At 39.6% G+C, this 144,179-nt stretch overlaps 2 protein-coding genes across 4 annotated transcripts; both read left to right on the top strand.

The window, feature by feature from the left end:
* The first annotated feature begins 28,035 nt into the window (after positions 1 to 28,035).
* On the top strand, positions 28,036 to 76,985 carry LOC106792216 (putative uncharacterized protein DDB_G0274535). Its single transcript, XM_014758465.1, has 2 exons — positions 28,036 to 28,066; positions 76,100 to 76,985. Exon 2 carries the CDS (start codon positions 76,179 to 76,181, stop codon positions 76,734 to 76,736), a length of 558 nt encoding a protein of 185 aa, XP_014613951.1. The 5' UTR covers positions 28,036 to 28,066; positions 76,100 to 76,178; the 3' UTR covers positions 76,737 to 76,985.
* A 3-nt stretch (positions 76,986 to 76,988) lies between these two features.
* Positions 76,989 to 110,015, top strand: LOC106792202 (homeobox protein prospero-like). Of its 3 annotated transcripts, none has more exons than XM_014758455.1 (5): positions 76,989 to 80,030; positions 80,365 to 80,796; positions 83,555 to 83,709; positions 107,666 to 107,825; positions 108,694 to 110,015. In XM_014758455.1, the coding sequence occupies exons 1-5, from the start codon at positions 77,352 to 77,354 to the stop codon at positions 108,871 to 108,873; spliced, it is 3,606 nt and encodes a 1,201-aa protein (XP_014613941.1). In that variant the 5' UTR covers positions 76,989 to 77,351; the 3' UTR covers positions 108,874 to 110,015. The 3 variants fall into 3 exon arrangements, with proteins under 3 accessions (XP_014613941.1, XP_014613931.1, XP_014613921.1); XM_014758445.1 differs by having other exon boundaries at positions 80,314 to 80,796; positions 107,666 to 107,810; XM_014758435.1 differs by having other exon boundaries at positions 80,314 to 80,796.
* Positions 110,016 to 144,179: the final 34,164 nt, after the last annotated feature.

The raw sequence follows: 144,179 nt of genomic DNA, 5'->3' as shown, positions 1-144,179 counted from the left end.
GTAGAGGCTTAATCGTTTGGGTCGTTAGCAAAGTTCGCGTGTACACTCACTCGCGTACCGCGCTCTGATTACGCAGCGATTCTCATCGGAATTTCAGGGACAACGAGTGCGAGTAGATAGGATACGATACATAGACGTGTGGGAGAGAGAGAGAGAGAGAGATTGGGCCTGGGAAATTAAGTGCAAATCGTTTTTTCCATCATCGTATATATGAAAGTTACGGTTTAAATGGTGAAAAAATTCTTTTGATTATCGGAATTAATTGTAAAATGTGTGAAAAGTTGGTTAAAAATGTTTATCAAATTTAATGTGAATTGCTTGGATAGAAGTGCGTTCATTTTCTGAACGATGCTGATTAAACATCTCTTATGGAGTTTAATGAGTAGGTAATATCAAAGTACCGACGACCGAAATATGAATCATTTCTTTTAACACCCTTTATAAGTAGACATAGATGGGAAAGGTCTGGGCTGTAGTCCAAACGAGCGCATCCGAAAATGTCTTTTCCAAGAGGCCTTTCTCGCTAACATCCAACCTCGTTATATGCCAAGAGTATCGCGTAATATCTTGGCAAAGTGTCGAGGGTGAATCGCGAATCTACTCTCCCAAATGGCCACTGTTGTGCGTTAGAGAATCCTCTGGGAAGTTTTCGACGGCCCCGTCGTCGTCGTGACGCGTCTTATCCTCCTTCACATCGCCACCTTCACGTCGTCATCGTCGTCGTCTAGAAACGCACGAAGAACTTTCCCGTCACGATCCTCGAGTATAATCTCATGGGACAACCTTGCGATTTCGAAGGTACCGCGAAAATTTTGCGAAAATTTCGAGTCCGCGAATTGTGTCAAAACAGTTCACGTTCAAACTTAGACTTTCAAATGTTCTGTCCTACGTCGAAGTTTCAACGTGCATTGGAAAAAGTAAAAGAGAGTGCGAGAGAAAGAGAAAGATAAAGAGTGAGTGAGAGAGAGAGAGAGAGAGAGAGAGACGGAGAAAGAAAGAAAAATCCAAACGTTCTCTCTCTCATTTTTTTTACAGCACGGTTGGGCAAAATGCTCGTCGATGTTTGCCCGGTTTTTTCTAAAAATAAAAATATTGTTTTGTACCGAGCGAACTATAAATGTACGTTAAGTATAAATCCAGAAAAAAAGTCTTCTCTACTAAATATAATATCGATTTTATGATCATTTCGCATAGAAAAATAAAAGGAAATAGGAAAATTCGACGCTGTTAACTCGTCGGTTTCTAGTTGAAATTGGATAGTTAGCTGTATTATGCGTCTCTTTTTTTTTTTTAATCGAGAAAAATTCGACACACCCATACACGTTAACGATCGATCCGCGCAATAAATTTCCAACGTTTCCCATAGTGGCGAAGAGAAAAGAAACGGAGATTCACAGTTGACGGAGGAGTTGTGGTGGTACTTTAAAGAACGATTCTATGGTTGCCGTGAAAATGAATATGGGGTAATAAAAGAGGGTAAAGGGCGCGGCCTTCCCTTGTTTTTGAAAGATTTGGGAGTAACGCGGTATACTTTTATGACCCTTGTCAAGAAGCAACTTCTTCGTCGAAAAAGAGAAAAAGAGAGAGAGAGAGAGAAAAAGAGAAGAACGCGTACTCCTAAACTCACCGAAACAAATGTAGTCGAATGTCTGCCTATTTGCATACTCATTGTACCGTAAGTGCTTCACCCTAACAGCGTGCGGTCGCGCGCTCATAACAGGATACGTTTCGATGACGTAGACGAAAGTGGAGCGAAAATCGGGAACAAGTGGACTGTCGCAAATATTTCTGAAATCGTTAGCTACCTTCCTGCTTTTGTAGTAATAATAATAGTAGTAGTAGTAGTAGTAGTAGTAGTAGTAGTAGTAGTAGTAGTAGTAGTAGTAGTAGTAGTAGTAGTAGTAATAGTAGTAGTAGTAGTAGTAATAATAGTAATATTAATAGTAGTAGAAATACGATTATTTCTGACTCGCCACTACTGATCCCGTTAAATTTAATTTCTTTTATTATTCATTTTTAAATACCCCTAATTTTATCCTCACTTAAAGTATTCTTCGAATCTTTATTCGTTTAATCATTTGAGAAAATTCTTTATCATGTAACAAAATTTTGGACATGTAATTGACACGTCTAAAGAAACGCGAAGATAAAAGTTTCAAAAATAGGAAAATTAAATGTTGAGTCACTTCTCTTTCATTCCAATTCTTGATCAATAGTATTTTAAGGTAAAATACGTAAAACTCGTAAGCTAGAAAAAAAAAAGAAATACCATTTACGTTTTCCGTTTTTGTTTGCATAGACTTATTTAATTTGTCCTCGATGTACGATATATCGCATGACAAGCGAGAAGATTTTTTTAAGATCCCCTCTCCTATTGCGTTTCCGCATTCGAGTTTATCGAGAGTTAAACGAGAAAGTAATTCCCGGTAGACCAACTTTTCTTGCATCATCGGATAAAACCTTCACCGCAAAATATATAATATCTCTGCGGTAAGATAAGTCTTCAGTAAATTTTTCTTATTTCCTCGAGAAACGTCTTCTCTCTTTTAGATCACCGATAATATAGAATAAGAATTATATTGTATCGCAAATAAATATTAATATTTGATTCGATGGAATAGAAAAAGATCGGAAGGGATAAAATTTAAAAAAATATAATATAATCTAATAAATTCTTCGAGGTAAAAAGTAGTAGTTACATTGTAAGAAGATAGAAAGGGAAAAACGTAAAAGGGAAGCTTGACGAACAAAAACGTGGTAGGTGCGTCGCAAATGGCGAATTCGAAAATGGGGAACTCGTTGCAATTAATAATATCGGTAATTGGTGTACGCACGGCGCGTGATGCTGAACTTCAAAGGTCATTGCCTGGTAGCGAGTTTAATTAACGCAATCGAATGAAAATATTCGTGCCGGTGCGAGGGTGTGCGCAAAATATGCACACGAACAAAAGTATCTGTGTATATTACGGCCGATAATCTGCGTTGGTACGCGCGGTGTCTACGAGTGTGTTGGTTTACGTGTCTGCGCGGAGAAGAACGGGGAGAGGTGTGCGATCGCGGCTAGTCGCCAACTCATTATGCAAAAGTTCGTTGCATTCCCGCAATTTCAATATTCGTTCAATCCCCGAAAGGTTCGAAGCGTTAAATCGTGGCATTGACCCAGATGCACTTTTCGTTTGCGAATGTATAAATCGCGATCTCGTTGTTTAAATTCACGGCTGGTTGTTAAACGAATAAAGGAGAGGGAGAGAAAGATAGAAAAAGATAGATAGAGAGAGAAAGATAGAAAGAGAACTTTTGTGATAAATATTACGATTAAGAATATACGTACTTCTATATATGTAAAATATCGATTATCATTTTCTTTTTCTCGTCATCTCCAGTATCATCGGAGTATATAGCATAACACTTTCGAAGCGATTGAAATAGAAAAGGAAATAATAAAAGTTGCCTATTCTCTTAATCAATTCGTCAATAATGTCTCTTTTCCTGTTACCGTGCTCGTTACAAAACACGCAAACCTTTCCTGTTATATATTTCCTTCTTTTTTTTTTTTTTTCCATCCTTCCTTCCTTTTACCTCTCATTACGTTGCGATACAACCCCGCCTTCGTTTGTTACGTCCCTTACATAAATGGTCAGGATCATTTGATTTCCATGGAAAGCAAATCCGTCTTTTTCTCTTAGTCGGCATTTAATATTATCAGAGAAGAGGACGGGTCCGAATACGAAACTAACGTCGTCCCGGAAGTCAGTGATGCTTTCTGTCAGCGACTGCGAATCGTGATTACCAGCGATACCTATTTTCTTCCATAACCCCTTCCCTCTTCCTCCTTCTCTTGTCCAATAGTAATTCTCTCTCTCTCTCTCTCTCTCTCTCTCTCTCTCTCTCTCTCTCTCTCACTCATCTCTATCTCTTACCCTACAATTGTCTCCTCGAGGATAGCAGTGGATGCTCGCACGGTAATTGCGAATCGAGGTAGAGTCGTTAATGCGTCATAGCGTGCGCGTGCGATCTCGAACTCGCTGACGTCTGACGATAAAGCGCAGTCACTACTAAGGCGTGGGAACGAGATGAAGTTATGCGCGCGAGTTTATTTAACCTTCTCCTTTTAAAACATTGACGTTTCAGTACTATAAAATTTAGAAATGATATTTAACGATATAATATTTTGAATGACGAAGAGAAAAAAGTAAGCGTTATCGTATTTTTTAATTATAAAAATTATATATTTCATTCTAAAAAAAAAAAAGAAAATAAATAATCTTAATTGGGTGTCAACATCAAGAAAAACCATTTATCGGCTTATCGACGCGTCAATAATCGCAAAAGGAATGCGGAACAACGAAGATCGGCAATGATGCGTAAGGGACGCGCTTAACTGTAGAATTTCTAACGATCATGCTTCGGTAAAAAGGCAGTAACGCTGAGTGTTACGAGAGCATAGACGAAGATAGGTGCGAATTCATGCGTGTCACTCACATCGATAGGTATAACGCTTCTCGTGCGTTGCAAGAGTCTTCGAACGTGGTGCGTTAACAACGACGTCGCATAAGCCTTGCGTATCGAAGTTAGCCAATGAGCCATAGAAAGATATAGAGAAAAAGATAAAAAAATTCAAGATTAAAATGAGAATGATACAAATAACGAGAGAGATCAGCATAGAAATACATATCTATATGTAAATATGTGTTATATACAGAGATATATAGAGAGCAAAATACAAAATGAAAAATAGACGGTAAGATAAGGAAAATAGAAAGAGAGGGAATGGGGAGAAACGTTTCTAACACGCAAAGATGTTTTCTGTACGATACACGTGGACTACATATCCCTATTGGAGATAGGTAGATGAGAAAAGGATAAAAGGATGACATGTGACTTGTCATCGAGTCGAATGGAAGGAAGCAAGCAAGCAGTCTTTTCGTTCCCACAGAGAAATGTATACTAATTAAGGCATACACATTGTCAGGATCAATGTGCAAAGAAGACATGCTAATTACATCTCGAAGATGTCTTTTTTTAAGCCGCGTCCCTTCTTTTCGACACTGTAGCCCGTTCCACCTTTCCTCTTCTTTTCTCCTTTCTCAACACTCGCCTCCACAGACTTCGAGGTGAATGAAGCGCGAATCTCGCGCCCGCTTTCTTTTCCGCGTATGAAAGGGAGTCGTATCTTTCTTTCTCTTTCTACGTTCCTATATATCTCTCTCTGTCTCTCCCTTTCGTACGCACGACACACGGTTGCTGTCTCACACGTGTGTATCTTATGCGAATCGACGTCGACTCGTTGCACATACTCTCAGACCTTCCACGCTACATTCTCGGCATTGTGCGCGTCACACACGTGATGTTACGACGTTTCACTCCGTCGCTTTATTCAATCCTTTATATCTGCGAGTGACTTTAATAGTCCTTCTATTACGTCGCCAACTTTTTTACCCCTTTTTTTTCCTTTTATTTTCTTTTTTCCTTCTTTTCTTCTTTTTTTTCTTTTTTTATTATTATTATTCCTTCTTCTTCTTCTTCTCTCTTTCCTTGAAAAGGGCGGAGTTGTTTCACATTAACATCACGCTTATCTGCGCAATAAAGAGACTCACTTTTTTATTCCATTCGAATTGATCGTAAGCGTACGCGGAAACGTTTAGTAATCGCCGTCTCGACGCGTTAAATCAAAATCGTTCGCAAGAAATAAATATTAAGGGGTCGGTAGAGTTTGTTGCTTCCATCGCTAACGTAGGTCACGTTGTGCTTATCGGCGAATATGAATTATCTACGTTTACCTTGGAGCATGCGTATTGTCACAAATCGTCGTTTCGGTCAAATCAAAACATATAACTAAATGTTCTTGCGGCATAGATCGTAGAAGGTTCTACGACCTTACCCGTATCTCATCTCGACTTGATTGTTTCTTGTTACTACGTATGTAGTATTTACAATATTACGGATAATAAAATGCATTAGAGTTTGGGTTTTACTTCGAAAGAATACAAATTCTCCTAGGTATTAATCGGGGGCCGTTCACCAATGCGAAATTTCTGTTATAGATTGACGAATGACGCCGTAACCGTGGGCTGGTTGGTGCTCGGATATCAAAACACGGAAGGTAAGTCGAGAAAATCATAATTTTCGTGATTTTAACGCAGTAATAATAATCGTATTATGAAATGAATAAATTTGATCGATTGAAAGGGTCTTAGTACTTATTATAGTTTATCTAATAAAAAGATATTATTTAGAAATATTATTTTTCAAAAGAGTATTTTAAGTAAATAATTTTGAAAACATCGCTCCACAAAATACACACAAAAAGAATTTGTATTTATTCTTTCCTTTATTTTGCATGCACAAATACGAGCGTGCGCGCGCGCACACGCATCCAAGATCATAGTATTAAAGGAAAGAAGTAATAGGAAAGATGTAAGACGACAGATACGATCAAAAGACCGGGTCAAGTTGCATATCTACACCTTCACGCTTCGTTAGGCATTCCTTTGAGGCGAATACATTTCCTCCGTACGTCCGCAAAAAAAAAAAAGGAAATAAGAAGAGTGCGGGAAAGGGTGAAGGGAAAGAGTCGACGATCTCATAGACAAAAAACTAAGCGACCGCGTAACGTCGCACTTTGATTCCATCCCTTTTCTTTCGTCTTCTTTTAAAAAGTTTTGTACGCCGTCCTCCCTATATGATTGCTCGGGCAAAGAGCTGAGGTCTTTCGACTCGGCTATATCGTGTAGAGTAAGAGGAGTTGGAATGTGGAGGAGACGTAGAAGGACGAATAGAAGGAGGAAGGGGTGAATGCTTAGAATTTAAAATGCATTTCATATCGTTACGTAGTACCGACTTGCTCGTCGTTCTTCTCTCTTTCTATCTCTCTCTCTCTCTCTCACTTTCTACCATTTCGAAGATTCTCGTTTCTCTTGGCCTCTCTGCTCGAACAGACGGCATATATATCTTTATGAACGCATCTGGAGTAGACAAGTGCATTAAAACCTCGGGCGTTAGTTCAAGCTTGAAGAGGGAGGAGGAGAAGGAGGAGGAGGTGGAGGAGGAGGAGGGTTGGGTTGGGTTGTAGGAGGGTAGATGGAGGGCCAGGAGGACACACAAAGGAATGCAAAGTAAGAACCACCGGGATCCCTTCCTCTCTTTCTCTTTCTCTTCTCTCTCTCTCTTCTCAACGTCGCTCCCTTCGTCCCTCCACACCCACTCGTCTCCATCCGAGCTGGTATCACCGTCGCCTCTTCCTCCAACTCCATCCATCTCCACCTCCTCCGCAGAACGCGCCGGCTCCTCTTCCTTTACCGTATCGTTTCTCCCGTGGCGGAGGTTACAACGCATTATCATACAAGGCAGCCCTTTCCTCCCCTTCCCTTAATTGTTTTCCGCCAAGCTACGTCGCGAGCGAGTTCTACCACCACCATCACTACCAACCTTCCCGCTACTACCACCATCTTCTCCTTTTTCTCTTCTCCCAACCTGACCTCTTCTTCTTCATCTTCTTCTTCTTCTTATTCTCCTTCTTTTTCTAACACCACCGTGATCACCTGCTGAGAGAATCAAACAACGCGACAAATATATTTTATGTTCCCTTTACGAGCAAATGTTACTCTGCCTCAACATCATCTTCTCTCCCCGTCTCATCCCTCTCTTCCTTCTTTTAAAACAAGAGGTAAGGCAACGAGCGTGGGTGGTCACTCTCGGAGGGTGCCGAATTTCGCTCTTTCAACACCAATCGACGGTTCCGTAATAGTCAACATCAAAGGATCGCGAAGCTTTGTGCATCGATAATGGCGAGACTTTTCTCTCGAATCGGTGCGAGAGACGTTTACTCTTTCTCTTTCTCATTCTATATATATCTTTCTGTCTTCTTCTCTCTCTCGAGGATGTTCTCTCGTATTCCTTTCGATATTTCGACCAGAAGTCTACTCCGTTTCTTACTTAATTTATTCTCCGCAAGTTTTCGCGCCTTTTACTGATCGCACCGGCACACTCTTCCGTGATAATTCCTTCCTTTGGGTGGCTGAGGGTTCTTCAACATTACGAATATTTCTTTCCCCCTTCTTTTTCCCTACTTCTTCCTTTCTCTCTCTCTCTCTCTTTTTCTTTTTCTTTTTCGATCATTCTCATACCCTTTTTCACCCTCTCATCTTTCTCTCACCTCGTAATAACGATCGTACTTTATCTCGGCGCGAAACACTCTCGATATCTTTTATACTACTTCTCCCATTTCTCACGTTTTTTTTTATTTCCACCGCTATGGGAAGCTTTCGAATATCGCTGATAAGAAAATCGATCGAGAGCCAATGATAATGGCGATAAGGTTACAAAGAGGAAACCTTATCGCCTGTGAAATTACTGAACGCAAGCGCGACGCGTTCCGCGCAACTAATGTTCGTTTTCCTTCAAGTTCCATATCGACATATGTTTAAGATGGTACCAATTCAAGCGCGATTAACCCCAAGAGAAACGTTGTAACATTTCTCAAACTCTCGTTAAGGGACTTCGATTAGACTGGATTTTAGTCCGCCCTATTTTCGGACACTTCAATAGCCCAATTTACAAAACCTATTCTTCTTAAACAAACATGAGAAGTTCGACTAATTATACTGTTAATCGGTTAATCTTTCGATTTTTATCAACGTAATTTATTTTACTGTTAAATATTATAGATAAATTAATTAATCGCGTTGAAACTGAAATAATTGTGAAAAAATAATGTTGTATTATAATTTCATCACGAAAGAAAACAAATATCGTTTTCATTTATCATTTCACTGGTATATTATTCGGGTCTCATTCGAAAGCCGATAAAATATGTCAGTGTTAAATTGTATTCTTTAGTTAAATCGTGGAAATCTTAAGTCTTATTCGAAATAATTAGGTGTTTTTAAGAATGTATATAAAAGAAATTTGATTATATATCAAAAATTATTGTTTGAGGAAATAATAATATTGTACAGTGAGTGTCCTAATCGCTAATAGATTGTTCTTAATTTTTGTTTCTTTTTATTCGAGTACAACAACGTTGAAAAAGTACCAAATAACAACTTGATTAACTTAAACACATTTCATAGATCATTTATTTTACGAACGATACAAAGATATACCTAAGCAGATACCTATACAGGTGCAAATTTGTTGTCAATTGTCAAGCGTAATTAACTCGATCGAATATTCTCGTCGTAGTAAAAGGAACGAATAATTGAGATAAAATTATAAGAGGTGCGCCGCTTATGTCACGATTTCGAAGAGAGGAGGAAACAAGTAAGTCTCAAGCGAAAAGAGGCGCATAAGTGCGCGAACGCGTGACCAGCTTTTGTCGAATGCGAGTCGAGGCGAATCGAGGAGAATAAAAGAGGAAAAAAAGAGAGTGAGAGAGAGAGAGAGAGAGATTGAATGGCCGGCAAGCAAGAGGAGAATAGTGAAGGACAATGCATCACATCGGCACGTTCTTCCGGAACGATCCTTCTTTTTTTTCCACCTACGCTTACATTTTACGTGCAGACACAAAGTATACACATATATAGACATATATTTTATAATGCTATGCAAGAGTACCTCACCCACGAGATTAGTTAAGTGAATGGGGCTGGATCTTTGCTGGCTGGGCCTCTCCTAACGTGATTGGACCCCGACCGATTAGTTAGCATAGCCAATCGTATACGAGATAACCTCTCCGCGAGTTAAAAAAAAAGAAAAAAAAGAAGGAAATAAAGGACTCGCTCGCTGAAGTTGCGCATTGGATACGTTGCGACACGATTCGCACGCGATCCGTGCGATAAATCATAGAACGGAAGTCTTTCGAAACGGGAAATGTTGTTCGGTCGACGCGCGATATTGTCTTTTTCTCGTTTCACTTTTGTTTCTTTTGGATTTTTTATTGTTTTGTTTTGTTTTGTTTTGTTTTGTTTTGTTTTGTTTTCGCTTCTCTCTCTCTTTTTTTTCGTCATTCAGGGTGGAGCGGGGGAGAGGGGTTAGAGGATTAAGGACAAAGTTTGTCGTAGAGTCGTTCGATATCGCGTTTATTTTCTCTTTTTAAGTATGGATGCCTCGCTAGGATTTGACAAATCGTTGCCGTCCGTGTTAACGGACGTAAGTGATTTCTATCGGTAGGGGTTTTCTAAGAGAAAAAAAAAATCCGTCAAAGAAAGAAAGATAAAAAAGAGATATTAATCGTTAAAACTTAGAGACGGCTTCGCGTGTTAATCGGTTTCAATACTACCACGTTGTTTCTCTGATCGCGAAGTTGTTTACGTAAAAAGTGCAAACTGTTTCCGCCGCGAATAGATTTCTACCGTCCTTGGTCGTGTTCTCCTATTAAAGGAAAATAAATACTGTACGGAGTAAATGGAGTTTTCCATGCGACTTTGCACGCGATTTTCAACCGATAATTAACGCAAAGTAGGACTCACTTTCATTCTATGTCTCTACGTTGCGAACAACGTTTGAAAATCATCGTACGGCGACGATGGTCATTTTCTTAATCGCGGAAAACAACGTGTTGGGAATGATAGGGGAGGATCGTTCGGTCATAAAAGGATGAAAAAGAACGAATGTTGTTGCGGCAATGAAAATTAAACAAAGGAAATACAAATGAACGTATGAAAGAAAAAACACGCAAACAATTCTTATCGAGCGGATAATGCGACACGTTAAATGAGTATATCGATTTGTAAAAAAAAAACTTAGATAGTATTATAAAGATTTCATTATTCAATTGAATTGAAGGAAAAAAGAGAAAAAAAAACTTTACTCGTGAAAATGAAAAACTACAAAAAAATTATATCTTTTATATTACAAAAGATATTCTACTCTTCAAAAAAAGATCGAAATACTCATAGGTTAATAATATGGTATGTGTGTGTGTCTTTGTATGAAGAGACACAGGATTATCCTTGCACATGCGTAAAGACGCGTATGTACATGTGTACGTGAAATTACGTGATGTGCGTACCTCGTGAGAGAATGCTTGCTAGACCCGATCAACCCCTCGACATGTGAAAGAAAGAAAGAGAAAGAAAGAGAAAGAAAGAAAGAAAGAGAGATAGTCCTTAAATCCGCTCATTTTGCGGACTCATTGAAAATCAAGTTGATCATAATCAAGAATTGACTATATCTAATGGAAATACATGGTAATGTTAGTAGATGAACAAATATCTTGCTTTTATAAAGATCATTAGTCTCTTCGTAAAAAATACGTTAGTGTTCTAATTATTAATGATATTTAAGAATAAGAGGGAGATGACTCAGAAGTGAGATAAACGTTCCGACTTGGCGATCTAGAAAAGAGAATACCGAAGTCCGAAAAGAATAATAAAGGGACGAAGAATGCGACGGTTCTTTCGAGATATCGACATTATCGTCCGGGCAATATTTCCGGTTCCTGCCTAAGAAGCGTGCTTTCGAAGATAATTTCGTTATCGCACTGCACCGCTAGACCCCGTCTGTCCGTTACATGCTCTCCATCTTTCTCACTTTTTCTTTTTCTCTTATTCTCTTGTTCTCTCGGAAAGAGAGAAGACGATGTGATGACGTCGACGACGTCGACGACTGCTAAACGAAGGGCTGAAGAGAAGGACGGAGAGAGAAAGAGGCAGGATAATTAAAGAGGGAGAGTAATCCTGAATCAGCGTCATCGAGCGAGCGAAACGTATCCTCCCCCTCCAACTTCCATCTCTTGCTCACTCTTCTCTTTTCCTCTCCTTCGTCACTACCAACCTCCCCCTCATCCTACCCCTCATCCTACCCCTCATCCTCCCCCTTATCCTCGTCCTCTTCGTCATCCTTGTCCTCCTCTTTCTCCTCTTACTCCACCACCATCGTCGACATCCTCCTCCTCCTCCTCCTCCTCCTCCTCCTCCTCGTTGGGCGAACCAAGCGGATGCACATTGTGCGTCGTTCTTGCGCGTCCTCTTGTCATCGTGCAAAGAAAATCTTGCCTCTCAACCGGGAGCGTCGACGCAGAAAACTCGGTGTTAGTTATTACCTCTCCGTCTTCTCTCGGTTCTATCTCCTAGGGAATAATGAATAAACGTCGCAGTGAGAACAGTAGATTTCTTAGAATGACGACGTCCTCAATAATTTCCACCATGTAAATAATTCTAATCACACAATTCTTATTCTAATAATAATTCAATATTTAAAAGGATTTGATCAGATAATTTTGTGTGTGTTGAAACGGATTAGAAATTAATTGAAAAATTTTTATTAAATTTACGAATAAGATAATCGAACTTAAGGATACGTTCTTTAGTCTAATAATAAAATATAAAAAAAAAATAAAACGGAATTCGGACAGAAAAAGAAAACAATAAATGATCAAAAGCATTGGATTCTTATACAAGGAAAAAATAAGATAAGGAGGAGAGATGTAGTAGAAGGAGAGGTAGGAAAAAGGAAAGAATTTAAGCCGGAGGCGATCGGAGATGAGGAAGAAGGAAAGGTAGAAAGGAAAGAGTGAGTGCAACGGCTGCTGCAACAGCGGTTGCAAGCGAGCCGAGCATCGAGCGGTTGAAGCCATCGGGCCGGCTCGTCTCACGACTCGCGGTATAAAACAATATTGATTGGTCGTACAATGCGGGTGGAGATCGTGGGGTGGGTCGCTCCGCTGTTGGGCTAGCTGGAGGGAGGATACGAGGGGCCGAGAGGGGCCGAGAAGGGGGGAGAGGGTGAGAGAAAGGCGAGGAGGGTGGACCGCGATGCATTGTGCTCGCTGCGTCCGGTCAAACTTTTCATCGTCCCTCGTACCCTCTCCGTCGGCTGGTGCTCTGCCGGTTGGAGGGACGCCATCTCTCCTACCATCCCTCCATCTCTCCGTTCAACCCCCTTCCCCCTTCCCTCTTTTCCTCTGCCCCCGCCGTTCCTCATCCTTGCCACCCTCCTTCCGTCTCTCTCCTTTTTCCTCCTCCTATTCGCCGATAATTATTGCAGTCCGTCTCTGTTACCGGCTTTCCCGATTCTTTCGAACGGCCATGTCAAGCTTAAAAGCCGCGAACTGCGAGCAACTTCCATGAACCTTCTGTTTTTCGCACAAAATGACGTTTCTCCGTCGATGCGTTATGTGCGTTTCTATCATCTTTATCCCCTCATTCTATTTCCCTTATTCTTTTCCATTCATAGGGTCACATTCAAGAGATTCTTTTTATCTATGAATATTATTTCATTTTCATTTGTTGTTGTTGTGTGTGTGTTTTATATTTAATCAGTTATATTTATTTCTTTATCCACCTTTACCGATAGAACCTTCCGTTTTCTCTTTCAATAGATACCTTTATCTTCCTTTCTTGCTCTTTATATTCGATGCTTTTTCGCGTACCGAAGAGTCTTTATTAAACGACGTTGGCCGTCGATGCGATCGAGCTTGCCTAGACGAGACTCCTCTCCTCTCTCCTTCTACCTTTCTCTCTTTCTCTCAGTAATGAACACGGTATGCTAGCGCTGATGCATCCCGATGCATCCGATGGACGATGTGTGTGCTCCGAAGCGAGCAGAGAGAAAGAGGAAGATGTCTGGAAGAGAAGGAGTAAGAGAAACTCTCTCTCTCTCTCTCTCTCTAGACAGAGATAGATAGAACTCACTTTGAAAAGCTACGATACAAGCTACTCTCTTGCAACGGTGCGAGGCCAGGCTTGTCTACCTACTACTTTTCAGCATCCTCCGGAGGCTACTGTAAGCTTCGCTTTCCAGACTGAGAACGTCCGAAGTATCGTGTAGTTACGCGATAACTTTCCCGCCACCGACTCGGCCTCCCCAAAACAGCGATACTTTTTCACGATACACACGTTAGTTCGATGTTACCGACTCACCTTTTCCCATCTTCATCCTAGATACACAACCGAGCGTTCGACCGAGTGAGCTCTTCACGACTTCGCGATTGCTTCGAACGTACTCTCACAACAGCCGGAAAAAAGTCCCTCTGATTTACACCGCGCGAAACGCCAACTTGGCCTGAAAACCATGCCGCGTTTCTGACCCATCCCTCTCCCTCCTCGTCAGACGAAAATATATATCTTCGATAATCCGAAATATCTTCTTCGGATTCTATCGTCTATCTAGTTTCTATTAGTCTTATTCAAATAAAATCTATTAGAGTGATTATTTTCAATAAATTCGTATAATTAGGTAAGTTAAATGATTTTTATTTAGATGTAAAAATTAGGTTGTTTCTTTATGCGATAAGGAAGAAAGAAAAAAAAAATTAATTGTTATAAATTTATTATAGATATATGTAACCAATTTCGATACTTCGTTTATATATTTCTAACACTTAACAATAACACACAGGCGAGGTTTGATTAAAATCGATATACCTTAAATTATTTGAATAGAAAGAGGATGACATTTTTCAAGGTTTTTTATTTCTTGTGTCTACACGATGCTTGAAATTCCGAGTGTAGGTAGAACGAGGACGAAAGCGAGGATCGAAGTTCGTTCTTAGGTTCATCCCTAAATCGAAAGACCGACGGAAACGAGGGAAAGAAAGAGGGTATGGGTGGAGAGAAAGACGTGTTCGATTTGTTTCGAGATTGTTTCGCGAACGATTTCGTCGGGTAAGCTTTTCGGGGGATGAGAAAGAACGATGGGAAGAAGGGTGGACATTCTTCGAGCTTGGAGAAGAGCCTCGGTGTAATTTATTTCTTGTCGGATCTGTTCGATGGCCGGTGACCACAGGATGCCTGACGAGGGTTACGTTAATCTTCGAGAGTATCATTTTATACTCTTACATTTCGTTCGCGAGAAACAACTATTTCGGAATCAATTAAACTATCGGCTTGCGAGCTTAGGAAGCGATTGAATCGTTAATTAGCTGCTGTTTCGTCTTCTCCATTATATATATACTCGAGTCTTGTCTTTAAGTATCTTCACACAAAAATATATTATTTTACATAAAACACATCATAAAAACGATCATTTCTCGCGATATTAGAAACGAAGCACAAAGGTCGACGGTAACCCATGAAGAAGAGAAGTTAAATTGACTAACGGTGCAAATCTCTCTCTGTAATTTATATATTCCCATTTTTCTCTCTTTCTCTCTCTCTCTATTTCTCCCGTTTTTCTCTTTGATTCTACGTAAAATTGTGGAAGGTTAATCTCTCGCCGTCTGACGTATTTTCAATACGCGCGTCACACGAGGGAAGATCGTTGTCCTATGGCAATAAAATGAAGATATCTGTGACCGGGGAAAAAATAATAATCGTCGAAGTAAAATACTTATCGTGTGGTAACGTGTAACGAAAATTACGTGAAAGATTAAAATACTTTAAATCTTTCGAATAATTTCGTTTAATCCGAAATAGATAGATCGTTTTTTGTTTTCTCGATCTTGTTTTTCTTTTTTTTCTTTTTTTTTTTTTTTTAACCAATAAAAGTAAAGAGAAAACAGTTAGATATATTAGAATGATTAATCTTTTGTTTCAAATCTACGCGACAGCGGTACTTCAATAATATCTCGATATCGTCACTCCACAGCCGTTTTTTCCCTTAGGACGTGATCTAATCTTATCCACCTTTGAGTTAAACTTACGTGTAAAAAGTACGCACCTTTCGACGTTTCGCATCCAGGATACGCTGTCGACGTTGTTGTTCGTGGTTTCAAATAAAATACAAAAATACAAAAAAACAAAGATAGAGAGAGAGAGAGAGAGAGAGAGGAATGAAAAGAAAACAGCGGTGACGATCCCACGAATTTTCCAAAAAGAGTGAGAGAGAGAGAGAGAGAGAGAGAGAGAGTTTCAGAGGGAAAGAAAAAATAAACAAAAAATGGTCGGTGAAAGAGGATGAAAATAGGGGAAAAAGGGTGGGAAGGAGAGGGGGGAAACAAAAATCGCTGGAGACTCATGGAACGAGTGCGGTCCGTCAAACGAACTGCTTCATAAAAAATAATTGTGCCCTTGCCATTCGTACGCGCGTCAGTACGCGATGACGGAAACAAGAGAGCAGATTAAAACAAAAAATTCATCGGCGTATGTTTTCTAAGCTGCGGGCCTCGATCAAGCCCTTCGGAGGGTCATGAATAAAGCATGAGTGTCTTTCTTTCTCTCTCTTTCTCACATATATTCTCTCTGTTTCTCACTCTCTCTTTCCTACACACGCGCCCGCGCCCGCGCGCACACATGTGTATTACGATGGAATACACAACTCGGTAGAAACCATAACAGCGCGGGCGCAAGGAAGTTTCAAGCTCGATTTTATGCGACCAGTTAAACGAATAAATGTGCAAATTTGACGAGGCGTAACTGCCATTTGAGACACACGTTTATATACGCCTGTATACGTACGTATAAACGTGCGCTTATGTACAAACGTGTGTGTTAGATGCCAACTCTGTTAGAGGGATGCGTTGTGTGCGCCACTGTATATACTTTTTGAGTCTAAGTGATAGAATCACTGTGACGAAGAGAAGAACTGGGAATGTTTTTTCTGCGTGCAGGACCGTGAATAAAAAAAAATAATTAACTGTTGGAATATAGAAATCTATATATATATCGCGATCATCATACATATATCATGTATCGATTCATATATATCCGTTCACGCATACGTTTATATTCATATATATATATATATATATATATATATATATATATATGTATATGCAAATTTTGAAGAGTCGATTGATTTACGAAAGTGCGCAAATCTCCGAGGCAGGAGTCGTAATTTCGTGAATAGAAGAATAAAAAAAAAATAAAAAAAAAAACAAAAAAAAAAAAATAGATATAAAAAATTCGTTTATCGACGGACTCGATTTTTGTTTTTACCTACGAACCAACGGCCGATCGGAATGCGCGCGTGCACGGCCGTATTTTTACGCGTCTGTGGGGCATGGTATTTTTTTTTTCGTTTTTTTATTCACATTTTTTATTGTTGTTCTCTCTTTCTCTCTTTCTCTCTCTCTCTCTCTCTCATTCTCTCTCATTCTTTTTCTTTCTCAAATCGTTACCAATTCGATGGTCCATTATATCCGGTTACAACGGATATTACGGATAATTAAGCACTGGATGTTGGCGTTTAATCAAGTGCATACGTTGTATGTGTGTACATACGATATATTTACTTTGTTGGAATAGCGAGATGCATTCGTTTAACGATCTCGTCATAGTATCTAGATCTAGAATAGTTGTACCTTCAGTATTTTTGTTAAGAATTTGTTGGGATAAAAGATGAAAATTATGGTTTTCTCTGTTACATTGAATTATAAGGATGAACAAATCTCTATAAGATATATAAAATATTAATCGAAGCTCTTTCTTTCGTATCTTCTAAATGATTTTTAAACAATCGAACATTAATTTGATTTATATCAATCGTTCGATCATACAACTTATTATTAGGTATAATTCAACGAGAGGAATGAATATTCTCTCGAGTACTCGAATTTATAAAACATTAAAAGCCACGAGCATCGAATTATCCCACTTGGAATATCTTTATCGGCGAGTCTATTAAGAAAAGCCTAAATTCTAAAGCTATTGATGATGAGTAAAATTGAAAGTACAATTTGATCTTAACGATAAAAACGAAAATAATGTTCTGAGCGCTGTAAATAATATAAAATAAAAATATTACAAAATAAAAGAGAGATCCTTCTTGATAAAAATCTAGGATTGAAGATCTGAAAATAAAGGATGCTAAGAGATTTGTGTCTCATGTTAGAATAAAAGAGAGAAAGTACGTTGAAATATAGACTATGGACCGAGAATTGAAGAAAAGTACAAGAGAATAAAAGTGAGTGAGTGAGTGAGAGAGAGAGAGAGAGATATAAAGATAAAGAAAGAAAAAGAGAAAGAGAGTGACAAAGAGAGTGACAGAGAGTGAGCTTTTTCTGTACTCGAAAGTAAGTGGCTGCCGGAGCATCGTATGTGGCTCACAAGTCCACAGGTGTCCGTGGACAATAGCTCGTGTGTCCCCCTTCTCAACACACTTACGTACAAGCTCTTGGTAATGTGCGCGCTCGCGCACGCCAAAGCTCGTCTCCAACAGAAGCAGCAGCAGCAGCAGCAGAAGCAGCAGCAGTAGCAGCTCTTCCTCTCATTTCTTCTACTACTCTTACATATGCGTGTGTGTACTTCGAAAAGGGTGGACGAGAAAAGTCTCTTAATTTCCGTGGCTACGTGACAAAGGGAGGAAAAAACGAGCGCTCGAGGAAAGAAGCAAAGGTAGAAGAAAAGGACGATGTCTCACCCTCTCTTTCTCCCTTACATTTTTTTCTTTCTCTTGTATCTTCTATCGCGAACTCACGGGAGGTAAACAGAAAGAAATAACCGACGACAAGCGGAGGGTGCACAGTCTCTACCTCTTCGATATAAACTTACACATACGTACGCATACAGATGTGTTGTTCATGTATCGGACAACTATGATTCTTTTTTTTTTGTCGTCTTTCTCTCTTAACGTGACTTTAGCCCTCAAACGAATACACAATCTCCTTACATGACGACGATGATTATGTAAAGTTCTTCATACCGTAATACGTTTCTTTTCTAAAAGGAGGGATAATATCTTCTTTCTTTCTTTTTTTTTTTATTAAAATGGTTGACATTGAATATATATGTAGGTAAGTTGAAATTATAATTAGTTTTTCAAGAGTAATTGCACATGGTTGTATATTATTTTTTCTTCACACAATTATTAAATGAATATTTTTTTTCTATAATCGGAGATGATAAATAAATTGAAAAAAAAATGATGAAAGAAGAAATATTAATAATAGAACGATATAATCGAAAAATTAATTAAGAACGTTAAAATAATAAAAAGCAAGAGAAGAAGTAGGATGGATTAAAAAAAAAAGTATAGAAATGGTATCTAAGAAAAATCTGGGCCATTTTCAATCGTTTCTTCTATTAAATCCATTATTCGTCGTAGTACGCCCATTATCTCTGTGGGCGCATCGATTTCGGCATCTGCCAAACGAATGACTGGCAAGCGAACATTGGTTATGTCGAGCTGCAGCTGAATAATAGTAAGAGGTCAAAAAGGAGATGAAGAAACGTCTCGAATTACTTCATCCCAACGCGAAACGTTGTTCCGAACCAAACACTCGCCATAATCCGTGGAATCCTAAAGAAAAAGGTTCATCATCTGCTTGTCTCCTTCTCGTTATGAATATCCGTTTACGAAAATCGTATAATAGTGTTTTGGGTTCGTTTCTTCGAGCCTCGTGTTTTCGCCGTTTTGTGGTAGAAAAAAGAATCGACGAGTCGATCATCTCTTTCCTCGAAAAGACCCTTTATCTCGAGAAACTCCTTTGTCGGTGCTCGGCCGTGCGTCGCGACTCTGCATATATTTTGAATCTCGTAAAGGATCGGTCGTATATGAATATAAGTGTGTATGCGTGAGCGAGCGTGTATATTCATCCTATGTATATACGTACGAACGCAGTCTCCCGTTTGTGAGATATGATCGAGAGCATCCTGCACTCGCCGGAAGAACAAGAGCGTTTCTCGTCTACTCCACCTCCTCCTCGATGCTGACGGATGTTGACGGATGTCGACATAACAGTCTCTTCCTACCTTCCACCCGTTAAATATTTATCCCGACAACGCGACAGCCCATTTAGGAAGAAGAAGTCAAACCCACAATGGTCTACCCTTACAAAAAGCAGACTCGTGAGCAAAAAGTCACGCGTCTTGGTAAAACGGTGCTCTCCCTCACATTAACTTTTCTAAACGTAATCGAGATTCAACTGGGACAATAATACTTCCGGAAATACCAGCTGAAGATCTTGGAAGAATATCTTTTCAGTTAGTTCGTCCTTAATATATAGAAATATGTGCAGCACTTTTATTCGAGGATTCCTTTAAAAGGTTACTACCTTTTATAATAATATCATCAGGATTTTCTAAGGAAGGAAAGATTTTAAAGTCTAACGAACTCTCTCGTACTGATGAGCTTATGGCAACGCACTTACACGTACGGTCTAATAGCGGACAAGTATCGTGCGAATGCGCATCGCCGAGCTCGAGGGTTTTGTCTCCTGCTTCCGAGTAATTTCCTCGTAACGTCAATTTTCCTCGAGACTACTAACCCTTCGCGGCTCGTTCGAGCGCCCTCTGGGAAAACAAAGGTGTCACTTCTTCAAAGAGCTCTCGGCTCTACTCTCTCTCTCTCTCTTTTTCTCTCTTCAGGGACTCGTTCACCCGCGTCTTCTCGCCCGGAAAGATCTCGACACGCTCTTCTTTCCCTCTCTTTCACTCTCTTTCTCTATCTCTTCTTATCTCCCTTAGTTTCCCAGAGCGAACCATCCATCCGTCTCCTTCTATAGACTTTATCCCAAGTATCCCAAGATTCTCGCCTCTTACCCTAGCAAATTTCCCCGGTCCCCATCCTCGTCTCCGGCCAAGAAAACACTTTATCTCTCTAGGGGTAGCTTCAACAGGTTAGAGAGAAGACGTTGGAGAATGAGAGGGTGTGAGTGGATCGTCTTGGAGTCATCCCTAAGGAAAACACCCTCAAACTCTAACATCCGGGAGCTAGCTTCCTCAGGCCTTAAGAAAGAAAGTCTACCAATTCTCTTCTTCCTTCTTCCCACACCATCATCTCTCCTCCTCTTCTTCTTCTTCTTCTTCTTCAAGGCAAGTTTTCTTAGCCCCTTTATGGACGAGAGAAACTTCCCTTCAAGATTTTCCAGACCAAGGCTCGCCACTCGGGTAACCTGTTGATGAAAAGAAGAAACGTTCCGAGTTGAAAGATGATGATAGGAAGGAAGGAAGGAGTGTTTTCTTACGATAACAACAGAAAAGACATCTCTGAGTCTCTTCCCTCTTTTCGCTAAACCCTTTTAAGGGAACAAGATATCAACTTGTTGCTGCTCAAGAGTTCTATCCTCTGAATGAGTGTTTTAACCTTCAATAATGTTTTCACCTATTTCTCTTATTTCATATTTTTATATAGAATATAATATATTGGTAATAATTGTCTAGAAAATATGAAAAAAATATTATTTACGCAATCAGAGTTACCAATAATGATATTTCTATTTCTTTATATCTAAATCGTTATCGTTCAAATTACTGTTTAACATTTGTGATTAGAAATCTCGGCATGGTAAATCGTTTTTCATTTATATCTTGGCTCAAAGTACGAATCTTCTTGTAATTATTTACATATTTAATCACTTGCACCGTAATAACAGCTCTAACGAGTCTCATTAGTAGGGAACTTAATTAAAGATACCTACCTTGTTCGTGATAATCTTTTCTATCTCGCGAACTTAATTTGTAACGTATCATCTATGTGATAAGTCCATACGTCATTTATTTTTCTGGGCGTTACAAACTTCTGTCACATCTTCGTCGATACCCAGGCAGAACCATTAAATTTCTAGCAATTTGCAACTTGGAATATGTTTTTTTCCGCGCTACTTCGAATTAATCTGACGAAACGGTGTAATTAAAATCTGAAGGATATAAATTATGCTCAGTTGAACTTATGACGTAGTCATTAAGTGGAATAAAGACAACGTGTCACTCTTTTGAAAGATTAAAAGATATAGATAGATAGAGAGAAAGATTAAAACCATAGGTATTCTTACATGGTAGATGCGTTTAATAACATCATATTTGAGAATACGATATTAAAAATATAAATATCCTCTAAAAGATAATTATAAATATCTTTAGTAGTTCAGAAAATAGTTATTGTAATATTTTTCGTTATATTAAAAATATAAGAAATTATGTGAGATAGTATTTCTGTTAGAAAAAATAAATAAGCAAACGAAGAAGAGAAGAGGACCGAGAAATCTAATATATACGACACAATGCGATAAGGAAAGTGGACGTTTCTTGATATTTCCTGTGAGAAATGTTCAAGGGTATTCATTCGGAAAACACTTGTTGAACATCGAGCTAAGATTGTTCGAGCTAAGAAGCCACTTGTTGCTTCCTCCTTTCTGTAAGGAATCCACTGTCCCGTTCCAGAATACTTGTCTTTTCTATATATTTAATATATATATATATATCACATATATCAATTATATCTTCGTCTAATTATTTTCAAGTCTAAACGAACTTAAACATGGATGAAAGCTTTTCCTTTTGCACGTCTTAAACTTAAGATAATATCTATTTATTTTTTCGAAATAAATAAAAACAATTTGAAATATAAAATTAATATGACAATTTAACAAATGTAAATGTACAAATATATATATAGTATGTATAATAAGCAACTTCGGAAGCCAACATTTTCCTCATTTAATTGCAATTATAAGTTCCTGGTAATTATCAGAGAATCGATAGGCATTTCCAGACTACAATTCATTATCGTTGTAGAACGCGTGCACAGAGAGTCCGTGTATGCTATCCTTCCGTTTGCCGTCCGAGAATATTCCATAACTACTCTCGCGATTAGATGCAGGGGGCGTCTACTCTGGAGCTACGGAGCCACGTGTTCCTATCTCAATTTCAGCAGCCGTTGTAACTTTTACGTACACGATATAAGCCCCCCCGCGCGATCGAATATGCAGCGAGCCGTCGAATAAACGACTTTAGACATGGAAATGCAGTTGCTAACCGTCACCGTAAAAATAGGACCGCATACGTTGAACTTTCGATCAGTGAATACTAATACCAAAGTGCGATCGTTATCTATAGGCCGAAACGGTTGATAGTATATAGCTGGCCTCGCCGATTGTAGTTACCATGAAATCATTCTCTCTGTGCCTTGAGAGAATAAAGCTCTTCCTCATCGTCCACCTCGTTGAAATAGTTTGCGTTAAAGTCACTCTTTTCCCTATACAATTAGAAAAGTTATTTATTATGTGATGAGTGTCAGCATATATAAGCCCCATTCATATAAATACATGCTATTTGATTTTCAAGTGATATATAAAAATACAATTTGATTTAGAAAATAATTTTTTTGTATTTTTCAAGAATTATAAAATGTCTTTTTAAACGTTTGTACGATAATATGCGTTATCGAATTCGAAGGAGATAAAAAGGAAAACGTTAGTCATGCGCTCATGGCAGTCTGCTTTTAATGAATTTCCAGTGAGTTAACTCGATGAATGGCAAAGCTTAAAGAAAAAAACAGCTCTAGCCCCGGGTTTTCTGCGATGATTAGATTCTGGCACGTGTCTATTGTATATCCGTTGACGTGCCACCCCCTCTCCTCTTTTGCGCACATGCGCCTATCACGCCTGCTTCTGCCTTGATCGTTCTAAGACGATGCTCCTCCTAACTGCGTTCCAACAAATTTATTATTGCTAATCGTGATGATATTTCGACTTATTTTCCAATTAATCTCATACATACAATGAAACTGTTACGTACTTTACAACATTAAAAGAATGTTTTACGATCAACTATTTTTCAATAATATATCACATAAACAATTAAAACTATGTATATTTATTAATTAAAAAAAAAAAAAAAAGACAATATATGAATTCTCAATCGATATGATGTATACGATAGAAAAATTCTTATACGTTTAAATGAAACAAGAAGATATCTTGTTGTACTGGTATTAAAGCTAATTCTATATCCAAGAGCCGGCACGAACGTGCGATTAGAGGGGAACTCTTAATCGTCTAATCATCGTGGAACACTAACCAAGTACCCTTCGATCGTGTTCGACGTGGTTTGACGTTATATCAGAGAGGGAATATTTGATTGATGATGGAAACGGTGGGGAGACTAGTATAGAAAAGGAGGGAGAAATAAAGAAGTAGATAGAAGATGGAGAATAAGAGAGAGAGAAAGAGAAAAGGGAGAATAAGAGAAAGATGAGATCTTCTCCGTAGAAAGATTTCCATCGATGCGATGGGATTTGATTTTCAACCCCATCGTCCTTTTGATACCGCTGCGGGGATGGCCCTTCTACTACGACGACATCGTCGTTCTTCTCGTAGTCGTCGACGTCGAGTAGAAACGATTGACTCGCGTTCCTGGTTATTGAGTTACGCAACAGCACGAAAAGCAGTCGACCAAGTTCTTTGTCTACCGGTCTGCCATCTGTCACCCTGAGAAGGCTCGCGAACAACCGAGCAAACTATGACATGGTAGAAGGGTGTGGGCGGTTGTTACTGGAACGCTTCCTCGTATGTAAACGCTTTCTCGTTCACCAACGTTCGAGAGAGATGGAAACGTTCGCGACGCACGCCAATATGTAAGATACGATCGAGATAAAAGCGAGATAGCACGACGAGTATAAGCGGACCTTCGGGAACGCTCCTATCGGGTATTGATTTTCTTCTGGCGAACGACGTCGCGTCGTGAACTGGTCGAGCCATGAGAGCGAGCTTTATTAATTCTCAGTTGGAACGTGCTAAAAGAGAGAGAGAGAGAGAGAGAAAAAAAAAATAGAGGTAAATAAATAGATTGATAAATAGAGTGATATATAAGATTATTATGAAAATGTTTTTTATGAGTACACAACTAATACGCGTAGTATTTATAATATATACGAGGATGGGTTGATAAGTTTTGAGCCTAGAGAACAAGAACAAAATTCTTCCTTTTTTTTATTTTTTTAAATAAAAAAGTTAGTTTGTGTGTGTGTGACCGAAATAAAATTGTTTTTATGTTGAGCTGAAAACTTTTCAACCTAGTCACATGTATCGAATGAATTTTTTATAACGTTTTACTACGTGTACCTAATGACTTCCAAATTAAACATACGTTTATTTTTATTTTGTTATATATATATATATATATATATATATATATATATAGTTTTCTTGTTAATTTTTAGTATATTGTAATATTTAGTAGTTAGTATATTGTATATACTATATATATATATATATATATATAGTTTTCTTGTTACGGGTTCAAGTCACTTTTCTTTCGAACACCTTCTCACACTTACTCCACGTAACACTTTAGAAAAGAAAAGAAACATAAGAAACAAGTTTAAAGTATAAAATAAACTTCATTTGACAAAAAGTAGTTTAGCCCTTAATAATATATGAAATAAGTACCGAGAAGATCAAAAATTTCTTCCTCGGTTAAATGTCTATCACTATTAGCTATATAAAATTCCTGTTCACGCTACTCCTATATATACAATATAATAAGCTTATTTCTTTTTAATATTTAAAATAATAATTTATCTGTTATTAATTCACAATTGTATGAAGTTTGGCAAATATAGAGCCAGGTAGTGTAACGTTGATAATTGTAGCGTATAAAGTATTGAAATCATATATTAATTAGTTAATTATTTAACTCCATAAATGAATAATCCAAAATTAGATACCTAGGAAAATTTTTGTACCCGGAAATAGTCGATTCATCCCAATACATATGAATTTCTAAACCTTTTTTTTTTAAATTAAACTGGTTAATATATTACACAAAATCTGCTTGCTTAATATTATAGGATAATTAAAGAGCGAGTGAAAAGAGCAAAGAGAAGGGGGGAGAGAGAGGGGGGGAGAGAGAGAGAAAGAGAGAAAGAAAAAGAGAGAAAAAAGATTGGAAAAAAATAGAAGGTATTCTGTGAATCACTAGACACCAGCCGTAAACGTTTGATGTCCGTTACGCACGTTACGAGCTCCAAGTACTCTCTAGATCTCGTTACAATTCTGTAACGCGCGTATTCTGTTACGTTCAGCGAGTCCGAAATTCTGTGCATTTTTCTGACGAATAATCGAACGAACATATCCGGGAAAAACGGTTAGAGCTGAAATAATTTTTCTTGCTTGGTGGTAAATCGAAATTTCGTGCGCGTTTTCACGTTTATTCGTTTTCCATGTTGACCACATTTTTTTCAAAAGAAGATTGTTTCGCGTGAATAACGTAATACGTGTTACCGCATTTAAACGAATCCCATAAATACCGCATTACATTTGCTATTCTTTTCAAAATTATCTTATTTCCTTTAAACCGAGAAAAAATATTATATTGCGTTAAATAATATTAATAAATAATATTGATGATTAAAAAATACATCGATTATATTTTTAATTCATTTCAAATGTAATTTACCATTAATAACAATTGAATATAGTAATAATTACATTACGACACTTCAAATATACGTATAATATAATTGTAGATAACCGATATACATAATTTATCCTCGTTTCAAGGGACTTAACAGGATCCGCTTTGCAAGAGTATCTTCCCAGAACGCAAGGTCACGCTCCCCACGTTTTAATCACTCCTGTTAGGAGAACGTTACGTCGTTAATTCGCTCGGATGGTCGTTGTATCTTAATGCTACGTCGCGTATAAATTGGTCAACTCAAAAGCGCGAGACAAACGCGTTCTCTAAGATAGAAGGATAGAGAGAAAGAGAGATAGAGGGAGAGAGAGGATGAAAGGGATAAAGAGAAAGGAAAAAAGAGAGAGAGAGAGAGAGAGAGAGAGAGACGGGGTTGAATGTGAGAGACGAAGAAAGGAGGGAACGAGAGAGATGGAACACGGCTAATACATCATAAACTTAGAAACAAAGAGGAGTGGGAGGGAGAGAGAGAGAGAGAGGATGTCGTTGCCGCAGTAGCGGAGAATCCACTGGCTCCGGCATCCAAAACTTTGCCTATTTGTTAAGTCTTGCCGGCCAAAACTGTCTGAGATACTGGCGTCGAAGCGTAGCACCTAGCACCTCCGACCTCCTTCGCTAGCTAGCGCCGTACTGTCCCTTTCGGCAGCCCTATATCGCTACTTCGTGCATCCTTAATCGAGACAATATAGCTAGCTTCGACTAGATTTAGAATTGTTCTTGAGACGCGTCTCAACAAATTTCCAGTTGCCAACCGTATTCCATTGTTCGATATTCCTACTATCTGATATTATCTTTTGGAATCTCCCCTTTTCTTAAGAATGAATTTGCTTCACTGTTACACACTAATAAATATTTCAAATATCTACTTAGATATATCTTATTTACATTTCTATTACGCTATTATATATTCATAATATGTATCGTTTATCGAAAATATTTTGTTTTTCTTTTTTAAATATTCATTTTTATATAAACGTAAATCGTTTATAAGTGAATTTCTTTCTCGGAAAATCATATAAATTCGTGATCTTAACTCTGTTCGATAATTACGGGTTCATTAACATCAATATCGGTGCTGATTTAATTTATTAATGAGATAGTTCGTACACTAGTTCTCCAATAGAACGCGATAAAAGACGGTTTGTAAAAGGATTTTAAGTAATCGATAATCGATACAGCATATACGATTCTTTCTTGTTTATTTCATGAACGATTCGGTGATATCCTTCGTGATATAAATTTACGTCGTTACGTTTTTATCGGATATCGATTAATGTGAAATGAAACGAACATTAGTAATATTCGCGATATTATACAATAATTTGCACGTTTCATTGTATCCTGGTATATCGTGCATGCAATTTAATGTTAAAACATTAACGTGTGTAAAATTATTTGAATGAAAACAAAGAAAAAAGAAACGTTCAAAATTTGGCAACGTTCGTTCACCTCTTCGTTCGTGCGAAACGAGTCTTCGGAATTTCACCGTTTCTCCTCGACCGTGATGAAGAAGGAAAAGATTCTTCTTTTTTATTTTTTTTTTATTTTCATTTTTATTTTTTTTATTTTTTTTTTCGTTCTTTTTGTATCTCCCAATACAATTGCACGATAGATTCGCGAAGTTTTGTGCGTATCTGGTTCGAGGCGAAAGTTCGAACGCGACACGCGTCCGTTGCATGTGCGTTGTCTGAGGGAGAATGTGTCGGGGGTGGTAGAAAGCTTTGGGGGGTGGTTTCATTGTGAACGACAATATCGCCTTGAGCGGCATTGGCGAGGAAGAGATGCAAATTTCGCGGCGGACGTCTCTCTTCCACCTTCGCGTCTCATTTTCAAAATTTTTGCCCACCGAAGACGAATTTTTCGTCGAAGAAAAGAACGTCACTTTCTATTCTACCGTTCAATCTTTACGATTACACAGCCATCGCTATGAGTACTTTTTTAATCTATACGACAACAACAAAAATTGTATCTTGCACACAATCAACGACTCTAATAATATTCTTCAAGAAAACATAAATCAACAATATTTTATAATCAAATGACCGAAATGATCAAAATTTCATTGTAATGTTTCAGGGGACATCTTTTGCACCGCCACGACAACGTTCTCCGTAAGTAATAAACCCACTTTTTTTTAATCACGTGATTACCACTAACGAACGATCGAACTTATTTTCTATAATTTTCAATCTTCGTCTAAGTTTCGACAAAAGTAATAATTCGTAAAAAGAATATAACTCTCTCTCGTTTAAACAAAACAAAATCAAACAACAAATTGAAAAAGTATGAAAATATCGGGCCGTCAAAAATCGCACGTAAGACGAAATATTTATACAATAAAAGTAAAAATCTCGTGAGAAGGCCGCCATTATAGACAGTCGTCGATTTCTCAGGAAGCTACGCCAATGCATGCATATATACGCGGTAAAAGGGGAAGGAAGGAGGTTGACAATGCAGCTCGAGGGGCGGAAGGAGAGTGGGCCTGAGCTTGGGTAGAAGGAGGATGAGGAAGAGAATGAGAAGGATGACTGTTGCCGTCGTCGTCGTCGTCGTCGTCGTCGTCGTCATCGTCGTCGTCGTCATCGTCGTCGTCGTCAATCGTAGAGGGTAGTAGTAGTAGTCAGTTTGCGATGGTAGTGAAGGGTGATTGGCGAGGTGGAGATGCTCTAAGGTACATAATCATGCTTGCTGATTCCTTCCCTAATAAAAGTCTCACTGTCACTGCTCGTCCCCCCACGAGACCTCGAGCGAGTCGACCTCTCTTTCTATTTATCTATCTATCTTTATCTCTCTCTCTCTTTCTCTCTCTCTCTCTCTCTCTCTCTCTTTTTCGCATTTATACAACTCGTCGGAAACTCCCTGTATTCCTCGTCTCGTACCTTCGATCGAGAGAAGCACCTCAACACCGAGATTCTCCTTCTCTTCTACGATTCTTCGTTACTGCTGTTGCTACTACTGCTATTGAATACGTGTGACGTAGGACAAAAGTGCACGTACGCGTAGTAGCCGGGAAGTTTACGCGATACATACACGCTTCCTCGCTTACTTCGGTGTATTGCACTTCTTCTCGCACTCTCTCTCTCTCTGTCTTTCTTTCTTCTTTTCGTTGTGTGTAAGAAGACAAAAGTGGCGTTGGGCGGGGAGAGTCTGAGAATCGCGGGAGAAATACGGGTCAAAAATGCTTGACGCTGCACCATCCAGAGTTGCAGTTTTTTTTAATCTCTCGATATGCATTCGAAGACAGTGTTTCCTATCCTCGTCTTTCTCCTACCGGCACTTTCTCCTACCTACTCCGATTTCTTCTCTTCTTTTCTTCTCTTCCACGTGGTACGAGTGTACGTATGAGCGGATAAAGCAGGCTTAGTATACGAATGTAGATGTGTGTATGCGCGCGCCTGTTTACGTGTATGCATGTACCTAAGTACTCGTTGGGGATGTTCACGAGAGAGAGAGAGAAGATCAGTAGGAGGAGGACAGGCAAACCCTTCGAACGTCGTCGAACCGCGAACGATTTGCAAATTAATTTGGCTTTGTCGGTCGATCGTCAACAATACGTTGATCTCCTGTGCAAACACACCAGGAACGCGCTCACGTTACATTTGCCGATATAACGTTAATAGATACCCCTACGTGACGGACACGCCATTGCAATGTTAGAGAGAAAGAGAAAGATTGAGATAAGGAGTGGATAGTAAGAAACTTAATAGAACCGATTTTCTATTCTTTAAAACATTCTTTTTTCTTATTTACTACAACGATCTTGTCATAATTGAAAAGAAACATTGGCAATTTAGCTTATAAACTTAAACTCAATTACCAAGACACAAAAAGAAGACGAAAATAGAGGCATTGTTTTAAATCAGATTACTTTTTAGAAAAAAATACTTAAGTGAGTCGAGATTATTAATTTAGCTATCTCTCTTTTATAAAAAGTTTTAACTATCGTGAAATTTGTATAATATGTTTCTAGGTATATAGGTTCGACAAATTTGAAATTAATTGAAATTAATTGATATTAACGACAGTATATAAAATATTCTTAGCAATAGAAGAATGAACATAATAGTTTTAAATGTAAAGGAACCGCCTTCGTTGGTTATCCCCAAGGACGATAGTTAGGGCCAAGAGGGTTGTAAGGTGAGGTCCGTAGATCGTTTTCGGTGTCTTCGTTTTACAGGGTCGATTTTTAAAGGGCCCCTTAGACTCGAGGGTCCTTGGCCTAGACAGGTCTCAAGGTGCATGTCTCTGGTGGATTTAAAAGACCCTCGACCAAGAAAGAAGAACGAAAAGAGAACCAGATGGTCCGACCTACCTTACTTTTTCCTTTTCTATCTTACACCCACGTGTCTTACCTTACGAATTACTTTTCTGAAAACAGATTCTCTCTTTATCTCTTTCTCTTTATCTTTCTCTTTCATTCTTACTCTTTCTTTTTCTCTATTTCTTACTCAACCTCGTCTATCTTGTAGAATTTGTTCTCTGAAGGTCCGTTAATAACGCATCACGATGCGAAGCGTCGAAATAGAGCGAACGTAGGAGGAGAGAAGGAAAGAAGAATGAGAAAAAAAAAGGGAAAATAGGCGAGCACGTTCGTTCGACATATGTTTCGAAGTCATTGTACCGGATCGGTCGAAAGGCGATGTTAATGCCGCTCTTTTTCGCTCCTCAACGGTTCTTAAACTCCGACCGTTTGTTATTAATACTATTAATCTCCCGTTAGACACGAGACTCTTGAAATTGGGGCCGGATATATCATGGATAGAGAGCCGCAATCTGCTTGCTCTATTTGATCTCAAATTGGAAACTGTTGTCAGAGGAAAAGGGCTCGTCTTTTTCAATTTGATCGCACAAAAAAGAGAGAGAGAGAGAGAGAGAGAGAGAGGAAGAATAGGATTCGAGTAAATTGCTCGATAATATTTTCCCGTTATAAGAAGACATACGCGATAAATTCTTAACATAGAGCCCAATTACCGGTAAAGAGGGTTCATCCAGGTGTGAAATGAAAGTTCCGCAAAAGTTCAGCTGGCTGCCAAGGAGCAACGCGAAAACAAGAATGTCTATGCATTAGAACGTAGACGTAAACTCGAGGAAAACTGGTTTTACGGTTGAGATATTGTGTTTACAACACGAAACGCCCCCGCAAACCCCTAAGCGGAAAAACCGGAAGACCCATGCTGAGAATTAACAAAATAGGTTTACGAGACTCGACAAATAGCTCTTTCGAGACGTTTACTATAGAAAAAAGACGACCGTCCACTCATTATCGGAATGCATAGAAGACGTTTACAAGGCCTTGACCACTTTGTGTCAAATAACATGTCGGACAATGTGGTCGAACCACGAGGCTCTTTTATCACCTTGTAAATCTTCAGAAAACATTTTATCCGCAATCAGACAAATCCCTCCTTTCCTGTTCAAAATTGATCATTCCTAATTTATGATCGTTATCACCATTATAACATCCGTTATTATAACGATCGAATTGCTATTTTATTGGTGCAATTTGATGCGACTTTACGATCATACAAATTTCGCACCTTGCAAATCCATCATCGTTCCTATCGATTGTAGATTAAATAAAGTTTCTCTCCGTTCTTTTTTCTATTTGCTAATAGCCGTTTTGATTGTATGATTTTTTGTGGTTTAACGTATGAGAAAAAGAAATAAACAAAGAAAATACATCAAAATAAATATTTTAGTTGAAAAAATACAAACAATTACTTTAGATTGTTTTTTTATTTACATAATCGAGAATGATATCACGATAATGTTTGTTAAAAATATTATATTTTGCTGAAAAAAGTTAGAAACAAAATCGATCTAAAAGTGTAGAAGAGAGTATATAATTAGTTTTGAGTTAACGCATTAATCGTCTATCGTAAATCGTGTTTGTTTATTGGAGATACAAATTCTCGCCGTTCGTAACGTGAAAAAGCTAAACCCAATTTTAATATTATTACTTATAATTAACAATAGATCTACCATGATAGCTAAAATGACTGCTAGTCTTGACATGTGTTACAATCATTACTCATACAATTATTTTAAACTTTTATTCAAAATATATAAATGAATATTTCTAATCAATAGTTTATTTTTCTCATTTTAAACTAGACGAAAGTAATGAAGACTATTTCGAAGAATAACAGATATACGGTTACTTTATGAACAAATATAAGATTTATTAAAAGGTCATCGAATTAATTGGTACAACTAATATACGATATAATTACTACTATTAAATATTTTCATTTGAAACGTATAAATTGTTCAAAGTTACTAACCAACGATATATATAAATAAAACTAAAAGAAGTGTCATTCAATTTTGGTTGACGGGGCTTTCACGAAAAGATAGTCGTCACTTAGATCTGGATGACGTATCCCTGAATGTGTTAAGGCGATATTCTTGCTCGCGTGCGCATGCACGCACTATCGAAGGAACTCTCGAAGCGTGTTAGTCAGTCCATGTTGGTTGGAATTTCAATGGGGGGGCCTTCGTAGTACCCCACGAAACTCTTAAACGAGTTCCATCGTCGTAAATGTGGAAGTAGCTCGTGCTACCTGAGCAGCTGCGGCTGTGTGCTAGTAAAAGGGAGTGAAAGAGAGAAAAGAAAAGAAAGAGAGCAAAGAAGTAGCAGAAGGAGGGGACAGGGTAATGGAGGGAAAGAAGCATATTGCTAGACGCTGCCAGGTACCCCATCGTAGGGGCCTAACGTCACGCTTGAGAGGGGGGCCATCTGCACCCTAACTAGTATGTGACGTCAGGTGTGACGACGTGTGCTACGATGAAGAAGCGTCTGCCTCTCTTCGTTCATTCATCGTCCCTTTGCCTCTCGCACACTTATCTTTCTTTCCGATATTCGTATACACAGTAACGTTTTATTTTTATTTTTATTTTCTTTCTTTTGTGTTTTGTTTTTTTTTAGTTTTTTTTTTTTTTTTTTATTTGATCGTATAATAAATTTATAATTGCGATAGTGTAGCAAGAAATATTATTATTGTTCGAAAAATTATCTTCTCAATGTAAAGTTTATTATTTAAATATTAAATTTCACAAGCTATATACTTTGTCGCAAAAAATTGTTTCGTCAATTCTATTATTCGTTACGATATTAAATAACACTAACAGAGTTTATTAAGTATATATAAGTAGATATCTGGCAGAACGTTCTTGAATTTCGTCCGTTCAATCTTTCATCTCTAAGGCCTGGCAATGCCGCCATACTGCGCCTCACTTTTATCGCGGTAGGCGTGTTTCGTATCTTTAACAAGACCGTTAAATTATTCTTTATCATACAGCTCGGTGTTATCGTACGGGGCGGCTTCTAGAGATACATACATAGACGTGCACGTATTAACGCTCACACGGGTGTGATGTTTTACACGTCCATGCATCTTCCTTCGTTCGTTCGATGAATATGCATATAAATAATGAAATAGTATAAAATAACATGTAAGAATATTCAATAATACTATAATATATCAAATAATTATATCTTAATCGTAAAGAGTTTGAAAAGAAAATTGAATCTAATCAAAGAATTTGATTAAAACTCAATCGATCGAATGAAACATAATGAAATCGGAGACTCGATAGATGAAACGAGTTGCTTGTCCCGTGGTTTCTAAACGGCACGTAACGAACGTAAGTCCAAGTATAAGTGCGTATTAGACGGAGAAGGCAAGGGGGCCGTTCGTCATGAAACATCTGCCACGGGCGCGTGGCTCTGTTTTCTACCCCCAAAGAGCACCGACCGAAGAGAAGAGAACAGAAAAGAAGAGAAGAGAAGAGAAAAGAAGAGAAGAGAAGAGAAGAGAAGAGAAAGAAAGAAAGAAAGAAAGAAAGAGAAAGAAGGGTCCTTTGAGACAAAGAAAAAATATGACGTACTGGCAGCTGCCAGCAGACGCCAAGCCTACGGTGACGTAGGGCCCCCCTTCGTTTCATTTCGTTTCGTTATCGGGGACTTACTTACTATCGAAGGTGAAAATGCTTGGCCGACCCCGCATCAAAATTCGAAGATTTATCGTCCGTGATCGCGCTAAAGTTCGCGCGTGTTACCAATCCTCCCTTTTTATTCTTCTTTAACTAATTGACAACTATCACGTAAACGAGCGTCTTTGTCACGAAGATCTATTAAAATGAATTTCATTTATTTCTTTTTCTTTTTCTTTTTCAGAACGGAATCAATCCTCTTTCAATAATAATAAATCTTGTTTTATTTGATTTCGCTGTGTAATTCACATTATTCAATTTCATTTGATATAAGAGACAAGATACATAAGATATTCGTTTTAAGAAATGAAATATAATAGAAGAGAAGAATTCCAATTAGTCGACAGAGACCTTTAGCATTCTCTTTTTCCATTATTACCATTCTTATAATCTTACTCGTTCTTGCTTTCTTTGAATCTCTTACGTACACTTTTCGCGTTTTCGTCGTCTTTAATTTTTCTTTTATTTGCTTCTGTATTCCTTTCCGTCGAATCATTCTCCCTTATCTTTTCTCTTTATCTCTCTCTCTCTTGAGTCCAACTGAAACATCGTACAATTCTTACGATTATGGAGTCCAAACGATTTCAAAGCGAAAATCTGAATATTCTTAATAACGAGCACCATCTTATTATGATAGAATGTATCCACAATCTTTAAAGTCCTATCATTTGATTAAGAATAGGGATGAAGTTTCACTATTACTTGCGTTTGACAGACTTTTTTTTTTGATAACTTCTTTCTGTAATTTATCGAACCGTCGTTTTTCCTTCTTTTCTATCTTTATTTATCTCTCTCAGTCGGAATCGCAGACGGTATCTCTTTCGTCCTCAACAAACCCGCCACAATTTATGTTTTCCATTCTCCACGAGAAAGAAATAAAACTCGGGAGTCCATCTTCAAAGCTACGCGCCGTTGGGCGCGCGTTCCTCTTCTCGAAAGAAGACCAAAAGGAGGAGGAGGAGGAGAAGGAGGAGGAGGAGGATGGGGAAAAGAGAGAAAGGAAAAAGATGCAGTAAAGCACGTTGATACCACGAACGGGACACTAATGATGAAAGTCCAGGTCTTACTGTCTTTTACAGTTTTTCTCTTTTTTTCCCTGTTTTTTTTTTGTTTTTTTTTCTCTCTCTCGTAGACTGCACTTTTCTGTCTCCATTGTTGTCGTTCGGGAAAAGTATCTACCATGGATGGCTTACGCGGATCTTTACTTTTTTCGACGAGACACCGTACCTGCTTAATCAATAATTCGAGAAGGAAAAGTAAAAGGAACACTTCGGTTCTGAAACTAAAGTCATGAATTTAAATAAGTCACCGTAGTGCGAGAATTCGCGTGCGTCCTGAATAATGGTTTTTAGAACCTCCTTATTATTACCTGATGGTTCTTCTCAGTCCCCCCATTTACCATAGGCACCCTACGTACCTTTACCCTTAACCTTCTCACATCTGCTACGGCACGCAATTCTTTCCCCTTCTCCCGCCCCTGCATATCTAAGGTTGACGTCCTGAAGGAAAACAAACCACGCCACACAAGCTTCGCTTTCGTTCGAAAATAATCGAATCCGGAGTGTTTTGGGTTAATACAAATTTGTTGGACTATCAATACATTTATTTTGAAAGAAGATAAATAAATAATGAATATATTTACCGATACTAAATTATTGAAATAATCAGAGTAATTATATTCAATGACTAATTAACACAAATATAATAAAATCGAACTTCGTAATGTAGGAAATCGAGAGAACACATCGTTCTTGCAGGAGTTAACGTTACAAAACTAAAATATGATGGTTGTAGGTTCAAGAGAGGAGTACGCAGCATTCGCGAGGAAGGAGATTCGGTTAGGCGTACGCTAGGGGAGAAGACAATATCGAGCGTAGGAGGAGGATTTCGGGGAAAAATGTAGGTAGGAATGACCTCGCCGAATCGCGAGTGAATTTGAGAGGAATCGCAGGATATTGTGTGCGCGGAGCAGATGCATCATACGTCAAGAGAATGCGAGGCATCCCGCTGAAAAGAGAGAACTCGCAAAAGGGTTCTGCCCGAGTAAAGCCGCGATTTCTTTTGCATTCTTGCATCCAAGGGGAACCCTTTCATTTGCATCTGTCTCCGAAATGCAAAAAGGGGTTTCCCAAAATACAGATGTTCATGTTCGTCGAGATAGAGAGAAAGAAAAAGCGAGAAAGAGAAAGAGAGAGAGAGAGAGAGAGAGAGAGAAATAGAGAGAGAAAGAGAGAGAGAGAGAGAAAGATGGAGCATGGCCCGAGGTCGCTCGTCTGGAACGAAAAACGGGTATTGTGAGAATTTTTAACTCCTTCAAGACACTCGTCGGTTTTGCACCATTCGAAGTATCCTTGGATTTGTCGAAAACCAGTAAGGAACTACTTCCATAACCAGGTGTATCCCATCACCTGCTTCCTTCCTTTGCATCGATTTTTCCTTATAACTTTAGATATCTTTCTTTCCTTCCTTCCTTCCTTCCTTCCTTCCTATATTTCCTCCCCCGTAACTTACAGTTTTCTATTACATTATTCGAATTTCGAGGAATCTTCTTATTATGCCTACCTTTAATAACCACAAAGAAAATTTATAAAAATATACGTTCCTATTAATAATCTTCGATTCGCACAAGATCGGTATCGGCTGGCAAATATTCTCTCTTTTTAACGCGCTTCATTACGCTTTTGTACGCTTCTAAAGTATAGCGAAAAGGTTCATCTTCCGGCGGGAGTACAGTGCATCGATTATCGAGAATCGACTGACAAGTACCGACGAGATAAAGAAAAAGAGAAAAAGTAAAAAAGACATTATAAATTGATTTTACGTTTTTTAAACTTCGCTATTTCGTTTTGCGTTATCGATACGGATGTAAGAAAGAAAAAATATCGGAGTTAGAAGAAATAAGAAAAGAAAACGTCGACGTACTCAGTGGATTGGAAAAAAAGATCGTGCGAGTTTGACTTTGATGATTTTCTATCGTTCGTAAATTCGTCTTCTCATTTATCCCTCTCTCTCTCTCTCTTTCTTGTTTTTTCTCGGTGCCTTTTCCCTTCCGTGCGCACTTTTTGCGCGGAGATTTTTCGCAACGCCCTCCGTTTCGTTCTCCTCCACCTCCCTTCCTCTTCCTCTTCCACTACTCTCCAGCGCCCTCTTCAACGCTTTTTTTTTTTTTTTTTTTTTTTTTAACCCGCGCGTCGTCGCTCGGACCGCTGGGCGATCAATGAATTGAAGCGTCTGTCCTTTTTTTTGGTCAGCCTCTGACTCTCCTCGTTCGACGCATTGCCGCCTGCATCTCGGTCTCCTTTTCACTACCCCTCGACTCTTTCCATCCCCACTATGCTCCCGTCAACTCACCCTCTCTCTCTCTCTCTCTTTCTCTTCTCCCTACATCCACGTTTCACTCTCTCTCTCTTTCCCTCTCTCTTTCTCTAACGTTTTGACCACCCTCTAGCCGTCGCTCAGGCCTCTCTCTATCTGCGTACCTCATTCTACCAACCTTCTCTCTCTCTCTTTTTACCTCTTCCTCCACCATGTCCTCCTCATCCTCCTCTATCTCCGTTCAACTCGCTCTTCCACGAGAGAAACGGATTGGAAGCTGTTCTGCTCCCTCCCTACTTCTCTCTTTCTCTATCTCTTTCTTTCTCTTACTCTCTCGGACTCCCTTTCGCGCTTGTCCTTCATTTCCCTCCTATAGCCTATCTGACCCTCCTCTTTCCTTCTCTTTCTCATTACTGGACACATAGATTCTCTCTCACTCTTTCTCTCTCTTTCTCTGTTTCTCTCTCTCTTTCTCTGTCTCTCTCTCTCTTTCTCTTTTTCCCTCGAACGAAACTTGCATTCGTGTATCGGAACACGCAGAATCACGTACGTGCATAGCACATGCACCTGCACTCATGCAGCCCTCGTGTTTCCCGATCTCGCATCGCCGGATAAATCTCACTGATGCTTATGTGCGCGAAAACCGAAGAAGGAAAGTGTAAGAGAGAGAAAGAGAGAAAACGAAGCGCATGCGCTTTTGGTTACTACTACGAACTACTACTTTATCTATATATATGATATGTGAATATATATACATATGTATATACGTACCTATATCTATATATGCACATATGCATATACGCGGACACGTTCTGTCTTTTTTTAATCGCATCTGGCGCGTCGTTTTTCTTTCCTTTTCTCTCTTTCTCCCTCTTTCTTTCTCTCTCTCTTTTTTTTCTCTCCTACTCGTCTTCTCTCTTCCTTTCCTCATTGCCCTTTTATTTCGACAAACGGCTTCGGGGCTAATACGAATTTTCCTGTAAAGTGACAACCACGCCTTGAAACTATATCACAGAACAATGTTACTTGAATGCACCATGTGCGAATGCATCTATGTATATATATATATACGAATGTGTGCTTGTATTTGTTGTAACATACTTGTTGTCCCATTCGAGACCATTTTGAGATCATCGAATGACATGGCTCGCCCTTTTAGTGATTTTCACGGAATGTACTAGCTTAACCAAAAAAATCGTCAGGTTATCATTGTCCTGCGAATCATGAAAGATCGTAAAGCAGAAAAAAAAACAAATATATAAAGTTTAATATAATAATAGAATTTTTAAATGGTTTTTTTTCCTTTTTTTTTAATTTCATTGTTTTTTTTGTTATTTATCTTTTATTATTCGTCCGATATAATTTTTGCTGTTATCGATAAGATTCAAAGATCCGTAATGATCCCTGTTGATTGCGACATGATGTGTAAAATGATCATCTAGGAAAAAAGTAAATTATTCTTTTCTCTCTGACCCTATCCATTCCCTTTTTTTAGAATCTGGCGACTCTTTCTCTTTCCAACATGTCGTAAGTTTATTCATTATCCCGCGTTGGACGGTGGTATCGGACAGTACCCGTGCCGGACAGTTGGACTGCAAACCCCATCAAGGACGGCTCAGAATCCCCAGCGGCAAATAAAATCGTATATCATCCCTTTGCCAGCGAAAATTTTGTCTCTTCCACTCGTTTCGTTCTACCCTCTCTCTTTTTCTATCTTCCTCTCTTCCTCTCTCTCTCTCTCTCTCTCTCTCTCTTTATCCGTCCCTCCTATTCTCTTCCACTGCCTCTTTCTCTCTTTTCGCGGCGCAAGCTCGTACATCAAAGCTCGCCTGCGTCTATCTTCTTCCTCGAATACTACAGCTCTGTGCCCTCTTCCTCCTCTCTTCTCCTCTCTTCTTCTCGCCAGTTTCCCGGGCTCTACCATACTGCCTAGTCTCTCATTTCAATCCCCTACTCTTCTCTCTCTTTCTCCTTCATACACATACACCCACGCACACGCACACGAACAAGTACACGTATACGCACTTACAAACACTGCGCACCATCACATTGCCCAACTACCCCCTTTTGCCGCTCTTCCGAGCGCCACCCATTCAACCCCATCCCGTGTACAACTCATAAACTTTTGTACGGTGGCTTTAGTAGCTGCGAGCTAACTTCCGGTTTCGCGACGCACGTTTGTTTTTCTATCGGTTATACCTACTGAAATTTGTTTTTACCTCAAAACTAATCGTTCTAATCAAATAATCAATCCTTCCGATAATATCGTAGATATGTTAGATTTTCAAAATTGTTCGACTAAAAACGAGTGCGCGCGCATTTTGAAATTTTTACTCCAGACCAGTTGAATTTTATTGCTGCGTTCACTTTTTTCCCCTACAGCAACGTTTCTGCTGCCTGGTCTGCCTGGTCTCACTCACCTCCCACTTTTCAACCTGCGCCTGCCATCGCGATGAATTTTTATTATTTCATAGCGACGCACCGGTGAGCGGACGGGGGGGGGGGACAGGGCAGAAAACGAAAAGTCTATTGAAGCGTGTGGTAAAATAGAAGTGATGTTACAAGAGCTACGATAGAGTTTATATCTGTTTCTGGGATTGTTTGGAAAACATAACGAAGCCTCTTAAGACACTAATTTAATTAGAGAGATAGAAAATGATTCGAACGCATATATGTTGTAAACGAAAATTGTATCATTTCCTGAAAATGAAGAAAAATAATAGGGAGAAAAAAAAAATTACAGTAGAGTATTATCGCTTTAATTATGCAAAAGTTTTTATCGCGCGTTCCTCTACTATAAAACCAGATACGAACTTTCGTGGATAATACCAGAAGGTATTGATCGTTTTCGCTTGATCCCTTTTTTTCCCACTTCAAAATTACAAATGTGTTTATTCCGCACGAATTTGTCGATTTTCTTTACGAATGTGCTCCCTCGAAGATTCGAAACTCGCCCATCGATCGGTAAATGCTTTCTATCCTGGTGCATACGGAGCGAGAGAGAAAGCAAAAGAGACAGAGAGAGGGAGAGAGAGAAAAAGGGAGTTATTTCGAACATACTACTGCGATTTATTTCAACCCTTCCACAACACATGAGACTGGCTTTGGGATGCAGAATGCAAACCCTGGTGGTAAACTAGCTGACCGCCAGTGGTTTTCATCATATAACTCGATTAGCCCTGGATTCTCTCTTTTTTGATATAATTCACAGGCAATGCAATTTTCAGTAATTGCAACGGCGGTAGAAAACACTGAGTGGAAAGAACGGTAGGAAGAGAGAGTGAGAGAGAGTGAGAGAAAAAGAGAGAGAAGTGGAGAGATTGCTGTTAAAATTTTGAAAATGTATGAAAATCACAAAGAAAATGGACGTAGCTACGATTGATCATAACGGAAGCTATTTTCATAGATTAATAAAACGATTCGTAAGGAATGATTCGATACCGAAGGACTTTCTAGATGAAACGAAAAAATAAAGTGGAGGATGATCTTTTATTTCTTATGTCTTCTATCTATTTCGATCGATATTTTGAACGACGTAACATCAACTATCGTATAAATGATTTAAAAAGAGAGAAGAAAGCCACACAAGATGCATTTCGAGTTTTTATTTGAAAGAAAGAAGGAGAAAAAAAAAGACAAAAAATGAATGAGAACGGTTATAATTTTTAATTGTAGAACCCAACTGGCTACCAATATATTGGACCATTTGGCACGTGGCAGCCACGCGAGAATCCCCGTTAAACATTAAACATAGCCAAGAGCTTAAGGTCAAGTTAGGCTTTTCTCCTATAACTGTAATGACAGGTGTTATGTATAGTAATTAAGTAGGTTTAATGTGGCTTATGGGATCGACGTCAAGAGAAGGAAAGATTATGAAAGAAGGAAGAAGAAAAGCATGATTATCTTCCTACTTTCATTAGTTTAACTTCTTCAATGATAAGACTTCATAACTTCTAGACTTTTGACGTGATATGCGAAAAGAACACTGAACAAAATTACTTTTCAAGGTAGAACGAGTAAAGAGATAAAGAAAAGCAGATGTTACTAAATCGAGTCGTTGATAAGTATGAACAAATATATGTGTGTGCGTGTGTATGTGCGAGTGCGTAAGCGCCGGCGTGTAAAACGTATCCCTCTTATGACTTTCTATTTAAGAGGACGGAAAAAAAGGGGTAAAGCGATAGTTAGGACGAGACGGGACGACTTATCGCGGTCATATCATAATTTCGATGAAATCATGGCGTCGGCGTAAAACGAAATCGTTTAATACCACGGCCGAGCCGGTATCCAGTTAATCCTACGCGACTGAAAGAGCTGATAATGCACTTTCCCACCCCCTCCCGTATACTCTCTCCTCACTGGTAGCTCCTATCTCATGGCCGCCACCTAATTTCTGTTGAATTTTTCTAGGCATCGCGTTCGAAAGCGCGTATATGATGCTACCTCGCTCAACAAATGCCTTTCCTCTTTCCTCCTCTTCTCCTACCACCCTCACCATCCATCCTCCTGCCGTTTTCTATCGAACGGCCGATGCACGCGTCGATGCGCGTCCTTCCGAGCGGATCCGACAGCATGTCGTGAATTTTACATATCAATGGGTGCACGCCCGTCGTATCCAACGTCGCAACGATTCCCTAAAAACGTATCCTCCTTTCTCGAAATAACGATGACCAGAAACACTTTTCTATTGGATTCGTGTTCATGAATTACTTACGTCAATTTTCTGTTTTTTTTTTGTTTTCATTATTACGAAATAATTATTATATTTTATAATCGATAAAGTTTATCGCGCGTTTAAAATCTTGATAATTTGGCACAAAATTATAGTTTAGATAAAACAATCGGGGAAAATATGTAATATTGATTTATTTCATTGCAAAATAATATCTTATCGGGACAAAATAAATTTATCTGTTTATTCTCTCTTTTTTTCCTGTAGTTATAATACATATATCTAGAATGTTTTTTTTTTTTTTTTGCAAAGACGAGTGAAAATGATATGCATGAATATGTGAAAATTGTTTACACGTGCCTCATGCCCTCGATCGAGCATTCCGAATAAAATAATCTTTTTTTAGTAATCGCGATATTAGCAAATTCGTGACGGCCAAGTAAAAAAATATTAAACGCCATGTTTTCTGCGTAAGTTTTCAAACCTATCACCTCACCCTTGCCTATTTTCCTTATTTCTTTTCTTATGCATCGTTCCTCTTATCAACAGAAAAAAAAGTAGAGAGAGATATATAACCAGATAAAAATGAATTTTACTCCTTCCATTATGGAAACGTACGTATATGTATGCGCGTGCATGAGAGTAGGAAAGAGAAACAGAAAGAGAAGAAGAGAGAGAAAGAGAGAGAGAGAGAGGGAGGGAGGGAGAGAGAGAGAGAGAAAAAGAAGTGAATGAAGAGGAAGAAAGATATACTGTGTATTACTGGGGAAATAAACAGAGAGAGAGAAAGGGAGAATTCGAGAGTAACAATGAAAAATCATTTGCAGCGTAAAACACCGAACCTTCGCCAGAACGAATATTATTATTGTTATTATTATTATTATTATTATTAATATTATTTTCATCATCATCATCATCATCATCATCATTATAACTCATATTGTGAATTACCCTCGAACGAAAAAGAAAAAAAAATAGAATCTTTTTCTTGCATATACAAAAGAACGATGAACGAAAGCAAGTGATACCCTGTAACGTTTCTATAGATTTTATGCTACGCTTTCACATGTTTATTATTTGAATTTGCTTTTCCATCGAAAATAATAATCAATTATAATTAGCTGATATATACGTGTTATCGTTTAAATGAAAATTCATTTTCTTTGTGGTCGGTATGTAACAAGCGTCTTTCCATAATGAATTTAACAGTAACATTTGAATACTAATTTTGGAATTTTAATTGATTAAAAGCGTGATCCATTGAAAATAAATAAGACGCAACAAGTTTAATTTTATAGAGCATCGATAAGCTAAGATTAAATTAGATGAAGATAGAAAAAAATGAAGAAACAAAATATCTATATTTTTTACGCGCTATGCTTAAAATAAAAAACCCTGGAAAATAAAAAGAGAGAGAGAGAGAGAGAAAGAGAGATTTAGGGATACGAAAAAAAGAGAAAGAGAGAGAGAAACTAGTAAAACAGTCACGAATATTCGCCGGTAATGAGACTGGTACGAATAGAGGACGCAGGACATAGGACGGGCGGCGCGGACGAGAAGAACAGGTAGATGACAGGAGACGAATTAGCCCCGCGGATTAGCGTCTGCATATTTTTGCGAAAACGAGATAATGCAAAAAAGCGTGTGCTGGCCGGTCCGGGCTCGCACGGACGTCAGGCTGCCGATGGTGGTGGGTAAAAAGGAGGAGGAAGAGGAGGAGGAGGAGGAGGAGGAGGTGGAGGAGGAGGAAAAGAGGGGTGGACGGTGGCCGCTGGATGAAAGAGGGAAAGGAGGTGCTACACGTTGAGGGTGGAGGGCGTGGCCAGGCGGCCTCTGCCAGCTTTCAAGCGAGAAAGAGAAAGAGGAGACGCGTTTCCGTGGTACCAGAATCCACGAGAGAACGAAGGGAAAGAGATAGAGGATGTGTGTGAGAGCACCAGAAAGAGAGAGAGAAAGAGAGAGAGAGAGAAAGAAAGCAGGATAGAGAAAAAGAGAAAGAAGAGGGTAGAGAAGAGAAAGAGGAGGAGAGAGATAAAGGGAGAGAGAGATGCTAATATGGAGAACGAGAGAGAGAGAGAGAGAGAGACGGAGAGAAAAAGTTATAGATGCACGTAGGTACGTAGGTAGTTCGTACTACGTACGTACGTACTCGCATATATAGACAGATACACGTAAGTGTAGGTGCACCGGTGTTAGCACGCGTGTGCCGACAATACATGCAAGCGCGTGTGCTCGTGTGCACGCGTACGGTGCGCGCGGCGCTTAACTATAGCTGACGGTGGCCCGTGGGGCAACTAAGGGGGGTAGGGTGGGACAAAGGGGTAAAAATCATTGCGCGGTCCAGCCTCGAGGCTGATCGATGGTTGCTGCACACTCACCCCTTCACTCACCCTTGCACTCGGCCCTGCAACCATCAGCCACCTCGCGGCCTCCTCCTCCTCCTCCTCCTCCTCTTGCCAACCGGCAACCTCCTCCTCCTCCGCCTCCTCGCCTCCTCCTCACCATCACCCTCTTTCACCCCCCGCGGACACAGTCACTGATCCCTGGGTCTCACTGACTGGCCAGACAAAAAATGGCCGGTTCGAAGCCCATTCGCCGCCTCTACCCAGGCTGACGTCGGGTGTTTGATGACCTCTGGGGTGGCGGCTGTGAGAGAAAGAGAGAGGTCGAAAGGGAGAGAGAGGCGGGCGAACACTGACGTCCGGAAAACCACCCTCGCCAGCACCCACCCTACCTACCACCCTACGAAGGGTGGACCACGGGAGGGAATCGATGACGGTGGATGATTTTACGTATAACGCTCCCGCGCCGCTCGGCTCTGCCCTCTTTGCACGTTTTTCGGAAAATCGTGACTCGCGTTTTTACACTCGCCTGCGTCCGACTATCTCGCGGAAATTAGATTCTAATTTAATCCCTTTTTATTATCGGAGAATATTCTTCTATAATTTGCCGTGAATTTTTTTTTTCCTTTAACGATTTTGATCGATCCACGGATTTAAGGAGAATGTGCTATGAGAATAATTTCGCATTTCTTTTATATTCTACGTTGATATCTATCAATTTCGAGTTTAGGTAAAACAACGCGAGAGGAGGAGGATCGATGGATGATCGACGTTCGAAGGTAAGACCGACAATCTTTCCTCGTTCGTTTATTGGTATTAAACCAATGAATGAAAACGAGATCGTAAACGAACGATGGAAACAATTTTCGTTATTTCTCTCTTTCTATCCTTCGTCGTCGAATGTTTATTTACGTTTAAATTATAATATTTTGGTGTTATAATATGGACAACGCGAATACAAATCGTTTCATCGTACTCAGCGATGAATTCCCAGGCAATATATCAACCACAACTGATAAATTATCGCGACAAATTATCTCTCTCTCTCTCTCTCTTTCTTTTTCTCTTTACCTCTTTCTCTCTCTCTCTCTCTCTCTCTCTCTCTTTATCTCTCGTGTCCATTATTCGAACACAGAACGATCCGCGTAATTATATAATTGCGTACTTATCGTTCATCATAGAGTTCAATGCCGCAAATACATTCGATAACTTGTTACTGATCTGTATTTTGAAATTTGTTATTTTTAATATTAAAAATAACTTCTCGATAGAGAGAGAGAGAGAGAGAGAGAGAGATGTATCAAATTTTATTGGATCAATGATCGTGTATTAGTAAAAAAAATAAAGAAGTTTCAAAATCCTTTTTTAAAGATGAAAAAGTAATGATTGGGCATCAAAAGGATTGATTCAACTGTGTAGATACCGAGCCGATCGCGAGCTTTTAAGCTCTAACGTGGTCGGTAACTCTGAGAGTAGGTGGAAGTATAAGTGTTGGTTGGAGGTGGAGGAAAAGGAGGTAGAGGAGGATGAGGACGGTTTCCATGCTCGAACCAGAGAAGTTCAACGCCAATGACACGTCGTCATGCCGCGTTAATGATCCACCCGGCTCGGCCCCGTCGTTGCTCGAGTCGATCCTTAGATTTCACATCCCCAGGAACAAAACAGGCCATCTCCCCGCTCACCGAGGCGTCCTAAACGGATGCGTATATGATAGAATTTCTTCCGTCATTAAGAATGCTAGAACAAAGCTTATCCTTACAATGTCTAGCAATGCTCGGCAACGACGACGACGACGACGACGACGACGACGTCGTTCACGAGCTATTGCTTCGTCTTCTTCTCGGGAATGTAATTTACGCCATTTTCCCTCTCTTTTTTTTCTCTTTCTTTTTCTCTTTTTCTTCCTCCATCTCGCTCGCTCGCGGAAGAACCTTTCTCAATAGACACGAATCTTTTGCGCGTCTACGTGGACTCTCCGGATGGTAGGGAGTCTCGTATACCATCGTCGTCGTTATGCACTGACTTCTATAGAGATAAAGATAAATTTTTCGATTTTCTAGTAAAACCAGCATCTACCTTTCTACCTTCGTCTACATTTCCTTGTTCTATGTCTTCCGTTTTTTCTTTCGAACGAATTTTCTATACTCTTTTCCCTTGAGTCATTCGAGTAACACTATTATTCAAAACAATTACCACACTCTTCTCCTATTCATCTAACATTTACAACGTAACGTCTTGTAGACGAAATAAAAGAAACAAAAAAACAAAACAAAAAGAAAAGAAAAATCCTCTTACGAATTCTCGCAACATGAAACTTGAAAGTGTGGAGCATCAATCTTTCTGAATGGACGAGAATCGTTACGCTTAGGCGACGCTCATCTCGTCGACTACTCTGGATCCTACGATTTATCGTTTGAAGACCAATTTCTATCGTGGGTAGATAGTAAGAGAACGAAAACGAGAAATAGAGAAAAGGAGAGAAAGAGAGAGAGAGAAAGAGAGAAAAGTATAAGAGAAAAGTAGGGAGGAGAAATAACATACCCAGGCACACTAGTACGAATACACGATAAAAGAGTACGAAAGAGAGAAAGAGATAGAAAGATAAAAAAGAAAGGGAGAGATGGACGGGCAACTCCATCCCTGCCTAACCTACCCCAATCGAGGGCTTACGTTGGAAAGCTTGCACGACAACGTAGGTAGTAGCAGGAGAATCATCGAAAAGCCTGGCGCTTTGCTAGCTGCTTCTGCTGCTGCTGTTGCTGCCGTTGCCGTTGCTGTTGCTAGCGGTGCAGGGAGAACGAGCTACTAGTGGGTGGTCATTGAATAGACGGAAAAGGGAGTAAAAATCATTGAAAAGCGATGACTGCGGCCCGACGCCGGCAGAGTGGATCATCGAATGACCAGAGCCACCCCTGTGCCTACTTCTACCGCCCGCCCTCGTGTGGACTTCGCTTTCATGATATCTACTGGAAATTAGCCAACTGGCTAACGACCAAATAGGAGTCTCGTGCCACTCCTCTACCTCCCCGGCCTTCGCCCTTTCCATCCTCACCCTTTTGCCCTCTTGTGTCTTTCTTTCTCTCTCTCTCTCTTTTTCTCTGCCATCCTCCCATACTCTTTCTCTCCTTTTCTCTCTCTCTCTTTCTCTCACTCTGTCTCCCTTTTTCACTGTCCATCTTTTGCCCTCGCTCGCTCCCAGTATATCTCTCGAAAGCTCGCTCGGGGCTACAATCGGCCGATCGTTCGTTCGCTCCTCGCTTCCACATATTTATTTCCCAGATTTCCTCCAGCTGAGTGGCATTCGATGATTCGAGTCCTGGACGCAATGGATTTCGAGTCATCGGTTCCGAATCGGTCGTGAATCCGTTGTCCTTTCCGGAGAACTCGATTTTAAGAGATCGATCATCGATTGATCAACAATTGTCGATTTGCCAAGGAATACGATTTAGTTTTATTTTTCATCGTTCATTTAGAGTATATATATAGATATACGTGTAAACTCATAAATTCGCACGAAGAACTCGACTCCTCGATGCTCGGAGGTACCTCCTAATGCACAGACTACTATCTTACGAGCTCGGAAGGAAACGTCCGACGATAGAGGCCATTCCACGCAAAGCCGGAAGGTAGGACGAGACACGAGAACAAAAGTTTCGCGGTTCGTGATAGAATGATAGACGTTTGTTCGGGAAAGAAAAATGCAAGATTCGCTGCAGTCACGAAATGGCAAATTGGAGTTGAAACTTCCCTTGTACGGGTTTGGGGTAGGTTGGGTTAAGGCGGGATTGTACTAGGGAAGAGCTAAAAGAGAAAGAGAGAAAGAGAGAGAGAGATAGTCGTATTCTCCTATGGAAAATACTATATGAGGGTGAAACCGGTGGGCAAACGGGCTTCGTCTCCGCGAGAATTCCAAATAAACGCTTAATTACCTTCTATCGTAGCAAGTATAAGCTACGTGTCACTAATTTTTATTAAAAAAAAAAACTCTGAATATCTCAAGAAGCTTCTGTTTTCGATCATTCAATAAATCTATATATTATGAAGAGATAGAATGATTCAAATGGATTCGTGGCCCAAGTACGAACTTTCTCGCGTAACCTTAAAAATTCTTAATGCGGTTTTCGGCTTCCTGTCGGAGGCAAAGTTTAAATTACACACGGTTAAGAGGGAAGGAGGGTAGGACAAAAGTGTATATATAGTATGTGTATGTAGAGAGAGAGAGAGAGAGAGAGAGAGAGANAGAGAGAGAGAGAGAGAGAGAGAGAGAGAGAGAGAGAGAGAGAGAGAGAGAGAGAGAGAGAGAGAGAGAGAGGGTAAGACCAGGGCTTTGGAAGATACACGAACCGTGGGTTCACGTGGCTCGAATAGGGTGTGGGCCGTGCGTGCGAACGCCCGAATGGAACACATGCAAGCTTTGATAAGCTTTAGGAATATGTATACGTAGTACTGAGCCATTCGAACCTCGCGCTTCACGGTTCACATAATATTACGTAACGCGCGCGATTCACTGCTTTCCTTTTCAACCGTTTTCCAGGACCCACGCAAGCAAATCTGGGAATCGAATTTTGCGTTATGGGAATGGTGAAAATAAAAAAAAAATAATATTCGGTTAGTCGTCCAAAATTATCAGATCTTGTTTGAGAAAGTATCGTGGCTCAAAACATTGGAAAGTCTTATTGCCAGATCATGTTATTTTTCCTTTTGTCTAATTAAATTTATCAAATTTATTTAATGAACATATTTATAAGTTTGATTTCTCATCTTGTAATAATATAGTTTTACGATATTGGAAAGTAAGAAACTATCGATTAGACATCAATAAGACAAAATCTTTCCCCGTGTAGAATATTTCGGATCACCGACATCTCTCTTGAAATAAGGGTTGTACCGAGCGACTAAGGCGCACCAAAAGGGGAAGATTTAGAGAAAGAGAGAGAGAGAGAGAGTAAATGTGAGCAAGAAAGAGAAAGAGAAGATATGATTCCAAAGGCAACGAACGAAGCCTCCCTCGAAGAGATGGTCCTTAAAGAAGGGATCCCACTGCTTATTTATTTCTCTATTTGAATTTTATTATCTTGTTCCGCCGTCATGGGTTCCCGGTTTACCTCATGATTTCTTTAACGCATACGATAAGAACGCCACCGCAAAACACATATCATTCATAAGAAAATCTTCTTTCCTGCCATTTTTTTTCTTCTCTTCTTCTCGTTTTATTATTATTTTGCAATAGCGAAAAAAATAGAAAGAGATCATCCGTCCGTATTTTTTATCCGATAATAAAATTACGAAAAGATAATACCATTTATTTAACTCGATCAAAAAAATAGCGTGCTTTTATTATTAAAGATATTAAATGTCTGTTCTCGTATTTAATTTAATGAGATCACAAGTAAAACAGTTTATAAGAACGAAATATACATATATATAATTCAGAAGTCAAATAAAATAAAGCGAATAGTACAGGGTTACCTGATAAAGTTACGAAGTATGGAGCGTTAGCGGAGAGATGCGAAATCTAATAAAGATAATCTCATAATAAAAGAGTTCTGTAAGAGAGACGAAGAGAAATAGAATAGAGGGAAAGAGAGAGAGAAAGAGAGAGAGAGCGCGGGGAGAGAGGGGTATAGGACAGGGACACGCACGTCGTAGTTCGACGAGAGAAATAAAAGTGCGCTTGACGCAGTATGGATATAAGTTTCGAAGGTCCTCGAAAACGGCGTTCGCGCACACATGAGGTTTGCCAAATTGCCGTGTAGAAAAAGTTCTCTTTAAACGTCCCGCGCTCTCCATTCGCTACTTCCCCCTCGCCTCCTCCTTTACAGCCATCTCATCCTCCCTCCTTTATCTCCTCCATCCTTTTCCTCGACGATCTACCTGCCACCGACCAACGTGTTCTCATCGTCGTCAAGCTTTTACCGTTTTTTGAACATGGAAAACGTGTGTGGTAACGCGCATACGTGTTATCAACGTACAGGTAGAATCTACCCGAAAGGTACCTCGAACACAGTCTTCTACGTGCTCCTACTCATTGACGTACTTTCGATTCATTTCTCCTGACCCTTCGACCATTTCTCTTTTTCTTTCTCTTTCTCTTTCTCGGTCTCTATATATGTATATATCTATGTGTTTTTATCATGGAATCGGGCTTATCGATTGCCGATTCCACTGACTCTTTCCTGCATTTTCATCGTTGGAGAAAGGGGGAACTTATGTTTGTTGGTCAAATAATTTTGTTGAAACAAATGTGAAAAAAACCGCGAGATATTTTTAAAGATTTTGTGATCTTTTCCTCAAACATATTTTCTTTTTTAAAGTCAGTTGGTATACCTTACGTCTTTTTTGCTCGATAAACAACAATCGTACGTAAGTTTCTCTTAGTGTGTACTTCTTAATTAAACAGTACGACAGAATACACGAAGCTTAACCTCGTCTCAGATTTATGGGTGCTTTAACCTTCTTCGTTCGTTCAAACCGAATTTCATCCTACTTAGCCACGTCGCTGGCTCGGGCACTCGTAAAAAATGCGAGCGAAAAGAAGGGTTCCAGTCTTTTTTTCCCTCTCTCGAATCCTTCCGCTTATTCCTCTTTCTCTTTACTACCCCTCTCTCTCTCTCTCTCTCTACCTCCCTCCTTTGCCTCAGCCGCAGTCCCAACTCTCCATACTTTGCCTTCCTTGCGAACATGACTTAAAGCGTATCGTCCTTCAGTCGAATGGAGTTTCGATGGGGGTGATTTCGACGAATCGTTCGTTCGTTCGCAGACCGCTTGCGAGTCTTCGAACTTCGTCTCGATTCGATGCGTGTGCTCTTCGGAAGAGAAAGAAAAAGAGAGAAATCTGAAAAACGAAGATCTGTCTCTCTCTCTCTCTCTCTCTCTCTCTCTCTCTCTCTCTTTCTCTCATTCCCCCTCCTTTCTCAGTCTCTTTTTGCCGTAATCGAACCGTGCTCGTTTTATCGAATTTCATTAATACCGTTGATTCGTCCATGTTAGTGAGAGGAAAAAAAAAAACAAACTTTACAAATTATACGTCCGGTCAAATTTGTGGTATATCGTGGAATGTGATTCGTTTAATCAATTAACAGGAGAAAACAGTTCGAGACAAAGAGAATTTATATAACGATAAGACGATAAAAAAAAAACATTATAATTGTATTCGATAAAGGAATGATAAAATGATGGAGAGATAAAGATGAAATAGGTTTTCTTCGAACGATCATAATTTCCATGTAATTGTAAGTAGAGATTGTAAATCGATATCAGGTAGAAGACGTTTTCCGTTTTCTACCTAGGATAAAAATAAAGCACTCAAGGAAAAACGTTAAAGCGGATCATCATCTTGGTATACTTGTTGAAAGCAAGAAACAAACGAATTCTCGATTAGAAGTAATGCAAAGAGAAGGAGAAACGATCGGAGAGAATAAGGGAAAAAGAAAAAAAGGAAAAGGAAAAGGAAAAGGGAAAGAAAAGAAAAATAAAGGAAAAAGAGAAAGATGAGAGAACGAGAAAGAAGAGTTCTTAGGAGTCGGTTGCCGACTCGACAACCTCAGCCAGCAGCCGAGAAACGGTATAAGAAGGACAGAGAAGGAAAGAGTTAAGAGTCGGCTTGATGACGAGCGCTGTTGCGGAGCAGGAAACGAAAAGGGAGAAGAGAGGAGCGGTGGTGAAGAAAGTGGTAGAGGTGGAGGAATAAGAGAAGGAGGAGGTGGAGGTGGAAGAAGAGGAAAAAGAGGGTGGAGGGGGTGGAGTAGACTGGATGGAGGAGCCCACGTTGCAATGATATCGATTCCAATGCTTCTTACTAGACGTGGTTGGTTAGGGTGGGCAACCCCTTACTTTTTATCCCTTTTCCTCCGCCTTGCCTCCCTTCACCACCCTCCAACCGCGGTTCTCGTCTTTCTCTCCCGGCCTCGCCAACTCCTTCGATCCTCTCGCGATATTTTACTCGGTTATTTCTACTGGTCCCTTTCTCTCTCTCTCTCTCTTTTTCTCTTGATATATTCCTATCTTCATCCTTCCTATCCATATCTTCCTTCCTCCGCTTCAAATAGGCTCGTCATTCGAAGACGAAGGAAAATTATTCTTGTCGATCAGTCAGCCGGCTGGAACTAGTCGGAAATTGGAGCCTCGTTATACGCGGACCAAACTTCTTATCCATTGTAACGGGCATCTACTTTTAATCGACGATAATCGTGGAATTTTTATTTTAACGTTAATCTCAGTGCACTCGACGAATCACGGGCATCGAACGAAAAATCGAAAAGAAATAGGATGGGCAGGTAGGTAGTAAAAAGTAAGGAAGAGAAATAAGGAGAAAAATAGGATGAGTTGAGAGGGAAAAAAAGGAAGGGGGAGGGGGAAGAAGGAAAAAAAAAGAAGAAGAAGAGAAAAGAAAATTGGAAGGAGGCAAGAGAGTGCAATACATATATACATACATACACGTACAGGAAAACACAGAAATGCTACACATATTCAGAAGATCCTCTGATTACTGCGAGTTCCGTCTTTCGCCGTCTATCTTTTCGTCTTTCCCCGCTTCATCCACTTGACGAAACGGCTCGTCTCCATCCCTAACTTTCTCTCTCTTTCTCTTTTTCTTTCTTTATTTTCGTCGTCCTCCCTCTAGTGGCAAGCTCTCTTCGTTTAATTGATTTCTTAAGACTCGATGGGGGTTCACGGATGTGACTCCGAGCGGATGCAGTTTTTCCCGCTTCTCTTCTCCCTTTCTTTCTTTCTTTCTTTCTTTCTCTTACTCCACCATCATCCTTCGAATGTCTCCGGTGCTCCCGGATTTTCTTCCTTCTCTCTCTCTCTCTCTCTAGCTATTACTACTACGAGAAGGAGAAGGTGGAAATGAGGGAGAAGTGTACGAAGAACAGAATCTGAAAGAGAAGAAATCGGAGATGGATGATGAGAGAAGAAGTAGTAGTAGTAGTAGTAGTAGTAGTAGTAGAAGGGAGAGAAGATAGAGGCGGAGAAAAAGGAGGAGGTTGGACCCCGAGGGAGGGAGATGCAAGATATTGCAGCCCCGCGGGACACAGGGACGTAATCTCCACGACGATGCCGGAGACGTATTACAATCTCGCGGTTCTCCAACTACGAAGTCACTCGGTTCCCGTGCATGAATGGCCCATTCTCCTTGGCCTGTCTCTAGGAAAGTCTCTATCTATTCCGATTACTGCTCCACCTCCACCTCCATCTACCTATCTCTCTCTCTTTCTTTCTTTCTTCCTTCCTTTCTTTCTTTCTTTCTTTCTTTCTTTCTTTCTCTCGTATCCTCGAAAGCTTGGAACATCAGCCGAGTTTTACCCCGCTTTTTTACCTACCAACCTACGTCGTCGTCGACTCTACAGCCGGCGGCCTCGGAGAACAAAGATTTCATTTTTCACTGGCACCAGGGACCAAGGCGAGAGCTCGGGCTCAGGACAGCGCGGTGGAGGAACTCTTCTTGCGTTGCAGATTTCTTTCATTACTACTCTTAATCATGGTAACGTTTGCTAGCTTAGCTATCTCTATCTTTCTTTCGTAGATTTCTTGCAATGTCTTCTTTCTCAAATCGGGCCGGATGATCTTTTGAAGGAATCCTTTCTCGGCGTTATTACTCTGCTATAATACTACTTTTCCATCGAGGTCAAAGCCGTTTGCTAATGGAGCAAAAAAGAAAAGAAAAGAAAAGAAAAGAAAAGAAAAGAAAAGAAAAGAAAGAAAATAATGGAGAAGGAAAGATAGAAAGAAAGAGAGAAATAGAAAAATTGTTGGAAATAACATGGAGATTCGGGGCTTGAGTCTGCGTTCGAATTACGTGATTATCGATCGCGTTTCACACTAGCTCGTAAGAGCCTTCCTTAAAAACATCCTCGCGGCACCCTTAGAGCCCAGAGACTGTTAAAGAGTCTTTCTCGTCCTCAAGGATCAACGACGACTCCCTCGGCTCATCTCTTCCTCCCTTTTTCTTGTCGCCATCGTCGTCGTCGTCGTCGTCGCCGTCGTCGTCGTCGTCGTCGTCGTCGTCGTCGTCGTAGACGTATAGACGATGAAGGGGTGCGAAATCGTACGAGCATGTATACTGAGGAGGAATTCGAAGAGGACGAGGGCCAGGACGAGGGCCACAGCAAGCTAGAGAGAATCAGAACGAGAGAAAGAGGGTCAGGACGAGGGGGATCGGGAAAAGAGAACAAAGAGTGCAAGTATAAGGTGGACGGGGTTGGTGGAGGGGGATGTAGCCTCGGCGTTCGTTCGGGGGTGGCGTTCGGGTGGGTGGTGCATATAAGATGGGCGACGTACAATGCACGCACCCTCGGCGCACTCGAGGCTCCTCAAGCAATACTCCTGAAGGGTGGAGTACGGAGGGAAGATTCCGAAAACTCGGCCGCTCAATACATGCCTGTGTCGAGTCGGCTCACCCTTCGTATTTTCTTTCCTTATCCTTCTCGTCTGCCCTCTTTCCTTATACCAACTCTCGTCCTTACTTTTTTTTTCTTCTTCTTCTTTTCCTACTTTATTCTTTCTTTCTTTCTTTCTTTCTTTATCGGTCGTGCAGTTCCACGTTTAAACCGTTTGAAGAAACATTATTCTTATCGATTAAATGATCTAAGATATGAAAGACAAGATGTAATAGTTAAGACGATCGAGAATGGTAGATTCTCTCTACGTGTGATTTTCTTCTTCCTCAGGGATTTGAGCACCCCTTGTAAGGTGGATACACCGGCGACACTCCAATGTTCCTTGTGCGTTCTCCGTAGCGGCTGGTTGAAGCTCAAGTAGAGTCATCGCTTGTGAGAGTGCTTACCAGCTCAACGTCGTCGAGATCGTCGTCGTCGTCGTCGTCGTCGTTCTCCTCCTTCTTATACTCCTCCTCTTTCTCCTCTACCATCTTCTCTTTCTCTTCTTCTTCTTCCTCCTCCTCTCTCCACCTTCCCGAGTTCCATATCCGTTCTTCTTTATGAAGGAGAAGACTCGAAGGTGAATCCTCGAGCAGCGAGGCATCGTCTACAACATTTGAGAGCGACATAAACCTTATTCTTACGCCACTTTACCACAAGATGCAGTCACGGGGGTAGGGTGCACCCCTTGCTTCTAGCATACCTACTACGCTGTGATAATCCCTTCGTTCTAACGACGATGCCAACGAGCTTTCAAGATTACATAGTATTCCCTATACTCTTCTTACGTTGCATTGTTTTTTACGTCTCGTCTTAAATTTACTCCTTTTCTCTTTTTCTACTTTTTTTCTTTCTCTCTCTTTCTCTTTCTCTTTCTCTTTTTCTTTTTCTTTCTCTTAGTAAAGAACATCTACGCATATATAGAGAGGCGGTACTCCTCGCGAGTCGACTTTTTCAACGTCTTTGACCTACTTCCACTCTTAATCATCGCTCACCGAACAGTTCTATTCTTCTGTTCTCCGTCGAGGAAAAACGAGGAGACGTTTCCATTCCTTGCGTTATCTTCGAAAGAAACAATCGTTTCTACTCAAGAGAATTCTAAAGCAATGCAGCGGTATCTCTTGTCTTCTATTATTTCTAGGTATATACGTTTATCGATAATTATTCTTTTTAACGAATTAAAAAATAGGTCTATACCTGAAGAATATAAGCAAGATTCAACTGTTACTCCATAACTATTTATTTAAGAGATTTAACATTTATAAAAAACATTAAATCTCGACAATTGGAAACGAAACAATATGCATTCTCCAATATTTTTCTTTAAGATTTGTATGCGATCAAAATTAACCTTTGCGAACGACTTAGCCCAGAAAAAGATCAAAAGAGTTGAGTAATTTGTGTATTTCGTTTGTACAGGTTTGCAAATGTTTAGTGAGTTTCTTTAACCGTAGCAAGAAAGAAATCATTCTTCTATATAGTTGTCTCTTTCATTCGCTCACATCTTTTGTGTAATCTCAATTCGTAATGCAAGACTTGTATTACGACTGAAAGGCGAAAAGCAAACGGTTTCTTTACCTCTCTCTCTCTCTCTCACTCTTTCTTTCCATTTGTGTGTGTTTTTTTTTCTTTTTTTCCTTCTTTAGGTTCAAACAAACCGTTCGTTCCGTCGTGCTCGTCTCCGATGCAAAAAGAAATTTACTCGGTAGTAAGTACACTGTATGGAAAACGAAAAGAAGAAGAAGTAGAAGAAGAAGAAGGAGAGGAGGAGGAGGAGGAGGAGGTGGAGGAAGTGGAGGAAGTGGAGGAGAAATTCGTCCTCCATCGGCGGAGTGCTACTTAGAGAAATCAGAGCGACGTACCATGATAGTGGCGGCACGTTGTCGTCGTCGTCGTCGTCGTCGTCGTCGTCATCGTCATCCTCGTAGTCGTGCTACTTACGTCGTACGTAGAAAAAGAAGAAAAGGGAAGGGAGGAAAAAGAGAGATGGTGAAAAGAGGTAGAAAGGAGTAAGAAGAGGGGTAATGTCGACGGTACACTCGTGCTCGTCATCAGAAGAGCTTTCCTTGTTCTTGATGCGCGTTGGACAATGGCGAGAAAACGTTCTCTCCCTCCCTTACGGTGCGCTACCTCATTCCGCGTCTTTTCCCATCCACGCCCTCCCCACCCACTACCATCACCATCAACCACAGCTCGAGCTACTTGCGACGATGAGAGAGAGAGAAAAAAAGAAAGAGAAAGAAAGAAAGAAAGAAAGAAAGAGAAAACGAGTCGGAAGAGGCTCGAGGAAAGAGGATGAGGCCTTTTCAATGTCCTCTTCTCCCTCGCTTCTCCTTAGACGCCTCATTCCTTCGCCTCTGCGCGATCCCTGAAGAAAAAAGCCGTGCACGGAGAAAAAGGAAAAGAAGAAACGGACAAAAGTAACCGAGCGCGCGCCGAGGCACTCGTCGGAGACGCGGATGACACGCGAGTTCCGGGTCTACTCTCTTTCGCCCTGAGAGTGAGAGGAAAGGAGTTTGACGGAGGCCGTCGTGCTTTCGGGGGTGAAACTAGGGGGTGGTAGTGGGGAGGCTTGGAGCGTGCTATATGCCTTCAGGAATTCAAGAAAGCGACGGCTTTCGTTGAATGCGTCGAGAAGGCATGCATTTTACCTCTTCTTCCCTCTCTCTCTCTCTTTTGCTCTTTCTTTCTTTCTTTCTTTCTTTATTTCTTTATTTCTTTCTCTCTCCTTGCTTTTCTTTTTTAGCTCCTTTCCGGCCGGAGGGCCGAGTGACGACGGCCGTGCTTGAAAAGGAAGAAAGGAGAGGAGAGCGCGAAAGAAAACGACGTAATATGCTCGAGTGGTGCGAAGTGACGATTGTCCCTTTCTTCGCGCACGAGGCGCGTCTTCCGACACCCCCAACCCCTTCGCTATTCGTCTCATTCTCCTTCTCTATTTCTTCTCTCTTTCTCACGGTTCGGCAACTTTATTAGTCACCTTCGCTTCATTCCTTCGTACCTCCTTCTCCTCCTCCTTCCTTCCTTCTTTCTTTCTTTCTTTATTTCCTTTCTTTCTTTTTTTCTTTTCAATTTCCCCGAGTAGGAGCCTTCTTCCTACTTAGGTATATCGTGCCGTACTCTCGGAAAGACACGAGAAACGTTCCATCAAGTGTCTCGCGAGATCTGTTCCTTCTCGTTTTAAGTGTACTCGTCAAACCCTTTCTCCTTCTGAGACAACATTTCGACTGTGTCAATTTTCTTCTATATCAATATGTTCCATTTAACATTTATTTATAGATTTATAATAATATAAAATATAAAAGATCCTCTGAGCGTTAAAGATTTTCTTTTTATTTTAAATTTTCTGTGATCGAATATATCACAAATTTATTTATAATAATCATAGCCCCCTCCTATATGAGGTTTTATTATATAAAAAAAAAAGAAAATCCAGTATACAACATAATATACTATTATAACGACTATGCATCGAGAAAGGTAAAATCTGTTGATGAAACGAGGTACGCTCACGGTTCTACGATCGCGAGGTATTCATGTTAGAATAGGAACCTCGACAGGACGACACGCTTCCTCCAAACGAGCCTATACATCATCTTTCTCTCTCATTCCCTTTTCAATCTCTTTAAAAACAATATAATTTCTTTTTGTGTCTCCTTTTTTTTGTTTTCGCGTCACGTAGGTGCTCCGAAGCGCGACAAATAGAGACAGGAAGCGCGTGTCCACTGGACCAGGTATCCTTAGTTGAGGCTTCCACTTTCACGCAGAGGAAATGAGCTCTCGCTTCTTCCGTTCCTATACCTACCTAGGGAAAAATGGTTACAAGGGTGCGTCGCACGACGACGACGCAAACGCACACGCGTGCGCGCACGTGCTACGCGCACTTATACACCTACATGGATATGGATGCACGTTAACTACATACACGCACTCTTGCTCTCCCTCTCTCTCTCTCTTTCTTTCTTGTCGTAGACGCGAATAAAAAGCGAACGAAAATAGCCGATTCGCCCTGGTACGGCTCGAATTTTTCACTCGACCGGCCATATAAAATTACTTCGCTGCATTAAGCGAACAGACTGACTTTAAAATAACGCGAGCCTTGTGTATCGTGTTTCGCGACAGTACGAAGGGAAAGAGATAAAGAATGAGATAGAAAGAGAGAGAGAGAGAGAGAGAGAGAGAGAGAGAATATGCGGAGGGGTGGTGGCGGCAAAATAGGTTGTTGCTAGAAAGCGTAGCGTGCGTATTCGGAGATAAAAAAAGAAAAATTAAATAATACAACAAAACATGCAATAATATGTTATACGTTTCGTTCAAGCAAGGACTGTAAAAATGATATTCGCGGAAAGTAAAAAAAAGTTTTTAAACAACAAATCAAATGTAAAAATGATCGAATTATAAAATGAAAATGAAAATGAAAAACTTATAAATAGAATAAAATGAGAGGAAAAAAAATTGGAATAAAGTCTCTTCTCTTTTCGATTTTTGGTCGAGACGTGAAGATCGATAGGGCTTATCGAGACGTTTACGAAGCGTAGAAGAAAGAGAGAGAGAGAGTAAAAGAGAGGAAAAGAGAGTGGGGAAATGGTGAAGGGACCGAACCGGTGAGTTCGTTGGAGCGAGTAGACTTAACTGGAAGCTTCCACGTTCGTAGAGGAAACGCGTCCATCCTTCCTTCCTTCCGTTCTTCCGTATGTTGCAGAGAAAAGGGAGAAAGAGTGCGATGGATATCGAAAAGCATCGATGTGCATGCTGAAAGATCGGAAGAGAGTGGGAGAGATCGAAAGACAAAGGAGGAAGGGTCAGGTTGATGGTGGAGAAAGGGAAGAAGAAGGAAAAAAAGACTGATGGTAGGAGAAACGTGTAAGGGAGAAAGAGAGAAAGAGAGAGGGGATGAGGAACGATACCTGTGCGACTGTTTGTTGTCCGGATGTCCGTTGTTTTGTTACAATCACGTATCCGTATGATATTACGCGGCCCTACATCGGCACGTTAGCGTCGTCGACACGTCGCTGTCGTCATCGTTATAGTCGTCTAATGTCAGGAACTGATCCAGGATGTGAGCAGTAACTGGGAGGATACCAAAAGAAGGTTGGGAAGAGAGGAGGATGGTAAAGAGGCAATAGCGCAGATCGGAGATGGAAGGACAGTGCAAGCTTGAGTGGCACCCAGGAACGTGTGTACTTTCGAAAGGTGTGGAACAACCTGTGTCCGCCCTTGTCAACACGAGCATCATTGTTTCATTGAGAAAGGAAATGATATATTAATTGATTCGTTTCGTTTCTATATCTTTTTTACCCTCTGCCTCTCTTTTTCCCTCTCTCTCTCTCTCTCTCTTTTTTTTGATGACCACTATGATGGCAACAAGCAGTCCGGTTGGACATCTACATATATAGGACTAGTTTCCCTGATTTTAGAGAACAAACGATTCACGTGGATGTTCTACAATTTGCGAGTTTAGAAACTTCTCTCTTTGTCTATATCTATGTCCTTCTCTTCTTCCCGTTATTCAGTCTCTAGCCCAGCGAATTTCCACCTAAATCGAAAGAATCGAACGTTTATGAGCTTTCATCGCAATGTCCAAATTACGGACCGATGAATGTGGGGATGAATGAGCGACAACGAGAAAATGGAGAAAAACGAGAGAAAATGTTTCTGCGTTACGACAATGAGAAGGAGGATGAGGAAGTGAAAGAGAAGGGGGATAACGATGATGACGACATAAGCATACTCCATGAGTGTGCGTGCTTCGGATTCCCGCGTGATTCTCTCTTCGTCTATCTCACGGAAAATTATACCAAAGCATGCGCGCGCGCGTTTATGTATACTTTTTACTTTGTCAATATTATTATGTCGCTTTTTCTGTTTTGAGAAAGTTACGTGCAAAAAGCATTTCTCGTATGGCGATACGAAGGGAAGAACGTTTGCATAAAGAATAGAGAATTTATGCAATCGTCAGTCATTCGATCTTTTAATAGAGGAACATAAGAAAATTTTTCTAACTGCGAGAGAGCGGGACAAGAGAGAGAGAAAGAGAGAAATAGAAAATAAAGAAGACAACATTTTTCACTGGGGAAAAAAAACAAAATAAGACATTCGGATTGGCAAAGAAGAAGTTTTATATAATATATAAAAGGGTTTTGATATTTTCAAAAGGATATTATAAAGACCCTTATCTACGATGCATAATCTCGAAGATAAGCCGTTCCGATCAAACGGAAAAGACTCGTTACAATCTGAAGGAAAGATCGAGACACGAATAGACATCGATAGAAGGATAAAACTCATCTTACTTTCTTACCAATGAAAAAACGAATTGTCCGCTTCGAGCAGCCTTTTTTTTGTTTTTCACTGAGAGAGTATAACCCGAAAGAAGACCTCCTTGCGAATGATAATCCCTTGCCGAGGGAACAAAAGTATCGACGACGACGACGACGACGACGACGACGACGAAAGCTACAGACACTATTTTCTCCCCTTCGCTCGACGCAAACTTCCTTCCCTGGGCTTACTTATACTTTCAGACGATTATCGTCGGCGTCTACTTTCACGTCGTCTAATTGATCCGAGAGAGAGAGAGAAAAAGAGAGAGAGAGAGAGAGAGAGAGAGAGAGAATCGCTAAAGGGGTCGTGAATTGACTCGATGAAATATTTAGTCGTTCACCGCTCGGGAGAGACTTTTTTCTTCGCATAATCGCTTATTCATGCGGTTTCCTTTAAATCTCAATAATCCATTGTTTGACCACGCTTCTCTAAATATTAATTAAAAAATTATAGGACGAAGTTGTCAGCTCATTACAGATCGCGGTAAGAAACGCGCTATCTTCTTTTACTGTTTTTAATAAACGAAGAAAAGAAAAAATGGAGATAAAGAAATATCGAGATATCTGTAGAATCGATTGAAGAGAAATATGACCAAAATTTAAATACACTTATCATTTTCTTAAGATATTAAATAGATAAAAGATGAGAGGGTAAAAATCAGATACAAAATAGGTAGGTTAAAAATATCTGCGAAATGAAAAAATTGAATAAGGAATATGCGAGTGAAAGATAATATATTACGAGATTTAGAACGAAAAAGATAACAAAAGTATCGACTAGAGGGATACTTCGTTTCCATCGTCGTAAACTGGACTAGAGACAGAACTTAAGGCAGTAAAGGGCGGTCGTAATACACGTGAGCCGACATAACGAGCCACTGTACCGCATAACAAAGTATTAAAAAAGCATTTTATTGTTTGCGGGGAAAAGTGCCGTTCGCCTACAGCTTTTGCATCCGTGAACATTTGAAACGTATTACGCGTTTATGCGTTCTCTTTCGCGCTTCGAACTTTGTGACGATGTGACGGCAACAATTTTTACCGAGAAGAAGAGAGATAGACAGATAGATATATAGGTACACAGATGAATATATTTATTACTCGAGAAAGAAAGAAAGAGAAAAGATAAAAAGTGATCGAACTTTTTTACCATTTTCTACGATTTGTTATTATAATTTATGCATAAGTTGAATGAATTGACTACAAATTCCTTTTCATTAGTTCACTTAATAGCTTTTAAACGAAAAGACGTAAACGCAATATTATAGTAATGAAACGCAATCGAGTTAAGAGCAACCATTCTTCGCACATTGTATGAGAAAAGAAATACGAGAATCAACTCGGACAGGATGACTACCGATAATTTTCTTCATCCGCGAGAGAGATACGTTGTTAACGAACAACGTTAATCATCATAACGAGAGTAATATCTTCTCCATAGCGCGTTTCTTTGTAACAATTATAAAGAAAGAGATAGATAGACAAAATGAGATTAAACTAGAATTAAACATAATTACTTCGTTTAAATTTCTTAAAAAATAAATAGTGAAAACACGAAGATTTCTTGAAATGGATCTTTCCGTAGTCGTGGCAACGAGTATATAAAGGAAACATCGGTTAATTAAAAAAGGTAACTTTTCCTTCCTTCTGTCTCTCTCTCTCTCTTTCTTTCTCTCTCTCTTTCTCTCTCTCTCTCTCTCTCTCTCTAACTCTCTCTCTCTTCGGTCAGGAGACGTAATATTAATTATAGCTAAACGCCGTAAAAGTTTCTCGTTGCGGCAGGCGGAAAGCAGGAGCGGCGTGCATCAAGACTTATTAAAGCGATCCTTAAAAAGAATCTCCATAAATTTCAAACGTATCGCGCATTCACGCTGGCAACTCGTCGGTTTCTTTTTAATAATACGACGACGAAGAAAAAGTAAAGTGCATGCGCGCGGGACTCGACGGGTCTCTTTCTCTCTCTCTCTCTCTCTCTCTCTCTCTCTCATTCTCTCTTTCTCTCTCTCTCTCTTTCACTCTTCTTTATCTCTCTTTCTTTCTTTTTATCTCAGTCTTTTTCTATCTCGTTCTCTCGTTCTCTCTCTCTCGAGACACCAGGAAGATAAAATCCGTATGCAGTCGGCTCACCTATGCAAAAAGCGCGGTATTTAGCGAGACTCGCAAATATATACGCGAATACTCGCTAAAGGGTAAAAGGAGTCGTATCCGCCACGGAAACGCACAATAGCCCGCGCGCGCGCAATTACGAGCGCACACATATGGGCTTGATAAGAGTATAAGTATATACTTACATGCATACGCGTGCGTTCATCCTCCCATCTCTTTCTTTTTCTCTTTCTCTCCCTCTCTCTCTCTCTCTCACACTCCTTCCTTCTCCCTTTTCTTTCTCTCCCTTCCTTTCCTTCGTTCGACCTTTCCCTCTTTCTCTTCGTTCCGTGAATCTGCAACAAGTTTGCCAGCTAGTGCGTATATACGTATGCGTTCTATGTGTATACGTATGTATTTGCATGTGTGCATGTGCGTGCGTGTCTGTGTATTTCTGAGTGTAAGTATTTATGCGAGTTACTATATCTATATAACCTAAGCACAGTTACGAACGCAGCAGCTAAGAACCGCTGCGACGGCGCTACTACTAATTAGGTAAATGCTCATTATTAATCAGTTAAGCCTTCGAATACGCACAAACGTTAAAGTTTCTAGCTTGGCCATTTTTCTTGAATAAACCGTACGTATGATATAAATATTATATGTGTTAACGTTATTACTTATATAGATTTGTTCGATCGATCACAATTAAAAATATATTATTTATACGAAATATATTGATGATTTTATACAAATTTTAATTTACATAAAAATTCGTCAGAAATAGTTAAAAAAAAAGAAACTGATAGGCGTTGGTCGTCTAACATGGGAAAAATTTATACTACGAATTTTGTAAGACACCGAAAAATTTCTTCGTCTTCGTAGCAAGTGTCTTAACCAAGGAAGAAAAGGAAGGCCAAGGAGAAAAGTTCGACCAAGTGGATTCTCCTTGAGTTAGAGAAACGATAGGGGTGAGAGCGGAGGTTGAAAGATATATATATAGAAAAAGAGAGAGAGAGAGAGAGACAGATAAAAAGAGAAGATGCATATACTTAGGCGAATGTGTGTGGGATAAAGAGAGTAAGAGAGAGAGAGAGAGAGAGAGGGAAAAGGGAAGGAGAGATTATGGCTGCGAGTTTGCTGATAGACGATGGCCAGGAACGAAGAGGGGTAACTCAAGACAAGTCTAAGTGAATCTTCCGGCCGACAGGCAATGATAGCCCTGAGAACTGAGCTGACCCCCGGATATGTGTTGAGCATATATGTGGGGACACAGAGACGCGTACGAGGTCTCAACGTGTCACAACATTTTCTTCGTCACTCTCTCTCTCTCTCTCTCTCCCTCTCTCTCTCTCTCTCTGTCTCTCTCTTTCTCTCTCCCTCGCCAATGAAATCTTTAATGGCTTACTTCGTAAATCGGGGATCGGTCGTTCGTAAGATTCTTGCATATATTTAAAAAGAAATTCTTTTTTTAAATCTAAAAAAAGTATATTAATCTCATATTAAATACTCGAGAATATAATAGTTTTTCAATAGATATTAATTTAATATTTACAATAATAAGATATAAATCACAAATTGATAATGCATACCTACTATTAAAAATTTTTAATTTCACGTAAAAAGAATAGAAACGCAATTTTCTTAACGATTTTCAATAGAATACAGATCGAATGGAAGTATTAATTGTTTAATGTGTAATCGTCACGACGTGTAATAGGATTAAATTAATTACTAAAAGATGATATAATTCTTTTTACGTGTTCCTTATACATACTATCTAATATTTATACGACGTGCCCACGCGGTAAGACAGGAACATTATACGAGATAGACTACTAAGTCACAAAAACGGAATCCTTGAGATTTTTAACTGGTGAGACGATTAAAGTAAAGATAGTCATTAGCCCGTGATTCTCTAACCTTATTTTAATCGGTCTACTTCGTAATTTTAATTTGCGACGACGAGACGAGACGTTGACGTGGTTCGTACTTATCATTAATATCCCGTCTCGTAGGTAGGTCTCAACCATTTGCCGCGTCTTACTTAGATTCGACTTAAACCTTAATGAGAGTTACAGGATAAGTTTGTACACGAACTCGTTTAATGACGTCGAAGGTATCATATTAAAGAGAAAGAAAGAGGGCTAGGATAGCTTCGAAGAGGAGAAGGTACGAACGGGCTGGGCTCTCTTCGAATTATACAGAGTACATGTTCCTCAAGAATGGATAGATGGATGGATAGGTAGGTAGATGAACGAGGGTAAAGGGTAGGGTGGATGAATGTGAAACGCGCTCTAAAGAAGTCATTTGTCTTCGTAGCCACTTTGCTTGTCAAATTGCCCGACCTATTATTAACAGCGTGGCGAACATTAAACGTCGTCGGCCACGATTTAAAGGCACCTTGGCGTTTTAAGCCAATATTCTCCACGACAAAAGACATCCACTTCCACTATTGCGGAAGAATACTTCGGTCTTTCCGGTAAACTATAGCTCCTCGTTAGATTTTTATATTCTTATCTTTTGAAATATTCAAGAAGTTATCAACTTCGTTCGATAATCCGAAAATACGCGTAGGTTTATATTAAGACATGTCATTGTTAAATGAATTATTTGTACAATTATTTATATTCGCAATAACTAGATAGACGAGGGAAAGGGCGTTGGCCTGTGTGTCTCTTTCTTATTTATTAATTCGGAAATACAACAAATAATCACACCATCGAGACCGGACGACGATCGTGTCACAAATAGCCCCGGTGCTTATAGTTCTTTTCAGGAGACGAGCTCCACTAACCACGTGGTGTCCCGGTAAAAATTACGTCGTACATCGAAACGATACGACGAGAGTTAACTCGGGCCAATAATTCTTCTGTTCCCGCGATCGTCCAGGTGTATCGCCTTCCGTACCATTGTCAACAAGTTCCGGATCTGAGATACCCGCCTATCCCGCTATCTCGGAATATTTTCACTCGTTCTCTCTGCTGACCGATCGAGACCAATTAATTACTTTTTTCCTCCCTCCTCTCACCCCCACCTTTTTATTTTTCATGCAATACTAAATAATTCACGATACTCTCGACAAAGGTACTCTCTTTCGGTTTCCCCTACCTCTCCGAATTCGCTATTCGCGTCTTGTAATTCTTAATTCCCGTAGTCGTTTAACATTGTCCATTCGTATTCCAATCGAATTCTGTATTTTATTTTTGAGAAGAGTCAGTATTTAATTAACGTGCGCATTCGCCTACAAAGGATTTTGTCTAACGATGAAAGCTTAACCCGATAAGTCGTAGATAACGAATTAATGTGAGTAACGACGAGACGAAGGTCATCGAGGAATAAACAGACGGAAGGACTATCGGCTGGACCGTTGCCGATGATGCTACGTTAGTGATAGTGGAGGGTAGGTGTAGTAGTGGACGTAAGGGTAGTGGTACTAGTGGTCGTAATGGTGCTGGTAGCGGTGCTGGTAGTGGTGGTGGTGAGTACTTGAGAGAGCTCGCCGTTTCCCTTATTCCTTCAATCAACGTCAGCTGGGGAGGCAAGTCTAGTGTGTACCCTGAGCAAATACTCGTGTGCTCCGCACTAGAGCAGCATAGAGCTCAATGACTACATCATCCACGAAGGTGGTGGTTAGCTAGACGCGCCTTCACTCCGCACCAGACAGTCATTGAAATCGATTCCTCCCGCGATATAAGCGACCGGCCCGTAAACAGTCGTTAAGTCGTCATACGCTCGAATACATCCAAGCTTCCTCCAATTTCATCGTCATTTTTCTCGATGACCGGTGAGACTTCCATTCCCCTTATATCGCCGATATTATTCGATGAGCCGGATGGTACTCCAAGCTTTTTTTGATAAAATCCTCGGGAGTATATATATATATAGTAACTATATACGTCTCAATGTGAAAGAAATAAGAACGTATTTTCACGGTTAGGTCAAAATCGATTTCTTTCTTTCTACTTTTTTCTTAACTATAAACGCAGCAGTCTATAAACTGTAAACTTTATGTTTCCACAATGGTAAACACATAAAATAAATCTTTTCTATAGATCAACACGACGTCAAATTTTTCCTTCAAATATACCACGCTGTCAAATCGATCCTATGCATTCAGATATTTTTTAAATATCTATATGAATTTATTTGTACCAAATTGAGAAACCAAAATCGTATAATAACTAAATCAATTGAAATATATAAATGTAGATCAATCGTAACATTACACGTAAAACTTGAGTTCGGCCGGAAGAAGTATCGATCGAATCACTGCAGCTGGAAAGCAAAGCTCTGAACCCTTTCCCTTATTCCCTTTCCTTCCCTCTCAAAGTTCGTCGAAGGCTCGCGCTTGGAAAGGTCTTGTTAAAGTAGGAAGGAAGAGGACCGGATACGCGGCGGTTACGCATACATCATAGGTCGTCTAAACAAGCTGTTTAGACGACTTCAAGTTAACCCAAATTGACTCAATTGGATTAACCGCTTGCCGTGGCTCACCCGACACTTGGGAACCGGCCCGTACACGCTCGCCGTGTCACCGTATCCGCGAGAGAGATAGTCTTCTGCTTCTCATGCAAATACTCGTTTCGTGCGTTATATGCTCATCTCCCTCTCTCTCTCTCTCTCTCTCTCTCTCACTCTTGTCTCCTTCGCTACTCATGTTTTTTCTCAATGCCCTTTCCGCTATTTCCCTCTCTTTCTATATCTCCCTATCTCTTGCTGCCTCTTTTTCTATCTCATTCGCAAATTTAGCTGGTTAGCTGAATTGACTGCGTTTGGGAAAATTGGCTCGTCGCGTTTGCGGAGAAGAGTCTTCGTCTCCCTTTCTCTTTGACGAGTACATGCATATATGTGAAGAGCTAAAGAGCAAACAGAAGAGAGAAAAAGATAGATAGAAAAAGAGAGAGAGAGAGAGACTTATCTTTGACTGTCCCGTTACGATGTACGAAGTGAGAGCACCCTCTCTCGCGCGCGTCAATGTGGACCACGAAGAGTCTTCCGCTCCTCGAGCTCGACATACGTGACCCGTTGACGCACGTCGCGTCGTGCCTCCGTGTCCTGTCTCTCATGTCAATTTGTAGCGAGGCGAGGGCCACGGAAGGAAGAGGAGGAAGAGGAGGAGGCAAGAGCCGGAGGCTTACGTCGAAGCGTAGGACATATTGAGGGAGCAAAAGAGAGAGAGAGGGACTGGATTGGAGTGTCCGTTCCTTGGATGGATACTCGCTTGGACCCTACTATACTTGCCATACTTCTACTATACACCATCTCTAGCTCTACTACCTACCATCTCCTCTCTCTCTCTCTTTCTCTCTATCTGTCTCTCTTTCTCTTTATCTTTATCTCTCTCAGTCCCTCTCGATTGGATTCTCTTTATCAGAGCATCCACGAGTAGTATCTGTCTTTCTCTCCTCGTCGCGATATATGGATCGTCGGAAGTCACCTTCCTCATTATCATACCGAGCGACCGTTCGCGCACTCGGACACAGCCTTCATCCTGTGCCCTAGTCACTTACGCATTGTGGGTGATCAACCCAAGTGCGATTCGACTCCCGATATAACGATGGAATCACCCAGCAGTGGATCGTTCTGGTTAAACCGAGAACCACTGACCTGGGGGACAAGACGCAAGTCCATTATACTCAATCATGGCGTGATTGGCTCAAACGATCGGACCATCGTTCGCCGCGCGTTGTTCTACGGAGGCTTAACGCGGGGACATTACTTTGTCCTACCGTTTGATAAGTCAAGAAAGAAGATACCTATGTTTGCCTTCTTACATTTTTCTAAGATTAATCTTTCATCGGGTAGATTTTGAATTGTATTTGTAAAGACTTATACCGTAGCTCACCAGGTGTTTCCCCTTTCCCATGAAATCATTAAAGGTGTGTGAGACCTCGTGGTCTCCTTATGGCTGGACACTTTCTATCTAGAACGGCAATCCAGCTGTCTCGAAGATCACTATCCATTTGTCTATCATGACCATTCGATCTATGTGATATTTTTCAGTAGTAAACTTATTGGTTTATCGTTACTGTTCGATCTATGATCTCTTCGGGTAATAAATCGGTTGGTCTATTATGACAACTATTCGATCTATTATCTCTCTTCGAATAATAAATATTTCTCTAATATAGCCTTGTTTCGTAAAATTGAGATCACTCTGTACGAGTTCGTCATGCCTCTCCGAAGACAGAAAAATCTGTTGGCTAACGGCGCTGAACAGAAGGCTCTCTGGCTCATTGCTCGTTTCTGTTATACTTTTCGAAATGAGAACTTTCGTTCGCTCCCACGGATAGCCTTGTGTACGTACACACTGAGAAAGAACTTTGGCAATTGAATATAATTAAGTAATCTGAGGCGCCCGACGATATCCACGACACGAAAGTCGTCGTAGTCGCAAAAACTGGAAAGCGTGTTGGCCATGTGCCACAAGGAGACTTCGACTCGAAACGCCAACAATAATAATGCCCGTAATCCTGGACGCTTTTCCTTGCCAATATGCCGCGGACGTATCTACATAACTACCTCGAAAACTAGCCCGTGGCCAATAAATGAGAAGGAAAGCCTTTGGAAATTCGTCGTTAAGCTACCCTCTGTCTCTTCTTTCTCATTCCTATTTGCTCCACTCACCAATCTGGGACTCTTCACGATACCATCCTTTCTCCATCTCTTTACCGATTTTTTCTTTGCTGAAGAGAAAAAAAAATATTAGTAGGTATATGAATATATATACATACACGTAACGGAAAGAATTACGTATGAGAAAAAAGAAAGAGAAATTAACAACCGTCCTATTATTCATCCTGAGACACGAAATTTTGGTCTACATTGCTAACCTTTAATTAAACCGTGTTTTTAAAAAAAATCAGATTTTTTCCTTTATCGCATATCATACTATTACTTTAAGATGAGGGACGAAGAAGGTAAGAGGAAGGAAACGACGACCGTTACGCCAAGCCGGCACGAGTCAAACAGTGGATATTGGTTGCTTGTTGTGCGACTCTTAAGACGTTGGGTGGGGATTCCAAGTTGGTGTGCCAAGACGTTGGAGGGTGCACTCGGTGGGGTTCTAACAATGGCAAGAAGAAGCCGAAACGTCGGTTACGCCTCGAAACGGCAGCTGGCACGCGCGACTTCCAAGTCGTCTAAGGAGTTCTTCAGTTCTCTCTTTACCTTCTTCTCCCTTTTTCTTAGACTCACCTCTCACCCCGAGAGTTCCTTCCAAGGGGAAAACGTAGTCTCGAGAAGTTACCTTGGTAGGAACCATCTGAGGGATACCTGGACATTTAAAGCGGGGGACGGCACCCAGCTGAACCACCTGAATACTACCAAGGGGTCCTTCTTTACTTTGCAATGGCGTCAAACTCATATTGTTACCCTTATAAGATATCTATAAAACGTATTTTACTTTCTCTTATCGCTACGTACTCATTTCGATTTCTAATTCGATTTTTGTTTTCGTTGTTGGATATTATGTTACCAACGTCGACTTATCACATTGTTCGACTTATTAATTATATTATATATTCAATTAAATATTTTATCAAATATATGAATATATAATTTATTGTTCTCGTTTTATAACTTCATAATAATATTTAATTAATTCACGATCAATATAACGTATCCAATGAAATAATTAAGTTTATAAATAAAACATAAACTCCTTTTTTTTTTTAAATCTTAAACTATTTAATATTTTTTGAGTTTATTAAAGGTCTACGCCACTGGGATCAAGGACCGTTGTTCCTACTTCCTTTCCTAAGAGAGCACGAAGGGAGTCGCAAGATTTTTTGTAGCCTTCAATATTAGACGTTAGCGTTTCCCACAGAAGAAATCATGGGAACATATTATAGGACTGATCGTGAAAAGTCTTCGAGAAAGATTTGCGAGCTTGCCTTGGAAAGTCATCGACCTTCGCCTCCTTTATTTTCTTTTTATATTCTTTTCCTACTATTATTTTCTATCTTCTTTTCTATTTTATTATTGTCACGCGTTCATTTCGCTATGTTAACTTTAATACGTGAACAAAATGGGAAAACTAAATTTTGATCTAATGGTAAGTATCAAAGCATTTCCTTCTTGTTAAATTCTAAAAATATTCATAACCTTCTTTGTTTGATCTCCAAAAGAAATGTTGAACGTTTAACGATAGAACGAATTCCTTACGTAAAGTTCGTCATTAAAGTAGAGTTCGATTCGCGCTCCCAGCATACAGGTAGTCGCGTGAATGAATACTGAAATCGAAATGAAAATCGAGGAAAGGTCATGCTCGCGTGCCAGAAATAACACGGCCGTGGCGTTGACCCACATTGTTTTTGAAACGCGATTAAACTCATTGAAAACGACCGAAAGTAAATTAATGGCCATAGGCCGCGTAACCACGAAAAGCGAGGCAAAAAGCGAAACAAATTTAACGAGCTGTGAATTATGAAAATCGGTGACAGGCCGACGCTTTTAAATACTCTCTCTTTCTCTCTCTTTTCTCTCTCTCTTCCTCTCTCTCTCTCTCTCTCTCTCTCTATCTCTATCTCTCTTTCCCGACCTCCTCTCCACCCCGTTCATCGGGCGCCAATCGGCACCCCATTACTCTCTTTCCCACCCTCACCTCCTCATCAGAGTTTGGTTTGGGCGCGTGCCAGTAAATCGAAACGATTCAAATGCAAAATAATAATAAAACAGTGGGTTCTGTCGATGGCCCGTAGTAGGTAGTCGTGATGCTGGTGGTGGTCGGAGGCAAGGGGAGGCGGGGTTGAGAGCGCATTAACGCAATTAACCTCCAATTAATAACACATCAATTGACACCCGGTCAACTTGTTGCATCGGAGCAGCCCGATAATATGCTGAACGCGTGTGAGAACTCAATGTGTACGTACACAAAGGGGGTGGTGTGTGAGTACGCGAACGTGTCTCTCTGCGTATAGAGAGCTGGATACGTAGGCGTTAGGCTCGTAGAGACACATATACACATATGTACCTATATATATGTACGACGAGTCAATGTACATATGTAAGTGGAGGCGTCGTCCTTCGTAGTCGCGAGTGCATGCCGAGAGCGAGGGTTGCGTTTACCCACATAGAGGATAATAAAGAGACGAATGTTAGAATAATTTCGTAACAAGGGGGAAAGAAAAAAGCAACGATGCATGGCGTCGTCCTATAAGGCAGAATGTGAAAGACGGAAGAGTCCACGAAGTTACCACCGACGGACATGGGCTGATGACCATTGTATAGTTCTCATGCAACCCCCTGCGAACACTCTCACCGCATGATACCAAATAGAGGGAAAGAGACGGAATGAAATTCCGATGCACATGCCGTTGGCTTGTAACCCCAACAACGACGACGACGACGACGACGACGACGATGACGACGATGACGACGATGACAACACCATGTGGGGTATGAACGCCATATGATGTTTCGATACGGACAACACCACCTTGCCCGGCACTTCTGTACCTACTCATGGAAGTAAAAGGAAAGAGAAAAATCGAAAAATATAATCATCTCTTTTCTATTTAACGACGCTTCTTTCCTTCCCTTTCTCTACCCTTCGGTTACACCTATTTCATACCATCCTCTATCGTTCACAATCGCCATTTAAGGATACCGTCGCGCATCGATCGCATTATCTTAATGTCTCCTGATATTAACCGAGCAAATCGGTGATGTGTCGCGATCATTAAACGTTTAACAGAAATGTTGCTGCATTCGTACGGCAGAAAGATAAAGCAACAGAGCGTGGTAACGACCGTCAGTCTCTCGCGAGATAGAATACATCAAAATCGGTGATGGAAATTACTAGGAATTTTAGTAACAACCTTTTATGAATATCACCAAATCGATCGAAATTATCGGCGTATCGTATTGTTTAGCGACTGCTAGTCGGAAATTCGCTCCTCCTTTAGCGTCCCGTTGACGGTGTGAGGCGCGTTCTGTGTACGTACCGAAGCCGGTAATGCTTCGGGCATATATAACACGCACACGATATCCGATCACTGTAAAACACGAAGAACGGATTGCATGTGAACCTGTGCTCGGTTTTAGCGATCGATGATAAAGAGATTAATGAACGCCTTCCACGAGTCGGTACTTTTGTTCGACGGGTCTCCTCCTTAATTACCTGAGGTGTTGTACCTAGAACTTATCAGGCTCGATAGTTTCGAACAATAGCTATACTCTACGGGCCAGTCCTGCGAATTTTCCTAAAGCGAATTGTAAAAGCACGTTTATATCTACTCGACACGGTTGCCTCTCACCCAACTTTTAACTTTAACTTCAATGAGCTCGCTTCGATGAATCGCCTCTACCTGCCGCCATTTCTTCCTTTCCTTTTTCCCTTTTTTTCTTTTTTTCGCCTACTATTTTATCGAGGAACCCTACCACCATGGTCGTCGCAATCACCCTTCGAAATCAAGTCACCTGCTTAAACGGTAAATGTCGTATGACGCACAGGAAGTGGTTGTTGGTGGCTCATCATGTGGTCTGAATGCTGTCTAAAGTTCTTAACCAACGAAGAAAATATTTTTAAATACCTAATTGTAGACGAAATTTGTCGACACATTTTCGATCCGAAATATTTTTTATTTAAAAACATTGTCGAGTTCTTAAAAACGAGAAAAACTACTCGTGCACGCCATAAACACGATTCAATGGACGTGCATGAATATACAAACAAGGTAGACATAGAATAAACGTAATTAACTCGGCGTATATACTTTGAAATCGACGAAATGTGGGAGAGTTCCTGAAGCCATTTCCGGCCAGGGTACCGGCACCTCTTTTTGTTAGTCCCACGCATGGCGGCACACGGGGAAGTAGCGTTTAAAAGTAGGAAGAACAGAAGTTTCTGTGACCCCCCTCGAAGCTCTCCCTTCTTTATGCCATACGCGCCTAGGTACGAGACTCTTGTAGACGTTATCGAGCTCGAGACCATATGTTATCTTTTGAGTAAGCAATTTGCGGATGTCCCTATCTTATCCTCTTTGCATCCTTCTTCCAATAATGACAACGAAACGATCTATGTACATATGTATATACATATATAAATATGTTCCTCGCTTCTCTTCAACTTGCATGCAAAAGTACTGTAACTAGTCGTAATTGAACGCTTGCGCAATACCAATTTAAAAGTCTGATGAAAGGAACACGAGACTATTTACGATATTAAAAGCAGTTTATTTGCATTATCACCAATAATAAAATCAACAAGATTAATTGTACAAATAATTAAATCGATACAATTTTATCTTAAACTAAAGATTCAAAATCATTTTCGGTAGATACTTACAAAAAAAATAATGTATTTAAAAAAGACCTGTTGGTCTCGCGTTTCTCTATTTATGGGTGAAGAAAAAGTAGCTTAACCAAGGATTAAGATCTAGTATAAAAAATATAGTAGTGAATCATTTTAAAGTTTTCTATAAACAAAAATGACTCAATACGAAGATCGAAATTTGTTCACGGAGATAGAACACTCTGTTTCGCGTGCACTGTATTAGTAGAATTTTTTTCTAAGGTTTCCCGTTTGTTGCGGTAGCAACGATAGGCATGTGTATTATGCACACGCATTCCTATCACCACACCCTGTCGATTTATCGAGACGAGTACTCGCGCATCCTCGAACGAAGGCAGTTGGTACGTGAGCGCGAACTATGGAATATGTCGGCCTATTGAGCGTAGGTGCTTTAAGCTGCTCAGCTGTTGCTTCGAAGCTCACGTACTTGATGCACACAGAGCGCCTACGGCGTTCGTGTTAGTTTCTACACGGAGTTGTCACATTAGACCGTGTGTGTACAAGCCGCTTGCGTTTACGCACTTATACGCATCATCGATTCAACCACGAGAATGACAGAAAGAGAAAGTACCTACACGATGAAATGTTTCAACGTCATCATACACGTTGAATGTTTAAAAATGGAAAGTCAAATGACAAAGAATCATTGTTACGAATATTTTCAAAAAAATTTATTCACCATTTTTTGGGCGAAACATATTTCATAAATAATGTAAAAATACCTTTATAAGAAATATATACCTACTTTTTCTTTTTCTTCTTGTCTGACTTATAAGACCCGAAGAAATAGAATTTATTTTTACGATTGTTTAGTAGTAAGGACAAAAAATAGATTGTTGTACGTTCATAGAATTGCGAATAGACAAGAAGCATATATGGTCGTGAATGTTGTTGAGGAAAGTTAGAATTGTAAGAATGGGGTTATTAATATAGACACTCCTAGACCGATTCACGATGAGCGTGGCATTAATTATTTTTTTCGTGCCCCTTTCTTCGGGAGCGAGCATCGACCGACGACGACGACGACGACGACGATAAAGACAAAGACAAAGAGTCGAACTCACACACGAAGAGTCGACTCAACTAACGTAAGCTACTTATACTACGACGAATAAGATATTCAAAGCAAGCAATTTTCTTATGACCACGACTTCCAGGCGCTTTTTCTCATTATGTTCTCTTCTTCGGTGTTCAGAATGTTTCTACGATGCCAAGGGTCGTCTTCTTCTTTTCTTCATTGGTCACCGTATTTTTAAACGATCACTGCCACTGGTTACTCCCTACCCCCTTTTTGTTCGCGATCGTACGTTGAACCGACATAGCATATCGATCGATGACTCGGTTGCGTGAAAAAGAAGAAATATGTTATCTTAAAGTTCGACGACCGGCCCTTTAGCTTTAAAGATTCTTACGAATTCGAAAGAGAGATTGCGAGAATTGTCTATAGCTGCGTGTTACGCCTGTCAGACGATGTTTCAGCAAACGCTTTCTTCCGTTAGAAAAAAAGAAAAAGAGGGGAGAAAGAGAGAGAGAGAAAGGGAAAGAATGAGATGAAAAAAGGGACAGAAAAAGAGATAAAAAGAGAGAGAGAGAGAGAGAGATCGACCGAAATAAAGTATAGCTATATACATTTCTATAATGGTACGGTTCGATCGTTCGTAGAAGATCGTATTCGAGTGGAATATACCTACTCTTGGATAGTACGCGTATATAAACTTTCGTACCTTTGATTTTCAGACGGATAGAGGAACCGCAGCAGCAGGGAAAATCGAGACGAGGGAGCGAGGGGCACCCAGCCCTTTGGCGAGTTCGAAGGATGCAGCTCCCAGGCGGGAGCACGAGAATTCCGCCCGCGAGAGCTCCGGCCTCCTCCGTTCGATCGGTGGTCATAAACAGCAACAACATTTACAGTATTAGAAGCAGCAGCAAAAACAGCAGCAACAGCAGCAGCAGCAGCAACAGCAGCATTGAAAGCTGCAACGAAAGCACGACGATACACGACAGCGAGTGCGTATGTGGTAGCATAATCGACAAGAGCAATAGCAGTGATAAAAATAGTAACAATAACGATAAGAAGATTAAGAAGAATAACAAAAAAAAGGAGACGTGCAAGGGTAACAGGAAAAGCTTTAGCGATAAAAACTTTAACGGAAGAAGAAGCGGCGTTGCAGGTCATTTTTATCGTCGTACCGAAAGCTCTGATAAAGAAAGGAACGGCATCGTTGGAAACGGACGGACGAGTCGAGCAGTGAAGGAAAGACATCATCTCGTGGTGGCTACTACGAGGACGAACCGCCGACACCGAGTCACGAAGCATCATCCCCTGGTGTTATTGGCGTCGGCCCCACGGCGGAAGGTGCGGGGCGAAGAATAGTGAAAAGAAAACCAAGGAGAATCGAAAAACGACGGAAAAGGAGGAAGACGAAGAAGAAGAAGAAGAAGAAGAGGAAGAAGGTGAAGAAGAAAGAGACGAGGAGGAAGTCAAAGTCGTCCGGCAGGAGAAAACAAAAGGGTGACGGCCTCGTCGACGTTGTCGACGACGGTGGCTGTGGAGGTGGAGGAGGAAGAGAAGAAGAAGAAGAAGGAGGAGAAGGAAAAAGCGAAGGAGGAGGAAGTAGAGGCGGCGAGGAAGAGGAGGAGAAGGAGCAGGAGAAGGAGGTGGAGGAGGAGGAAGAAGAAAATAAAGAAGAGGAGGAAGGAGAAAAGGTGGCAACGAAGGCGAAGGCGAAGGTGGTGGAGAGAGAAAGCAGTCGCCGACTCAGCTAGTAGTAGTAATAGAAGCAGAAGTGGGGATCGCGCGCGTCGGAAGGAACGAGAGAAGGAGAAGGAGCAGAGTAGTCGGTGGTGGGGGAAAGCGAGAGTGCAGAGAAGCAGAGGCAGCGCGTTGAGCCACGAGGGGGCTATTCGAGCGAGAAGGGGAGGGGTGGCAAGGAGCCCTGGCGGGGAGGGGACGCGGAGGCCTTCGGGGGGCCGACCAACCAGACGGCCGATGATGTCATCGGAGGAGGAGACCGAGTGTTTCGCCCTCTACGGAGCAACCACGGAAAGCAAGCAACAGCAACTCCTGAAGAAGCAGAAGCGCACTAGGCAGCGCGTGGACGCCGGCGAGCCACGCAACAGCTACTCGAGCATACCGAACTTTAGCTCTCGACCATCCTTCCTCGGTGGTGGTCTGTACGGCTCGATCTTCAGTGGTAGCGGGCCAACGTCGCATCAACAACAACAACAACAACAACAACAACAGCAGCAGCAACAACAACAGCAACAACAACAACAGCAGCAACAACAACAACAACAGCAACAACAACCTCAGCAACCACAACTTCATCAACATCACCACCAGTCACAGCAGCAACAGCAGGCTGGAGCGGCTGGTAGTCAAGGTCACTTGGGGGCAGCGACGACGGGTCCTACAACCCAAAAGCATTCCGCCCACGCGGCCTTCGGCTTCTTCGGGGCATCGGGCTTCGGCCCCGCCAAGATGCTGAACGAATTACTCGGACGGCAGGTCAAGCAGGCCAGTGATGCTGGCGGTTCGCCGCCAGAGGGCGGACATGGGATGACCGGTGCCGGCATGGATCCAAACGCGAATCTCCAACCGGGGGCAGTTGTCAATTGTGACGATCCCGCCACGGCTGAGTTAACACAACACATGCTCCGTGATATTCTCCAGGGTCGAAAGTTACCCGCCCTTTCCGTGCAAGAACAACCAAACAATAACAACAATATACATAATAACAATAATAACAACACAACCGCGGATATCCTCAAGTCCCAGCAACAGCACCAGCAAAGTCCCCAACAGCAGCAGCATCAACAAAATAGTGATAGTGCGCGCAGTGGAACAGTGCAGAGTGGCGAAGAAGAAAGTGGTGATGGAAATAACGTCCTTGTGAATAGCACGAACCATAGTGATCGTGATACGGTGATGCCTGCTGACGCGGAAGATAGCGCCGAGGACGCCGCCTCCACGGTACGTGCCATGGAGGAGGCATTCGCCGAGGTAGGCATCGAGCCTGGTACCAATCTCGATGGCTCCGATTGCGATCAGAGTTTGCCACCCAGCCCCACGGCTCCGAGATCGGCCTCGGTGTCGGTCAAGGAAGAAATTCAGGACTCTTTGAACATCAAGCGTAGTCCTAGCCATTCTCCTTGTCCGATCATACCTAAAACCGAGACTAGTTCTCCTACAACGGAATCAAAGCGCGCCCGGGTGGAAAACATTGTTAGTACGATGCGCAGTAGCCCTGCACTTCAGCCTACTCCAGTAAACGGTTGTAAGAAGCGAAAGCTTTATCAACCGCAACAACAAACCGTTCACCACGTTCTCCAACATGGTGTCAATGACACCATGATGGATTACGAAGAAGAAACCGAGGAAGAGGACGATCAATCGACGATAAAACAAAAACGAAAGCAAAAGGCATCTCTAAAGAGTCAGCTCAAGATAATGCACGAGCAGCTCGCGGAGATGCAAGCTAAATATTTGGAATTATCGAGCAAGGTGGAGCATGACACGAGTGAGAGTAGTGACGCACCCGCTAGTCCGCAGCAACTGCCTGAACCACCTCCTAGACCACCGAGACCTCACCCACCGGCGTTTAACGGCCTCCAGACCCTTCCACCTGACCATCCACATGCCACGGCAGCCGCCATGTATCACATGGGTCACAAATTGTACCTTGGACATCAGCAGTCCGCACTCGAGAGGATGAAGCAGCATCAGGAGGCGACAGTGAGACATCAACAACAACAGCAGCAGCAACAGGTGCAACAACAGCAACAGCAGCAGCAGCAACAACAACAGCAGCAACAGCAGCAGCAACAGCACCAGCGACAAAGTTCTCCGCAACCGCCTAGTCAAGCGCAGCAACCGAATCAGAGCAATACCGGACCGTCCACGCCGCAAACGCCACAACAGCCGATCAGTAGTAGCACGCCCTTGCAACAAAAGGACTTGAAAGAAAGGTTAAATGTTTGCATTGGTGCAAATGCAGCGACAGCTTCTTCGGGGCCACACATAACCGGCGCGGATCTCGAAATTTTGGCTAACATTCTTAAAACAGAAATCACTTCGTCGTTCACTACTTTAATCGACAGTATAGTTGCGAGGTTCGTTCAGCAAAGGAGGATCGTCGGTAAGCAAAGTGAAGCGGCACAGGCTGTCACTGAGCAAATGAGACAGGAACTTCTAATAGCGACTCAAATGCTCGAAAGGAAATCGCCAAGGACGAAGGTAGTCGATAGGGGAGCTCCACAACCTACCGGTGGCCCAAACGGGCCACGGGGGCCCCTAACCGGTGGGCCCCCTCCAACACAACCAACGGCTTTTTCCCAAATAGGGCCCATGGGTGGTGGGCACCATGGTCCTCTCTCTGGTCCCACAGAAAATAATTTAAATCAGATGAATCAGCTACCCCCGCACGTCAGGCCCAACGTTGGAATGTTTCAGACACCGATGCCGCAAAAATTATACGGCATCGGACCGATACAGTCGCAACAGCAGCAGCAACAGCAACAACAGCAGCAACAACGCGAACAGCAGCAGAGGGAGCAACAACAACGTGAACAATATTGCAATCTGAGGAACGACGAGAGGGAAGTCAGGGATTCGGAACAGAATGAGGCTCTCTCCCTCGTCATGACGCCGAAAAAAAGGCGGCAAAAGGTATTTTCACGCTTTCTTTGGGTTTCAAGTGTCGGTTACGTTAGTTTTGAGCTCATCTAAATCTTGATTCATATCTATCTATGTACCTACAATCTTGCAATACGATGGAATAATTCAGGTATAAATCAACGTTTGGTGGGTTTCGTGAGTTAGACATAGAACCAAATATGGTTTTCGGTTTTCTTAACATAATAAAAGATTTCAATAGGTGTCCGGAGACCTAAAAAATGTAGCTCATTTAGAAATTTAACGTAAGGGAAGATCAATGAGCATCGTTTTTCAGGTAACCGATACGAGAATCACACCAAGGACTGTATCAAGAATTCTTGCGCAGGAGGGCAACGGATCTCAAGGAGGCAGTGAAAGTCCTCCGCCAGCTCCACCACCGAGACCTTACCACGCACCACCACCAATGCTGCCAGTGTCCCTGCCAACAAGCGTAGCGATACCAAACCCGAGCCTTCACGAAAGTCAGGTCTTCTCGCCGTACTCGCCGTTCTTCCCGGGAATCAACCCCCCACGTGGGGGCCATGCAGGTCAGGTACCAGCACCGGGATCGCATCAGCTGCCTGCGAGTCCTCCAAGTGGACGCGTAGAACTCAGGGATTCTCCTCCACTCTCGCACGCCCCAGCCATGTTGCATCCTGTTCTACTTGCGGCTGCACAACACAGCAGTCCGGAATATGGTCACCTAAGGATGGACAACAACGACCGGGTCAGTGATTGCAACTCCGGAGACATCAGCTACGACGGAATTCAGCCTACAATATCCTTTTCTAATACTACATTTAAAAAAAAAACTCATCTTTTTTCTTTGGTCTAATATCTAAGTATCAATAATGATTAGAGAATCTATTCCACGCAATCTTATATCGCGAGTATTTTTTCCGAGTAGTAAACGTAGAAAACAAACGATAACTCGCGGCAAGTGCGAAGGAAAGTTAAGAATTGAAAATATACGAAATAGGACTAAAAAGCTGTACGACGCTTAGGGATATTTTTTATGGTGGAGGTAGGAGAGAACTAAAGGGTGAGTTTCGTTGAACGCGAAAACTTTGAAACGCGGCAGCGAGTTTTTGAGAGAAAGAGCTCGTTCGCTCGCAAGAAGAGCAGTCGCCGCGATGCTGGGGAAGGTAGGATAGAGGGGGAGGAAGAGGGATTGGAAAGAACGCGAACTAGCTAGCTAGAAAGTAAATGAGTGGGGAGAGAGAGAAGAAGAAGAGAAAGCAACAAGAGTGGGAGACGGAGAAGGAGAGAAAGAGAAAGAGTGGAAGAGTGAGAGAGAGAGAGATGGAGGAAAGAGGGAGGACTCGGACGAATGTTAGATTAGTTTGCCACGGAGTTAGGCTAATGTTGGATGCACCTACGAGTAGAGTTTGTCCGGCAACAACGCACCAAGCCGAAAGTTCTTTGCCTACTACTCGGTCTGCCCTCAGCCTCGAGTCTCACCCAACTTCGCAAGCCAATAATCTGTCCCGTAATTTCGGAATTCAACCACGGAAACGAACTGAAGGTGGAAGAGGCGAAGGAGGAGGAGGTTCTCCGCGAACTTCCCATCGCGAACGTCTCCTCAACTTATCGTAGATAATCCTCTTCTCTCTCTCTCTCTCTCTCTCTCTTCTTCCTTTTCTTTCTTACCCTCTCTATTCCTAGAATCGAGATTATGAAAGTCGATCAACTTAGTTTCTCCACGTATCTCGTTTCTTTCGACTTCAATCGAGTTTCCTGCTTCTTCCTTGCTCGGTGTTATCACTATAACATTCCTGCCTAGTAGTCGACAACCTCCGCTCGCGCGTTGAAATCTTCGACGGAAACGTGATAGCCCGTAACAGTTTAGTAAGTATGTATACGTCTTGACTAGTGAGTCTCGGTAACTCTGAGAGAGAGAATATTCAACAATAACTTTGTAGAAAAGATAACTCGTGATAGAGATAGAGAAGAAAATTAAAGTGTCTGTTTTATAATAAAACAATATAATTATATAGATATATTATCTTCGCGTTCGACTTTACGCAGTCGAGGTTAGTTCTATGTATAAAAGAAGAAGGAATTTTAAAACAGGCTTCTATTAAAAACTCTATCGGCCAGCACGCATCCGTGATCCCGATGATTTTTCTCGGTGCGAGTTTTTCCGCGTCTCTCTTTCAAAGTCTCAAACGATGCACCGCGGCCACGGGCTGACCCGATGATACGCTTTAACAGCATAAAAATAGCTATCGTATCCGGCTTCGAAGAGAAAGAGAGAGAGATAAGGTATGTTCCTAGTACGATCGTCGGAAAATGATCAACCAGCGCGAAAAGTTCAGCAGCTCGATTATCGCACATGACTCACCTTGCTTGCAGCTTCGCATCGGCTTCTCAGTTTTTGAAAGAGCTTACGGATCCAGAAAGAGAAAACGAGAAGGGCTGAACGTTATAGGTGGGAGGAGGAAAGCCTTGTGTGGGAGCGCGAAAGAACATATACATGTATGTTTCCGTGTGTATGTGTGGGAGACGATGGTGCATCGTCAGAACTGCAACATCGCCGTGTCGATCCGATCGGCAACACGACGTTCTTTGCCACCTTTTTAGTCGGCCTTTGATGTAAAATCAATGGCGCATTTTTTACCTCTCTCTTTCTCTTTCTCTTCTCTACACTCCTTCTCTCTGTGGGGTAGGTCGAGCGCGTCGCATGTATCGTCGTGGCCGTAAGCTTTCTCTCCTCTCTCTCTCTCATTTTCTATCTCTCTCTTTCTCTCTCTCTCTTTCTCTCTCTCTTTCTCTCTCTCTTTCTCTCTCTCAATTCACCCTCGTCTGCAACGTTTCGCCATGGCCTTCGCGCCAAATATATTCGCGAATTTTTCCTTTCGTTTTTCTTGCACGGAAATGTTCTCCAACGACTAAACTACCCCCGCATATTCGATATAATATAAGGATTTATGAGAAAATCGAGCTTATCGTGGTCGAGAGTTTTTCGGAGTGCCACATAGCTTTTTAAATTTCTCGTTATCATAATTGGTTAGTTTTATTCCTTGAATACTTATACTAGAAAATGTGCATTATTCTTCTTAAAGAAAAGAATTTAATATCGGATGTTTACTTTCCTTCGTTTTAGAGTAACAACTCTTATTTAACAAATTAGTCAAAAGTTTCTGAAGAAAGATATACGTCTCCGTGAAAGTTCGAACATAAGAATTAACCGAATAAGAATGCGATGAAACCACATGAAGAGATCCTATTACTGGTAAGGAGTCGGTAAGGCTTCCGTTGAAGATGCGGCCAATCGTAGGTCAACCTCAGCGAGAACGTTAGACCCCTACTACCGCCTACCATGGGGATATACCCACAGTTTGTACGATTTCTAATCCAATTTTATACGAAGGAAACACGATTAAGTTTGAGATTTTCTCGTATACGATACAAATTTCTAGAGCTCTATGATCCTTCGACTTACGCGTCTTCGATTATTGATACTTACCTCTTATATTTATGTACACATGTATCGTAAGAAAAACTTGCATGATATTTCCTTAACCACGGTGTACTCGTCGACGCTGACGCCGATGCATCTGAGGAAAGCGAAGCTGATGTTCTTCTGGGTAAGGTACCCATCTTCGGCAGTCCTCAAGATGTACTTCCCCGATATCAAATTTAATAAGAACAATACAGCGCAGCTGGTCAAGTGGTTCTCCAATTTCCGGTAAGTAAACTCCAATTTATGCAGATTTATAACGTTGTCATATTTTTCTGATGAATTAAACAAGACCTAAAAATTAAATCTTACATCGATGTTGATCCAGTTAAAGCATGTAAGACGAAGGCAAATTTAATCGGAACATTTCTCGATGTCAAAGGTCTCGATTGGATCCATCGTAAATTCTAGTTTCTTGTTCGTACGTAATCCAAATTTTCTTTTTCAATCTAAAAGATTCGTTCTTTCGAATAAAATCATGTAAGACGTCTCTCGTTGGCGAAAGTTCCGTGTATGCAAACGAGAACAAGGTTTTCGAGGGCTCGACCACTCCCTTTACAGAAACGGTCAGAGCCCAAGAGACGAGAGTCACGATGGGTGTGTCCGAATCTTAATTACCATCCCCTAGTAGCAGCTGGGGATAAGTAACGTATCCACACTGCGGCAGGTACGAGAAGGCGTAGGAGTTTGTGGGTACCGACACATACCGACCAGTAGGCATTAGCCTGATTATAATTAGGCTGAGTACAGTACAGATCCAAGATATAAGACAAACGAAGGCTCACGCGTGATCTCGATGCTACGTTATTACTATTTTCTTATCGCAAGAATACGCGCCTTTCTACCCTTAAAAAGTTCATAAGTATTTCTCAACTTGAAAATGCTAGCCGTCATGAATAGCTTGCCCACCTTACCGTCTTCTACCTTAACGATTGTCCTTCAAAAAAGAAAAAAAGTAAAAAAACGAGAAAGAATATGATACGATACGTGCCGTAGTAAAAAGTCTAATCAATTACTAAAATAGATATTATATATAGTAAGCTAAGTAGGCTTATCATAAATACATAAACTGAGAGGGAGAGTTTGTAGTTTTTCTTATGAAATATAAGATTAAGATAGTACATGGGATTTACGAATAAGCTGTACACTAGAACGTAAACGTCCCGATTAATCAGTCTCATAAACTCTGGCAACGGCGGATAAAAAACACAAGTATACTCGTTTCCGTCGTGGTACTATTACTATCATTTGCATTAAACTTAGCGCTGGTAGAAGCATCAAAATACGCGAACAGGATCTTGTCCATCTTGTTACTGTACGCCGAGTGGCTTTCTCTTGCATACTCATTCGCTTATCTTTCGGTTCTCTGAAAACATTGTCACAGCCGACATAAAAGAGAGGGACAGAGAGAAGGCAACGGGAACGTGTTGTAGAAGTTAGAAATGCTTGGCAAAAATTGCATCACGCTCAGCTTCCGGGCAAGGAACAAAGCTAATTACTAGCTAATATATTTCAAGTTACATTTTCGTCCTGTCGTTTCGTTGCAGCCTGCGGGGTTCGTTTTTTTCTCGTCCGATTCTCTCTCTCTCTTTGCCGTTTCTATCTCTACCCCCATTCTCTCTATCTGTCTGTCTGTCTCTCTCTCTTTCTTTCTCTCTCTTGTACTCTTGTCCGCTTGTTCTCTCGCGTGCAATTTTTTTCTAACATGTTCTTCGTATTCCAACCTCCGAGTATCAAGGGAGACAAGGTCTCTTGGCGAGGCACGAGAAAAACCTTTAAAATTTCCTCTTTCTTTTTATTTTCCTTTTTTCTTTTTTAAGAAACAAAGAAACGAATAAAAAGTCTCGATACAAGTAAATTTGTATACTTCAATAATTTCAACGACATAATACGACATTGCGTTCGTTTTCTACTTTGCATAAATTATTTTCTATTATATTATTGAATAAATTTTTATTAGAAAAAATCTTCTAAAAATCATCCTTTCCAATCTTCTTTTTTTTTGTCCAACTTGTAGAGAATGCAAAAAAAATTACAAAATGTTTTCTTCGTGTCATCCTCAGAGACATTTTTCGAAAAGTTATTGGGCACGAAGTGTTGGGTAGGTAGCTCGTTTCCTTTTGTTGCTAATCACGTAAGAGTTTAGCTGGACTTTTTCTTGCTCGTGTTCTCCAATTGGCGCCGTCGAGCGTGCTCGATCTGATAGCCTAATGCACGGCTTCCTATGCGGAAATACCTCGGCACATTATTCTACGCTCCTACGTATACACCCTAGCCTCTATCAGCTCACCCCTCGACACCCTACCAACCATCGTTGTACTTTTGTCACGAGAACTACTCGAAAGCGGCACCAACGACGAAGGCTTTACTTTACGACGCTATGTGTATCCGATTAGTTCTTCGACATTTTATCTTTTTCGTCTCTCTTTCTTTTTATCTGACCAAAGCAACATTGATCCACCCTTCGATAAAATTCTCAATCGAAAGTAGATCAATTTTTTTTTAATTTAACATTGATCGATACTTCCGCCAGGTATATACGAAATATTATCGAATAAAAATTTCTAAATTGAGAAGTAAGAATAATAAGGATCGAAAAATGATTTGACAAGAAAGAAAATGAATATTCGATTGACATTATTTCAAATTAAAAAATCGCGTATTTGACAAATAAATAGAATAAAAAAACAATCTCTAGAATGATATCGTTGTAACAAAGAGAAAGAGAGAGAGAGAGAGAGAGAGAAGAAAAAAGAAAGAGAAAGAAGGAAAGAAAGGAAAAATGCGTTGAGAAGGAAGGAACGAGGCGAGACGATTACAAAGCGATCCTTCGCACCCCATTTTCTCACGCTCGTGTCGACTCGAAAGCGTATGGATGTCTTACGGCTGGAGAGGGKGAGTCCTCGAATATCACGCGTGCATCATCGGATCTGCTTATGCCAAGGATATATTGACAGCCTTCGTTCGATGAAGCTAGCCGGGGGGTGATTGGGGTCGTGTCGGTGGCGGGGGTTGAAAGAGGGAGAGCGCAAACTCGCCTGTCTTCCTCGTGCCACCGTCTCCCTATCTTCGGGCATCTCTCTTTGTCTGACGTATTCCGAGTATGCGTGGAAAAGAGAGAGAGAAAGAAAGAAAGACAGACAGACAGACAGACAGAGATCGAGAGACAGACATAGAAAGAGACAGAGAGAATGAAAAGATAGCGAGGCGCGGACTGGGGTTAACTCGTTATCAGATCCCACGTTGGGACACGCGACACTGAGGTAGCAGATCCTATCGCCGGAATGGAAGAAATTTTATGTCGTATAATGGACAACGAACACACACTTGCACACATGCATACACAACACATAGTTAAGTTTCCCTTTAAAATCTACTTCGCACGAGAGTTCTAACGCTATCTCTCTTTCGGTTGTGTATCGTGAAAAAAAATCCTTTAACTTTGGACTTATTCCTATTTTCTAATCTAATACTTTGACTTTTCAAATCGCCAAGTAAAAGTTATATATATATATGTTTCGTTTTAATCTATAAACTGATAATGTAATATCTTCTTTGATAATACGTTCAATTCAATGGTTGTGCTTGACGGAATAGTTGTGTATTATATATTCAATGTGAATTAAAATAAGAATATATATATCTATATATACAGTATTTATACGTTTCCATCTTTAGATTTAAAGTAAAGTAAAAATAAGCAAAAGAAAAAAAGGGTTGATTACATTGGGATAAAAATAATTGAACTTAATTAATGGATATATAAATGGCACCCGATCGGTTAGCGGACGAGCCGCAAAAATTTACGGTTCTTGAAGATTAATAAAAGAAAGTCAGCGCGAGAGATAAATAAAGGAATCGGAAGATCTCTCGAATCCCGTAATAATGACGTGGCCGATCAAATTTACACCGTGACTTTCTCGAGGGGGTTGTTTATCGTAGCCAAATACTCGATAATTCCCTCTAAAGAGGACGACCGTTAGTCTACAAGCCCTTTTCTCTCTTACCTTCTCTTACCTTCAGTTATTTTCTTTCCTATCTTTTTTTAACTTATTATCCGTCTTCTTCGTCATTATCAATTCTCGATCGTACTTTGTGTGGCGAGCACACAAAAACATCTGTCCTTTTGTAAGAAAATACTTTGAAGGCTATTTGGATAATAACAGAGTAATTTTCTAAGTAGAAATTATTCTTTTCTCTGATTCTAATCTCACTGTCTCGATCGTACAATACATATAATCGATAACCTAGAGAAACATAGAAACACTGAACGCAACATCATTTCACTAAAATACTAGATGCTAGATATCTTACTTTATTCTACAATAATGATAAGAAAAAGAAATGAAATAAAAAGAGGTCCCTTAATAACGGTCTAATAAACGTCTTTAAGCACTATACTGAATCGCCATAAGAGAATTTTTTTTTCACGTAAAGTCTATGAGTTCCTTGATAAAAGTTGGGAGTATAGAAAGAAGACCGACTCAATTAAAAAGCCAAATGAGATGTCGGTTTACCGAAATCTTGAGAACAAACGAAGAAGAAAAGCACAAGAGAAATAAAAGAAAGAGAGAAAAAAAGAAAGAAAGAAAGAAAAAAAGAAAGAAAGAAAGAGAAATACAAAGACAAAAGTGGTAGGAAATCTCTCCACACACGGGACCGGGAGGTTTTCTCCGGTTCTTCTCTTCCTTCTCCAAGCTTGTGTTTTAATCCCACAAGATTGTGCATGCCAGCTGAAAGTGGGATGGAGAGAAGCGAGGTCGTCATAGTAGTAATAGTAGTGATGGTAGTAGAAGTAGTGAAAGTAGTAACAGTAGTAGTAGTAGTAGTAGTAGTAATAGGTGAGTCAGGTTAGCTTGGCATAGGAAGGCGTGCGTGGGGTAGTCAGATGGTAAACAGCATACAGACGAGGGCCATTTAACGAAAAGGCTAGACGCGTGTGAGCGTCACGCGTGTTCTTAGGCCATGCGTGCGCTCGCGCGCACACGCGGCCACCTAGCTACCTTCGCATAGAGTAGAGCTCACAGGTTGGAAGGCTCACACGCAAGGAGGAGTAGGAGGTAAGGGGGGAGGAAGAGATGGAGGAGGACGACGAGCCATGGTTTTCTCTCTTATTGTGAGAAACAAGCTGGCTGCGAGCAAGGAAAGAGAAGAAGAGAGATGGAGGGTGGGAGGGAGGGAGGACGAGGGTTGAAACTGAGGAAAATTTCGAGGCATGACGTAGAGACGGACTACACGCGTGTATATTACGTAGTCCCACAGGCGTTCGTTTCTCCTCTCCTTTCTCTTATTCGTTTTTTTTTCTTTCTCTTCTTCCTCCTCCTTCTCCTCCTACTTCTACTCCTACTCCTTTTCCTACATGAGCACGGAGACGTTTACGTAGTTCGTGCATTCTCTCGCGTATTCCGAGAGTATGTGAGATTCCGAAGTAGTGCCGGAAGGACGTAAGTGGAGGCCTTGTAATTATTATGCTCTCATAATCTTTTCTCCGCTTCTCCCTACTTCCTTTTCCCTCGTGGAATTTCTACCCTTCCGTGGCTTACTAGTTCATAATTTCTCCATCTTTCTTCTCCCGATTTCTGCTATTTTGCGTTTTTATCCTGAGAGACGGCTAGTTATTCATTAAGTAAGTTAAAGAGAAAGATCCTCCAAGAGAGTTCATCCAAAATCGAAAGTACGTAATCGTGGAATAAGAAGAAATCAAGGAGTAGTATCTTTTCGTTTTCTCGTTTTCGTTCGAGACTATCCTTGAAGCTCGTTTTCCGTCTTATTCGTTCTCTCTTTATTTCCCGAGTAAGCAAACGACGGTGAGGCAGCCCTCGAGAAAAAGAAGGGATCCTGGACGAAATGAGCAAGTACGGATCCTTTGAGACAAAAGCGAACGAGAGGTGGTAAGACCAGAGAAGCAGATCGAACGGAGAGGAGAACGTTGACGACTGGTAACTGTAATGAAAGGAGTGGGGGCGGACTCGGGGATAAAGGGGTAGACAGCAGGATGTATCGTAGCAGTTTCGTAGCCCTCTAATGAGAAGAAGGAAACTTTGGTCTTTGACTTTCGGGCCGCGGCCTTGCTGCTGGCTATACCTGCTCCTGCTATTCCTCCTCGAAAGGAAGAAAGAAGTGAAAAAGAAGCACGGTTGAAGAAAAAGACACGGCCGACTCGTTTGCCATGAGGACTCTCGATCCTTACAAAGAAAATCTCTTGTTTGTTTCTTCTACGTACGCAGAACTCGCTATATACAATTATTATCTATATACGTGCCTATGTATGTATATAATATATCTCTGAAGGTAAGAATGTTCCAGAGAACACTAACTTAAATATCGTCTATGTGCGAGTTACGAATACATATAGATGCGCATGCGAGATCTCGAGAAATTCGCTCCAGCTCCTTAATTAAAACTCAGTACATGGCACAATGGAGTGGCAACTCTTTGGGTACCGCTACTTACTGCCGTTTCTGCTGCTGCTACAGCTACTCCTACTACTAACGGTTGCCTCCCGTTTGGTAGAAACCTACAATACCGACCTACCCCTATCAACAACTTTTACTACCTTTTCTGTTGCGACCAGGGTGCCTCATTCAACGTTGCACCACGAGTATTGTACCTTAGAGAAGACGAAACATTTCCTAAAGCAATACAGACGTATTTTAATCATTCGTAATATTTACAATTATTATATTTGATAATAGAAAACAAAATAATAATTATTATCAAAACGGAAAAACATTTTATTATCTGCGAACTCTTGTAATGTGATTGATAACAATTGCATAGTATATAAGGATATACTTACATGTAAATGAGCACGTATTTATATGACGGAAAACGTGTTATCGTATACAGCAGGAAATTATAAATTCACTCGAAGGAACTCGTCGATGCATTTTATACGCCCGTGGGGACATGGCCACGATATCGACGAATTATCTGTGCGAAAACGGATTCCTCGTGAAAAGAAAAAGGAAACAAAAAAAAAAGATCGGAAAGAAAAAGAAAGAGAAGAGAGGAAATTCGATTTGCGTCGCGGCAAAAGGGGGATGACGCACCTTGCATCGAGCGAGGCTACTACCTTCGTCGTCCGTAGGTGGTGGTTGTGCGCGTAAACGGCAGTCACTTAATTAAAAATTACTTAATTACGTTCTTGGCACTAATTAGTGGCGCTTGGCTCTCTCTTGGCCGTGCGCCTCGGCTGCCTAGGCACCCCTTCCACCCCACTCTCGTTCGTTCTCTCTCTTACTCTCTTTTACTCTCTTACTCCTTCCACCTGCCCCCTCAACCCGCTTACTACCCCTATCAGAATTTCCTCCACCACCTCTTACACCCTTCTTCGCTTCTCTACGGCTCGTTCAAAAACCCCGCGGCAGCGAAATCTCTGTCTTGGTTACAATATTCCTTTCCTTCTTTCTCCGACGTTTTTATCCCCTCCACCCTCCGCCCCTCTTTCTCTTTCTTTTTCTTCTACTCTTTCCATCTCTCTCTTTTCTGCTCCTTCTTTCATTCTTTTTTTTGTTAACCCTTACGTCACTCTTGCTACGCCAACGTTGCCACCACTCTTTTCTTACCTTTCTTACTTCGCCGACGCAAAACTACCAGAGAGTTGCATGAAACGTTGTGAGTTTTCCGACTGACGTTATTTTTCTTCTTCCAACATTTCTGTTCCTATTTACGCACCACCGCTTTCCCCGTCCTTCTCTTGTCCTGACCTAGCCTCCGTCAAGTGAAATTCTCAAGGTTCGGTATAATGCATAGGACGAGTAGTATACTAGTAGTCTAACGTAGCGCCTTCAAAATCATTTCGTACCTCTATCTCCAGGAAAATATACTTTCCTTAATGAGATTAAATTAAAAGGACTAACGGTGTTTCGTGCATAGAGTTACTTTCCTTCCTCTTTTTATTACTTTACTCGGTCAATTGTAAAGAGAAAAATTATATATTGCATCAATCGTTTGTTCAATAATAAAACAAAATTATAGGACTTGATTAAAAAACCTTGAAAAAAGAATCAGTGCTTAAACATATTAAAAGTTTGACGTTTATTAGCATTATCGAGACTATTATCAACATTTATTCTATCATATTAGGACGTCGTAGAGCGATTTAACGTTCGAATGATCAGAAAGAGGAAGTCTTGATCAGACGAGGGTGTACCGGGTCTACCCTCGTAGAATGTCAGTACGGTAACATAAGGGGTTCATGCTCATGGTGCAACGGGTAGGCGGGTAAGCAATGGAAAAGCAGTAGCAGTAGCAGTAGCAGCAGCAGCAGCATCGTCGTTCCTTTTCGAATTTTTTGATAATGAACACAAGTATGAGAAACACGACGGGTATTGGCTGGGCGGCAGACAATGCGGTGGCCGCAGGGCTATCGCGGGAGGAACAACGAAGGAGGCGGGGGTTGCCTGACGGGATTTCGAAGGGGGTCGAGGCGGTGGAGAGGACGGAGGTAGGCAGAGGACGATGGCAGGAGGTGCTTTATAGGGGATGTAAGCATCGCCACTGCAAGGCTAATCCGCCGCTATGAGCTGCTACTTGCAGCATGAGTACGGTACACTCTCTGCTAAAGACTCACTCCCACCACCTTCTCATCCTCCTCGAGTTTCTCCTCCCTTACAGTGAATCTTTTTTCCGCTTCTTGATGCCGGCCTGGCGAAACAGTTCGTTGACCCTACTAGAGGAGAAATATCTGCTTAAATAACGCATCTTGCGATCCCTCTCAATTTAATTCTATAAAAAACGATCAGATTTGATGCGGTTATTTAATATCTTTTTTTTTCGCGATAGATGAAACCTCTTCGTCTGAAAACGATTCGTATTTTTCGACAAATCTTACTACCTATATTTTTTGGGGGTATTTATTAGTGAATACTCTTCAAGAATAGCTAACCTTTGTTCTCTATGTTCTTTCTTGTTATTTTCTCTTTCCTGAGATACGTATTGTAAACAGCACGCCTCTCTCGTTTCCCTAAGAAATATTGAAAATAGTTCGGGTGATCCATGAAGAAAACACTTGGCTGACTGCCCAGTTCTACTCCCTGCAGCTTGTACGTTCGGTGCACTACTTAGGATGCATTACTTGGACAAGAAGAGTAGAGGGTAGGTGGGGTTGACTAGAGAAAAGACAGGACGAGTTGTCGTTTGTTTTGTTTTCACGGTTACATGCCACCCGGCATCAGAGAAAACGCGAGACAAATAAAGGTTCTCGTCCTTTCGTCGACGACTACCGACTACGACAGACGTCTCTATCCAGCCAATATTTACGACATACAAATATTGACTTGCCTCGTCCTGCAAACTTCTTTTCTTTCTTGGGCTGATGAATCGCTTGTTATTTGCACTTATTCTTTGCGAATTAATATTTCATCGTATTCATTTTCCCTAGTAATTTCAAATTTTATCTCATTGTTTCGACGAAATTTACAATTAATTCGGATTCAGTAACTGAACAGACATTTTAACCGACCTGTCAGCTTAAGATAATATCAATATGAAATTAAAAAAAGAAAAAAACAAAAACAAAAAACGGATTACGTATCTAAAATACTTAAAGAGAGTAACATGATCCATTGTATATAAAAACGTGTATTTCTATCAACATTTTTCATAGTTTTGACATACAGATACGTACACACACGCACACATAACAAGGATCTTTAGTGAATTTGTCTAGCTAGGTTCCCAGTTAGAGGCTCGATTTTTCATTCTCGTTAGGAAGATCTCCGGGTGCACGCATGTTGCGCGTGAGATACTGTGCATACGTCCGTTGAGAGAGAAAAAAAGATCAATAGAGAAAGAGAAAGGGAGATAGATGGCAGATAGGGGGGGGGGTGAGGGATGCGATCTCGTCCGCTCCGCACGAAAAATGCAAAATGATAATGTTCTCAGTGTCCCATCCTAATCGGCTTTGTATACGCCGCGATGGCTCGTGGGCGAAGGGACCAAAGGGAGAGATAGAGAAAGAGAGAAATAGGAAGGGAAAAGATAGAAAGAGAGGGACAGCAGGTGGGTGAGGAGGAAGGACGAATCCTGGGGGCAGCAGGGAGATGTGAGCCTCCGTCGGCCTCCATGGAGGATTTAATTTACATCCACCGGTGAAAAACGCGGAAAACGGTTTATCAAAAAAGCTACCGCGCAGGCTCGGATGAGGGATAAAGGAAAATAAAGATAAAGAGAGATGAAAGTAGGATAGAGAGAGAGAGAGATAAAGAGAAAATGAGAGAAAGAGAGAAAAAAAGAGAAATAGTGAGAGGGAGAGCAAAAGACGGGATTGTGCGGTAGAAATGAAATTGTCCGTGCATGGATTATCGCCGACTTCGTTATGCCCTCGTATTACTCGGCCCTCTACACTCCCTCCTCTTCTTTCCGAGTTCCTCTCTCTCCTTCTCTCTCTCTCTCTTCTATCTCTCTATCTCTCTCCCTCTTTCTCTCTGTATACTTCTTTTCTTTCCCACCTACGCGACGTTTTATCGCATGTCTTGTTTCTTTCTTTGTCAAAGTATAGAGAAAAAATATTCGTTCTCGTTCGATGTTTCGAAAAAAGACATCTAGAACTGTAATAATCTTTGACCGAATCGTTTACTTTGTCCTATCTTACGCTAAAACAAGCTTTTCATTTCCTCCCGATAATTAGTGTCTTCTTTCCAATCTCTTCGTTGCAATATAATACAGGTTTTTTTTAAATAATAATAATAATTATTATTATTATTATTATTATTATTATCAAAGTTACGTTGTTAATTCTTGGAGATTATCGAAAGAATTAAACTATAGTCTAATAAATACCATATTTCTATGGTCGTGAAAGAGACAAAAAATTGGAGATTTGAAAATGACGAAAATTTCACACGTAGGGTAACTGTACAGGCGATGCAGCGAGACGGTGTATCGTGCACTAAAGCGACAGGATCAGACGTGCTGGGGACTGGGCGTGAAATTACTGTTTCGGCCAACATTTATCCCAGCGTTCGCGAGGGTAACGTTCGGCTGGACAGCGACTCTGAATTGATTTCGTTTGAAATCCCACCGCCTTCCACCCTCGTCCCAATTCGTCGTTCTTCCCGGCTCTTCCGCATGCACGATTCATCCGTTTCTCTCTTTTTCTCTCTCGGTCTCTGGCATACACCGCGTCTTCCTACTCTTCTCTGCTTTTTGCCCTCTCCACCCTTTCTTTCTTTCTTTCTTTCTTTCTTTCTCTCTCTCTCTTTCTGTTCCGTTTATCTGTCTATCCTTCTATCTATCTACCTATCTCATTTAGTTTTACGTGCCTCCTTCCTCCATTTGTCTCCCTTTCCATCCGTGTTCCTTTTTCTCTCTCTTTCCTTCTCTCATTCCCTTCCCTTTCCTTCTCTCGTTGTCTCTCTCTCTCTCTCTCCTTTTTCTTCTTTTTTTTTTTTTTTAAATCAGGATCTACGACATTTCGATTCAGACTGGGTAAAATGCATTAAATTTTTGCCATTTTTCCACCGTTCCTCGCTTCTTCGGACAGGAAAAAATGTACAACTCGCGGCAGACGATGATATAAATAATGTCTCTTTTGAAGGAAGGAAGGAGAGAACGGGAGGAAAGAGAAAAAGAGCTCATGTTAACTTTATCATTTCTCTCTCTCTCTCTCTCTCTCTCTCTTTCTCTCTTCTCCGTCCCTTCTTCCTCCTCCTCCTTCTCATGGATGCGAAGTAACGCGTCACATATTTTTGTGAAATACGTTTCAATGTGTAGGACGTTCGAGACGTTCGCGCTTTTCCGAGTTGAATTAATAAGATTATGTTTCGATAGGTTCGACGTTGAAAGTCAATGATTCACGCCGCGGATTCAAACGTGCTAGTTAATTATTATGTCTAGCATTTTAACGTATACGTACGCATAACGCTGTCTCTGCAAAATTGTTTGGAAATAATGTAATAAATAAACGAAAACGTTAAAACGTTAAATCTCGGGAGTATTTGAATTTCGATCATCTCGCAACTTTTCCGATGCGTAATTATCCTGGTCGATCGATCGGAGCCTGATGCATTCAGTTGAAATCGCGAGTTTAAAGGAAATTTGGCGAGGGTTGGACGAATGAAAAACGAATTGCAAAGGATGAAAGTAGAAAAAAGGGAGGAGGATAGAAAAAAGGTGGGACGGTTAACAGAGATCGTCAGCGAGGACGATAGCAGCGTCGTCGGAGTTAATTGAAAAAGCTTGTAAAAAAGATTTTCCGGAAAACCCGTTGGGCCGGACGATAATATCCGTCGTGCTTCTCTCGAAGACGAGCGGAGGTGGGGTTGGGGTGTGGGGGTTGGGGTGGAGGCTGAGGTGGAAACGGGGTGGTAGGAGTAGATATAGGGGGTGGGTAGGGAGGAAGGGACCGTCCGTGTCACGACTCTTGGTGGCGCCACGTCATTCGATATTTTTGTCAGTAAAACGATATCAGGCAAATTGCATCTGTCCTTTACACCATGGCGCAGAGCCAGATCAAACACTATTCGTCACTGGATATTACCCTTCTCCGAGGTATTGCCGGTCTTCTACCCACGTTTCCTCTCTCTCATTCTCTCTCTCTCTTTCTCTCCCTCTCTCTCTCTCTCTCTCTCTCTCTTTTTCTCTTTCTCTCATTTCTCTCTTCTTCTCTTCTTTCTCTGTGTTCGGCACTTCTCAACTGGATCGAGTTCTTTTCGGAGCAAGAGTACGCTCTCGCGTAAAGAAATACGGTAAAATCGAAAGCACTCGAAAATCGATTTAAACGCGCCGTTCCTACCTTTCTCAAACGGCCCTTCGTCGACTCCTCGAATTCTACGAACGTCACCAACAATCTCAGTAATATTACTTTCAAACGGTGCCGCCTCGTTTATCGATATTTATTTAAACGACCTAATAAATTAGTACGAGGGTATTCAAAAAGGGGAAACATAATAACACATATATACATTAACACGCTCATCCGAATAAAAATACCGATGTGTTTCTACATATTGAATATTTTCACTCTCCCGGATGGAGGCTAAAAAAAAAATACTTAGAATTCTTCTAATCTCGTTCTTTTTAGTACATCTTTTCGAAGATTATTTGCGGAACGGCGATCGTAGAACCGTTTGTTCATTGACGTCGTATGCAAATCGCCCATATGCCAAGTCATCTCTTGAGTATGCTAGAAGCATGCGGGCAAACGAGCTAAGCAAAATGACTATCTTACATTATATTACATACGGGCGACAAGTAGGCCGTCGAAACGTGTTTTCGTTGAAGAAGTAGTAACCTCGGTTGAATTAGTAAAAAGAAAAATGGAAACTACTTTTTGTATCGATTAGCTTGCCCTAATCGAGAATCCGTTATGTCGCGTCTCGGATTTTTATATCGAATTTCACTTATAAAATTAACTCGAAAGTTGAATAAAATATTACGTGATTGTACGAAATATTAGAATATATTTTTACTTAATTCATTTCTATCATCGGTTTAGATTCGAATAAATATCGACGGATTAATGAGATTTGAAAAATATTCTACAGACCGCACATCATTTTTGCTAATCTTTCAATTGATCATTATGCGTGATATAGTCTTACGAATTTAATTATGACACCGAAAAAGGGAAGGGCGTTTACCTGGGTTTGCCGAAGCGGGATCGTTTAACAGACATAAACGTAATCTTATCGAATATTTACAGTAGCCTAGGCTGCTTCCCGGTGGCCGACAGTTGTCTAGTAAATCCTATTTACTGTTACCCAACGAACTATACGCACTAGAGATGCTGGGAGGGTAGCTACCGCCCCTAGCTAACCTACTGCCCTACTGCCACGAGTTCCACCCTTAAAGCCATCATCTCTCTCCCTCTCTCTTTCTCTCAACTCACTTTTTCCACTGTCACTTTTCTTTGCTCACCCCATCGAACGTATAACGGTTTTCCGTAGATCACGCGATGATCCCACAACGCCTCGTACACCAACAGAAAACAAGGGAGCTCCTTTTTTCAAAGTTTTTGGGGTAAATATCGAAATCTCCCTTCTTTCCTACGTACACCCCTCTCGATCTCAACGTTTAATCTCTCACGATGCACGCGTACGAATAAGAATTATTGATAGGTTTCTTTTATAATAGGTACTACTATTCGAATGAAAAACGACTAATACGACTAACGTGCTTGCATAACGTAAAAAATTGTATGTTCTATTATATTTTTTTTTAATATCCATGCGAAACACCCTTGAAATAAGGAAATATCGTTTTCCCATTGATAAGATTATTCTTATCAACCGAAATATGTATGTATATCAATTGCCTTAGCCCTTGAAAAGATACTTGGAAGATTGAAACGCCAGGAAGAATCCTTCTAGCTTCCTCCTCTTACACCCTCTACAACGTTGAACTCGTAATGCGGTTTAGCATGGTATGACAGGAGGTAAACTTGACAACAAAGAATTATTGATTTTTTCTCAGCGGGTTGAACGAGTTGCCGGGCGGTTGAGCGGTCCCGGTGGGGTATTCGACAAAGGATGTTTTCCGAGTCCCTAACCTAGGCAACCCTTCTCCTACGCTCGCTTTCGTATACGCGTTTCCGTGTGTTCTTTTTCTCTTTCTTTCTCTCGCTCGTTCACTCGCCCTCACTCTGGGTGTCTCTCTATTTCACTTCAACGAACGCTCCTGAACGTACGTTTCAGGGGATTGCCCTACTCCATCTCTCTCTCTCTCTCTTTCTGGTCTCTTTTCGTATTCGTACGTCTCCCTTTCCGTCTTTCTCTTTCTCTCTCTCTCCTCTCTCTTTTTCTCTCGCTTATTCTTTTACTCTATCTCAGTCTCTCCTTCTTCATCTCTCACTGTCCGTAACGCTGTGTGTACTCAGCCGATGCGCCAAGGACTTAACTGCCTCATTGTCGTCCCAGCAGGCATTAGAGCTTCAGGACAGATGTGCAAAATGTAGGATCGAGACTCCTCCATAGCATAACTACTAGGTATTCGTGCGAAGGTGGAGAGGTTGAGTAGCTAAGTTGGAAGAAGAGTAGTCGCTTGACAAGTACAAGGTCCCAGATTTAACAATAAGTTTTACCCGGTTCATCATAAGATCCCATATTTTTTAGCAAATGTATTGAAAGTCTTCTACTATAAATACTGAAAAATGACCTTTCCGATATTAATCGAATTCATAAATCATCTTTTTTCTCTCTTCGTCTCGTCTTTGTACTTTTTACCTTTCTTCTATCACGTACGTAATGACAAGAACTATCGATCTGTAAATTTCCGTAAAATGTTTTTTTTTTTGTTGACAAGTAACAGGTTGACATTTTTAAAGCAATTGCTTTGATGTTTTTGATTTGTTTATTTTGAAAATTCATCGAAAATTTTCAATGTGTATAACCAAATATTCTTATTTTCTATATGGAATAAAGAATATCGCATGAAACGTGAATTTTCAAACTTGTGTGTGTGAACACGATTAAAGGAAAAAAAAGAGAAAATTGAGGAAAAGAGAGAAATAGCCTTCGTAGATTTAATCGTTCAGGGATTTATCGTTCGACCTTGACATTTCTTTGGAGCGTCGATGAAGTGGTCATGTTCAGGGACGATTTTCTTGGTGATGCATCGTTGACGTATCCGAATAGTTATATCGTCAACAACGCCTCCGTAACACCCTTCTAAGGCGTGTATTTTCACGTATATACGTGAACATATACGTAATACACGTAGAGAATGCAGCAGCGGTGTAGACGGTGGTAGTAGCTTTGGTGTTGGTGGTGGCGATGCATCGCCGGGTGGCTTGGTAGAGAAAATCGATCGAATAAAAAAATGCTTGGACGATGCCGAAGTGCGACGAGGACACGAATCGCGGACGAGATGGATGCATAGAAAGAGAGGGGGGAGGGAAAAGAGGGTCCGATAGGAGAAGGAGGGTTAGTCCGGGTCCATTGAAGAGTGAAACCGCTCAAAGCAGCTGTCCCCGCTCCCTCAAACACCCTCCAACCACCCTCCTACGGCACCAGCCTCTCCGATACCCCTCACCTCATCTAACTCTCCTTCTCTCTTACTCTCTTTTACTCTTCGTAGCTTTGAAAACCACCCCTCTTAGCTCGCGTGGATGGTGCACACTGCCCCTTCGTTCTCTCCGAACTCTATCTCTTTCTCTCTCTTCCTTTTCTTTTCTCTCTCTCTCTCTCTCTCTTTCTCTCTCTCATTCTCTTTCTTTCTCTTTCGAAAAGGCTAAACCCCACGCCAAAGAGTTTATTCGTGATCCCAAGTGTAAGAAACGAGGTTACGTTCTTTTGATTTTATCCTTCAATTCTAAAGATGCAATATCATATCTCGTTGTTAATTTATTTTCAAGACATTCTTAATACTGTCATCATCTTCATTCGGAATATTATTTCTCTTTGTCATTAATATTATAACTATTATCAAAAATGTATTAATACAAACAAAAAATTAAGAATGTTTAATCATTAAACAATTTAATTTTACGATCTTAAATCAGTTCGTTCGTAGATGGTAGATCAATATCGCGAGGAATCAACTCTTTTCACGACTCCTAATGCTCTTTGCATAATTTCATTCGTGAAGACGATTTGCATAAGATGAATGAAAGATAGGAGGAACGTGCGGCTGGCTGACAAAATTATCTGTCTAACGGTGCTTCCCCTATCGTCCTCTAGTTTCTCGACGATGAACGAGAATAAGGGGGTCCGTGGGGGAACTTATAGTAAAGAGAATGAAGAAAGGAAAGAACTATAGTAGGGAAAGGGGGAGAAGCAGAAGCAAAAAGAGAGAGAAACAAGCTTTAAGGCAGCCAGATGCAAAAAGAAACGGGGTAGCGAAGGGTGAGAGAAGGAGAGAGAAAGGAGGAAGGAGAAAAAGAGAAAGAGAGAGGGTGGCCAGTGAAAAGCAAGGGGCACACGAAAAGTGTGCATTGTAAGATCGGCGCGTGCGGCATGCGGACCCTTCGTGGTCGATGTTGTAGGACCCCCGTACTTAGTTGCCCCCTTCTCTTTTTCTTCGTTAGACTCGTTCGTTCAGTCTTTCTCTTATTTTCTCTCTCTTCTTCTCTTTCTCTCGTCTAGTGCCACCGTTTCTCGACATCCCTCTCTTTTATGAAGGGCGAAGGGCCCAGGAGCTCGGTTTATTGTCGGCAGCACATCTGCCATACGATCGTCGGCCGATTGTCTCACTGGCTTAGGAAACTTGCTCGTAAAGAGCAAGAGAGAAAGAAATAAAATGAGAAAGAAAAAAGGTGGCTTAGTAGCGGATCTACGATAGGGAGGACGATGTCGCGTGTCCTTCTTGCTTACGAGAAGGGTGGTAAGAACGAATCATGCCGCGATCTTCCGAGGACAACCTTCCCTTTGCCCCACTATTTTTTTCCCTTTTTTTTCATTCTATTTCCCAGCTGTCGTATGAGGGATCAGTGTATCTCTAATATTCTTGAAAAAAAAAAATATCATTCAATTGATGGTAATTTAAATCAATTTTCAAAAGAAAAAAAGAAGATACAAGAAAATCTGAGTTAATCGCTTGTTCAACTCTACGTGATAATGCATTTTTTTTTTGTTAAACGTCTTATTCTGAAAATATAAAAGACCTTATTATAAATTCCGTTCCAGTATTAACCATGCGTTCTCATAAAAGTTGTTTCGGAAACGGTATGTAATTCAATTTCCAATAGAACGTTGCGTCAAGCGACCCTTCTAAAATCTCTGATTCTCGATCGCGATGGTGATGGTGATAGGATTCCAACGAGTTGCATCGAACAACGAAAGTGAGGACGGTAGGTGGGTAAATGCAATGAGTAGGGATCGTAAAGGGCACCGCCGGGGAAATGTACGTGTTTGCTGCTATATCGTAACTGACGGTGCGCGAGGTTTGACGAAACAGAACGATGTAATCACTTGTTAACTTGTATTTTAATTACGAGATTTTCCAGAGCTCGAGCGCGCTCAGAGCTCAACCACCATTACTACTACAAATGTGAAACAGTACCAACACAAGTATATCGTCATGTACATCGATATCGTCCACGTCGTCGTTAATATCGCAACGACGTCGCAAACGACAATGTCGACGACGACGACGACGACGACGACGAAGACGACGACGACGACGACGACGACGGTGACGACGACGATGACGACGATGACGACGACGACGACGACGACGAAAGCCGACACACTCGGTAGTGCAGCTTGCTTGTCGCCTACGAGTCTGAGTGCAGATGGCGTTAAAGTGTTAATTACTAATTAAGAAGGGTGCACAGGGTGCAACATCAAGACCCCGCGCGACACCTTTTTGAACGCGCCCTCTGAATGGACCCTTACGCCCTGACGGGCAAATGCGTCTACCCACACATCCATCCATCCATCCGTATCCGTCATGGTACCCCCAACTCCTCCAACCAAACCTCCTCCTTCCTTGCGACCACCACCCGCAAATCTCTCCTCTTCTTTTTCCTCCTACCCCACCTTCTCCTCCTCCTCCTCCTCCTCCTCCTCCTCCTCCTGCTCCTCTCCCTATTCCTTCTCCTACTCCGTTACTTAACGTTCTCTCGTTATACGCACTTTCACGCCTTGTACGGCCGCAAAATAAAGCGGAGTAGTACGAGCAGTACACGAGAAACTTTTTTTCCGAATTTTTTTTTTAAGACTCGCGGCTTCTCCTTTATTTTCTTTTTCTTTTTTTTCACAAATTTAAGGAAATAGTTAGCAAAAGAAAAAGTGTACTCTCTGTCGCTTTGCTTCGTACTTCTTATTAATATCGATTTTTTTTTAAAAAGTCAACCAACCTAAGTAAAACATAATTTATGCGATCATTATTTCTGCGATATACAAATAAATTTGTTACATTGGCATAATAATGGAAATGAGTCAAACGACAAAGTTAGTGAGAATTGACTTCAAAAAAAAAAAAAAAGAAATGCGACCCTATCCCTACCACGAGAGTCTAACATAGGCGCGCGAAGTCAGTAACGAATATCTTGTTCTTCAATCTCTCCTCCCCTTTGGCAAATATTCGTGGGAAAGTTAAGGTAAGAAAGACGGAAGTTTGGCAGGGGTTCGTTGAGACGTTCACAGGGTCAGTTCTGTTCTTAAGGGGCCTAGGTGCTTTCTTACTATTGTCGAAGATCAACCGCCTTGGCGTAACCGTTAAGGGGGACTGTCTTAAGAAAAATAAGACCAGGAGGGGACAAAAAAGAAAAAGAGAGAGAGAGAGAGAAAGAGAGAAGAAAGATCCACTGAATGAAAGGAACTCAAAGAAAGAAAAAGGAGGAGGAGACTCGGTAAGACGAGAAGACGCACTCGTTTCACCCTATCCCATCGTCCTCTCAAAGTCACTTTACGAGATTTTCAAGGTGGTACAAGACAAAACACAGTCGACGACAACGTTTGCGAAATCTTCTACACCCTTTCGTCGTACTTTACCAACGTGATTTTGGCTATCGAAATGCACGAAAGCGTTGCTTATTTCGAATCGGTAGACTGTCTACAAAGTGGCAAGAGAATGAGAGAGAGATTGAGAGAGAGAGAGAGAGAGAGAAGGAGGCAGGAAGAGAAAAAAAAAACAGGCGAGTGCTAGAGCCGCTCCCCCTTTTAATTGGTGCTCTCGCCTATACGGCGTACACGCCCGTGTTACAAAAGCGGCGCGTCGAAATGGCAACTTGTAGCGATGGAGATCGCTGTTGAAGGTACCGCATCGACAGACATTACCATTAAACGCTCGGATACATCATAACGCTAACGGAAGGTCGTCTAATTAGAAAGAAATCGCGATATCAAGGAAGATTCGTGTTAAAAGATAGAAAAAATAATCAAATTCGTGATCCGTACTCATATTCTTCCTTTCTTTCTTTTTTCTACGCGTTCTCTCAACGATAAGGAACAAACGATCGAAAGAATTAAAAGTTGTTAATAATGTTGTTTAATTGTCAATCGCGTTCCCCATAATTAATAATAATACGCTAAATGTAATACTCTAATCTCGAATGACGAACATAAAAAGTATGGTCCACGTGGCAGCTTCTTAAATACACTACGCAACCCCTTAGTCAGGAGAAACACGGTGAGGGTTGAAAAAACATGACTCCGGTTTCCAGTGAGAAGACGCTCATTAGGCTCCTCCTTTGTGTCAACCCTGAAAGAATACGACATCTTGAAACGTCCAGGACTACTTCTTCTTCTTCTTCTTTTACTTCTTCTACTTCTTCTTCTTTTACTTCATCGTCGTCGTCATCTCTTTTTATTTCTTTCGTTCGAGTTCTCTTGTTTCGGTTTAGAGACGGCAAAGCGTCTCGTAATTAGATGCTAATAATCATCACCCTCGCGAAGACTCCTTCTTTCCTTCCTCACTCTCTCTACCTATCATTCTCTTTCTTTTTCTCTTTATCTCTCTCTCTCTCTCTCTTTCTCTCTTTCTCTCTTGTTCTCTGTCTCTTTCTTCTTTCCCATTTTTCTCCATCTATCTTTCTCTGTTTTACTCTATCTCTCTCTGCTGTTCGTTCTCTCGTCGGCGCCCCGTTGCAACGAGGCGCAAGAAAACCCGAGGCACTGAAGAGCTTATTATTATCCTAATTATACAATACTATAATGAATGACTCCGTAGCTCACCCTCTGGTCCATATTCGCGGTCTTTCTCTCTCGCTCAAGCCACCTCGAGCCCTCCTTCTCGCTCTTTCCTCTCTCTCTCTCTCTCACTCTCACTCTCTCTATCTTTCTACATCGCGTTCTCACTCTCTCTCTCTCTCTCTCTCAGTTCGACGGTTGCTCTTCTTCTCTGCACTTGGTGGTCGAAGAGTGGCAATTCTAGCACTCGGGCTTTTTGTCAAACCGACTACGGAACTAGCGCCGTCTCCCTCACGCTCTTACACCCCATTATGCTACCAGTCTCGTCTCTCGTCTCTCGTTCCGTTTTCTCTCTATCTCCGGGTGTCTGTTTTAATTAGGCACTTCGCGGATATATATATATATATATATATAAATCTATATCTATATCTATATGTTCATATATATATATATATATATAAACGTGTATTTATATATACATATATATATATAGATATAAACATATACAAGTTCCGAAGATGAAGCAGTGCTATACCACGTGGCACATAACTCCAGATGGATGCGATACGTTAACCAACAAAGCCAGCAAGTCGAGACTCTGCTTACTATATTTTCTACCTATACTCGGCGATACGACGAGTTTGAATGCACTTGATGGGTGGTTGAGTAAGGATTATAGACGCAGGTGACACGTACATCGCCGAGAGAGAGTGAAGTCGGGGGTGGCGAGCCAACCGATGACGGGTGCCGTCGTCGTTTCGAGAAGGAGAGCGTCGCCGAGAGATAAAAAAAAAAAAAAAAAGAAAAAGAGAAAGAGAAAGAGAAAGAGAGAAAGAAAAACTCGGTTCGTAGAGTCACGCTCCTCTTTCAGTTCTCCTCCTCTCGTGCGCAACCTTCTCTTGGCTGACTGCTGATAAGAGCACGCGAAATTGTCTTAATTGGCGGGAGAGCCAATCTGAAACGATCGAAAGAAGAGTGCTTCTCGTTTATATTCACCTTTTTTTCTTCATCCTGCAGATATCTCTGAGTACACGATATCTGCTGTATCTCAAGTTCCAACCGTCATTGTTCTTCTTCGATTGATACTCGCGTGTTTCATTCGATTCATTTATATATATAGATCTTACTCTGTTCTTAAAAGACGTTGTATTTACACAAATGAAAGAAAAATGAAGTTTAAGAGGAATACGCGCTGGCCCCGATAAATTTCTTTTTTTTTATTTATTTGTTACCACCTTCGATCGTGTCTCGTTGGAAGCAATCTTAAAAATTGCTCCCAATGGCAACAACGACGATCGAACGATACGAAGAAGAGACCAAGGATTCGCGAGTCTGTATCGTATTGTCGAGAGTATTTATGGAAGAGGAGGTGGTGGTAGTAGGGGATGACTCGAATCAAGTCAAGTCGTATCGTGTCGTGTCGTGTCGTGTCGTGTCGATGGGTCGCGATTTACAAGAACGACTCGACGGATTCTCGGTGAAGCGTGTTTCTTTGCATTCCCTCGAGAGATCCGAATTGCAAGATCAACCCGACTGCTACTCTTACCGGCATCGTAAACGATACTTCCCGCGAGAATACGACTTCTCTTTTATAGACTTGAGGAGTAGGTCGAGGAAAGAGGAGGAAAAGCTTCACGAAAGAATGAAAATGCTTCGTACAAGTTAACGATGCCTAAGCCTAGCACGTTCCCTTACAATGCCAAGTTATTCGCTCACTTTTCGCTTCCTCGCTCGACTTATTTCTCGAGCAATACTGAAAATATTTCAGCGGAAAATAATCACAAGAGATATTTAGAAAACGCATCTATCCTTATTCTTATACTCTGATTACGATTTTTCTATTGAATTACATAATTAGAGAAACGTACGTATAGATATGTATTAATTGGTTAATAATATTATATTATATAACGTGATAAAATGCATTTAATCGAATTACAATGGAAAAACTTGCAATAAACGTGTAATTAAACTTAATCATCTTACCTAACGCTAAAGTTTGATATTCCATTTGCATAAAGCTAAAGAAAGAAAAAAAAAGGAAATTCTCTGTCACGTTCTTTTTCGTAAATGTGCGAAGCAAGTCGGGCTTTTTCTCTTTGTCCGCGGAAGTAGGCCGGCCCTTAAGAAAACGTCTTTGAAACGATGAAATATTAAAAATATATTCTCGTACGGTTAAGCTTCGCGTCGCCGCGGATTTTCTAAAGTGCGCATTACTACCCACGGAAATAATAATGGAACTCTCGTAGCGTTTAATGAGAAGTACTACGTCGTCGTCGTCGTCGTGGTCGTCGTCGTCGTCGTCGTCGTCGTCGTCGTCGTTGCCATCACCACCGCCACCACCGTCGTCGTCGTCGTCGTCGTCGTCGTTGTCCTCGTCCTCGTAGTCGTCAGAAGCAAGCAGACAAAATTTCTGATCTTTCGGACAAAGAGGAAAGCAAAGTAGGCGCGAATGAGAGAGTGCTTTCGTCGGAGCTTCAAAGATAAATTTTCCCTTAGCACCTATCGTTTTAATTTCTTTCTTTCACCACCGCAAGAGAGAGAGAGAGAGAAAGAGAGAGTCGACTGTGTGATTACGAAATGAGAAAGAGAAAAAGAGAAGGCACCCTTCGCATCCGGACTGTGCATCGCGAGCGAGAGAACGCTCGGGTCACTATTACTATACTAATTACCCACCAATTAGTGACTTATGTTTGTTTAACCGAGTTAATTAATGAACGTAAACATTAAACTTGCCAGCGCTTAATTTTTCTCTTCCATATAAACCCGACGAACTTGGGAAGAAAGAACGGAGAGCTACCACTGAGGAAGGAGTTTTCGAATGTGTATGTCATTTGTCTTTGTATATGTGTACGTGCGTGTGTTGTATGTCGGTGTATATGCGAGAGAGAGAGAGAGAGAGAGAGAGAAAGAGAGAGTGTCGTGCTTTCTTGGACGATACGCCGTAACGCGTTCTTAATAGTCTCTTTGAACCGTGTCGCTTGCCAGTCGACGAGGAGCTGCGCGCACCGCTTTGCAACTTTTTCCCCTTCTTTTTCTCCTTCTTCTCCTCCTCCTTCTCCTCCTCCTCCTCCTCCTCCTTTTCCTTCTCCTCCTCCTCCTCCTCGTTTGTCAACCCATCTTCCACACTTACCTCCATAGCTTGCGTCAGACTACTTTTAGTATCGATCCTTAATTAATTATCGGCGACGTATTAGCATACTCTGTACCACGAAAGTCGAAGTTAAGCGTCGGCAAGATGATCGTCGTCGAATAGAACTCGACATAATTTCCGATCCTCTTTCGCACCTACTCTTCCACCAATCTAGGCAGTTAATCTTCTTTGCAAATTTATTTGATATTACCCATTTGATTAGTCAAGATATGTATAACACTTTATCGACCGCCAATGTTTCAACAGAACACACACGCAGATTCTACTAACATATTACTGTTCATATAATGATAATGATTGTTCATCACCAAAAGCTTATTAATAGGCTTTTGTCCGGTAAATGTTAGCGACAAAAAAACCTTTTAATAAACCAGCGGTCGGTATAGTGTTAACACTGAGACCAAAACTTAACAACATTCTCACGTTTCGTTCTTCATCGATGTCTTGAATTAATGAATAAGATGAAAATTTAGATCTTGTTATTAAATCGAACCCGTTTACCTTTTGATTCCAGGGAGTTCTACTATATTCAAATGGAGAAGTACGCGAGACAAGCGGTTTCGGAAGGCGTAAAAAACGCTGAAGACCTTCGAGTAGGAGGTGATTCCGAAATTTATCGGGTGCTGAACCTACACTACAACCGTAACAACCACATTGAGGTATGGGAACCCCAGGTGCGCAACACGAACACGCACACGATACATTTTCTTTTCATTTTATTTATTTTCGAAAGCGCGACAAGAAGTAAAATAGAAATGATTAAAATAGAGGAAAACGAAAAACTGATTTTGCTTTTCTTTTTTCTTTGTTTCATAAAATTTATCATCATCAATGTCGCTTGTGGAAATATTATCGAAACGTATATTCTCTAATTTGATCAAAAGTGATTTGGATTTCCTCAATTATCCTATTTTTTACTATTGGAGCTTTCTCTTTCATCTTCGATATGATTTAATTACAATAAATAGTTAAGTTCCGTTTCCCTTTTAAGTATTATATTATAAACGCGATTTACTGTAATTGTAAACCGATTACATACTAGTATTTCCACGGATGCTCTGGAACTAGCTATTTTCCGGTCCTTCGATCGCGCCCACCTATTTTACGCGAAATTACTCGCATTCGTTAATAATTGAAAGGCGCTAATTAAAATGCGAACCCTTCACGCGTCAAACAGCAGCATAGGCATTCGCGAAATAACATTAACTTTCATCCTAGACTTCGGTCCGATAAAGCAATCGGTATTCTTTCGGCTATTAAACAAAAAATAAAAAAATAAAATGAATTATGAATAACAAAGTAAAAGTTTTTCACCTTAGGTAATCAAATCGATTCTCTCCAAATACTGTGAAGTATTTGATGAAAAATACAAATATATCATAGTTAAGATATTGATTAGAAATCGAATATGATGCAATCCCAAGCATGTATTTTTCGCGCGGCTTATTTTTCAGTTATATTTTTCTATTTCATTGAATTTAACGTAAAACCTCGATTGGATTGAAACGAAAAGAACTTACTAAGTATTTGGAATGTTTTCAGGTGCCGAGTAATTTTAGGTTCGTGGTCGAACAGACGTTAAAGGAATTCTTCAAAGCGATTCAGGGTGGTAAAGATTCTGAACAAAGCTGGAAGAAATCCATTTACAAGGTGATCTCGAGGCTGGACGATCCTGTACCAGAATACTTCAAGAGTCCAAACTTCCTGGAGCAGCTTGAATGAATCAGGAGGTCGCGTGGCTCTTGCTCTTCGTGGTGCTCGGGGCCACCGACGCTAGAAGTTTCCCAGTAATCAAAAGAAGTCAAAGAAAAAGAAGAATTAAAAACGGCTGAGATGAAGAGGAAAGGTTCGCCACCATCATCACCATCACCACCATCACCACCACCACCATCAGCAACAGCGTTGTCGTCATCGTCGCCGTTCGAGGGACACTCGACTCCCTCGCACGTACACGTTCAGGTATCCTAAAATAACATATCGCAAAACGAAGCTGAAATGGCGAGGAATTAGAACGACGCGTTGTTCTGAGAAAAGGAAAGAAGAAGATGAGCGTCGTTAAATCCGTCGAAATCAGGGGGAAAAAAATATAAATAAATAAAAAACTAATAATAACGAAAAAGATGCGTGTACACGGACGAGATTCTAACCGACGAAGGATCAGGCTGTGATCTAATCGCGATATATCGTAAGATCGTACGAGGGAAATTGTTAGGAGAGATTATAAACGAATATGAACGAAAGACGTATAAAAGAAAAATAAAGAAAGAGAGTACACTAGTCGATTTACTCGACGAATGACGAGAAACCGCGAGTCAACGATCGAGCACGAGTTCAATTATGAATTTTTCATCGTGCTCGAGACTTTCTTTCGTAGGGTCTGTTTGTTAATGTAAAAAAGGGAGATAAAAAGAAACGAATAATGCATTATTATTACCCGCCTAACTTTTAAGTCTCTGATTCATTCGAAATCGATGCGACGAATAGGAAATAAAAGAAAAGCCTTCGAGGACGGGACTGTATTCACGGGGAATGGTGAGTTATTCTCGCCATTATTAAAAAAAGAAAAATAAATAAATAAATAAAATAAATAAAATAAAATAAAAAAAAAAAGCCAATACTATCGAGGATCGATAAATGCGCGGTGCACGTGGACGAGTATCTCTCGGTGATCTCGAACAACTCGATGGATCGTCTTCTGCTTTTCGAGAAATACCGGAAGAGGATCCATCGACGATTCACCATGAAACGATTCACGACAGATGGCTCCTGTTGCCCTTCGTCCTAAATCGTATCAACGGTGTTAATTAAAAACCAAGAAGAAAAATAAAAGAAAAAGATTAATAATAAAACACTAGTAAGAAAAAAAGAAACTGTGGTCCAAAACATGTCGATCCACGTGGTGCACGCTTTTTACGCGATCCTCGGGAAAAAATACCTCAAAAAATGAAAGAAAAATCTTTATCTCGATGTAAATGTCGATGGACGGAGAACATTTTTGTTGTTTCGAAATTTTATGCTATCTTCGTCGTCCCCGTGAATGCATGCCCGTTCACGATGCATTATCGAAAAGGGCTAATATAATGGGTAAAAGGTTGCTTATTTTGGGAACTAGAACGTACTACTATACTTTACTTTGACGTACGTGAATAAACGTTACGGTGAAATCTTTCTCCTAAATTAAAAAGATGAAAATAAAGAAAAACCAAAGACAAAAAGTATCAAAAGAAAGATGATCGCACGTGCGTGAGATCAACGACGTTATCCTTTTAAGCTCGTCGTTCGCGAAGATCTCGTAAGTTCTAGTTGATCTTAAGGATCAACGATGACGATCTTTCGATGTTTCTTCGCCAACGCACAAGACCAAATTGAATTTAATTTATCAACAATCGTCCACAGCGGCGACAATTAAATCGACGTGAAAATGCTTGGTCAGCTGATGACAAAGTTTTCCTAAAAAAAAAAAAAACGAATAAAAACAAGAAAATTAAATCTTCTAAGAAATTTACTTCTTCGTTTATCGTGCTTCTTGCAATCGATCGAATGATGCACGATATTTTATCCCGATAATAATTTAATACATATAAATATATATATATATATATATATATGGTATATATTATAATCAGATTAGGCTAGTCGCGATAACGAGAGTACGAGTATTAAGAACAAAAATAAAGAAAGAAAGAGAAAGAGAGGAGCTATCTAACGTGGAAGAAACGAGCGTGTGCCGGCGATGTTGTCTTAAATATAGATATGATACTAAAGATAATTAATTAATTAATTAAATGATTTTAATAATGCCGGTGCGTGCTAAAAGTATATATAAATATAATAGTAGAGTTATATTGAACACTTATATAAGGTATATATATGCATATACGAAGATAAAGATATATATGTATATGTATATTCATACACATACACATGCATATGAAGTAATAGATTTTTAATTCGAGAAAGGAATGCTGGCGTGACTGTTAGCGTTTAAAAAGTGAGGATAATGCACGACGAAAAAAGGGTCTCAACTTGTCGCGGACCTTTATATGTTCGTAGCATAGGCTGCGTTCAAAAATGCGAATAACGTCTTTTCTGCGTTCTCGTCGCTGCCTTTTTTCGCTAAAGAAAAACCTGTAGATACGGTACAACGTTAATATTAAAAATATTTCGGGTAGTAGCGAGTCCTGATATAATATAAGTACATTTCCCGCCCCTCCTCACCACTTATTTCCCTATATCTTTATTACTGTCGCTATCACGTGCACCATTATTATTATTATTATTATTATTATTATTATTATTATTATTATTATTGTCTTCATTATCATCACCCATACAAACACGCAGTGCGATTATTATTATTATTATTTTCCTTTATCAGTCAATGTACGTGAGGATTTTATTAAGATCACGATTATAATAATAAGTATTATAATAATATTATTATTATTATTATTATTATTATTATTATTATTATTATTATTATTACTATTATTATTATTATTATCATTATCCTCAATATCGCGGTCGATTTAGTTAATTTAAAATTAAACCCGTTAGTTAGACTCCATGCCAACGGTTCTTAATGATTTTGTTTCTTGAACTCGATTGCTTATTCTATCTTTATATCTTCAACGCTTCTTTCAAAAAATTGTACATCCCTAATTCCAATATTATGCTATGTTTTTTTTTTTAAACTACACGTCTAGTTATTGCATTATTATTATTATATTATTATTATTATTATTATTATTATTATTATTATTATTATTATTATATTAGTACTATTACCATTGAGAAAATTATACCGGTAGCATGTGACGTGCAGTACACATACACACTTTTTGCAAGCGGTGAGTCTTAACCTAGTCACATATCAATATTTTTTAATTAATCGACGATCGATTTATTGATTATTTTATTTATTATTCACGATAATAAAATGAAGAAAAAAGAAAATTTAATATAATTTGAATTTAATTTGTTTTGTCGATCACACAAAAATGTTATTTGTTGTATTATTTCTATTTTTGTTGCGTTTATATATATATTTCTTACGTCCCGAATCCCTACGAAAGTGCCGGCTGAAAAAAAAAAAAAGGAAAAATGATTCCTAGTTTTCGAAAGTTCCATATATGTTATTATCGACTGCCAACCCGGCCTACCTTTATGCGAAGTCGGCAAATATTTGGTCACACCGAAACCGACGAAGATGTCATCGAGATTCCACCCAAAAGATTTAGAGATCACAGATCACGAACAAAAAGAAGCTTGTATTAGTGTCAAATGTAAAGAAGGAACAAAAAAGTATACGTTAATGATGAAAGAGGATTTAGAAAAGATCGAATTAAAAATGGGGGTAAAAACGAAAATTTCGATTTGTAAATACTCAACTTTGGCCTAAACTAAGTGGCTACTTATTTTCTCGGCGTTGGCCTAAGATTTTGGTCTAACTATTTATGATGAATGTGAAGAATAGTGAGTGGTAGTATTATCGCTTGATTTTCAGAAATGAATGTTGTTTGAAATCTCGATCGATTATCTATTTCGATCTCTCATAAATCAAGGGTGGCTCGATACGTTCCGTTAGTTTCAACAAAAAAAACAAAATTTTAAACAAAAATAATAATAAAACATGTCCATGGTTTTCGCATATTATTGCGACAGCTTCCTTGTTCCTTTTTCTGTTGTCCTATTTAACAGATGCTCTGCCAGCGTATTTGAGAAAACAAATTATTCGTTGTACAAGGATTACGTTTAAAAATGCTTCTACGTTGCACTCGTCTTTCTACGATACTCGAACCTCGTTGAAAAAATCGTCTTAAAAGATATGAAAATGAAATCATCAGAACAAATTATTCGCGTGTAATAATTACAATTATCTTATTATGTGATATATTCAATTGGAAAAACATTTTTAAATTCAATATTTTATTTTACTTTTCAAATGATTTCGTAACAATTCGAGCTGCTTTGCACTTTCACGTCGATAATCGTCCATATATGATTATCCTTGAGTATCTTATCATCGATAAGAACTTGACTTTAAAAAATTTCGGTATCAATATTTATTCTGCTAAATAGTTTTCAGGACAAAGAACACAAAAATATACTTAACCATTAACCCCTATTATAATCTTCAAATATTATTCCTAACGGCTTGTCGAATACCACGATACACGTATACACACATACACACTGACACGATCGACAGATCGCTTTTTTCATTCAACTAATATATACTCGATGAAACCTTGTGACAATCATAAAATTTTCTCTTATTATATAATTTCTTCAATAACAATCTCTTTAAATAATATGAATAATAAAAAAGAAAATATAATTTTTCGTGGTTCGAACTCGTTAATGAAAAGAAAAAAGAAAGGGAAACAAACAAACATAAATGATAATAACATTTAACCTAAACCGAATCGTTACTTTCCTTAAACCTTTAGAGCTAAAAGAATTACAGATTAATATTAACAAAATTAAATTAAAACACAGCCATAATGATATTAGAAAAAAATTCCAATAAATAATAAAAAAAGAAAAATCTCTTTGTCCTGATAATATTTAAATGACAGACCTTAAAACCTTAAGATCGGCTTGACTCAATCGAAGAAACAACAGAAAACAAACAAACAAACAAAATAATAATAATAACAATCATTCGATCTGAAAATAACGGGCTTAAATCTTTTTCGCGAGATTCTTCGAGGTGGGCTCGTCCATCGATCGAGAATCCAGAGAAATTATTTGTGAAAAACGTGAAAATTTCAAAAATAATGAAAGGAAAAAAGAGGAAAAACTCTAAGAGACGGAAACATACAAAAAAAACTTAAAATGAAGAGAGAAAGAGAGAAAAGGTACAAAACGAATAACAAGGAAAGAAAGAAAGAAAGAAAGAAAGAACGACAGAAAGAAAAAGCCTTTCGCTGAGACGATATCATTCGAGTCTTCCCTTTCGAAGAGTCGTCGAAGGGAGAGGGAGAGAAGAGAGAGAAAGAAAGAGAGAAAGAGAGAGAGTGAGAGAGAGAGAGTGAGAGAAGGGGACCGTAAACTCTTTGTCATCCGATCGACGCTGTCAATTTTATCGACGAGTTGTCGTCCTTCGATGATCGAGAGTTACGGAAAAAGGACGTAGAAAAGTTCGCGTAGTGTATACGCCACGAGAAAGGGAAAAAAAAAGCGAAGGAAAATCATGGAAAAGCAACGATCGGACTCTCTCGACGATTTTACGGATGCGCGACGTCTACTACACCGACACAAATAATACACAAATACATATACATGCTCATCTATGTACGAATGGACGAGAGAAAGAGACGATAAAAAAAGAAAGAGTTAGAACTAAAGAGAGATGAGAGAGAGAGAGAGAGAGAGAGAGACATCGAACGGCGCAAAGGAACGCTTGTATTTCCTCGGTTGGTGGCGGAAAATTCAGAGATCCCTATATGTAAATTTAATTAAGAAGAAAAATAAATTGAACTAAAGGTCGATCGAGAGACTCGCCGTTAATTAAAAATTTTTTTGGCGCGACTGGGCCGAAGCGTTGAAAACGAGCACACGAAACAAGACGAAACGCGATAATAAACATTATACTAAAAGCAAAAATATAAACGAGTGATAGTGAGAGAGAGAGAGAGAGAAAGAAAGAAAGAGAGAGAGAGAAAGAAAGAAAGAAAGAAAGATACGAAAAAAGGAAATAACAAAGAATAATGTGTAAGAAGGTGAAAAGAATAATAAGCATACGTACATACATAAACACGTAAGTTTTAAGAAGGCGTAAGCAGAATTAAGTAATAGTATCTAACGTTAACACTTGTAAGCTATTAATTATTATATTATCGATTAATTAAAGATATAAAGAAAAAAAAAAACAAACCGAGCGGAAGGTCGTATCACGCTGCAGATGAAGAATACCTACTTAAGATTAATGAATAAAGAAAAAAAAAAAAAGACACACACACATTAATAAACTAATTATTATTGTGTATGATTATATTATATTATTATTACGAGTATGACTATCGAGTTCGAGATTTAGTCGTGATAAAGAAATAAACTGAGAGAAAGGAAGTGAGAGAATAGAAAGAAAGTGATAGATCCACAAGAAAACGAACGAACGAATGAACGAACGAATGAACGAACGAACGAATGTACAAAAGAGGGGAGAAAGATGGAATGAACGCGGGAATGAATGAAATTATTAAAAAAAAAAAAGAGAGAGAGAGAGAGAAAATATGTCGAGTTTTCGTATGAGTACGAATGAAAGTAAAGAAACGAATGAAAGAGTGAGAGAATGATAGAATGATAAGACAGCGCGCGCGCGTAAATTCTTTGTAAGTTCATTGAGAATAATAATTCCTCAAACTATTAGGATCATAATTAGGGTTAACTTAATCGGTGAATGCGCGATAGCGGAAGCGACGAGGCTATATGCAAATATAAAATGGAGAAGAATGCGGCAAAGGGATGAAACTTTATCTCCGTAGAATTGCAACGACTCGTTAATCGCGTCTTTCGGTTTGTTCGCGTATGCGCGCGTGATACACACACATTGAGAATTAAAATATTGCAAAAAAAAAAAAAATGAATAAAATAAAATAAAATAAAATAAAATAAAATAAAATAAAATAAAACTAACCAATAATAATTAAATAAGAAAATGAAAAATAAGAACATTCAAATCGAGGAGGGAAACGCGTGAATGGGACAAGGGGTGTCTGCGAGAGAAATAAAGATAGTCGAAGAATTAAAAGAGGAGGAAAAAAAAGAGAAAGAGAAAGAGAATGAGAGAGTAAGGGAGAAAGGGAAATATATATAATATATATATCGCGTGCGTACGCCAAATTAAAAAAAAGAAAAAAATTAAAAAAACGGAGAAAGGAAATAAAAACTAATTGTTAGCACCGAGTGAGCAAAACTTTTCTGTGTGATAATCTCGTAGTACACGTAGCGCGTTAAGTCTACTATACGTTTTCAGTAGGAGAACTAAGGGTGTGAATTGGAATTATTATTTCTTCGATAAATTTGGAATAGCGAAAGACGAGCAAGCAGGGAGCTTCCGAGTATATTCGTTTACATTCTGTTGGTTTCTTTTCTACTTTCTTTTTATTTTCATTTATTTTATTCCGAGAGGCCACGAAAAAAAAAAAAAAAARAAAAAAAAAAAGAAAAAAGTGGAGAATAATTTTTAATCGAGATTGAAAAATTCGTAAAGTCTCTTGGACGTTTTGACATAATACGACATATCATCGTTACATATTTTTATCGTAAGCGACTGTTATCGAATATTTCGTTGCAGATAGAACGAGGAATTCGTCGACTACTCCGATTCCTCGGAAATTATATCGTCTAATTAATTAATCGTCTATTATAATAAAAATCAATCTTACGTTCCTTCGACCCGTTGTTCGTCTTCGACTTTGGTTCCCAAGGAAAAAAAAAAACAAAACAAAAAAAAAAGTAAAAGAAACAAAAATCAAGATATGATTTTCCGCATTTAGAAAAAAGTTTTCCCATAAATAATATTTTACAGAATGACGAGTTGCAGTCGATACTCCTGCCTCGTCGATACACTTTTCTTTCGCATTAATGACCGACGTGTTTACATTTCAACTTAATTGATATAAAAATGAACGCGAATAGAAAAAGATAGAATAATTGTTTCTTAGACGAACTATATACTTGTACATTCGATCAATCCTTCAAATACTTTGATTTGCAGGCAACCCGACGAGAGGCTGTTGATACTCCAGCTCTCGATTTATCCGCAATCATAGTATATACTATACATGCTCCTATGCATAGATAATAGTAACGAATAATTTACGTGCCTTGGAACCATAGTCGATGCATAGCGAACGGATCACTTTTTTCCTCTTAACTCAATATCGGAAGCCTCTCGGGATAGCGACGTACGTTGGAGAATCCACGCGAGTAAGCTGAATTGCGATATTGGACGAGTGGGTGAGAGGGAGGGTGGGATGGGTCGAAGGTTATTTAGGGAGAGAAAAAAAAAGAGAGAGAGAGAGAGAATGAGCGAGAGAATGAGCGAGAGTGTGAAAGAGATAGAGAGAGAAAGAGAGAGAGAGAAAGAGAGAGAGAGAGAGAGAGAGAGAGAGGAAAAGTAGGAGAATGCGTGTGTGTTGAGGATGTGAGATATATAGAAGCATAGAAGGGAGCCAAGTGTCCTTGATGCGACCGTCGTTGAAGCCACGAAATCTCGCGATCTCAACAGGTGATTTTTTTTATTCGAACGGATGATACATTTAAATGAAATGGATATTATATATATAAAGAAGAAGAAGAAGAAGAAGAAAAAAAAAAAGAAAAGAAAAAAAGGAGAAGAAGAAAAAATGAAAAGAGATAAAAGTTGAGAGAGTAAAAAAGGGAAAAAGTCACGACTGATAAGAAATCCGTGTTAAATTGTGATTTCGGAACTGAGTTCGGAGCCACGGGCGAGACACGTTCGGCGCAAACCGATCCTATAGAATGAGAGAAAAAGGGAGAGAGAGAAAGAGAATGAGTAAATGTATCAGAGAGAGAGAGAGAGAGAGAGAGAGAGAAAGAAATATTTGTGAATGTATGATATTACGTATGCTCGCATGGTCGAGAAAAACCGTGAAAAAGATGCGAAACTGTGAATGAAAGTGTACGGAGTTTATAAATGTTGTGAGATGAAATTAATGGAGAGAAAAAAAAAAAAAAGAAAAATCGTAAAAATTATACAGAGAGAGAGCCGGTCTCCTTGACTACCGGGAGGCTCGCGATATATGTATTGTAGAGATCGTCTAGGAAAAAAATGATAAACTAGGAAGAAACTTGAAAACTAGGAGAAAATTATTAGGCCAGTTGTGTAAGTATAATAAGGTTATCGCGGAGTTTTTACTCCACCCCATCCTTTACGTGCACGATGATACTTTTTCGGCAATTCTTTCGGACTTGAGAGAAAGTGTATATGAGTGAGAGAGTAAAAGAGAAAAAGAGAGAGAGAGAGAGAGTGTAATGAATCGTATGTGAGCGAAATAAAGAACGTACGAATGAACGAAAAGAGAGAAAGAGAGAGAGAGAGAGAGAGAGAGAGAGAGAGAGAGAGAGAGAGAGAAAGAAAGATTGGAGAAAAGAAATTTCATTGAGAGAAGGAGACACAAGATCGAAGGATTCATCATGGTCCGTCATCCGACTCAGTGGCGCTATCAGGGATAGAAAGAAAGATGCGAATGAGTTAGAATGATAGAGTAAGAAAGAGAGAGAAAGATGAAGAGTCGATTGCACATAAGCAAGGAAACGCATGTGCATATACGGAATGGCAGATACATAAAGTGTCAGTATATCCATCCATCTATCCAACCCTTCAATCACCTCGAGTAAAACGGCAGGAACGAAAATCATAAAGCACGCATGAGAGCAAGAATGTAGAAAATGTTATCGAAGAGATAAGCCAGATAAATTCCGTTTCCAAACGGAATTTCTGTCATGGCTGTTACAGTCTTCCTTCACCATCATGCTCTAACGTGTTTTTTTTTTTCTTTTTTTTTTTTCTATATCTTCTTTGCATTTTCTTTTTTACATTTATTAATCCTTCCTCGAAACTAAAGTTCGATAGAAAATATTTTACAATCTTGTCCTACGTTATTATTCGAGATTTCCTGTTAAACCTTCTATGAGAGATCATTCAGAACACATTTACTTTGTCAATAAATTCCTTCCGTAATTTCTAATACGATTCTATTCTACGTTATAAATAAGATGTGAGAAAAAGATAGAATATTATTTATCTATAGAAAAGAGAGAACGAAAGATAGAAAGAGTGAGAGAGAAAGATAAAAATAGTAAAGCGAATGCACGCGTGTACCGAGAAGAGCACACACGAGACGAAAAATGTGAATAATGTTAAATGTCGATATTCCTGGAGTTGTGTTACTCGCACATAACGTCTCAGCCAGTAGTCGTGTTAGGTTATATACGTATTATCGTTGTAGGGAATTGTAGGTCTATTTAACGAAAGAAGAAAGAACAAAAAAAAAAGAAAAGAGAGAGAAAATTAAGAGAGAAAGAAATAAATAAGGGACAAAAATTATTAAAAGAAAAAAAATGAAAAAAATGAAAAAAAAAAAAACACTTATTTAGTAAAAAAAAAAAGAAAAAAAAAACGAAGGAAACAAGGATGAGCACTGGGGAAGTCACAGAAAAGAAAACAACAAGCAAATAACCCTACGTCGATGTGTGAGGATGTGAGCTAGATCGCCGCGTTGAGTCCAATGAAGTCCTCAGTAATATGCAATGAAGACCCTTCGGAATAAAGGAAGAAAGAGCATCCGACCGACAGTCTCGTCCACCATATTCGTCTCTTAGAGAAAATTGAACAACGTCATCGATAGATGACGCGAATAATTAACGATCGATGTGTATATATATTTATACCTATCGGAGCGATTAGTATATATGAATATATGTATAAGCTCGTATATGTATATTTATATATATACCTATATTATATTCTATAATATATTATATATCGGATGCAGAAAATGCACTCGAAGCCCAATCGTTCCTGTTACATCGGCAATCGTACCGACAAACGCTAATTTTTTCCGCTCAACTTCAAAAAATGTTCATTAATCAGAAGCGTTTAGTATAACCTATCGATGGACGAATTTGACGACTTGCTCGGTCGGCTGGAACGTCTTGTGGGAATTGTTTTTCTGCGCTCCGGTTGTTGTGGTCGATTTTCGGTCCACATCTGGAGCACCATTGTGACACTAGCAAGTACATTTTACAATCCGGAGCTCTGTCTTTTAATATCCGTAAAACTCGTCTATCACAACGATTAAAACAACTCACCCTACTATAATTCCGGATACATTTTATCATCAATTTTCTTTTTCTTTATGAACTACGTAAAAGGAGCCGATTAGAATAATTAATATTCACATAAACGCATTTCACAATAACGATGATTCATTTAACTCTATATTTCAAAAATAAATTCTGCTATATAATCGAAGAATAAAATCACAATTCAAGTGAGATCTGGAATATTGGCCTTTTTTATCGTAAAGGAATACATATATAAATAAGTTTCTCCTTACGTAGTTCATGAATCGTGTTAAAACCGGATTGAGTTTTCGACAAAAAGAAAAATACAGTGACGACGTTCTTGTTTTCACAATCGTCGTTAAGCAGCAGTCAAAATAACGAGACAGAGTCCCGGATAAGAAACCTATCTATTTTCATGAATGCATTACGATATTTAACGAGGAAGTATACTTACACATTTATTGGAAATACATATATGAAATACTCATATATGTATAACATATATTTGTGTACGTATACGAATATGTATGTATGTATGTATGGATACCACTTTCAACACTACGATTATGTTTAGATACAATTTTTCCGGCGTTTTACCCTTTTATTGGACTTTCGACAAGGTAGAAAAGTTTAACGATCTGTCGATATCTTTGGTTTGCGCGCAAGACGATACACAGTGATGTGAAGGGGGTGCGAGCCTCGCTCGTATCAAGGAATGAAAAAAGGAAAGAAAAAACGAGAGAGAAAGAAAGAGAGAGATAGAGCGCGAGAGAGAGAGAGAGAGAGAGAGAGAAAGAGAAAGAGAAAAGGAAAAAGAGAGAAAGAAAGAAAAAAAATTAAATTTTTTGGCAGACAACAAAAAGGCAGCTCTTAGAAAACGAGTTCGTACACCGAACCACACAACAAAAGGAAAGTGCTCAGCAAAAGTAATCGGCGAGCGAACGTCATCAGCCGCGAAGCAGCACACCCACACACACGCGTACATACCCACACTCGACCGAAATACACGCGCACGCACGCACGCACGCAAGCAAGAAAGTACACGGAGATACAAATGTACACGTACAATTACACACGACACGTAGAGACACGCAGTTCTTTCGGCCAGAACCTAAAAGACACATCAAGGAAAAAAGTACAAGTTTATCACGTTGCGCCTTAACGTTAAAATTAAAAGTTGATCAAAAGAGAGGAAAAAAAGTGAAAGCGTATTCTTAACCAAAATCGGCCTTAGTATATACTTTTCCAGGATACGTGAGAGATGCGAGATGGGCGGTCTTCCATATTTCCTATTTCCTATTACCTTATCTCCTTTCTACCTTATCACCTTTCGTGCCAACCCACATTTTCTCACCCCTCGTCTAGATAATATAAAGAAATATATTATATAAATATTATATCTCCAACACTGGCGGCGGGAAGTTTCGAAACCTCGCAGCTAACTCAGCAAACCACAGAACCATCGAAAAAAAATAGATTTTCCGTTCTCGCCGCGTCAGGTTGGAATTAAAATTTTTGGGATTCGCGTCCACGTTGAAAACAAAAAGAATCACCGTGGACGCTTAACCTTCGTTATCCTGTTCGAACCTTTTCCTCTATATCCTCGATCCCTATGCTCTAATAAATATACACTCTATCCTGCTTTTACCTTACCGAAAACCGCCCGTCGAGCTTTTCACTTTCCAACATACCCTCACAAACCCCCTCCTATCACTCCTACATAATATCCTTTCCAAAACAATAAAGTCAAACGATGGAAAACACACGATTCACAACCCATCCGTGCGAGAGAGACGAGATACGTTAGTTTAACTCTCGCGTAAAATAAAAAATAAAAGAAAAACACTTCCTGCATGTAACTAAGTAAGCAACAACGCGAGTGGACGGGTCACCCGGAAAAAATTTAAAAAAAAAAAAAATAAAAATAAAAATAAGAGATAGTAATTAAAGGGATAGATGCTTGTTATCAAAAAGAAATGGTATTGAAAAGAAATGAATAGAATCGAGATAAAAATCGTAATTAAAGAACTGAAGGAGAGATCTGGAGAGAGCGAGAGATAGAGAAAGAGAGAGAGAGAGAGAGAGAGAGAGAAAGAAGAAGAGAGGGAAAGAGAAAGGAAAAGAAAATATTAGAATGGAAAGGATAATGCGAAAGAGCGGAAAAGGACGACTCTCGACTCGCCGTTCCCTGCGGCCGGGACAAGGAAAAAATTCGCCGAAAATCCGGGAAAATCGAAAAGAGCAAATAGCCTGCACGAAAAGACATGCACATTCTATATATATATATATATATACCTATACGTATTACATGTATATGTATATAAAACCAAAGGAGGATTCGACCACGTATTATCTCGTCGCGCAGATCCGCGAAATTTTTAAACATCAGTCGTATTGCGATCGCATCTTTAATGTTTAAAAGATAGAAAATAATGGAAAAAAAGGAAAGGAAAAATAAGTAGTGATATGTATGATTGTCGTTATTCGCGTACGTTGCACGTTTTGGGATTCAATTCTGTTTATATGTGGCCGAATAAATTCAAGAGTTAAATACAGATATTATTGCGTAAAAAAGAAAAAGAAAAATTGTTCGAACAACTAAAAAGATATTTAAGAAAAAACATTTCTTACAATTTTAACGAAAAATGTATTTCGATCGACGCGAGTCACAAAGATAAAAAAGATAAAAATTATAAAATCTAAATTGAAATAAAAATAAGAATCTTATAATCGCATTTGTAATTAATCAAAAATGTTTTCCAAAACTACGAATTCAAAGATATTAATTTAAATAATTCAATTGAATCCTAATCTTTCATTGTTAATGTTAAACTCGTCAAAGTTCGGCTACGTGATAAGAATTAATGTCCCATCGGTGACGTCCGCGCGATCGGGCCAGCTCGTCTAACTCACATAGATAGAAATCTAAGTAAATTAGATCGCAATCGTTCAGAGCAGAAATCGAGAGCAGCGTGATGTAACCATCGACGAACTACCGGATAGTATTTCGGCAGCAATCTTCAATTCGTCATCATCGTTCTTTTCGTTCTTAAAGAAAACACATAGATATGCATTATATTCATGCTATAGAGATACGCACAGAAATCAGTTATATATATATTCATATCGAAAATAAATCAAACGCCAAAAAAGGTAGTACGATTATTTTCGTTTGATATATATATATATACAACGCACACGAGAAACCCACCCTTAACTTTCCGAAGAACTCACGATGATCCAATCGACCCGGTCCAATCCGACAGTTAATAAAAACCGATGTTAACCATTAAAACTGGACATACGACGCAATAACGCTATACGATGCAGGGACAACAAGCAGTAAGAAATCACAATAATATGTATAATCACTACTTAGAAATAATTATTTCTTACAAACACCGTAGCACATCGCTCGTATATACTCTCCAAATCGAGATACAGAGAATTAGAGAGAAATTAATCATTTCTATCGAATCTCGATGCTATCTCATTTTAAAAAGGGGAAAACAACGTTGCTTTTATCGGTGCTGGATTAACATTTCCTTCTTGGATGATATAACCGAAACGAATCAAAAAAAGAAAATATGATTGATGCTAAAAACGCGTGTCATTCCTTTTTCTCGTTTCGGTAATCCAATTCACCGAGAAGACAGCGTTTGCGAGACGACGCGATGAGCAATGCTCCTCCGATGATCGATCTGTGAAGAAGCCGAACGTATGCAAATACGAAAGGGAGTAAGGAACAATGAGATAAGATAGAAGGAGAAACTTGAATAAGGATAATAACGATGAAGAGAAGGCCACTAGCGACGAACGATAGTCGCTGGCCCATGAGCGTGGGTAGAGCCGATCGATGTAACGTCAAACCCAAAAAAATCCTAACTCTAAATAAATAATAATAATCAATGGAAACCGAGCACGCCGCTATATATATATATATATATCTAATATATAAAAACAGAACAGTAAATAAAACCAAAAAAAAAAAACCTACATTATTGGGATGAATAAAACATATAAAAAGAAAAAAATGGACAGAAAAAATGTAACCTAAGTACTAAATGAAACACAAATCGCATAAATAACAAAAAAAAAAGAGAAATAGAGTTAAAAAAACAAAATAAATTAATAATAAATCGGAAACCTCTTGCCACTTGCAATTTGTTTTTAAGACGCGACGCGTTCAAAGCAATTCGCACGACGTAAATATATACTATATGTATATACGAACATTCTTTGTAGAAGAAACGAAAAAAGAGAGATAGAGAGAGAGAGAGAGAAAGAGAGCTTGAGCGAGAGAAAGTAAAAAAAGGAAGGTGTATGAAATGAGAGAAAGAGAGAGTAAGTGAGAAACAGAATGAACGAGAGAGAGCGAGTGAGGATGAGAGAGAGAGAGAGAGAGAGAGAGAGAGAGAGAGAGAGGGAGAGAGAGAGAGAGAGAGAGAGAGAGAGAGAGAGAGAGGGAGAGAGAGAGAGAGAGAGAGAGTGAACGAGCTGGGAGTAAGAATGCTAAAAGAGAAAAAGAGAGAATGCGTAAATCGTAATAAAAGATAAAACAAAAAGAGAGAATGAGCGAGAGAATCGGTAAAGCTGATCCGCTAATCGACATTCTGATTTTTCGCAGATTTTCGCGCGGGACAAAAGGTGCGTCCCCTCCGAGAACCTTACGACACCCGGTCCCCACTCCTTTAACTACTATTCCCCACTCCCCCTTCTCCTTAACACCCATAATCCTTTCCACGAGGTAAAAGGTTTTGCTTCCAAGATCCGTAAGAAAAGAAAAAAAAAAAAAACGCGTTATCGAAACCTAATGAAACTATAAACTACCTAAACAATAATTATTAAACGATAAAGAAGGGTTAAGAGTATTTGATTAATTGAATTATACCTAACGATTAATTAAAAATAACTAATGACTAATGATACTTAACGATAATACGATTAATGATATATAGTATAAACAGTACGAAACAACCCGATACATGGCGGCTAACAAACCACCCACCGTGACCGGACGGTTCTTCCTGATCGATTCTCCGACGACGATATTATAAGAGAAGAAATGATAAGAGATAAACTGAAAGAAATAAGAGAGAGAGAGAGAGAGAGAGAGAGAGAGAGAGAGAGAAAAAAAGAAAGAAAGAAAGAAAGAAAGAGAAAGAATAAATAAATAATTATTAAAGGACGCGTCGCGCGAGGATCAGGCCGCGAAATTGCGATCGTCCTACAAAACAGAGTTCCTTCGTTTCTCCTGCGAGTGAGAGCGAAGTGCCCAATATAGGAGACGCTTTTTTCCAGGATACGAATCGGTAGAAGAACTGTCGCGCGTCCGAGTGGTCGTTTCTTACCCATCATTTATACGCTAGCTTGTAACTTGAAACTTAAGTGTAATAATGATGAAAATGATAAATAGGGAAAAAAAGAAACACGTATGTACGTACACGAGTATACACAAAGTGAGAGCGCGAAAGGATACGCGAAATGTGAAAAAAAGAGAGAGAGAGAGAGAGAAAGAGAGAGAGAAAAAGAAAATAACACTAATTACACACATACAAAAACGTACACGGAGAATATACATACGACACAAGCATTAATGATACCTAATAATATAATTATATTATTGATATAAACTTACGATTATATGAGCTATCCTAGTGGTATTATAACGACGACATAGTTGATTGATCTGTTTAATATTGAATGTCTGTAGATCACGGAGCGTTTGGAACTCTATGCTACATCCCTTCGATCATCAATCGAATAAACCCACCCCCCCAATTTCCTCCTCCATTTTCCTCCCAACCCCGGAATTTCGATCTCACCTATCCTAAAACAGCGCCCCAAATTATTCACAAGACATTATTTCTAAACGATCGTCGAACATCGATTGGTACGCAACCGTGATTGGTCAAACTTTAACCCCTGTAAAAAGATAAGAAACGTGAGTAAAAAAAAAAAAAAAAGAAAAAAACCGCGAAATTCGTTAATAAATAGCATGATCGACGAGAACAATAATAAGCACTAAGAAATAAAACCCTTCGTTTTTGTTTTTTTGTTTTTTTTTTTTTAAGAAAAAAGAATGGCTAGAGCTACCTCGAAAGTATCGCGTGAAGGATTCTTCTTCTTCTTCTTCTTTTGATTTTTTTATTGACTTTTAAATTACCTGTTATGCGTATGCACGTGCAATAAATTCGTACTACGAGCTGATTTTTACGAGACGTAACTTTTCCGACGAACTGGTTTTCCGTTCGAAATTTTCACCGTACCTGCACGAACTACTCGCGACAATTAAAGCGTTCTCATCCAACCGGTTTTACGTTCACGTGATTAATTATGACTGTCAGAAGGCTCAACTTAGCTTTCCTTCGCTACTCATATCTACCGAAACCGAAACTCGTACGAATACTTGCCGTGCATACATCAAACCATCGGTAATTAACTTCAAAAAATATTAGCTTGACGATAATAATCAATGAATAATCAATGAATAATCAATGAATAATCAATGAATAATAAGAATTACATTAATTAGTGGTGCCGAAAATAATTCAAAGAAAAGAAAACGATTAATAATATAACAACCTTCGCGCGTGAACAATAATATCTAGAGGAAGCTAAAGCACATGATCGATATATTAAAAGATAAAATTAATTAAAAGGTATGGAAAAAAAGAGAAGCGCGAGGCCTAGAAAATGAAAATTCTGTGTGAAGAAATTCCTCCAAACCCTCTGCCTCTGTTTTTAGGCATTCGTGTCGCGTGACGTCCATCGATAAGAATTAATCAAGAAGAAAAAAAACTAAAAAGACAGAGAAAGAAAGTGAAAAAGATCGATCCAACAGATCTATTGTTTATTATAATAGTATATCCGATTATTAGAGAAACAAATGTCCCGTTTGACACGGGATCAAACTTTGTTCTTCTCGATCGACGTCTCCGCCTATAGGTTCGCCTTTCTAATTGTTGAGTTTAAGTTTTATATATCAAGAACTTCATCGCACAGATCGAGGACTCGATCGTTTGATATCCTCGATTTCGCGTGTTGTATCTTTGTACATTTTCGCAGAACGTTCGTGATCTCAAAGTGAGAGAATCGAACGACACTCTGTTTTTCCGTATTAACAATAAGTTTAATCGCTAGTCAATCTTTTTAACAGAATCGTGTTCAGTGCCACTCCTTCCTCTGTCCGAGTGGCCGGAGCATGGTAATTCGTCAAGATCTGTGCGAGAAAAAGTCAAATTGTTTTTGTTTGATCTATCAGTTAGATACTTTGACTTTACCGCTGTTAACTCGTTTATCCAAGTTATGGAAACGAAAAGAGAAAGAGAAAAAAAACGAGGCTGGTCCATCGTAAGTTGAACAAAATGAAACGATTGTTTACCGTTTTGTTTTTGCTTAGATATTTCTTTTCTATTTAATTTAGCGAGGTGGAAGCGGCACTGTCACGACTCTGATTACCATTCGGTGATGTCCGCGTTAAAAAACGGTTTATCTCCGGATGGACTATTGTACAAACTTCACCGTTATCAGAGGGTAACACGGACAGTAGGGGAAAACAGTATTAATGAGTTAATTAGGGACGACCTTTAAGAGCCACGCATATTTAATAGAATGCTCGTACGAACGTTCTTTACTCATCGGGGACGGTGTATTAGTTTTTATTGAATCAAAGCAATAATAGACAATTTAAATAAAACAATATTGCGAATCGAACTATGATAAAATTTAATTAAATGTTTGTTAATTATTGTTAAACTTTTGAAAGACCAATGATTTAATGTAACGATCGTACGAGCTTCACTTCCTTCCACAACCATAAGCAATGTTTCCTCTCCGACGAAATTCTTCAAAACTCAAGAAGAAATATAAAACTCGACACTTTTTAACACGCATTTTACACATGCACACACACGCACTGATACACGCAGATTCTTCGCGTTTTTGTCCTGGATTTAATGTACGTACGAGACGGCCAATCACTATGATCCACATAACGAAAGATCGCGACAACTTCAAACCATTACTATTTCACGTGTAAATGATGCAGACAACGAGAGGCTACTTAGTGCACTCGCACAGCCTTTCTCATCATTTAAACCGGATTTATGTTTTATATAATAAACGCAACGTCAACGAAAACTCGTATTCTGACCGTGTCTTGACGATGACGTTATAAAAATAATCGTACAGTATCGTGATCGCCGTTGATACTCCGGTGAATTACAAATAGTACAAAAATAAAAAAGGACTGTTCGCTTTTGGTCCGTACAACATGCGATCTTGGCCTTTATTATTATCATCATCGTTAGTCAGTCAGTCAGTCATAACGCGATTTCGTCTAACATCCGACTATCTCTCGATTTTTCCACATTTAACAGAGATCAACGATCTAACAGATCAAATATTCAGACCCAACCGGTTTTCATTTACCCAAATTCCAGATCGACCATGTCCGGTCGAATTCATTGGATCCTGACCGTCTAATACGTACATTAATATCCAAAAGCTATCCTAAACCCTGAACCTGATCCCAGCAAAATGATCGTTCAGTTTGACCTGGGCAAAGTCAGGCGAGCGTCGGGCCGGCTCTCAATTTTGAAATAGCCATTTCGACTAAAAGCGAAAAAATGACAGACCCCCAAAACCCGATGCAATAGAGGAAGGCAACCGGATCAAAATAACCGCCACACGAATCAACAGTTTCTCGCGCGGGACCCGGCCGCGGCTGCCATTAGATAACTTCGCTTAAGAAGAGGAAGAAATAGGATTATCCTTGCCCACCCTACGTCCTTTTATATCCTAAATCCTTCGACCTTGATAACTCCTGTTCTCGAAACCTCGATCCTTTCCTTCTTACCTGGCCCATCCAGGCTGTTAAAAGGCCAAAACCTCAAAGGATATCTTAATATCTTTATTAGTTGCGGAAGCCCGTTAGCGCCGGGGGTGCATAAGTCCCTCGTGGGCCCGCAAAAAAGAACGTCGTCAGGTTAGCCGCGGCCACGCAAGCTGCGTGGATTCGGGTACCGCGCCCACTCTCACTCACAGCACACACTGGGCCGACTCGTCCGATAGAATGTGCCTTCAGTGTTGATTTTATACGAAAAAAAATACTAAAATTATACAAAGGGGCCCGACATAGACCGAACGCCCACCCAAAGCCTGACTGGTGCTCGCCCGCTGCCCATTTTTTCATCCTAAACTGGTGAAACGCAAATGCACACACGTAAAAAACAGGCACACGACACATAAATACACGTACACAAAGTAACTCTCTAAATTCGATGGACTCTGCTTTTTGGTATAGCTTACATTTCATGAAGATCTTTAGAGTACCCATTGAAAATTACAGTAAAACGACACATCCGGATATGTAATTCGTAAGAAAATCGAATAGATAGAAGTGCAAACGGTATCGCGTTGTCTCTATTCCTATCTTTGGATATGAAGCGAGGTAACAGGTAATCCCTTGAGCGTTTCCATCCTCAACACGACCTATAACAACTCGTTAACTTCCACGGAATATCCGCAACTTGAGATATGAAATATTCAGGCTCGTACCTTGCTCGGTGCTCACTGAGTAAACATGACATTTTCCTCGAAGTGTCGGCTTTTCCGTTAAGCAAAGAGTCTATCGAGAAAAAGAGAGAGAGAAAAAGATAAAGAGAATAAAAGTGCTTAAAATAAGACATCGAATACAGTACACGAACGCACACACGCACACGCCCACGCACGTACACTCATTCTCCAAACCCACCACCCCCAGCATGAAAGAAGTTTTGGTTATCGCAAGGAGTTCGGAACGCTGCTATGCACCGATAACACACACGTATATTAATTAAATGCAATTACTATGCGATAAGTATACTTACAATAATATATATGTGTACTATGGTCTCTCCCACTTCCCATCGAAAATGCCCGATCTTGCTACGATCGCGCGGCGAACTTGGTGCACCTCCAAGAGGATCCATTAGAGTTTTGCCGCGATCGATCCTAGCTCGACGGTGCCTCACACACAGCACACGTAACACCGATAAATCCCCATAACACCCATAACCCCTCAAACTAACCGCCCTTCCCCCCGAAAACATTCCCCACAACTATGCCCCCAAAACTACAAGCGTAGAATTAACCGCATTAACTATGAATGACAAGAGCTACGTAAGAGCTAACTAACTACAATTAAACTTACTTAATTATTAACAATTAACAAGCAGTAAAGCAGTATAAACAGTAAACGCCCAATAATCATTGAATTGTGTGTCGACAACTACATACTAACTACCTACCGTATATCGAAGTAATAGCCGTATGTAAAACGAATGAAAAAAAAAAAAATAACTTGTATTCTACCAGTTGTATCAGCCAGTCCAGTTCTAATAAGCAAGCGATTAAAAATAACCCAATGCCCGATTTTAAGCCCAAACCGTTTAGTCCTTCTCCTCAGCTCCTTCTCAGCTCCACAGTCCTTCCTTCCTCCCTTATCAGATACCTGACCCGGTGGATTAACCAAATCGCGAGTGCCGCGAATATCGTCCTTCTATCCCTTCCGAATAATCCGATATACCACTACCACTACTAAAATCTGATCCCAACAAACAAAAACTCCCGATCACTGAAAAAAATCCACGGAACGATAAAACTCCCTTGGTATTTAAAAAATGCAATGAGTAATAATATACAAAAAAAAAAAAAAAATAAGAAAATAAAAACGTTACATCCCGTTGAATAAAAATATTAAACATTTAGTGTTTTTTCCGTAAACAGTTTTACGAAGGACGAAGCAATCAAACGAGAGCATTCAAAAAAACAGAAAAAGCAGAAAAAAAATTAACAATTGAAAAGAAAAGAATTCAAGAAACAGAAGACTTCGTATCGTATTACGATTGTATGCACATGTGTGGGGAGACCATGTAACTTTTAACTCCGCCGCTCACGATCGCCGTCGTCTCGGGACTCGCGATCAGTGCCTCGGGGAGAATATCTTTTCCCTTAAAAAAAAAAAAAAGGGAGAAGGAGATCTTTTTGCGAGGACCGATCGCGAGTACGAACGCGCGAGATTAGCCCTCGAACCCACCTTTACCCACCCTCCACGAACCAGCTATTATTAGCAGCTACGTCCCAAAACATCCAATCTAACCCTCGAATTCCATCCACGAAAGATTAGTCACCACCACTATCGCAGCCACCACCGTCACAAACCACTACCACCATCGCCATCACCATCGTCCCGTCCCAACCCTCTCTTTATCTACCCGCAACCCTCGATTCCCTACGTGTTGTATTATCCGTTATTTTCGATATAATATTATATATAGTATACTAATGATATTTAAAGATAATACGACGACGATAAGGTATGGGAGACGTTTGGTCACACACAGATAGGACATCACACGGATTACGCCATCCTCACATGACCATTTTGATCGACACACATACATACCTACATAGTACATACTCACACACACATCCTACATAGTTTACACACGCGCGCAGACACTGAGGAAAGGTATTATTAGCAAGGAAGAAGAAAGAGAGCGAGAAAGAGAGAGAGAGAGATAGAGAGAGAGAACGAGAGGAAGAAATAGAGGCATACATACGTACACGTACACATACACGCACAGCAACATACGCGCACGTACACGAAACAGGTACCAGCTGTAATAGACAGATGTAAAACAGGAAAAGTAAAACAAAAAACATAAAAAAAGGTAAACCATGAATAACAGAACACTAGTTGCCGTGCAGTTTGTGAAGAAATAATAATACAGAAAAAAAAAGAAAAAAAAAAAAACCATAAAATAAAATAAAACATACACGTAATGATAACCACCGACCTACCCGCGGGTCCGCTTCGTTCTTAAATAGCCCCGCGAGGCCAGTAGTCGGCACACGCCGCCCCCTTTACTTTACCATCGAGATCGCTCGAGGAAGCACGACGAGGACGATCCGCAGGGATTCCGCAGAGGAAGATGCGATTATATATATCCCGTCCTCCTCCTCCTCCTCCTCCGCTAAACAAGCTCCTCCTCGTAGGTGCAGAATCCTCGAGCGAATCGGTTAACGGGGGGCAAATTAGTCGCCGGCACGGACTCAACGAGATCGGGGCGTGAGAATAATATCTGCCTCAGCGTAGCTAAACGTTTTTGTACAGAGGACTCTAAATGGAGATTGCATTTAACTTGATGTAAAATCTTGAGTTTACAGAGCAGCACTATACATACCACACAGATGAATGTATATATTTTTACGTTACAGAATATGCCTGAGCTTTAACAGACAGGCGCCATAAGACTGGTTCTCATTTCCCACGAAACAATGCGTATATAAATGCCACATAACTTTAAACGAAGAGATGGAGAGAGTGATAGATAAAGAAAGAGAGAGAGAGAGAAAGAGAGAGCGAGAGCGAGCGATAGAAAGGTATTGAAAAAAAAGAGGATCCTATATTATAATGTAAAACCTAATGATATTTGTATACAGTAATGCGACCCTCCTGGTACCATCGAAACGAGACACAAGGGGGTTGGAATAAAAAAAAAAAATGAAAAACAAACAAACACACACGTACACGCCAACGGTCAATGAGACTTAGGGCTGCCCGCTAGCAACACCAAGGTACCCCGAAAATCGTTCGGACGATTCGAGAGGTCGATTCGTGTGATCTGTCGATCGAGGAAAAATCAAAAAAATGATTAAAGCGCGAGAGGGTGGGATAGGGAGAGGTGCCGAAAGCAAACAATGTGACGAATCGATTCGACTCTCGAATTGATCCGAACGGATGACGGGTACTAAACTCGATATTAACCGTCGACGAATAGACCGAGGGGGTGTGAAAAGAAAAAGAGACAGATTGATAGAAATTAAAACGAGAGATATAGCTGAACGGACGCTAATAATTGGCATTCGAATTCGCGACGCAACCCGTGAACGTTTTTTACACACCGTGCTAAATTAACATCCTGATTTTTACATTAGGCCGTTATCTCCGCCGAACCTTATCGAAAACTCCCAACGAAAAACCTCAAAAGAAAGAAAAAAAAAGACAAAAAGAAAAGAAATAATAAATAGGGCTAAAATAGCGAGATAGAGGGAGAAAGTTAGAGGATAAGTCGTCGTCGTCGAGACGGTATTGTTTGTCAAGACGGTCGAGCTATAAAGAGAAAAAGGAAGAACAAAAAAAAAAAGAAAGAAAGAAAGAAAGATAGGAATGAAGGAAAGAAAGATGGCGGCGCACGAAAAGAACCCAGGGTGTGTTGCCTGCGGGTACCCCGACAGAAGCATAACGCGGGTAGGAGTTTCTAAACATGAATTCCCGATGCACTCGAGTTCCCCTGCGACTCGGGTCGAGCGGGAAGGTCCTAATTTTCAAAATAAAAAAAATTAATAATAATGATAATAAGAAAAAAAATAAAACACTAAATCCGTGCTCGCGGCTTCGTCAGTCGGAGCTTAACGCGATACGATCATCTCTCGATATTGATTCTTTGGAATAGATTAATAAGCATTTTGATAACGAGATTCTGGCTTAGTGCAAACAAGAGAGTTGGATCAATGGAGACAATATCGAAGATGACTGATAGATCGCGTTAAAGCAAAGATTGACGGACCGAGAGGCTATTCATGACACACGTTTGAGTTGCAGTGCAAGCGAACATCTGTAGAGCCATATACGTATAGTATGTTATTGTATCTTTAAAGAAAGCCGAAGAGTATAACAAGATAATGAAAAGAAAAGTTAAACATTGTGGAAAAAAAAGAAAATTAACTTCAAGGCAATTAAGCGTAGTAAAATGTACATTTTTATAAAGGTCGCGGTTGCATTTCGACTAAACCAAAAAAATAAACGTTCGATGCAGCAAAAACGAAATAGACAAGGAGAGAAAGAAATGGAATTAAGGGGTGACAGAATTTGAAGCGAGGAATCTTGATAATAATATTAATTCGAAACAGACGGGAGAGAAAGAGAACGAGAGATTCGAGCGAGATGTGAAATGAATATACGAACAAAAGGAATGTATGTGAGAGCGAGTAAGAGACATGAGTGCATGAGAAAATGAAAGGAAGAGAGAGAAAGAGAGAGAGAGAGAGAGAGAGAGAGAGAGAGAGCGAAACAACGGAACGAATGATACAGCGTATGGAATGATAATGAGTATGTATACGAGTGAAAGATAATAGAATAATAGAAAGCGGGAAACGATGAGAGGAAAAGATAGAGGAAAAGAGAAAAAGATAAACAAGAAAGAGAAAGAATATGGGAAAACGTAAAAAAGGATCGCTAAGACTCATTATCGTGATAGCGGCTTGGTCACCGGCGGCCCCGTCCGAAACGGGTGCAAGTAACTTTAGGTGTATAAAAGAAAAAAAATGAAAAAATTTTACCTATCCTCTCGTGGTTTTTAGACATTATTGTAAAAAAAAAAAGAGAGAGAGAGAGAGAGAGAGAAATAGAAAAGGAGAAAAAGAGAAAGAGAAAGAATGAAAAAAAAAATAGGAAGAAACGAAAGAGCCATTACAGGAGATGACTGTTTTATTAGCCGAAAATAAGGAAACCTTATGACAAGCGTGAATGAACGATTGAATGAGAGAGAATAAGATAAAAGGAGAGAAAGACAAAGAACTAGAGTGAATGAAACGATGAAGCCGAAGAAACATTTATTGTAAATTTTTCGAGGTGATTTGGTCGCCCGGTGACTGTGCCACGATCTCGATAAGATCCTCAAAGTTTAGTAGTGCAAAGATTCGAGCGAAGAGGAACGTAAAGATCTCGAATTGTCGACATTGTATCGATCGATCGATCATCACGCTTCATTTTGATGACGATGTACCGACAGTTATTGTAAACGTTTCTCTTCGTTTGTTCGACAACGTATTTCCTATTTCTTTCTCGGTCTTATACATTGAGAATAGGAAGGAATAATATTTCGCGACTTTTTTCAAACAAAAATGGAGATACTAGAAAAAAGACAAAAAAAAAAATATGAGAAGAAAAGAGAAAGAGAGAAAGAGAAAAAGAAGAAAAAACAAAAAATGGAAACGAGATAGTCATTTCGCTATCCAAAGAGATCTGACTTGCTGAGCCGGTGCTCACTCTCGATTTGAGCACATTTGTTTCGATTTTGAAATCACGTTTCTGGGGCTTTTTATATATTTTTGGCAATGATAATATCTCTTGATAAAACTTAAGGTATATAAGCGCAACAAAATAATACGTGACGATTTGGGGAAAGCTGACGGTAAGGGCGTGCGTTATTAGACGAAAGCACTTCGTTGTCGTCTATTGTTAAAAAGTGAGATTTCGATTGACACGAACGTATGCAAAAGATAAAGAGAGTACACGACGAATAATATGATAAATTCAAAGAAAATAATAAAAATTAATCGATAGGTGAAAAGGAAGAAGATAATATGCGTAGGCGAACTTGAAAGTGAGACAAAGAGAGAAATTGAGTATATGTGAACGTTTGTAGTATGTATGCGTGAGAGAGAAAGAAGAGGAGAAAGAGAAGAGGAAATAATGGGGAAAAGCGGTGGTAAAATAATATTTAAATATTCGTATCAAAACAAGAAAAAAAATGTGTAGGGCCTCGATATACTACTGGTGTACGAAAATGAGTGGAACGACATGAAAGCATTGTGAAATGATAATTGTGAGAAAGAGTGAGCAAACGAGCGAAAAAGCGAGAGAGAAAGAGAGAGAGAGAGAGAGAGAGTGAGAGAGCAAGAGAGAGTGATCGAGAAAGAAAGAGAGCGTGAGAGAGGGGCCGAAACTACTAAAAATATTTATAATATATGGCTACAAGTACAAATTACTTCGACTACTGAGCGTAGGTGTATTGATGTGTGAACAAAATTTGGTTGGCCGATGACCGTTTTTGAAAACCATCATACTGCGTATCAAAGTATGTAAAATTTATTGAATAAACGCTAGCGTATTATGATATAATGTAATCTAATAATGTAATATTGTAATGACGAGTCTAAATGATGATGTTAATTTGAAGTTTAGGAGCGCGCGTGAGAGTGCACATGAATGAAAAATAAGAGAGAGGACAAAAAAAAGGTTATTGTGCATACGAAAACAAAAAAAAAAAATAAGAAAAAGAAGATAATGACAAATTACACCTTTATAACGATTATCAGTACGATTAACGATTATTGTATTGCGATTTAAAAGAGAAAAAAAAAAAAAGAGAAGAAAGAAACGATTGTCAATCACTCGCCACATTTCGTTAATGCCGCCACGCGTTTTTAAACGATTTTTCGCTCTTTGGTATCACCCTTGGTTCTATCTGATATTTACATATGATTCTTTTCGTAACGATGTTCGTGATTATAGCGGCGATCACTGATAAAAAAAAAAGAAAAAAAAAAAATAATAATAATTATTATTATTATACGTGTATTGTATATGACAGCGAGAAAAAAGGTATGAGTTGTTCACAATTTCGAGACACATATATACGTTCTTGGCAAACTATACAAAAAGAAAATAAAACGAAGAAACGATCGACTCGAGCGCTTAAAAATGGGGAAAATGATTGACGAGTACGATAGAGAGAGAGAGAGAGTAAGAGAGAGAGAGAGAGAAAAAGGGAAAAATTGAAATAATGAGAGAGAGCGAGTGAGTGAGAGAGAGAGAGAGAGTGTATGCGTGTGATACTTACAAGTATGTATGTATGTTAGTAGAAACGAAAGAGTGAGAGAGAAAAGTAGAAAGGAAGAGCGAGCAAGAGATAGAGAGTGCGAGAGAGAAAATTAGAGAACGAAAGAATGAGAAAACTAGCAAGGGATAAAATTCACACGCTGAATTATTCGCATGGGAACAAAATGCTCGACGGCCCGCGCGACTTAGAGAAACAAGAATAGGAGAAACGCGCACAAATGATATAAAAAAAAATTTTCAGTCTCGCGAAAACTCGATCCTCGGCGACGTTCGGCATGGATCGGCCGAGGAATAAAGCGATTAAAAAAAAATTTCAAGAGGGCAACGGCTAACTAGCCGCTTTTCGGCATACGCTAATTCCATATCCGAGAAAAGATGGATATGAAAAACTCATGGTAAGCTTGCCCGCACCCGGCAGCGACGCACTCTCGGCGCCTCGCTAAATTCTATTTTTGTAAGCATATTTCTATAAAGGTATACTAACGATACGGCAAAATTTATTATTCCTAGTGTGGTGAAAATGAAAATTGAACGTTTAGATTTCGTTAGTATAGTGTAAAGATGATGAAATAAAAAAAATTAACGATGTCTAGGTCCTATTCGTGTACTTAAAGGTGAAGTATAAGAAAAAAATAATAATAATAAAATTATATCGTCGGCGGCGTCGTAGGTTGTAAAATTGTACATAAATTATTGCAAGAGGAGGAGCAGTGGGTTGCCTCGCTGACGCTTGGGCGCGTGGCTAGCTTTCTCTATTGATCTTTCGGCCCAGAAGAATTATTATTAATGCCCTTCGTAGATGGGTTAAGCAAGCTTTTCGGCCAAGGAATCAAAATTCGTTTACTCCGTAAGTCGTGCGAGCCGTTGATCTAACCCCGTTCCTAATAACGTGTCACAACCGCGAGAACGAATAAATTTTAATGAAAAGAAAAAAGATAATGATAAGGGGGAAAACAAAAACACTAAAAAGAGAACAAAGACGGAATAAGTATGAAGTTTCAACTGTCTCGTCAAAGAGAGAAAGAGAGAAAGAGAGATAGAGAGAGAGATAGTGAGAGAGAGAGAGAGAGAGAGAGAAAGAGAGAATGAGAGATAGTACACAAAATGTATGCTTGGGTGTCAGGTGTGTGCGAATGTGAGAAAACGAGATAGAGAGAAAAAGAGAGAGACAGAGAGAGAAAGAGAGAGAGAAACAAATAACACGAAGGCTCTCCCTTCTCGATGACCTAGGGTGAATTCGACGACGATGCACTGCCGTTTTTTGAAGCAAAGAAACAAAATGATATATATAAATATAAAAATATTATATTATATATATATATATAAATAAATAAATAAATAAATAAATAAATAAATAAATAAATAAATAAATAAATAAATAGATAGAGATAGATAGAAGCACCAAAAATGGCAGACAAATATCATGCGAAATTCTTTAGTGTGACTAAGATGAATCGATGGAGTGGCCTCCTCAACTAACAAAATGTTTCCTTTTCTATTCTAAAAATGAAATTAGGATAACTTTTATCAAAAAATTGACTACATTAATAGTATTACGTAAAATTTTGACAAAAAATATAAAACCTCTATAGAGACGATTTCCTATAATGAGTGCGAATGTAAGTGGTGCGTGTGCATGTATGTGATGAGTATGATCAATTGTTGTTCTTTTTGTTTATAATGACTCGAGTCTCTGCAATCACGCGGATATTTCTCAAGGAGAGGCCACCTCGTCGAGACACCAATGAAGCGTCGATACATCGGTAGAAGGGAGTGTGATAGGCATGCGAGAAAGGGCAAGAAAGGGAGGGAGAGATAGGATGAACGGTGAGATAGTAGCGAAGGTGAGAGTGAGAGAACAAACGATAGGAGGAAAGAGAGAGTGTTAGAGAGAAACAGTGTGTGCGAGTAGAAGAGAGAGAAAGAAAGAGAGAGAGAGAGAGAGAGAGAGAGAAAATGAGAGAGTGACAGAGAGAGAGAGAGAGAGAGAGCAAGAAAGAGACGAGAGAGGAGATACAAGAGTATCGTAGTACACGGAGACACGAATCCCATACACGTTTACATTCACACCACACGCGCGGACTTACACGAAGGATATAACACGCAGGATACATCCACGCGAATAAAACAATACTACTGACACACAGGGACACGCAATATTATATATATACGACTCCATAGATGATGGCGCGGCACACTCACATAGTGTCTCTCGGATTGTTCCACAAAACTTTTCATTCGAGTTTGCTTCAAGAAACCTTCTGTTTTCTAATGTATGACGTGTTGTTGTCGATATATAAAATAAACTTAATAAAAAAAAATACATAAATCCTGCGTTTATACTTATTGATCTACCTTTCATCATGACTGCACATGTAGGTATCATATATTTCAATTTCACGTCGAGTACAAAGGTAAGATTTTATAATATATATATACATACATATTTGTGAAAAGTAATAATCAAATTTATTATTAAAATAGATAAAATTATTAAATATATTATATTAAAAATATAAGTCGTGAATTAAAATAATAATTTTTGGTACAATTAAATATTATTATTCATTTTTATAAATTTCGTTAAGGATGAACATATTATAATACTAAATGCTAAACCTAATATATAAAGGATGCAGAAACTCTTATCAGTATATTTGAAAAAGAATGTGGGCACTTACGTATGTTCTACATATAGATATATGCATACATATTAGGTTCGTATAATACGGTCAGATTGAAAAGCGCAGTCGCTTAGTTTAGTAGTCTAAGTCAGCGCATTTATACGTCGAATAGGAAGGTTTCGCGTCTTAGATCGTTATTTAAAAGAAACGCTAATGACGAAAACTTGGTGAAAGGACTGAATGGAGTCTCATGGACATAGGAAAAGGCATTTTAGCTGAAAAGCTCGAGTACTGTTCCGTTCTTCTGTGCGACGAAGTATAGAAGAACCGCCCTGAAGCATGTAAATTCGCTTACGCGTCTCTAAGGGCCATCCACCCTTCGAACAAACATTCCACGTGAGAGAGACCTTACACGGCGCGCTTCATTAGACCTTTAATGAAATTTCAACACTTTAACGCCCCGATGCCCCGTGAAATACATAACCAATGAACTCGTTTTCACGCACGACTGCCCCATATCTTCAACGTGGCCTCTCGGGTTCTTCTTCCACCCTCTTCGAGATCTCGTCTCGGAAGGAAAACAAGGGTAGAAATCACCCTCCGAAGAACATTCAAGTATCCAAGACGCCAAAGTGTTGCTTTTACACTGGCGATCCTAGAGTGATACTTTTAAAACTACTGTCTAAAGTGTGTACAGTCGATAAAATAAATTTCTTTTTTACCGATAGATGTAGCCTTGTTTTCTTCTTACTCTATAAATTTATATATTTAAGGTAACTCTCGAATGAGTATACCTTATCCCTTGATTCTATCGAGTGTAAGTTCAAATTCATGAATTATTAAAATTTTCGTTATTTTATTTTAAGATAATATTTCTCTAATATTGGTAAATGTTTTGTTAAGAGATTACTGAAGTACCGGTAGAAATCTACAATGGATAATATGCTACCTCGTGTTACTGTTGAAAGATTACTAACAACTGGTTAATCAGTCAACAATGCATTAATTAACAGTACTTGAAGCTTACTTGGAAAATAATTATTAAAATTAAACATTTATGCTATTCGAAATATTACCATTTAAAAAACTGTTTTTACTTAAATTAATCTATTTGTAACTAAAGGAGTTTATAATTACCCGATAAAATTCTACTTGAACTTGAAATTGTAGGTACGAACCTCGAGTTAATAGATTCTCATTTATTCAATGTTTCAATTAATCTTATGTTTGGTAAAAATATTCGAAATGCACAATAGAACCTTGATTTATCTGTGTCGTTTGTCCTCTAATCACGCTGGTTAAAATCAGTCTTATTGTAAATGAATTTTAATTCTATATATTAAAATCATAATACATTTTAAGTATAATATTTATAAATCTGTGTTATATATAATTATTATTATAATATTATATATTAATAAAATAAAAGTGGAAAAAAACAAAATTTTTTCTAATGTATCATATCAGTGAAGTCTAACAAGAAAGGATTATATTATATTGTTTTACATCATTAATAAAAAGAATTTCAGCCTAAACTTAAGCTAAAAAAATGATAAATATAAATAATGTTTTATCCACGATAAAAACTGTTAATCCATAAAAAATGTCAACGACGAAACAAAATTATAAATGTTCTATCAATCAACTTGTTTACTCAATTTTTATATCGTAGATAAATTGAATATAATTTAATCTTTGTAAAATGCATATTAAATCAATATAGAGAGAAGATATGTTATAAATTTGCTTTGAAATTTATTGAAACCAGAAAACCATATTAAAATTGGATAGTCTTATAATCAGCCACAGAGAAGGTAATCCATTATTAAATATAACCAGTTTCTTCAGTATAAAATTATAAACGTGCTCTCTGTCATTCGTTTTATACAATAGCTGATATCCAAATCTTTTTTTGACCGATCCTTGATTTGCTTCTTATCTTTTAGCCGTGAGATGAAAAATAAAAAATAGAAAGAAAGAACATCGAACAAGCAAGTACCTTGCTACCATCCCAAGAAAGCACTTTGCCATCATCCCAACAGGCGATGTTTGATATCTTCAATTATGAAGTTTTTTTATTCTCTCTATCATTCTCTTCCCTTTTTATCTTCTTTCTTGCAACAGGAAAAAATTCTCATTTCTATGTTCGTTATTTTTATTAACTTTTATCATGCTAAATATTATATTAAAATATTTTTCATTCATTGTCAGTTTAAAAATATTTAAAAGTAAATTGTAATATTTAACAAAATGAAAATATATATTTTTAGAGCAAAGAAAATATTTGTATTACTGTAGAGTATAATTCAGTTCTAATATTTTCCTATTGCATTTTGTGGTGACTAGTCAAATAATTTCCACTGTAATCACATATACATATATCTGCGCATGTATATATATATGCACGAAAGCACACATAAATACATACATTGATACTTGTTGGTATGTGTTGATTAAAAAAGCAACTGAACCACGAGAAGGTAAGGTGGTAAAACAAGGCTCAAAATAACTGCCGGTATGTCTGCCCCTTCAATGCTGGTATAACGCGTGACGAATATGAGAACATTTGGATTATTAAAGTATTTAAAATATATTAACAGGATGAATATTTTCGAACATTGAAGCAGAAAATTTGGAGAATCGAAAATGTTGAAACAAATCGTAATCTTATTATTAAATATGTTTATCTAATTTATCTAATTGAAAGAAAAAATTACGTTACTCCTACTATCTTTACAGTTGAAGTCTTAGGATTTATAACAGTTGCCATATATTTCTATATTATAACGTGAACTTTTACAATATTTCGTAAAATTTGATATTCAATTTGCAACGTAAATTACTACACTTTAGATAAATATTTAAATTTTTCTAGTTGATGTATTCGACTTTAGTAAATACTCTGAAATACAACGCGAATTTATCTTTTGCTAAATAAAATGAGTAGTTATTAAAATTATGTAGAGTACCCGTATGACTTTATAAATATGTTACTTTAAATATTATTGATTGGACACAGAAATAAGATATTCAAAAATTGTAATTTTTAAGAAGCAACGTAAGAAGGAGAAGAGCAAGAAAAAAAAAAGAAAGAAACATGTTTAATAACTGGTACAACGCGTCAGCTTTTACACGAGCTCATCGATCGTACTACGGGTGTATCGAGCTCCGAAGTTCGCGATCAAAAGATATGGATCATTTTTCTTTGTATATTATCGATGATCATTCAGCTGGCAATAAGGCTATCAACTATCGAGCTGAATGTCGACCGTATGCATCTTTCCTTTTTTTTATAGTCGATCACGTCGTGTCGTGAGATATATGACTCTAGTTTTCAAATTGTAAAATGACTATTTTAATGCAGTTAAATAATTTTTTAGTCGTTAATATAAAAATTATATATTCGTTGAAGATCAACACTACAATTTTCTAATGAGAGAATAAATATATACATATACATACTTACACATAATGCAAACTTTATATTTTATAAAGACATACCTATAGAAATATACGATCAACTTTATATATTCTATTTCATATGTGAATTTTTGTTGTACAAAAACATCTACTTATTATTACATATCCTAATAATACGATTTTCCAAATCATACGAGATCAGAATCGAAACCCATACGAATCCACCTACAACAAACTGCTTCAAAGAAGTAGCCAGAAGACTAAAGATAAAGCACCCATTAGACTTATTAAATTTATCAACTACAATACAATAAATAACCTATCCAAAACCTATATATATTATAAAGATATCCTATGTACCCTAAATTAATTACCGTTAAATGTAACGGAAGACAAACACTATTTTTTATAATAAAACTATTAGTAAATATTGGCATAAATATGAACACATAAAAAAGAATTTAGTTATATCCTGAAAAAATGTTACTTTTATCACATCCAACCAATCCAATCGTGTATAATAATGTATTAGTTTTTTAATATAACTTTCTTTGGTTCCCTTTGAATTTATCGATATATTATATTATCGATCATATTTTTACTAGTAGCAGGATGAAATTATTCCACATATTACCTCACCCTATAATTTTCACATCCAAGATAAGTTATTAAGATCTCATAGATACAATATCGTGAGTGATTCGTCATGCTCAGCAAGCTAAATGTTAAATTTCGTATTTTTTTAATCGTTTTTCGTATCTCTTTTTATGAATCGTATTAATAAAAATATTAAATTAAATACAAAGCAGCCTTCTTTTTAGAAATTTACAATTTATTCTTGTTGCTATAATGTCGAATACCTTTCAATTTATTTTACATAAGAACAATATGCTGATTGACATCCAATTAACATGCATTCATTGTATTATTGGAAAGTATGATAGGATATATAAATGATTCTACCGATTATTTAACAAAAGAAATGTGATGAAATAACTAGAGATACGAATATATATGCTAATTAATAGTTTGCACTTTTATCAAAAACATGATATTTATCTCTTGATAAATTAAAAGATTAAATATTAAATAAAATAAGTAATTCAATAGAATTCAATAGTAATGCATGATCAATCTTAAAAATCTTATTCCACTAGTCAATTAAGATAAATGGAATAAGTGAAAATAAAAAATTCGAAATCCTTGCTCTACTCGATTTAATGATTATTTTTATTTATTTAACTTTATCGACTGGTATGAACAAGTCAGCACTGTAAGACAACAATATATCTTAATTAACAGGCAGAAATTGCAAGAAAGATATACTTGTTTGAACTTTTTCTACTCCTGCCTTCAGAAATGCATGTATATATGAATTTTCAATAATATCCATTTAAGGTACTCTAATGCAAAAAAATTGAAGATGATTAAAGATAAATTCAACGATGATCACCTGTAACAAAAATAAAACCATATTAATCATACAATCA

Source organism: Polistes canadensis, unplaced genomic scaffold (genome assembly GCF_001313835.1).
Source record: "Polistes canadensis isolate GaletaPanama2010 unplaced genomic scaffold, ASM131383v1 scaffold_9, whole genome shotgun sequence".
Taxonomy (NCBI): domain Eukaryota; kingdom Metazoa; phylum Arthropoda; class Insecta; order Hymenoptera; family Vespidae; genus Polistes; species Polistes canadensis.
Note: the sequence above shows the minus strand (reverse complement) of the source record. Positions and strands in the feature narration are given on the sequence as shown.

Bases quoted from the DNA above. Each gene is read 5' to 3' on its own strand.
- LOC106792216 (XM_014758465.1), top strand. From the start codon at position 76,179: ATGCAGCTCCCAGGCGGGAGCACGAGAATTCCGCCCGCGAGAGCTCCG.
- LOC106792202 (XM_014758435.1), top strand. From the start codon at position 77,352: ATGATGTCATCGGAGGAGGAGACCGAGTGTTTCGCCCTCTACGGAGCA. The intron at 83,710-107,665 runs GTAAGTAAACTC...TTTTGATTCCAG, and splicing joins AAGTGGTTCTCCAATTTCCG to GGAGTTCTACTATATTCAAA. The intron at 107,826-108,693 runs GTGCGCAACACG...GAATGTTTTCAG, and splicing joins TTGAGGTATGGGAACCCCAG to GTGCCGAGTAATTTTAGGTT.